Source organism: Cupressus sempervirens, chromosome 2 (genome assembly GCF_028749045.1).
Source record: "Cupressus sempervirens isolate cs-2001-9-10 chromosome 2, ASM2874904v1, whole genome shotgun sequence".
NCBI lineage: Eukaryota > Viridiplantae > Streptophyta > Pinopsida > Cupressales > Cupressaceae > Cupressus > Cupressus sempervirens.
In genome coordinates this window covers 580,777,372-580,902,008 of record NC_143119.1, presented here as the reverse complement: position 1 = coordinate 580,902,008, position 124,637 = coordinate 580,777,372, and the positions used below count along the sequence as shown (strand labels likewise).

General features: G+C 35.8%; 3 protein-coding genes across 4 annotated transcripts; 1 reads left to right on the top strand and 2 right to left on the bottom strand.

The window, feature by feature from the left end:
* Positions 1-45,039: 45,039 nt before the first annotated feature.
* LOC149574757 (uncharacterized) lies at positions 45,040-107,869 on the bottom strand. 2 transcript variants are annotated; one of them, XM_089814573.1, is made up of 5 exons: positions 107,002-107,869; positions 46,767-46,844; positions 46,442-46,532; positions 45,659-45,813; positions 45,040-45,458 (listed from the first exon to the last, which is right to left on the bottom strand). In XM_089814573.1, the coding sequence occupies exons 1-5, from the start codon at positions 107,371-107,373 to the stop codon at positions 45,249-45,251; spliced, it is 906 nt and encodes a 301-aa protein (XP_089670699.1). In that variant the 5' UTR covers positions 107,374-107,869; the 3' UTR covers positions 45,040-45,248. The 2 variants fall into 2 exon arrangements, with proteins under 2 accessions (XP_089670699.1, XP_089670700.1); XM_089814574.1 differs by lacking the exon at positions 45,659-45,813 and having other exon boundaries at positions 45,316-45,458.
* Positions 48,829-50,053, bottom strand: LOC149574759 (uncharacterized). The gene is made up of 2 exons (XM_089814575.1): positions 49,808-50,053; positions 48,829-49,296 (listed from the first exon to the last, which is right to left on the bottom strand). Exons 1-2 carry the CDS (start codon positions 49,995-49,997, stop codon positions 48,902-48,904), a joined length of 585 nt encoding a protein of 194 aa, XP_089670701.1. The 5' UTR covers positions 49,998-50,053; the 3' UTR covers positions 48,829-48,901.
* Positions 61,966-64,674, top strand: LOC149574758 (uncharacterized). Its single transcript, XM_089812312.1, has 6 exons — positions 61,966-62,786; positions 62,909-63,138; positions 63,256-63,408; positions 63,494-63,894; positions 63,999-64,404; positions 64,540-64,674. Exons 1-5 carry the CDS (start codon positions 62,170-62,172, stop codon positions 64,398-64,400), a joined length of 1,803 nt encoding a protein of 600 aa, XP_089668438.1. The 5' UTR covers positions 61,966-62,169; the 3' UTR covers positions 64,401-64,404; positions 64,540-64,674.
* Positions 107,870-124,637: the final 16,768 nt, after the last annotated feature.

Sequence of the window (124,637 nt, the reverse complement as noted above, 5' to 3'; positions counted from 1 at the left end):
AATATATTGATGTATAGTATCATTTGGTTCATGATATGGTGGAAGATGGAAAGGTGAAGTTAGAAAAAGTTGGTTCTTTGGAGAATTTGTAGATGCATTGACAAAGCTAGTGAGCATTGAGAAGTTTCAATGGTGTGTTGCTTCTATGGGACTTAGGGTTTTGAGTAGGTGAGAGAGTTTTGACTCTTAACAAGTCTTCAACAAGTGAGAGAATGTTAGGATAAGGGTGTCTCAACGTTTGAGTCTAGACATCTATTTATTTATTTCTTTTGGTTCATTTCAAAATTCCTAAAGTTAAGGAGCTAGTGTCATAAGTTGCCATGTTGAATCTATGCAATGATTATGATAGTTACTAGTTCAATGGAAGAGTCGTGGAGAGTTAATATTTGATAGTTTATATTTATGGAGTTCATTATTGACAAGTGGTGTGAGGTAGATGTTGCATATGGAATGATGATTGTTATGGTTTAGATATGCTAGAAGTTTCTATGTGCAACATGTCATTGTTTTAACAAGTTGACACAACATACCTTTGATATTAGAGATGGTTTTGGAAATCATGGGCTTTTTCCACTTGTGTTGAGCTCTATAAATATGTAGCCCCTTAGTGCATTTTGTATGGTTGCTTGGATATCTTCTAAGGAGCGTTTGTGTCAGATATTCTCTAGAATTCTTTGTTACTATAATCTCTCTTGATGAGTATTGGCTCAAGGACTCTATTTTAACTATTGTTGTTGCTGATAATAATCGAGACTAGCTTTGGAGGGTGGGTTTTTTCTCATAAGGGTTTTCCCATGTATATTTTGTGTTGTGAATCTATTTACTTAAATCTAATTTCACATGTTTATCTAATTTGCAATAGCTTAAGGGTTTATAAGAAATTTTCCAACATCTTCTCTCCTGATAGATTTTGCATTTGGAAGTATTTTTGCACTTTGACTTCCTTTCATTTTTTCTAAAATTTTGGTATAAATTAATGTTTTATTTTATTTTATTTATTTGTGTTTTAAGGATAAGATAAATTAAAATCATTTTATAAGGGAAGCAAGTGTATTATATTTGATAATTTTTTGGAAGGAGTTTTTTGATGCAATAATTAGGCCCAAAGATTACTAAGAGGGGGGCATGAATTAGTAATCTACCACAAACCAAGATTCATAGCTAATAAAACCTTTCCTTCAAGCATGCAACATAAACTTTTAAAGGAACATTCAATGTTGATGGTTCAACAAATGATCACTCACACAATATTAACACATAACACCAAGGTTTCTCTTGTGGAAACCCAACTAGGTGAAAAACATAGCGGGATTGATGCATAGGAGTGTAAATGCACTCTTCTGAAGTACGCCATGTGAGGAGCTTGTTTGGTTAAAAGCTTACAATAAGTCCAATTAGAGAAAAACCCTGTTAGGATCCACCTAGTTAAGGGATTTTCCTTTAGCCTTGTTAAGAACTCTACCCTGTTAGAAGTATCCTTGTAAGAAGACTTCAAACAATAACTACAATGTCATCATGTTAAAGGATTTATAAACAAGATATGCTATGATCTACCCTATTAACAGATTTTCTTGTTGCAAGTGCTAGTAAATAACAAGTGAGATGATATGGTAATTATCACTATTGCTTGTTAGTATAGACCCATTTTAGGTACATACAGTATCCTCACATTTAGATAGACAACTATTGTGAATCACACAACTTGATTCACACTTACAACGCTACATACATGGTATGTTCCCCACAAACTTTTTCCAAACACAATGATATTTATTCAATGCATCAATTAGGGTTTTCCCACTAGGTTAGCTTTGAATCTAAAATTCAAATTCCCTCCTTAAAAGTCCACCAAACAAATTTTCATTGACCCTCAACCATCACTGCCATCAGGATCCAACCGCACAACGATTTGATAAGAAAGTTAAAATGTATTACACTTCCCTAGGTACTATTAGAATGAATGCTGATGATATTCCTATGGGGGAGTATTCGAGCATTGCTGATGCATTGAATAGATTGATAGCATGACTGTGTGTTGCATTCATGACTATGTTTGTCATCGATGTCAACAAGTTGAGAAGATTGGCAGAGTAGCAGACAGTGATTGAGACCATTCAAGTATTGAAGATAAGGTCAAGCACAATGGAGGACATGTTCTACAATGTGTTCTAATGACGTAGCTAAGAGCACATGCAAAAAGTCGAAGAGTGGTAACAATTATTCGAGATTTACATAAGATAGTTTATAGACAAAGTTCTTGAGAAGTGGTTTATGGTGATCGGGTTATAGTTTGTAATAATGATAGAATCTGGTTGAGCACAATTAGACAGAGATAGAAGACATCCCGATGATGACGTTAGAGAGTGTGTGAAGTCCAATGTCGCATGTGTGAAAGTTTTGTAAAGAATATGAGCCAATAGTGTTATGTAAGTATGAACAGGTGTAAGATAAGATAAGATAAGATAAGATAATTTATTAATGTCCAACAAGAGACCAAAAATGGGTCTAAGGGACTGAGAATACAAATAGGGGTCAAAAGGCAACCAGACCACCAAACGGTGTTCGAGTACAACAAAACAAAATGGAAACAAGCAGATCAAGAAGTAAAGAAAGATGAATAACAACAAAAGGGGGGTTACAAAACCACAAAACTAGTAGTTTGTAACCATGGAAAAGTAGCTCAAAATAGAAGGATAGCTAGTTGTGCACAGAGAAATTTGAGCCCGATGCCGGGTAAAGGAGGTACGTTGTTGCTAGTGGTGCAAGTGGTCTTTGCATGGTCTCCTCGATCTGGTGTGAATATCTGTGGACGAGCACCAAGGCCGCTTGGTTCCCCTAAGAGAGGTAACCAGAGTGAAAAAGAAACTGATAATCGGAAGAAGAGATGCAAACCTAGGGGCAGACAACTCTTGAAGGGTGAAATCCCAAAGACGGAAAGCCTCCTGTAGAAAAAGAGCAAGGTCATCATACCTGAAAAAGGTGGACAAGGACCTGCACTCTCTGAATGTAGCGTATTATCTTAATGAGGTCTTATTGTAATTGTAATTGGGAAAGCCTTAAGGCAGACTCAATGAATTATTTTGAGGACATGGTATAAAGGAAAGTTATTTTCCTTGTGTTGAAAATAAGTAGTTTTGAAAGAGACGCTTTTGATATAGAAAGTGAATTGTAAGTGTTAGGTACATGCAAGTAAGCGATCAAAGGGATTATTGTGCTGCAAGATTGGAGATCTAGTATTGAGATCAGAGAAGTGTTTGGTGTGGAAAAGACACGGTAAGAGGTCAAAGAAAGAGTTTGACTTGTTGAGATTAGTCGTATCTTCTATTATTCAGAAATGAATAATACATAAGCCAGTTGGATAGTGAGTTTGGTGGTCTTGTCCCTAAATCTATTTGGACAATGGGTCCTTCTACCTTCTACAACTCCTATTAGGGCTGGAGTCTCCTCATAGGGATTCAAAGTCTCCTAACAAGGACTGATATGTACTGCATGTAACTCATTGGCTCCTAAGAGAGTCCATCCTCTTACAAGGAACTTATATATTAGTACATTATTTTGTGGGTACCATCCCCAACGAGGTTTTCCCTCTGATCAAGGATTTCCCTAGTTAACATATCTGGTGTTATTGGGTATGAGTATCTTCTTATGGTTGTTTTTTATATTGATCACATGTTTGAGAATTAATAAGGTTAATAAAAGTTGCATTGATCAAATAATTGATTCAACCCCCCTCTCAGTTATCTTGGCGGACTTTACTTTCTAACAGGTACATGCATGTCTTCATGAATATTTGACCAGATTGATCAATACAAATCATATACAAATTTTCACATGAGCATGGACATGTCATCATGCCACCTACAATCACTTATTGATTACTCAAATAAACTTACCTATATTGATCAACAATCTAACCAATTGTTCTTCATTGGTCTCCTCTGCCAAACCTCTGAATATAATTTCATTTTTCTATTACAAGGTAATGAGCAATTGCAACATCATCTAAATGAAATCATCAATACTATGAATCTCAGACCACAACACTGGATTTTCAATCAGTAAACCACACTAATCACAACACATTCTTTGTTCTTATATTGCTAAGCTAATTTTCTGTCGAATACTAATTAGTTTGTAAAATGAAATAGACTTGACAAGAACCCGTGTGATCTTAGATATGTCATAAAAAAAACCTCTAGGAACATTGTGCATGACCAAAAATAACACTTCTTCTTACAACACATACATTTCCATATTTATCAAGACTGAGTACATCAAGAAAAAGAACAATTAATTACACATATATTAACATCAATGACAATCAATTTTAGTGATAGATCATGGAAGCAAAACATGTTTTCATCTTATCTTCATCGTTTATGCAACATTTTTTGAAGAATGAAGATGGGAAATCTGAAGGGAAGACACTAAATTTGCAAGAAAAATGTTACCTGGTAGAGAACAAAAAATTTGTGAAACATTATTGACATATTATTATAGAAAAAATAAGGTATGCATTAACAGATTCACGCGTGCATGAGTTTTGTATGTTTCCATTTTACAAGAGAAAAATATCGAAGGTATTTTTCTTTATATGTATCGACTGCTCTTGGTGACCTTTCTATCAATGCTCCAAGTCATGCTTGTTTCCTTTCTTCCTCCAAGGGTGCATCAATATCCATGGAAAAACTCAACAAGCTATCTATTTCAGACATAATCTCTTTCCCTTGCCTTGAAGAGTTGCTTTGTATGGAAGCCTATTTCAACCTTGATATTATTGTTGTCAAGGTTGTTGAGCTCAAAAGAACTAAGCTTACCGATTAGTCCATCAACATATACAATTTCAAAAGTTTTGAGCTCATTAATAGCTAACACTCTAATGGCATAAGTGGGTAACACGGTTCTCAATGTCTTGGTTACCATAGCATCATCTTCAATTTTTCCTTTTGAACCTCTAATTATAATAATTGCATCCTTGATCTTAACACTGTATTGAGCTATGTTCTCTCCTTCTACCATCTTCATGTCATCATACTTGCATCTGAGACTTTCTTCTTTAGACTTGTCCTAACTTCCTCCAAACAATGTAATAAGTTATAAGACCTTTACCATCAATATATATAGAACATGAAAGGGTACTTACAACAACCTCTTGTGCTCGTGTGTCTTCTTGCTTCTCCTTTAATTGATCTTCATGCAAGTCTCCTCTCAGCATCACATACTTTGTTTCCACATGCTTCCAATATTGATCACCCATTCCTCTGGTATACAATTCCATTATATCAACCCATACCAAGTAGCTGTACTTTGTGAACTTGGGAGCCTTTGTTTTGAACATCTTGACACCAAGATCTTTTTCCTCAAGCGGTTAATCTTATCAAAAAGAGGACCTAGGCTCCGATACCGATTGATGGAATAATTAAACTCAAATATTACTAAGAGGGTGGAGGGAGTGTGAATCAATAATTAACCACAAACCAAGATTCAAATATGATAAAATGTTCCTTCAAGCATGCAACATAAACTTGTAAAGGAACATGCAACAACAAATAATCACTCACACAATATCAACACATAACACCAAGGTTTTTCTTGTGAAAACTCAATTGGGTGAAAACCATGGTGGGATTGATGCCCATGAATGTAAATGTACTCTTTTGAAATAGCATACTATTAGAGTTATTTAATAAAATCCTATTAGTTTTGAAGTGGTTAGTAATTGGTTTCCCTTCTCGCACAACTTTTGGGAAGTCTACTTATGTTGTTTCTTTTTAATTTTTTTTTGGAAAAATATTGCTAGAGTTTTGGGAGAACTCATTTTTGAAATGGTTGAAGATGTTTTGGGTTACATGTGTGGAATTTTTTTGTGATAAACCTTGTGAAGATTGATTTGGTGATTTCTGGATTGTTAGAGAGTTGTCTTGGATTGGGGATTTAAGTACTTTGAGGCTTTGAAAGTCTATTTTCTCTTTGGTTGGTTTCATTTCTATTCATAAGTTTTTGGATTTCTTCTCAACATCCTCCTTCATTGAGATTCATTCTATCTCCTTGTTTCTGCAAAGGACTTGAGGTAGGGTGTGAAACCCTCTTACACATTTTTTTTCTTTGATTTGGAAACTTTGTTTTATGTATAAATATAATTTTTAATTTGTATTTTGAATCCCAATGACGCTTTGAAAGTGATGTTTCAATTTTATGCATTGTTCGCTATATAATCCCAGTTTTCTAAGAGGATTGATTTAGAGAAATAATTATTGCTTCTATACTTATGTTTCTTGGGGTTAAATTGATTGGGTTTGTTGGTTCTCAAAATTCTTGATTGAATTTCTACGAGCCTTTCCTGCTTGATGCTGAGAATCTCAATACAATATTGGTCAACGAAGAAGACTGAATCAAAATTGTTCAATCTCCACACTTTAGGCTTTGCAAAACCTAGGTGGTTGTACCTATACTTATTCTTCTTGAGAAAAGATTAAAGATTAATAATGTAGACTTTATAACTGATATTCTTGATCTGGCAAGTATTTTCTGGAGGAGAAATCAAATGTATGAATGCTTTGAATGTAAATAAAATATTGAGAATGAACTTATGCAATACTTGTGTGGATACAACTTCACCGATCTATAACTGCATCCATCAACTTATAAGAAGCGTGCAAAGATCAATCTTTCATCTGATTGGGTAGTATAGAGTCAACCCTCACATAATCATATCACCAAACCTCAAGAGACATTGTGCACCCCATCAACCACTGGACAGATAAGATATAAATGCAATCCCTAGTCTAAATGCATTTAACCCTAATCAAAGGAGATCAATTAGACAAATACAATAACTTACTATGAAAATATTTGATAATCAATTTCACGCATTACTCTAATCCATCAGAATAATATCATAATCCAAAGGGACAAAGAAGAACATGAGAAATTAGAAAACCATATGCCACAATAGGTGTAACGAAGCATCATTGTATTATCTTCATTCATAAGGAAATACAACATAGTAGTTTAGTTGCATATCCAAACAAGTAATTGCATAGAAATGAAAATTAATTCATAATGTCTTTTCTATAAGGAAACATCTTGTATTATATTCAAAAAATCTATCTTATCCCTCCCATATGCCTTAAAACTTTTGATTCTTAAATAAGGGTCTTTATACCTTTTCTCATAAAAATAAAAAGGTGCAACATAGCTTTAGACCCCTTCATAAATACAACTAATTAATAACTATAGTCATAATAGAACAATGATTGAAAACATGAAAGTTATTTCAAACTTCTTCAACTTCTTCATCACTAACGACCGCAACCTCCCCAGGAGCATTCTCGGGGACTTTCAGATAAACCTCAATCCATTTGGCAATTCGAGCATGTGTAGGCCATTAAAACTTTGAAACTGTTGGAGAAAAAGCTTGCAAAACACTCCACTTCTTCCCTTGAGCATTTTTAACATCTATTATTGTTGGTGTAGTTAAATATTACTAATTATACTTTACTTAAGTTTACTTAGATTAATGCATTATCATATGAGTTGTCATGTAGACACCTAAGAATTTGCATATTCATATGAGTTGTCATGTACACAACATAGTAGTTTGCACTCCAATTGAGCACATGTTGTCCACTACATTTCTTTACGAGATACACCTTTGTATTCTTATCCTCTCATTGTTACATGTATATTCATGCACAATGGAGGATAATCCACTCTTGGTGGACATGTGCTTAGTTGTTGTGATTACCTCTTTATTGATTCCTAGTAATCTTGATTGCCTTTATATACAAGGTATTTCTATGATGTATTCATCTGAAATCCATTATCATTTGATCATTATTGAGATTCTCATTTGATCATCTCTTGTCTCACTTGTGCTATCTCTTGTGCTTCTGGATCTTGCTGTTGCATTATTGCCTTAGGTAAATTCTTACATGGTATCATAGCCATAGGAGCGTACATTTGTTATCCATTGGAGAGCTTGATTGTCTCACATCTTAGAGGGCCACGATTTAGATATGAGATATCTGCAGTTATTGGGAGTGTTTTGAGCAAGATCTAACCTTGCCATTGCGTCCAGATGGCCATTCCGGTGAATTTTAACTATAAATTTGTCTATGTTGGGAAAAAGTCAAATTTGAGACTTTTTGTTTTTTTGCAAATCAAACTTGGAAGCCTGATTTTCCCATTTGGAGGATTACAAGTACCATAAGCTCACTGCGGTACAATAATCCATACTTGCCAAATTGGGTAACTTTTTCCATTTAAAAAAATTATTTTTAATCATCAAAACTGTAAAATTTGGACTTATTATTATTTCACACTCTGCGAGACATATCTTGGAACAGTTGTAACTCTAGTCATATCACTCGATCAAACCTTGACCCACAAGAAGCACCAAAATTGGCAAAAATTACAAAAGCCCAGATCCAAGCACTTGATTTGATCAACATTGGATGAGTTGTGAACGTTTGATTTTGGAGCACTTGATCCTCCACATTCCACGCGAGCATTTATTGTGGAGCAATTTGTAAGTGTACATTGAGGTACAACAGGAGCACCCTTGATTCAACTCCAAACTACTACATTCAACATGTGACCAATTATCACAATGACAATCAATATTGTCTCTACAAGTCAATCTGACCCTAATCGACATTCAAACAATGACTGAGCTCTAGCTCAATGAAATTCTAGATTCAAATTTGATCCTCAACTCATAGGTTGACCAACACTTGAATATTCCTCTTGATCTCTATGATTGTGCACATTAACTGATTGCATGATTGGATTAAAATGCGAGGTTATCAACTATTCGATCATACTGGAAATCAGTGCACATACCTAACCACAGTGCTCGAGCTTCAAATTAGGCATTCGATCTTCCAAAGTCCCAAGTCCTCAGACATACTTTTTCAGTGACATTAGAAGCGCAAGTTGATTGGCAATTTCATAATCTTTTTATATTTGTGACAGATTTTCATGATATTAAATTTAAAAAGCATTCAACTGTCATGGAGTATTTTTTCTTTTCTGATGTGATGGGCCTGGAAGAAGTCAATTTTATGCCAAAGGTGACATTGTTTTTTTGGCATTTTTATTTTGACAACCATATGACTATCATTGCAAGTCAGATTTTTTTCCTTGACAGCCTACAGAACACCAAATTTAGCAAATTTAGTCTGATGACATCATCAATATTAAAATTTTTGGACCCTCTTCATATGCAATTTTGATTTGGTATTATGACTTTAAGAGGTCATAACTCACTCATCCGGGCTCCAAACCAAAGCACAATTAAAATTTTTTTTTGGCCTACATTTCCTAAACTTCCATTGGTGTAGTTAGTTTATGGTTTTGGTGGACAGGTTTTTCACTATTTGCAGATCTTGTTAACTATCCCTGTACAATTCTCATTTTTGCAACTTCAGGGGCTCCATTCATGCTCATACAAACACTTTTTCAGGTGCCATTTTTTTATAAAGCACATGACTTTTCGTCTACTTTCTAGACATTATATCACTTTGGAGCCATTATAAGTGGATATTTTACTTTCAACATTCGGTCATTTTTTGCCTATTTTGGCACTTGTAATTGTTTAGATCCTTGAGAGATCTAGTGTCTTATCTTCTTGAGTCAGCTATAGCTTCATATTTGTTGTTGTAACAATCAAAATCAGAAGTCCACTTTGTTCCATTTTGACAAGTGGCCTATTGCACACACACTAAATATACAGTGCCAAAGCATCTTTTTTTTCTTTTGGGGGGGTGGGGGGGGGTGTCTTTGATTGAGTGATTTTGGGGGTTGTCGTGTGTGCTTTTTCTTGCATTCTTTCAATTTTGCATCATGAGTTCTTGATTTTCTAAATTAACTCCATATAACTATGCCACATGGAAAGAAAATGTATGGAGCAGGTTAATGAAGAACGGTTTGAATCTCTTTGTGAGTGGAACAATTCCAATTCCCTCTGGAAAATTTGTTAATGTAGATCCTCTTATTGAGACTATACCTCTTGTTGTTCCTGATGATGCTTGTCTTCACATAGTCATGGATTTAGGGGATTTAGTGCAACAGGCTATTCATTGTCTTCCAGACTTAGTTCCATGGTATGACTACTTGACAAACATTTCTAGTTTGTTTGTGGAGTCCTACATTGTAGATTTGGGAGACACTATTTATGACAATCATCTTCTCTTTGGTGAATATTATCCTTCTTCAGTTGTTGTGAGGGAGCATGTTGACTCTCATCTTCATTGTCACTTGATTAGTCTTTCAAGGTTGACATGATGGTAGATCCTTTGATACAATAGCTGGAGGAGGCACCTTTCAATATTGATACGGGGACACTTGAGCAAGTTTCAAAAATTCCATATACTTTGAGGTTTCTCCTACAGATGGGGGAGGCTTCATTGATGCGCCTTTGGTTTTGTTTCTTCCTAAGGGGAGGAATGTTGTTGTACACTCTTGGAGCAATTTCTACATTAAGCTTGGAGAATGTACCATAGGTGTACATTCTACATTGGGGGGGGGGGGGGTTGGGGTACATGTCTCTCTTCCACTTCTTCTATCTTATGGGGGGGATCTTTTCCTCATATGAGTTCTTCTTCTCTCATTTTCTCTTATTTTACTTATCTCTCTTTTTGGAGGGGAGTTCTTCCATGTAGTTTTTCCTTTTTCTCCACTTTATGAGAGATTGCATTTCATTACATATCTTTTGCACTTGCATTTTGTACATGGGTACCTAAAATGGCCTAGTAGTTGGGACCCACCATGCATTGTCATTTAACTTTTTAAAGCTTAAGCGCGTTCCCTTAAGTTGCACTAGCGAGGGGGGGGGGGGGGGGGTTGGTGTAATTGAATATTACTAATTACACTTTACTTAAGTTTACTTAGATTAATGCATTATCACATTAGTTGTCATGTAGACACCTAGGAGTTTGCATATTCATATGATTTGTCATATAGACAACATGTTAGTTTGCACTCCAATTGAGCACATGTTCTCTACTATATCTCTTTATGAGATACACCTTTGTATTCTTATCCTCTCATTGTTGCACGTACATTCATGCACAATGGAGGATAATCCACTCTTGGTGGACATGTGCTTAGTTGTTATGATTACCTATTTGCTAACTCCTAGTCATCTTGATTGCCTTTATATACAAGGCACTTCTATGATGTATTATATTGAAATCCATAATCATTTGATCATTATTGAGATTCTCATTTGATCATCTCTTGTCTCGCTTGTGCTATCTCTTGTGCTTCTAGATCTTGGTGCTGCATTATTGCTTTAGGCAAATTCTTACAGTTATAAACCTTGTAAATTTTGTTTCCATAGTAATCACTTTGTTTGATAGCTTGTGAAATGAATCCATTTGGAAATTCTGCTCCTCCCTGAACTTGGTTATCAATGCCTGGGGTAACACAAAAAATTCATGCCTCCAATCCTCCAATTGTTTAATTTAACCTCTTCATTTCTAATGGTAGGAAAACATGGATGATCAATAGAGGCAATCATTTTTCAATTTTTCTTCCAACTTTTGATGCTCTTGACTTATATAATACAGATTCCTTGTAACAGTATCAATGAAATCAATGGTAGCCTTTATCTGTGTAGAGGCATCTGGATTTTTTTTTGACCTCAAAGAGTTTATTTAATTCATACATTGAAGGGCTCCATTTCCTCTTTATCTTAGAAAGTGAGTCTTTCCCTTTAGCAAATAAATCTGACATGTTGCAAATATTATTAAACCCTTCAAACATCTCATCACATTTGGCTAAAATAAGATTTACCCTATATACAAGAATCTCCTCCAATGTCTTAAAAACAAAATCTTGATGATCAACATTTGGGGTCATTTCTTTATTTCGACTTTCTTCAATATCAACAACTAGAATATTATGAACCACAATGGCCTAAATATTCGTAGTAGGTTTTAACTCATTTAACTCCTCCCATCTTTTGGTCTTTACATACATTTTATTTATTATTCAATTAATTTCAATTTCTCTTCTTTGCAATTCTTTGATCACTTCTTGCATATGTCTAATGTTAGCTTGGTTAAACATGAATTCACATGTCAACTGTGTTGCAACAAGCATAGGGTCCATTATGTCAATAGTTTGCACCAAGGCCATCCCCTCTTCTTCCTTAGATATATCAATCATCTTAGGTTTATTTCCTTTGAATGTAACCCAAGTGGAAAGTGTTTTTGTCTTGGGATCATACCCTATCCCTTCAACCTTGTCAAGTGATTCAAGCTCTAACACAAAGATTGAGTCTTCTTGCTTCCTAACCTGATCTAATAGAAATAATTCTTTTAATGTTAAACCAGGAAGTATTAAGATGTCACTCTTTCTTACCATTTCACTTGCCTCTTCTTCAGTACATTAAATATCATCCAAATGCAATTCATCCATCATTTGTTGAACAATTGAGGCATGTTGAGACTCAACAACACCTTCAAGTCTTTTGTTTTTTAATCTCCTCAAATTCCCTCATCTTATATCTTATCCAAAAGTCCTTAAAATCTCGTGTTTGAGTAAAGTTAAATTTCTCAATGAGCTTAAGAGAAATGGTCTCCCTCTCATCCTCTATATCAGTCATTTACCATAGTCTGAGCATAATAGCCATGCTTTTTCCTTAGAAAACTTGGGAGGTGGCTCTAATGATTCAACAATTTTATTTTTCTTCATGCTTTTCAGAATTCCAACAATTTATGTTGACCCTTCATCATCTAAATCTTCATAGGACACTAAAGGGGTACTAATCTGTTCTTCTTGTTGAGGTATGGGAGGAAAGGGGACAGATTTGAGTCTTCTAAGCTTAACTTTCCCATTTTGGCTTGAGGGGGTGGAGGAGGTGCATGTTCAACCTTCTTACCCTTTTCTTGCTCAACATATTCTTGATACACAATTTTAAAATCTTTGATACATTTTTCAATCCTAAGAGTTTCAATGGCTTCCTCGGGATAAAAACAAGGAAAACCCTTAATCTCTGATCCTCTATTCTGGTTAAGCCATTCCACTTTTTTAACCTCTGGTATGCCTCTTGTAAATCATCACAATCTCTAATAATGTCATCTCCAATATACAACTGATGTACATACCTTGCCTTTATGATCTTGATGTGCCCTTCTAGATCATAATCTATGCCTTCATCACTAACCAGCCAAAACTTATTCATGATGTAATCCTAAACATCTTGAATCATACTATAGCAAACTATATATCCATCAATTTTATAAAATGAGGCTTCACATTGCCTCTTCTTCTTGGTTGAAAAATTTCTTTCTCAACCCATAGTAACTACCATATGAATTCCAAGAAACTTAATCTCTTAGGGACAAACAAAGGAAGTCTATGAGGTGGCTTCTTTCACCCATATAACCTTATCAATGCGTACTTTGGTTTGAAAATCCAATCCCCCAAGTTAAACTCATAAATTTTATATGCTAAATGACCTTTGGGTCTTAGTATATCTAGATTGACTATGTTAGTCTTGTGATAGTCCCCCTAAGCATCCTTACTATCCACTATACAAATACATGAATGCTATGAAATCACCATCCCTTGCATGTGTATCCCAAAGTGGACACCAGAGTTGGATGGGATGCTTGTTACCTTCTTCATCAATTGTAGCCAACTTCATAGGATTCCTTAACTAACTAATGTTCTAATGGAGAATTAAGTAGAAGAGCAAAGAATAATTCTTGAAAGACTTAGTCTTCCATCTGACCAATTGATTGTGAAGGATTTTCTCAATCTCACTGGAAAAGTCAAATTCTAAATAGGTATGAGGGTTTTAAATATTCATACACATGTACATGTAATCAAGTCAATTTTTTTGTTTCTCATTTTTTCTTAACAATTGCAACCAAGCATAAAAAGCATAATTGAAAAAATCCATAAAAGATTCAACAGAGTGAGGACCCATATGATCAACATACATCATTTTGTTTTATGACCTCTATACATAAAATGTACAACTTCCCTATATTTTCCAAACTTTATTATTTTCTGATATTAATTCTTAACATGTTCCCTATAGATTTTGTAAGGGCTTGGGTGTTCAATCCAAAATACTCTTCAATACAAGATTTTGTGATGACTAGTAGCAACATACCATCCATTTTCCTCACAGTCCTTGTGGCTGGTTCATAAGAATTGGCTATAATGTCTATAAGATCTATGTCTACAAACACATTTGGGACCACAATTTTGCCTAGGTTTGGTCTCCATAGGTTGTTCCTAGGTTCCTTTCTATCTTTGTTTGCATAAAAATACCAAAACAAAGATCTACCATGCAATGGAAGATTAACATCTCTACAGTCTTAAAATTCGTCAGTTAGATTAGCCATTTGACCACCAAAAGAGGAACCAAGAAATATTTCTAACAACATCTTCTAAATTAATTTTTGAGTGTGTTCTTCCTTTAATTATTTAGTACTAGTGTGTTTCTTTACACACATTTTGTTCTATAAATTATAACTAGGGTAAGAGAAGCTTGAACTTACTATTTTATGCAATTTACCAAGGACAACTTGATGTAGGAGCATCTTGCATGGGAATTTTTTTATTATAAAAAATTGAAGGAGAGAGATAGGGACGAAAATTAGAGGAAAAATAATAAAAAAACAAAAAAAGGGAAAAAGGAGGAAAAAAGGGATTCCTATTTTCAAGGTGCATAGGTGGTGTAAATAGAAAAAATAAATAAAAATGGTTGTCATTCCATTTATTGCGGTGCGTAGGTGGAAGTCTAGAAGTTTGTGGACATTTCCTTAAATCATGCATTTAATATTTGTTGGGCTGCATGGTGGTTCTTAGTTGTATTTGGGTGGGAATTAAATATTTTTTGTAAGGTATTTGTATTTACCTTTTATCCCACATTGGTTGTGTTTGTAACATCTTGGGTGGTAAATGCCTATTTAAGCAAGGCATATGAGCATTTGTAATCAAGCTTCAAGGTGTGATCTCTTCTTAGTAGAAGCTTGGAGAGAAAGAGGAAGCTAAAGGGTGAGTTTTCTTGAGTCTTTGGATAGAGCACCGAATGTGAGGCAATATACACTTGGATCTTGGATAAAGTTAGAGAAGAGCTAGTGGCTGTGGTTTATAAACAAGCAGGTTTCTTGGTGGCTTGCGAGCACAAGTTGAGATCTTGGAGGTTTCTACTAGAGTGTGGATCTCGAATAGCTAGTGTTTGGTTTGGATCTTGAGGGATCTTGCAGAACTGTTATTGTAATTGCTATTGTATTTGGCCGTAACTGGGAAGGCCTTACAACCTGACACATTGCATGTAATAGTTATCTTATGAATAAAGAGTTGTGATTTGGTATTAGATCTTGCATTTTTATTGTGTTTCCACTGTGTGGTTACTTTTTGGGGGCTAGGACATCTCCTTTGGGGATTCTCCTACCTTGCATTGAATCACAACTTCAAACTTTCATCGTCGACTTCTATCTCAACTCCACTCGAATGCTTGATCTGAAAATACTTGTTTTCGCCAAAGAAATTAACTAATTTTATTCCTTATTTATGATCTATAAGATAAGATGAGATAAGATAATATTATTAATGTCCAACAAAAGACCACAATGAGGGTTTATGGGACTGGAAGTTTACATCAAGAAAATAATAGACAAATGGAGCACCAAATGGTGACCACAAAAGAACAAGTACAACAAAAGAAGAAGAAGAAAGTAGGAGACATCATGAAAAATATTAGGTATCCATCCTCACAAGGACAAAGTCCAACATCGACTGATCAATGCGACTACCAGAGGCCCTGTGATAAAGCTGAGTGCTACGAGAGGAGTGTTGCTGGTAAAGAGGTCCCTTGTGCTGTCTCACAAATTTGGAATGACTCATATTAGGGAAACTATACAGACACTTCACACCCCAAACTGGAGTTAAGGGTGAGAAGAAAGTCATAATAAGCTATGTCTAGGCCTGACTCCTGGGAAATGAAAGTTACAGAGTATGATTACGAAGCTGCAAGGACTCACGAAGATAGAGCGCAATGTGATGCTAATTGGTGTGCTTACAAAATTCAAACGAGATCTACAATCTCTAAATAGATAGTAAAATCTTCCTCTAATCTCGTAGTATATGGGGTATCTAAAAAAAAAATGAGTCTCAAATTCTGCCTCAGCTAAGGTACAAAGTGTGCACACCCGATCCTCTTTAGCAATATGGTGATCAACCTTGATCCAGAGTCTGTGCAAGCCCACCCTGAAGGAGCCAAGGGAGATACATGGGGCGTGTGTCTAGTATCTGTGTAAGTACTCAAGGTGAATAATAATCCCATCCTTAATATCTAAGAAGTACTCAGCATAGAAAACCATCCTTGGACGTAGTCCCCCTGGAGGATCCACCCAGGTCCGTATGATATACTGCTTGTAGATGTCAAGTCTAGCATGCCCATTCAACTACTACCAAGAGGGGAGTAGATGAGTAGGGGGATCTAATGAGAACTAGTATGGAGGGAGATGGTCAATGTTGATCCCAACTGAACTCAGCAAGATAGTAGCCTAAGCATACCAACAATGGGCTCTAGTATCTGGATTGGAGTCTACAATAGAAACTAAGGAGCAGTACGCTAAGGGTATCTGTGTTGGCCTTCAACCGAGTCTTAAAAACCACAAAGATAGTGGAGAAGCTAGATCAGGTCAAAAATGGATGCAAGCCTGAATGGGTGAGCTCCAAACTCAGCCAAAATAATATTATGGGGGGTAGATCTATGGCATCTAATAATTTGATAGAGGAGCAAAGTCTGGGTATGCTCAATCATGGCCCAATCTGAGTCTAAAAGGGAAGGACCCCAAACCATTGCACCATAGAGCATTGTGGGTCTTACTAAGGAATCCAGGAGGGATATCTTAGATGATGTGTCCTGAAAGTGGTGTTTGAAACATTGTCTCTCAAGCATGGCAAGGGAATCCAACCCTTTATTGATCTGAGGCTGAATGGCTGATCTCAAGTTGAAATGAGATCCATAAAACTTAACACCAAGGTATGTGTAAAATGATGTAATCTCAACTTCTGACCTTGGAAGTGAAAATGGAGATGTGAGGTCTTCAAATTATTGAAGACCATGACACAAGTCTTCTCAAGGTTCATGACCAGCTGTCTCATGTCACAAAAAGATGCAAGTCTATCCAAAATCATCTGAAGACCCTCAGGAGAAGAAGCAAGAAGAACTACATCATTAAAAAAGAGAAGGATGGAGATCAATACCTGGTGTAGATGACAACCATCACCTAGAAGTGAGGAGTCATTGAGAAAAGCCTTGAGCTCATCAATATAAATCTTGAACAAGGTGGGCAAGAGAGGGCCCCCTTGCTTCACCCCAATGGTGCTCAGGGTAGGGTCGAAGAGGCCCTCTGTGGTCCTGAGTCTACCAATCACTGTCTCATATAACATTATGATAGCTATCAATAAGGTCTCAAGAGTACCAATATCTCTCAGTCTCTAAAAAAGGGCTTCTCTAAGGATGGAATCAAAAGCCTTACGAAAATCCACAAAACCAAAGTAGACTTTCTTCGAGTGGTGTCAAGCGTCCTCAATAATAGCTTGTAGTATAAAGATATGATCCATGGTCTGGTAGTTTTCCCTGAATCCTAATTAACCCTTAGCCCTGCAATTCCTCCTGTCGAGCTCACTAGATAAAATAGTATTCAATGTTGTAGCATAAAGTTTGGCAAATGTATGCCCAATCATGATGGTCCTATAGTTTCTGGGATCGGAGTTAGCCCATGGATCAGGTGAATAACGTGTCTCAACCAAGAGTCCAAAAAACCATAACAAACCACTCTATTAAAGAGTGTAGAGAGATAAGGGCCTAGGATTGTGGTGCCGAGCTTGAAGAGATTAGCTTGAAAACCCTCCTCATCAACCGCCCTACTAGATCTCATAAATCTAATGGCCTCATAAATGCTGGAGGTAGAGAATAAGTGACAATGGGGGAGTGAGCTGGGAAGGGGAGCAAGCTGAACCAGGATATCATACAATGTGGAGACATGAGAGGCAAGGAGGTGAATGTCGGGGGTGGACTGGGGTTGGCTATGCCGGGGGAACATGATGTGCCAAAATAACTTGAAATACTGAATAAGCGTGTCATGGAGGGATCTTCCTTGTGAAGCAATAAATAATCGCTTCTTATGGCGAAGAAAGCATTTGTAGGAGAGTCATAAATTGGTAAAAGTAGGGGAATGAGTATCAAAAGCCATGTGTATGGAATGGTGGAAGGTTTTATAGGCCTCATCAAACCACTAGTTCATGGGACAAGTATTCTGTTGAATAGATCTGGGAGTGTTGGGAACGGAGCGGTGGGGGATAGAGAGGAGAGCAAACTCCCAAATCACAGTAGCTAGTGAGTGAAACATGGTGGACACTTGATTGTGATTCGTGAAGCTAGTAGGGAGGAGGAATCTTCCCAAATGGAAAATGAAGAGGTCTTGATCACTATCCTCAAAACAAAAATGGGTAAGGGGGTGGTTTTGGGTAGGATGACTAGAAATGGGTGGTAGAGGGTGGGAAGAAATGCGAACCAAAAGGCTAAGGAGGGCATGATCCACTAGGGGAAGACAAGAGATAGTAAAGTTTTGGATGGAGGGGAGGAAAGAAAAAACAATGAGGATATAATCAACTTCGCTCACACCCCCACCATGAGGCCAACATGTAAAAAGCTTAGAACCTAGGAAGCAAGAGAGGCCATTCAAAATCACCAGATCGGAGGACTCATAGAGTTGGAGAAGGTGGAAACCATTGCAATTTAGAGGTCCACTATGATCCTCGAAAAAATATTGAAGCCCCATACTAGTAGGATCCTTCTTAGTAGTACAAATCAAGTCAGACCCACGATCATACTGTGGGGTTGGAGATCTTTAGTCCGTGCATTAAAGTCTCCTAAGATGATGATGCCACCCATAGCCCCAAACTTGGAGATGCTCTCGAATAGGTCTATAAAAGGGTTCCTATCCTCAACACTATGAATGACATAAGGTGAGGAAGTCAGCAGAAAGTAACAAATGTCAATGAAGATATCTCTTTGACGATGAGTGGTGCCACCAAATTGAATCCACATAAATCTGGCCTAAGATTCAGAAAGAAAAAATGTGGTAGTACTGAACAGATCATCTCTAATAAAAAAAAAACCCCACTGGAACCACCCACACCACCTGAAGCGCAGACCTCCTCTCAGCAAACTGAAAGCCACCGATATCCTGTATAAACTAGAAGGGGCCGAGTAGGACTCTCATGAGTCTCGGTAACAACCAAAAAATCAACATAGGCAATTGCATCATGAAGTAATCTTGGCAAAGACCACAGGGAGCCATTTCCATTCCAAAAATTGACAAGTAGAGAGCCAATGGAGGGCTTAGACTTTCCCAACTGTTGGTGCTCAAACCGTCTATTAGCTTGGGAATGTCTCGCATCCCAACCCTTGGGAGGTGACTTACAAGTAATTTCTTTTAGATTCCTTATTACTGCCCATTTCTTGTTACTCCTTGCTTCTACCATGAGGCTCCTAGAGTGCTTTAGTTCAACTACCTGTGATTTTGTGAGGTCCTCATCAAGAAATATCTTTTTTGGAAGAAGGAAGAGCTTCTTCTTTGCCCTGAGAGCTTGTAGTCGATCAACCAATGAGAGAAACCTAATAAAAAGGGTGCCATCATGTCCAAACCATGCTCTGTCTAATGTAATATCAGAAATACTCAGTTGCTTGCTGAGAAATGAGTAGCCTGAAGGGAGAGGGTCAATGGAGGATGAAGGAAGACCTCTAACTTGAAGGTTGAGTTCCTTGAAGTGCCTAACTTGATCCTTTGCCAACTTCTCTTGGACAAATTTTTCGACCTAAAGTAGAGGCATAGTGTTGGAGTTTTTGCAAGTGGAGGCCCATGTTTTAATTTGCTGCTCTGTTTTAGTCAAAAGAGATGTTTGTTTATTAACAAGCTCGGTCTGCTTGTTCTTAAGGTTTCCCATATCCCCAAAGTCTTCAATAATGGAGCTGATATCTTTTGTAATGCTTGTTGTTTATGTGGTAAAAGTTTCAGAGAGGTCTTGGATGCGTGAAGAATTAGCCACAACTTGATGGTTCAAATCATTCAATGATTGAGATAGGGAGTGAATAGTGTCCTAGAGAGTTTGATTCATTGATTCGTACTTCTGCAACCGCACTAGGAGACCTTGGGAAATTGTTGAGGGAGAGAGAGAGTAGTGACTTTTAAAGCTGCATTATCCTTCTCCAATAATGTCAAGCGGTTAACTGTCTGTTGTAGTGTTACAAGATTGGGTGGGGGTTCCATGACAAAATAGTATTATGTAGTATATGAATAAACAAAACTAATATATATATTAACAAACCAAAGCAGATACTATACCTGACATTCTGTCAAACAGTTCACATATAATCTTGTCTTGCGGTGGTTAATCTACTTGCATAAGTATTTTGTTAAACACTTGGGCCTCAATCAGAGAAAGTACCAACAACTTGTGTATAGACCCCTCTAGATTATAATGGCTTTGTTATAACATGGCTTACCATGACTTCAATCTGTAGAGGGACTGGGGCACAAACTAGAACTAGAAACAACGTTTGTTAGGCACTGAGAATGAAGTGAAGATTGAAGATTGAAAACCCCCCTTACTACTGCGTGTGACCTTATCCTTATGCCTCTATTATGGAGACGAACTAGACGAATGAGAACTAGGGCATGGAGATGAATGGCTAGGGCAGAGAGAACCTCTCAACACACCCTCTCTCGGTGCCTGAAATGCATGTAGATGAGACAGTGGTCTTCGTGCTCGTGTTTGGTAGTGATCCTCTTGTTCCTGCAACTAGGGTTCTTGTACGTGATCAGTTGCGAGTTTCTTTCTATGGCTGCAATACTCATGCATTCGCCTCTAAGAGCACCCTCTAGTAGAGTAGCTACAACTCCTCCATGGACTGTAGATGGTGGATGTCTAAGTCATGGAAACAGACAACTCGAATCCATATCATTATTAGTAGCACTTTCAAATTTTTTTTGCACATATATCCACCTCACAAATTGTCCATTTTGTCACATCTTCTGAGTACTCAACTCGTACTTTAAGTTATTAAATTAATGATTTTCTCCTTTTAAAACTAAAAGAAGTCCTATTTTGCCTTTTCAAACATCTGGCTTGTAATCATCTCCAAAATCATGACTTTTCAGAATCTCGCAAGGCTTCTTTAAGTAGTTTTATGAAATTATGATTTTGAACCTTACCTTTTAGTCTTTAATGAAATAGCGATAAATTGTTATCTCATGGACATTCAAAAATCTACCACTTGTAATAACGAAGTCATCGCCTTTTTGTTGGCCCTACATTTTGTCTTCTCTAAAGTGCCAATGTTTCTCTATTTCATAGGTTCCTTAGTTTCCTTTCTCCAAAATGGTGAAAATATATCAAAATCATTATTTTTTGAGAAAATATTATTGTAGGGTCTACCAAGGCTTTTTTTAGGAAAACAAGGAGATCTCAAATAGATCTCTGTCCGATTTCACTTTTTGGGATTGATCCACAATTTGGAGCCCTAACTGGGGAAAGACATTGCTTTGTCTAATTTTTGCTAGTCAATTGTATTTATTAATCAGTGATTGCATTGCAAAACATGAGAATTGTGTTGCACAATTTCATAATTAAATTGAATGCTTAATAAATTTTCTCGATTCCTTAATCAATTGTGTGGCTTCATTTAGGATTTTTATTTTATGATTCATATGCATTGTGATCCTATTGTATTGAATGCACTCAAATATATTTTCTAACTGGGGGTTTAGGGCCTTCCTATGAGAGAGGTTTTATATAATTTCCTAGGTCAATTTCGTATGATCTTATTGTTGTTATAGGTTCATGATGATATGATTCATATTTATATGATAGATATATGCTCTTATTATATTGTTCCAAGAATAGGGGTAAGTTCTCTAGATGCATAATGGGAAGTGTCTTTCATGGGGGTTTGAGGCCTTAAACTGGTTGCCAGGGTAACTCATTGATGAGTTATAATCAAGTGATAACTTAATTAATGAACCCAGGTAAACACAATAGTCAAGATTATGATGCCTCACCCATGCTTTGAGTATTTATACATGCTAAGGATGGGAATGTCATAATGGTTGTCCATTTTTGGGAAATATGGAGCTAGAATAATCAAAGTTCATTGTCTTCACAAAAGGTTTGTTGAGTTCTACATGAGTCCTCACTTGGAGACTTGGAGTTTGGAGTATGAAGAGGTTCCAAGGTAATCCAAGGTGGAGAAGTATGTGATGATACTCTTCCTACATGTATTCTAGAATCCCTTTCATTTGATTTGTGATTTTCCCCTAGTAGTTATTGCATTTCCCTTGTGCCCTAGAGGCTTAGTAATAACCACATTCTATGATTTGGCTTTCTTGTGTCGGGCCTTGTGCCTATCTCCTTAGGATAGTAGGGTGGGACTTATAGTTCTAAACAGACAAGTGGTTGTGATCCTCTTCCATCAAGGTTAGGTGAATTATTCATGAAGTGTGGATGAGTCCAATTTTCTATACCTTAATACATGTTGCTTGGATAACTTCATTTGTATACTGTAAGGTCTTGTGTATCATTATTTACTTGCATTGATGTTGTATTTGCACAATTCATGAGGTGTAAGATGCAATTTTGATTATGCTGATGTAAATGCAATGATGTAATAAACAATTATTGATAGGATAGCTAGAGGTAGATAGATCAATGTTGGTATCACCAATCAACATGAGATTATATATTAACACTATCATATTGAAAAGTGTACTTAGGAGCATTTGAGACTTGTGTTTAAAATGGACCTAGTGATAATGTAAATCGTGTTATATTAATGAGATGTATTTCATTATTCGCTTTAGTGTTGCAAAATAGCAATGTTAGAGAACCTATAGAGGACTTGATTTCTTAATATGGTTTATCTTCCACTTGTGCTATATTATGATGTTCATATGATAATAATGCTTAGATAAGGCTTTACTTTGCATTTAAGGAAGAAATATATATGTTCTTATTGTTAGTAGTTTCCTTTTGGGTTCCTCAATGGTATGTTCCATGTGTAACAAAAGATAAATATAACAAGGTATCAAAATTTAATAGTAAGACAAACTATGTGTGGAAGATAAAATACATTATACATATTAACTCCCAATAAAATACTAACTTAAATGAGAGAATTGACCTTGTTAAAATGTAAACCTTAACTTTCAAAAAATAAAACTTGATTTAAGAAAAAATAGTACTATGATAACCATAAACAACAAAATGTTCAGGTTTTACCTTACTTTTAGTATTATCTTGTAACAAAAAAATGATGGAAGATGAAAATAACCATTGAAGTACTATCTAGTAGATGAAGATGGTGCAATGCCTCTCCAAGGGATCCAAAGAATTTCACTAAGTTTGCCAAACAATTTTTTTTTTTAAAACATGAAAGTAAAACCATTCACAAAACTTGCAGAAGCAATAGAAACAATTTGAATAAAAGTACACATAACATAACATAACATATTACATTCTTTAAGGATCCCTTAACGTTGAATCACATCTAAATCAACCATTCATCTAACATCACATCCTTATGAAATAACAATGATACAAACAACAACATAAAACTAGCTCTAAAAGAGTTGACAATGATAACAAAATGCGAACCAGGGGCAGGCACTACAAGATGGTGTAATGCCCCGCCAAGGGATCCAAAGAATTTCACTAAGTTTTCCAAACAATTTTTTTTTTAAAAACATGAAAGTAAAACCATTCACAACACTTGCAGAAGCAATATAAACAATTCGAATAAAAGTACACATAACATAACATAACAGATTACATTCTTTAAGGATCCCTTAACGTTGAATCACATCTAAATCAACCATTCATCTAACATCACATCCTTATGAAATAAAAATGATACAACCAGCAACATAAAACTAGCTCTAAAAGAGTTGACAATGATAACAAAATGCGAACCAGGGGCAGGCACTACAGATGGTATATGTATTCACAAGCTAATGAGAGATGAGGTGTTTCACTACTGAATGAGTGTTTAGTAATGATTGATAAGGAAAAATGTGGTAATTGATAAAACATCGCATTCAAACTGTTAAATGAATTAGACCCTTTTGTAACTATGAACTTGTATTTTACAACAATACATGTGTTCATTTATGCAACATATATGATGAAAATCTTGTCTGAAAACTAGATTATCTCATTATAGGCAATAGGCATGTGTTAGCAAGAGAATTAAGGAAGGCAAACCTAAATTTTAAACCCCAAATATTTTTTGTGACTTGTATTTATACCCTAGGCCCACTTATACAAAGGGAGTAAGGAGTTAATATGGGCACGCCACTAACTAGTTAATAGAATATGAAAGTAGAAACATTCAATAAGCATTTTGGTATAATCAAGATCAATCATTTGCATTCATCTTATCCTTATATCTCCTATTATATTATATCCTTATGGAAAGTTACAATTTACATTATAAGAAAGTCGCTTCTTTCATTTGAGTTAGTAATTAGTTGGGAGTTAAATTTATGTATGGTAGTTTGGGAATTTGCACAATATGCAATGCTTACATAAGTTCTTGCACTTGCACAATACTATGTTACCACAAAATGATTGATAATTATATTTTAAATATGTTTATTGTTCATATAATGAATTAGATTATACTATGATATTTTTTTCCTAATATTCTAGACATGATAGCAAAACAACCATAATCTAAGATTTGATGAAATAGAATGTTAAATCTATAAACTATAATTAAAAAAAATGTTGAACATGGATTATTTCTTGTATAAAATATTTGAGCTAATTGACATATAATCTCTATCATAGTTGATAAGGCCTATTAAAATTGTATGTGCTCTTACTTGACAAGATTTGGCCACCCTTAAGACTTGATAGTAAGCTTATTCATAATTCAACACAAAGAGAAAGAGGTATAGATATGTATGTATTGAAGGGAATAAAAAAATCCATTACAATAATCAATATAAATTCTTTTCTCTAAAATTTATGTAAACAATTTTGTTTGAGAGGTAAATTGCAGATTGATAGGTTTTCAATTTTATACAACATTCCTAATAATCATTGGTTGAAGGCATGGAAGACTTGCACGATAAAAATTAGTATATTATAATTTTGTTTCTCATTCAAAAGGAATAAAGATAGAACAATTTGGGAGTGTTGGTGTAAATAAGTATTCACTGTTTACACTTTACTTTACTTAGGTTAATGTATTATTTTATTATTTCTTAGGTGAGACATTAGGAGTTTGCATACTCTTATGAGTTGTCATGGTGACAACACTGGAGTAAGCAACTCTAATTCAACACATGGTGTCTACAACACTAGAGTTTGCATAATTAACTGAGTTGTCATGTAGACAACATAGTTATTCGCACTCCTAATTTAGCACATGGTGTCTACAACATTATTTTGTGTGCTACACCTTTGTAGGCTTATCCTCTTATCATCGTACTTACTCCTGTGCTTAATTGAGGATAACCCATATCTAGTGGACATATGCCTGGTTGTATGACTTATCATGTTGTTGATACCTAGGAATTCTAGAAGCATTCCAAAGGCCTTTATATATAGGCACTCCTAGTGTGCTTTCATATCAATTTATATCAATTACATTGAATGAATATCATATCGTCATTTTGATCATACTCTTTTTGGTCTACTGTTGTGCTTGTGTTTGAGTTCCTTGGTCTTGGGTGAATTTTTCCCTAAGAAAAATTCTTACATGGTATTAGAGCTATACAAAATTCTGACATAGTATCAGAGCTGAGGGAGATTCTCTTCACATAGTCGTTCGAGACCATTCTTGCTTCAACACCTTGACCTAGATCTGGAGAATCCGCAAGTATTGGGAGTGTCTAGAGCCAAAGCAAACCCCACCATTGTGTTTGGAATGTCAATTCGATGAAATTTGACTATAATTTTGCCTACCCTAGGCCATAGTCAAAATTTGAGGCAATTTTTTTTTTGCAAACCGACACCCGAAGGCTCAATTTGCAGAATTGGTATGATCATTTCAGATCTGCATATTTTATTATTTCAGTTTCTGCAATTTCTCTACAATATTTTTTGGATCTGCGTATTTTATTCAATTTTTTTTTGGCCATCAGGCCTATAGAGGAGAGATTTTTTGTAGGACAAGATTGAAGCTTGCTGGTGCAAATCAGATATTTGCATCACATTCAAAAGGTCAAAAAATGCCCAGATCAGATTTTGTTTCATCCAACTCGGACATCTAAGGCCAAATCTAGAATCATTTGTTTTTTGGATGCGCAACAGCAACGATTCAGGAAAAATAATTATAGCAGTGATTTTCATACAACGATATACCCCCTATACAAATTGGTGCAGGTGGTTTGAGATCTTTGTTCTTGAATTTTTCTACAACTCGCAAATCCCAATTTTTGCCACTTCAAATGTTTAGTACATGCTCATCTGGACACATAATCAGGTTCTATTTTTTTTGAAAGTTCATAATTTTTTGTCTACTTTCCAAATATGAAATCAGATTATAGGCTTCTGTGGACATAAATAATAGTTTTAGAAATAGGCCCTAACTTGGCATGTGGCTATCACACTAAGTACCAAATCATACAATAGGGGGGTGATTGAATATTTCTGCATTGTGGAGGGTGCTTACATTCATTGATCTCATGGACAAGTTTTGTTTCACATGTCACTTCGGGATTAGACCTCCATTGAAAAAAAAGAACTATAAAAAATGGAGTGCTTTAGTCATTGATCATCTAAGAAGTGAGCATAAGGAAGTATTTCCTTATTTATGTTCCAACGAACTGATCTCTGACACTAAAACATAGCCACCTATTAATAGACTCTTGGATATTATTATAATGAATATGATTTTTGATCCTTGGCATGTCATTAAAAAGCTCATTCACCTATATGATATGTGGATGGCTCTTTGGAAAGAATATGGAGATCCCACAATTCCTCCTTTTCCAAATGACATTCCATCTTTAGTAGCTTCAGTATCGGTTCCTTCACCTCTAGATGAGATCACACCTCTTGATGCTCCTGTTGATACTACTGATCTAGTTCTAGTCGTAGATGCTCCTGATTTAGTGCAATAGGATATACCATGTCTTCCTACTTCAGATTCACGGGAAGACTTCCTTTCAGATATTGCAGGTCTGTTCATGGAGTCTCACATTATAGATGTGGGAGACATCATCAATACCATTCGTCTTCTCTTTGTTGAGGAGACTACCTCATGCATTGTGGAAACTGATTGTGACACTAGCAATAGTGCTTCAACAGATTTAGATATGTGGGGTCATATTGACAGATACAGGGAGAGGTCATAGCATCAACAAATTCCACATGCACATATTTCCATAGTGATAGGTTTAGCGCAATAGGGTACACCTTGTCTTCTAGCTCCAACATCAGTGGATGACTTCTTGACAGATATTTTAGGTTTGTCTGTGGAGTCACACATAGAAGATTTGGAAGACATCATTGATGATATACATCTTCTCTTTGATGACAATAATCCTTCTTCAGTTGTTGCGAGGGTTCACTTTGACCCTCATGTCCATTCTCTACATGATCGATCTTCACAGGTTGATATGATTGTGGATCCTCATGTACAACAATCACAAGAGGTCTCTTTATCATTTGAGGAGATAGTTTGTTCTTTGGGACATGTTCTACATCCATCCTTGCTAGATTTGCACTTTTTCTTTTCCACAGTGTTGGAAGGGGCGACTATTAGCATCAACATAGGGACAATTGAGCAGGTTTTTGAGACACCATTCATCATTGAGATTCTTTCTACACATAGGGGAAGCATCTCACCTATACCTCTACCATTGTTTCTTCTAAAGGGGAGGAACATTATTTAGCACTCATGGATCAACTTATACATTGGAGTAGCTCTCATTGATTGACACACTACATTTGGGAGGGGGGGCTACCTTGTCTCCTTCTTCTTCTTTTTTATGGGGGGAGACTTTTTCCTTCCTTTTATGGGGTTTTGTCCTTCTCATACTTCTCTATTATATATACTTGATGTATGTCGTAATGGGGGGATCTTGATTACTCCATCCATCCATGGATCTTGATTTTTCATTGCTCTTTTTGGAGGAGGGTTTTTCCCATGAGGTTTTCTCTCTTTCTCCACTTTATGAGAGATTGCATTTCATTATGTACATGGGTGCCTAATATGGCCTAGTAGCCAAGACCCATCATGCATTTCATTCTAGCTTTCGTAAGCTTAAGTGCATTCTCCTAAGTTGCACTTAAGGGGGGATGTTGGTGTAAATAAGTATTCACTATTTACACTTTACTTAAGTTTACTTAGGCTAATGCATTATTTTATTATTTCTTAGGTGAGACACTTAGGAGTTTGTGTACTCTTATGAGTTGTCATGGTGACAACACTGGAGTAAGCAACTCTAATTCAACACATGGTGTCTACAACACTGGAGTTTGCATAATTAACTGGATTGTTATGTAGACAACATAGTTATTTGCACTCCTATTTTAGCACATGGTGTCTACAACATTATTTTGTGTGCTACACCTTTGTAGGCTTATCCTCTCATCATTGCACTTACTCTTGTGCTTAATGGAGGATAACCCATATCTGGTGGACATGTGCCTAGTTGTATGACTTATCATGTTGTTGATATTGAGGCATTCTAGAAGCATTCCAAAGGCCTTTATATACAGGCACTGCTAGTGTACTTTCATATCAATTCATATCAATTACATTGAATGAATATCATATCGTCATTCTGATCATACTCTTTTGGTCTACTGTTGTGCTTGTGTTTGAGTTCCTTGGTCTTGGGTGAATTTTTCCCTAAGAAAAATTCTTACAGGGAGGAAAATAGAATATTACATCAAACATTTTATTCCCACACATGTTCATACTCAAAATAACTACATAGGACTGAAAATTGAAAATGTTAATCATTCACATAATAACTAGTTCGCACTTATTTATATATGGAGATGGAAGATGGATGACACCTAAAGAAGGGTGGGAAGATTAAATATGCCTCTATCACACTCAAGAAACGGTAGAGACCGCATAACATTACATCATGGAGTATTTAACCTACAAGAATATTTGAATCAATTGCATTAATACACTAAACATGAACAACTTGAATTGTTTGAAGGAGAAAAGAGAATAAGGGTTGCAAGTTTCCTAACCATGATACACAACTAAAGATCTAAGTTGCAAAAGGGAAAAGAGATCTAGTTGGTTTGGTGTTTTGGGACTTTTATTTCAAGCTTCAATTGCTTATGTATTTGCTAGATATTTGTGGGTCCCATAGGTTGTTTAGCCTTCATGGATGTCATTAACATTATTTATTCAAAGGGTAAATGAATTACTTGATGGTGGATTAAAGGTTTTTCATTTTTCTTTGGAGGTCATGAGTTTAAATATGAAATTTAACTTTTGAAGGTGTTTATATGTCTCAATTTAAAATGACAAGGTTGGCATGTTATATACAAAATATGAGTAAAAAATGTGTGTCAACTTGGAGTTTCAAATTTATTTTCATTTTAATTCTATGCTTTATAGAATATGAGACACAATTTCTGATATTGGATAAATAAAGATAAGTCTTAAATATTTATAGTTTTTTTTTAAGGCATAAAGATGGTTTTTTGAACTTATTGTAAATGGGTATGCTATAGATTGAAGACAATACCCTAGTCAATGCATATGGGTACATATATGCATGATAGTCATCAAGGACATCTATGCAATTCCTCAAAGGATTTTCACAAAGTCACATGATAGATAAAGGGGACAAAGTGTAACAAGGGAAGATTAGAGGTTGGGGACACTAATAGTTGGAGGATGTCTCTCAAGTCGAGTTGATTCAAAGATGATGTTTTGTATGGTAAGTCTTTTTTTTTCTTTTCTAAAAAAGTTAACAATTGTGAATAATGCATATGTTGTAAAATTTATCTTTTAAAACGTGATTTTTATGTATTCTCAATATAAATTTCTGCTTAAATTTTTAGGAGTTCGGGAATCTTAAGAAATTGAGGGTCATGGGATAACTAGAACAAGCATTATGGATGTCATTTGATATGGATTTTTGTTTAATATTTTAAAAGATCTATGATTTGAGAGTTTAGGTAATAAAATAAATTAATTGAGCATTGTGGATGAACTTGATAAAGGATTGTAGATATAGTTTGATATGGATTGTTGTCTAATACTTCAAAAATCTATGATTTGAGAGTTTGAAAATTCAATAATTAACTCAAGAGCTACATCTTTTTTTTATAACAACTTAATAAAGTTCTACCTGGTCTAAGATAATTATTTATTTTTCAAAGAAAAAACTTATTAAAAATATACATTTATATTTTTCTAATAGCATATTTTTTAGTGTGCTATATGAAATTTAAAAGAATTGTTTGAAAAAAAGATTTATATTTTAACAAAATCACTTTAATAAGATTAATATACCACATCTTTCAACATGTTTATCATATTGGTTTTAGATCTCCTAATCCATTGGTTTACATTTATGTTTACCTATACGAAATTTGACACTTGCAAATTACTTAGAAATAGAATAAGTAGATTAGTTGGTTGCCTTCTTCCTCCCTTCTAAAGAAGGGGTCTACACGGGCACCACCCTCAAGATTTAACAATTGATCTGCCTTAACTTACTAACAAACACCATTGCTAGATAGGTAATTTTATAAACACAAACCCTTCTATAACAAAAGCTAAATAGCCACAACAATTCTTAAAATTACACATTTATTTATTAGTTCTGTTAAAGTTTTATTGATATATTTATAACTACTTTTAAAAACTCTAAAACAATAAAGAAATATATTTTATGATATGTTCTTGTAATGTTTTTATTATTATTGGTAAATGACCGAAGCCTTTATATTAACTTTAGATGTTAAAAAGACAATTACAATGTTCTCTGTTCAAATAAACGCTGGTAGGAAAGAACGGACTGAAAACCTCCAGTCTTGCCCGGGACCAAGGTCCTAAATTATACATAGTTTAAAAGGGGCATTCCCCAGTATATTCCTAATTAATGAGATCTTACAGTGTTCAATTATTAGATCTAATATTGACGGTAATAATTTCCTTTACATTATTCAGCTTGTCTTCCAAATTCAGACTTATTATGCTATTCGCAACTTTTTATACCCCCTAAGATAATCTTTCTACTAACCTGCATATCAAAGACGTCTTTCTTTCCACAAGTATTAGTAGTATTAGACCAACAAGAATAAATGAAGAGATTCAACAAAATTGGATAGAACCTTTTCTATAACAAATTTAACACTTTTCTCCTTAGCTATATGTACTTTATTATGAGTTGGTAGACTACCATCTGATTTATCAAAATTTTAATGTTCGTGTCCTTTTAATGTTTATACATGCTTGTAGTGTCCAGATTAGTGAATAATCCATGCATGTTATATGTACCATATTGGGAAAGATTAGGAGTGATAGACATTTTCCATTAAATTATTTTATTGCCTTTTTTCTATTGCTTACTATAGATGGTTGATTTATTTCTTTATATGTTTCCATCACATTTTGAACTTAATTTAAATCTGAGTGTTCCTACATGAATTGCAATGTGTGGAAGGTAAGCTTGTAGATTGATATTACCAATTTCTAAAGTTACTACCAAGATTCTGACATTATTCATATATTTACAAGAAGACCGAGTTGTAGAGCCTAAAATCATCCTACAGATATTGCAAAAACTAAAAGAACGGGTTTTCAAGGATTAGATCTAGGTATAAGGAAACTTATAGGATTCAAAAATATGTTCCCATATAGCCTTACTGAATTCCTTTCATAGTTGAAAGTATTATTGTCTTAACTCTTTTAATTTTAAATTCAAAAACCTTATTAATTATTATTTTTAAAATCTGTCAAAGTCTTGATTCATCCCTAAAAATTTTCTCAGTCTACCCCCTTTGTTTGCTACGAGAAGCCAATGCTTTCAAGTTTATACATGTTGATATACCTATATATATAGTTTTTTATGTATTTATATACATATATAGGAATGTATGCATACATATTTAAAATTATGAAGATATTATATTTGTTTGTATCCTTATTATCTAAATTATCCATCAGGGCTAATTTAGCTATTAAGATTAAGAGTTACATTATCCAATTTTGATTAAGATGGCTATTCAATTTCTGATTAATTTACTTATAATTATAGATTAAGATATTTTCACCATTAGCACCCTTATTTGCTATTTGATCTGTCTCTTTGTTACCTTCTCGAAAAATATGCAGAATCTGAACCGAAGAGGTCCAGGAGATTTAGAACTTCTTCCAATTTAGAATTTAAAATCCAATTTGGTGTCTCCCTTTTCCTAATAAAATTTAAAACAATATGAGAATCTCCTTCAATAATAAGTTTAGATATACTTAGATCTTAGCAAATTTGGATAACTTCTCAAAGGGCTTTTAATTTAGCGAGGTTGTTAGTGGTTGACTCTATAGATTTAGCTCTTTTAGCGATCCAATTGTCAGAAGCATTATTAATGATGCATCCTATTTCGGCACTACCAGGATTGCCTCTCGAGGCTCCATCAAAATTTAATTTGGTCCATCCACTAGGAGGTGGAATCCAACTACATTTGTTCCTTGCTTCTTTATTCGGGGTTAATTAGGTTTTTCCAACTTTTTTTTCATTCGACCATCCCATTCTAAAAATGATCCTTCCTCTTTCGATATTTTCCTAAGGTGAGAGTTTAAAGTTTCAACAATACATGCCTCGATTTTATTATTAATCTCACATACTGTCATATATTGATTGTGAAATATTCTTTTGTTCCTTTCTTTCCATACTTCCCAAACAAGGATAGATGGACAAATATTCCAAAGTTTACCATAGATACATCTACTATTATCAATTGGCCAACCCCTAAGTAGATCGTCTAAAGATTTTGGCAAAGGTGCGGTCTAATCCAGCATATGTCAAAGCCATTCCCAACAATATTGTGTATATGAACACTTATATAATAGATGAATAGTATCTTCACTATCATTCTTACATAGCACACATCTTGAAGGTCCCTCAATGCCCATCTTTCTCAATCTGTCATTAGTTAGAATCCTATTCTGCAAGGCAGTCCATAGAAAGAAGAGGAATCTCAACAAAGTTTTAGAAGATTATTAACTTATTCCCATTTTTGTGAATGAGTGATTACTCTACATCCATTTTTTACGTTATACCTACCATCTTTTGATGCTGCCCATATTAGTTTGTCCTTTCTCACTAATTGCTTTATTTTCCTCTTATGAATGATGTTTTCATACACCTTTTTTATTGTTGGTTCCATGTCAATATTATCCAAGGTTTTCCATTCCCAACTTATACTACCATTAATATCTTTTTAAAATTTTATAATTGTTGACCTTACACCCCCAGATTTTGACTAATTGGTCTTTAAGACTAGTTGGGATACCCATTTTATCTAATGGGGGGTGACCATCCCAAGAGTCCTCGTAGAATAGAGCTTCATCACCATTACCAACATCCCAAGTCAGATATTTACTAATCAGGGCTCTGCTTTGAACTATAAAATTTCAGCTCTCAGATCCTTTAGGAAGGATTCTCATTCTAAACAAGGAGTAAGGATCAACTGCATTTAGGTATTTGTTATACAAAATTTTTACCCATTTTTTATTTCTTTCTATGAATAGTCTCCACATCAGTTTGGCCCCTATTGGTGTTTGAAAAAAAATCAACAAACCATGACATGAATCAACAGCCCCTAATGCTTCATTTTGCCAACTTAAGTTTTTGATACCAAGACCTCCTAACTCCTTTGGTTTACATAATTTCTCCCATTTTATAAGAGCAAGTTTTTTTGATCTTCAGTGTCATTCCAAAAGAAGCTTTTGAGTTTTGCCTTAATCTTCTTATTAAGACTTTTAGATAGAGGTAAGCAAGAAAGATGGCAGGTTGGAAGTGCTAATAAGACTGCTTTGATTTTTATCACTTTACCGGATTTTGTTAGCCACTTATCTTTCCATCCTTTTATCTTCTTATCTATTTTATCAAGTATATTATGCCATCCCTTGTTATTTTTACTACCTTTTTCTAACTCTATTCCCAAGTATTTACATGGGAATGTTCCTCTCTTATATCCCAAAATATTACAAATCTATTTTTCTCTTTCAAGTTTAGTGTTAATGAAAAAAAATTCTAATTTTTTAGCATTCACTTTCCACCCTGAAGCTTCCATATACTGTTGAATGATTGACTTGAAGTTTAGGGCCTCCTTTATTGAACTTTCTCCTAGAAGAATGGTATCATCTCCATATTGTTGATGTGTTATATTAGGAACATTCTCAATTATTGTAATTCCACTAATTCTAGTGTTAGAGTGGGCTTTGGAAATTACTCTATCGAAGGTTTCTACCATGATGATGTATAGGAATGGAGATAGGGGATCTCCTTGTCTTATACCTCTTGATGTGGCAAAGAAGCCTTTGAGAGTTCCATTAATAAGAATTGAAATTTTATTTGTTGAGATGCATTGGTATATAAGGTTAATCCATTGGTTCGAGAATCCGAAGGCTTCTAATGTTTTGCACAAAAACCTCCAATCAACCATGTCATATGCTTTTTGAATATCCAGTTTCATGAACATGCTTTCCATTTTATTCTTATTGGTTGTGTGTAATGTTTCTTGAATAATAAGTATCCCATCTAGAATTGATCTTCCTGGTACAAAACCAGTTTGTTCTTCTAATATTATCTTATGGAGAATCGGTTTTATTCAATTTGCTAAAATTTTGGATATGATTTTATAAGTGGTGTTGCAGAGAGCTATAGGTCTAAAATGCCCTGGGATTTCAAGATCATCTTTTTTTGGTATCAAGGTGAGAAAGGTATTATTGATTTCTAAAAGTAATGATCCACCATTTCTTGATATGCTTCAATAGCTTTCCAAAGATTGATTCCAATAATATCCCAACATTTTTGGAAAAAGAAAGCCTAGAATCCATCTGAATCTAGAGAACTATTAGGATTCATGTTGAATATCACAAATTTGACTTCTTCGAACGATATGGGTGAATATAATGCTTTATTTTCTTCTATAGACACCACTTTTGGTATGTTTTCAAGCATTTTTGCTTGCATTATCATATTCGAACTATCAAAATTATTTAATAGTTTATTGAAATGATCTACAAAAATCTTTGCTATATTCTCAAGATTTTCAGTGATAAAGTCTGACGCATCTTTAATTTTTGTAATTTTTCTTTTAGCTCTATTGTACATAGTGCTATTATGAAAATATTTTGTATTACGATCTCCTACTTCTAGCCATCTTTCTTTTAGTTTTTGCCTCCAAAAGACTTCTTCCTTTGCTACAATGTTTTCCTTCCTAGTGAGTAGTTCTTTTTCTTAAAAAAAGGTCTTGTTATTCATACCTTTTTAAATTACTTCTACATTTTATTTTTTTAAGCTTTCTTCGATATCTATTTTTTAAAAATATGTTGTTGAATTGTTCTTTATTCCACTTAAGTATATTTTCTTTAATCATTTTCATCTTAGATACAAATATGTATATTTTGGAGCCTTTAAACTTGTCTTGATTCCACCATTCTCTTATGAGTTCCATAAAATTTTTGTCTAAGAACCACATTTTTTCACATTTAAAAGGATTTCTGACAAGTTTAGTAGGTTCAATAAATTCAATTCTAACATGATAGTGATCAGATCCTGCTATAGGTAAAATTGAGGCTTGTAAATCTAAATCTAATTCACTTAGTTCTCCTTTGAACAAGAATCTATCCAATTTCTTAGCTATAAATGAAAAATCTTTCCTTCTATTATTCCAAGTGTATTTACCGTTGTTAATAGGAATATCAATTAGGTTGTTAAGATCTATCCATTTTTAAAATTCCATAGATGCTTGGGAACTTTGCTGGACGCCTCCAAATTTTTCATCTATATTCATGATAGTATTAAAATCTCCACCTATAAGAATGTGTTAATTACTATGATTTTTTTATAAATAAACTAATTTCTTCTCATATAAATTTTTTATCTATGTTATGGGTTGGTCCATATATGTTTATTAAAATTAGTTGTAAGCTAGTTTTTATGCTTTTAATTCTGCTACTCATCCATGAATTATTTGAATTTAGTCCATTTAGAATTATTTTCCTAGGATTCCAAATCATTCCTAATCCCCTCGAGGCTCCTCTTGATTCATGTAAGTTAATGTTCCAACTACTTAGTATCTTTTCTAACTTAATTTATTCTTCCTTATTCAGTTTTGTTTCTTGTAACATTATAATTTCGTAATCAAATTGTTTTAAATTATGTTTTAGTAATTGTTTCTTGCTAGGCGCATTTAAAGCCCCTAGCATTCTAGGTAGTGATCTTCATGCTACCTTGGGAAAGTTCTTCCCCTTCCTTGTGTTAAGTATCTGACTAATCTTTTGCTGTTCTTTTGCCTGCCCATCTTCTTCTCTGAGTTCTTTAGGTGTCTTCCTTCCTCTTTTAGCTTTCAATCTGCCATATTTAGGAGTATTTATTCCTTCTTGATTCATCAAAATACCCAATTTCTCTATGTTCTCCTATGCATTTAAAGCACTCTCATATTGTTTTCCTTCTTTCTCACAATTTTCTTCATTTTCTAATTCTCTCATTATCTGTTCTGCAAGTCTTATCTGATTATCTGTATGTATATCATCTGCTAAGTTTGGTATACTCCATCTTCTACCTAAATCATTACCATCTCCTTGACCTGTTATTGTTCTAGATTTCGTTTGTCTTTAAATCTTTATTTCTCTTATCTTCATCCTTAATTAGTAACATATATCTTCTCAAATCTTCAAAGGTGTAATTATCTTTGCCTATTTCCAGTACTCGCTGTATTAACTCCTCTTTTTGTAAGTCATTGCTTTTATCAATATTGTCTAAGTTAAAAACTTGGATCAATTCATTTGTTAATAGTTCTAGGTTCTCTTTCTCTGTCTCATCTAAAATTATCATTTCCATATCATCATTCTTTGATGAATCATTATTTAGGAAGTCATAAAAATCTTGTATTACAATTCCTTTTGTCTTACTATAATCCTTCTCTCTTGCATTGTGCTCACTCATCTTATAAATAGGTCATTCTTGTGCTGTAGTTGGTGTCTATCAAAATTTGGTGCATCGATTTATTGCCTCTTTTTTGGCTTCAATGTTCTTTTTCACCGGCTCTTTCATCGTTTGCAGTGGAGTTTTCATTATTTATTTTATGCATTTAGCATTTCTTCGCTCTGGAGACTCGTCAGAGAAAAGACATTTATTTTTTGTTTCTTCAAGAGTCTTATTATTATTCACCAAGATCTTTTTATCCTGCAATCTGAATTCCTTTTCTAATAGTTTTTCTTTTCCACTTATTGCTCTTATATTCTTAGTTTTTTGTATTTTATTCTATTTTTTGTTTAGTCTTTTGCTACTGTTGACTGTCCTTAACTTCTTTATATTAGAAATATTATATTTTGTTATTCCTTCTTTTCTCATGTTGATTTCTTTATAGTTTTGATCTTCACATGTAAGATTTAAAGTCATCTGTAGAGTAGTGTCTTTAGAGCCTTTCAAATCTAACAATGGAATAATTTCTATATTGTTTTATGGAGTTAAAACCTTTTCCTTTTCTTTGCTTTGGGATTCTTTTTCTTTTGAATCTTGTAGTGTCTCTGTTTCTTTCTTCTGATCTTCCTTGGCGTTAGGTATGAAACTTTTTCTCATCCTTGTACTTCCAGTTGTAGATGTTGTTTTTTCTGATCTGATTTCACCATCCTCCAATTCTGTAGCTACTTTTCCTGGTGTAACCTTACTAGGCTCCAAAAGAGTTATCTCATTTATAATCTTTCCTTGGTTTTCTTTTTTATTTCTAATGTTCATCAAAGGGAAGGTATCTTTAAGATTCAACATAAGCTAAACTGTTTTAAATGATATCTTTCTCTCATTGTCTAATTTGATTATTTCTGAGATTTTGCCTTCAAATCTATAATATTTCAATTTATATATAGAGTTGTTTGAAATTAACTTAATAGTATTGAGTTCTAGATTTTTATTCTTATCATTAATCAATAATTTAACATTATTGCAATATTTATAAGAAGCATCTATTCCTATCAAATTACCAATTGAAGGTCCAGTTTTCCTAAGAATCTCTAAATGCATAAGTTTAGGAGGGAGGTATTGAATAGAAATCCATGTTGGCATAGGGAAGTTTAACTGTTCTTCCTTACAATCTGGAATCCATTCAAAGAATTTAACATCATAACCTTTATAATAACAATCAAAGACAAAGAGGAAATCTTTTTTAACATATTGATTACTACAGTGTATATATATCAATCTATCAAAATGGTGAGATATACTTACCTGATTTTTATAGAATTCCTTTACCCAGCTAACGAGATTGGTCATTTCTCGTTTTGGTCCATTCCAAAATGCAAATACACCAACATTCTAACATTGCTGCCAGCAATCTTCGTTGACTTGATTGCTGATAATCAAGATCTATTCTTTAGTTTTATCATTAAAGGTCCGAGGAGTCGTGAGGGTTGATTGGGGGAATAACAAGGAGACTTGAGAGAACCATTCCTGTAATGTGGGGGGATATATGCAGGGTTAAGAGGTGATTTGGGCTTTGAATTTTCTATCTTTCGGAGATTGGCTTAATGATTATTGATTGGCCTTGCAATGGGTTCAAATAGAAATCCTATCTGCTGGGAATATAGGGGTAATCTATTTTGGGTTGCATATTTAATACGATCAAAGAAGAAAATTTGTTTGTCTAAGCTTTCAGTGGAGCAAATGATATTAGGGCAAAAGCCTTTCCAAGTTGATGAGTTGCCTAATTTGGGTAAATCATCTCCTTTAATGATTTGAGGAGGTAACAAGATATTACTTGCCTTGTTATGATCTGATGAGAGTTGGAGTGTATTGGTCTAGTTTGTTTCCAATTTGGGTCTCTCTTTGTTGTTCTTATTGAATTTTCCCACTGGCCGAAACCCTAATCTTTTTGTAGATTTTGCTAATAACTCTTGACTGGTAGTGCATGCATTTTTATTACTAATATGATGATTGCAAATTGCCTACGACGTAAAATTCTGCTCAAGATCATCATGCCCAATCAGAGTTGCAAATGGATTCAACATCTTCACTGAAGAAGTCAAAGCAGCTGTGTTGGTAGCATGATGAGTGCTCGAATTTGAATTAGCTCTATTAGATTTCCTTGTGGATGATCGTTGCATCTTTAAAACTCTCTTGCAATTCATAGTGAAAGCAACCAACAACCACTTTTGTACATCAATTTTCCTTGACAAGTCTGCCCTTATTTTAGATCTGCAACTCCAATGGTGTTGTGATATGTAATTGCAACCCTTTATGTGGTTGAATCTGAGTTCCAAATTATGCAAATGTTGTCCTTCAAATTATGTTGAATGGTGATCAAACCCTAGGTAAAGTAAATATCGATCCTTGGCAAGTAATAGCAATTTATGACAAGTATCATATTGGTGCTTCAAATCGCACTATAAGTTGCCCTTCATTTCTGCCCTAAATTCGCATCATGTTTGGGTCTTTTAGTGCTTGATTGACTTGCTTATGTATGTGAAAACACAATATTCTGGGTGGTGTGATTGCCTGATCTATGTATTTCGATTCTTGTATGATGAGATACCACTACAATGTAGTATTCTATGTTTTTGGATTATTGATTGGTCTGCTCCTAATTTGTTGGATATTAAAACAATGATCTCTTCGCATTAATTCCCACTTTTTAATAGAATGCAAATATTATTTTCGGTGATATGTTATTGTAATGTTATAAATGAGAGGTATCTTTATATCTCTCATATTCTAAATCATGATATTTTAAATTAAATTATAAATTAAGATAATGATATTCTAAATATAAATTTGATAAAATTATATATATATAATAATTGTCTATTTTAACAAAATATTTTTTAATAATGTTTTTATATTTATATATGTTTAACTTAGTTATACTATAAAATTTAGAAGAATTAGGATGTAAAAAACATCTATTAATGATAATTATCCCTATAATAAATGAATTAATCGTAAAATATAGAACAAAATAGGAGCAAATTATTGTAATCAATCTAATTAGTTTTTATAAGTTTATAACTTTTTAATTATGTTAAAATATAGTTTAAAAAATTGAAGCTTTCAAACAATTGACACGTCACTATGTAGTATATGTACATTAAACATACAAATGATCCTACTAAATAATTCAATATAAAGCTAAAGGTATGCAAAAGAGTGCACACAATTTATTTTGATTTAATGATTTCACAAAAAAAATTGGATATATACTACAACATTGCACCGTGTCTGTTAAAGCACTAGTTTTAAGCAGAGATTTTTCTAGTGGCAAATCTTCGCCAATTGGCGATTTTGTCTCTTCGGGCAATCATCATTTGGCGAATAAAGCCTACATATGGAGTCAACCGCATCACCGAGATGTTACATAATTTGGGTCCAAAGCCCTGGCCAATTGCCCGTTTATTTACATGTAATTGGTCCCAAATCCCGATCCAATCACCAATGTAATTTACATTTAGGACATTATTATTTTAAAATTTTGTCAAGCTTTACCTAATGTTTTCTTATTTGACAATGTTATTTCACCCTTAGCATAACAAAATGTTTTCCCTAGAGCCAAGTGTTGCCTACCATTTAGCCAACTATTTTGTATTTTGGGCTTACATAGGACGCGTCATTTTGCCTACTTTTTACATAACCACTTGCAATTCCCGCCCAATTTTCTAGCATAGTTTGGTATAAATACATTCATACAAGACTTTTATTTTACACACTTTTCTCTTTTTTGATCTGGCATTTCATATTGTTGCCAAAGTTTCTGAGTGTTGAGTGCATTGTCCAATTGGAATCATGATTTTCCTTTAAGGTAAATGATTTTTAATTTAATTTTTATGCGATGCATTTTTACTAGGTAGTAGATACCCTTTAGACATGTGACATGTGTTATCTCACTATATCGAGTAGTAAGCAGACACATGTCACGAATCCAAATGAATCTAGGAAAAAATGATAAAATTTCCCAAATCGACCCAAAATTCATCTCAGACCATCAAACTTTCTTTTAATCAACGGTCCGATGTAAGAAAGAGTCCTAAGTCACGAGTGACGAGTGATACAATATGATTACAATTGTCATCAATGATCACATTGAGTGGATTTGGGACATGTGCCCTGATTTCGAGAAGAATTAGACTTTATGTTATAACATTTAAAATTAGGCCCAAAATAGAGCCAAGGTCATTGTTCTTACATGGATGGTCCAAATCAATTCCTTTCATCATAACAATGATAACATGCATAGTGACAGCGACCAAGTTGGAAACAAAAAAGGACACATTATTAATTGAATCTTAATAGATTGACATACAACAAGCACAATGTATAGTGTACACTTGGCATATGGGTCATGACCCACCTCTGACTCTGTGAATTTGCAAACAAATTAAATAATCTTTCCATAACAACTGACATATTAGTTAACTATATTAATATTTTGCACATATGAAACAATTAATTCACCTCACATTACAAAAATGTTAATGCCCAACCAAAAAATTTGTCTACATTTATTTACGTGTGAAATTTTTTAAAAAAAATTCGCCACAATTATTATTATATTTTGATACAAAAAGGAAAATTTTGCCCATAGAAAATAATCTTTTCTCGTGTTTCAAACAAAAAAATCACCCTTGATTAGAAATTTTACCTACACATTAAATGTTAAATTCGCCAACATTTTACAAATTTTTCTTCGGAGAGGTTTCTTAAAATTATCCCTAATTTTAAGCTCTTGAAAAAATAAAATCCATGCATTGACTTATTTCCAATTGCAATTAGTAGCTCACAATGCCCTAAGATGGTCTACGTGTTAGTTTACTTTCCCTTGTTGGAATAAAAATAGAAATTTTGGAATACATTTTCTAATTTTTGTTTGGTTCGTCCATTGGAATAGAGAATAAGAAAACATATTCTCATTTTGCCTCTAAAATGAGCTTATACCCATTCCAAAAAATAGTTATTAGAATAGTCATTCCTATTTCCAATATGCATTCCTATTCTCCATTCCTATCCCTACAACCAAACGGACACTAAAAGGCTTTGTATATGGCAACTTACAAGATAAAAGGTGTTATCTAGAGAATATTACTAATCAGTAAAACAAAGCAACATTCATTAAAACAAGGATCAAACTCAAATGTTAAGGATATTACAAGGTAATCTATAATTTAAAAAATAGAAGCAATGATTGGAATATAAAATTATATTCATGATGAGATACGCACCATCCTTCTACCCAACCCTTCTCAAGCAAAAAATGTAGAATCATCCATTATATCTTCAACACATTAGCGAACAATGCTCCTTCGTAAAGATCACAAAGAGAAAGTGTTTCACAATTGCTGATCGCTAGTGGAAGCCTCTAGTTACTTTTACACATTTATAAGTTCATAATTTATCGCATGCGAGTCTAGTAGTTGGAAGCCCTACCCATATAGCCTTATCATCATGTAAACATTGGGCCCTAGCCACATAACCTAATTTTTAAAGATTATCGAGTCCTAGATGCAACCCAATTATCAAAAGATTTCGAAGGAAAACCTTACTACAAGTAATCAGTGTATCCCTATCTAAGATGATTAATCAATGCACTGTCAAATGCGTAAACAAGCACCACTTATGGTAGATATGACATCCGATCCCATTGAGAGGTAATCATTATATTGTGAGTCGCAATTTTTCTCACCACATCTACACCATTGAAATTAAAACTATTTCATGTTAAGGTTTTGACATGCCCACTTGCACAATTTGTTACTACTACAATATTGCCCGTATATTTATTATTAGTTCCTGCCAAGGCAGGATACTATAGCATTCATTGAAATGCAACTGTTCCATTTAATTGTCTAATGAGATTTGAGTATTTTTTGATAACTTTTTAGATCTTTAAAGTTTTAATATATATTGAAGTTTTTAGAATTATAGAAAAAAAATTTATCTTGAATATGATTGGCTACTTTTTGCTACAGTAGTGTTTTTGGCTCACTTTAGGAACTTTATACATTCCAATGTGGAAAAAAAGTTAAGTAATAAATAAAGTTGAAAAAGCACCATAAATATCTTGTACTTATTCTAAGGACAATAATAAATGAATTTTTAAAAGTATAATAAATATTTTGTACTCATTTGAGAACAATAACAATCTTGAAATTTATTTATTTTTCTACACACAATATTGTTGAAGTATTTTTATTTCAATTTAAAACAAAATTGGCACATGGTGACAAAAATTGTACCACAAGATAGATCAACGTAATTATCCAAACAAAATAAACCTACCTCTACATTATTTTTCAAAAACTATTATTTGTCTTGCTCATCATTAATTGCTTAATACAAAGTAGACATTCTCTTGGTCACATATGATTTAAATGTATTTCTATATTTTTCTTTTACCACAACAAATTCAATATACATTATGTATCAATGACATTTCATTTTTTTAATTTTGTATTAGCTTATTAGTCAATGTTGTATTTGCATATACAAGTATAATACAAATTTTTTTTTAACTCAAATTATTTTACGAACTAACTGTATGACTAATGCAATAACAAATTATACATTGGCAGGAACTAGACGCTATGCGTCCTTGTTTCTCAATGGCATAAAGAAGTAAGAATTTCTTTCATAAGGATATAACCTCCCCAGCTAAGTTTAGTCTTCAATGTATTGCTATAAAACCAAGTTAAGTATTGTGTCTGGCCATCGCAGTCTTCCAACTTTTCTGTCTGCAACATCAACACAATCATATAACCTCCTCAACCTGTTTAATCTTCAATGTATGAATATAAACCAAGTTAAGGGCAATGTTTGTGCCATTGCAACCTTCCACCCTCTTTGTCTACAATATTAACTTGTGATATTGCTATCAGGATTTTTAATTGTGTAGTTTTTGAGTCAAGCTCATTGACTCATGTTTCATGAGTAGTGATTCAACATGAATCCATCTCTCATTAGAATAAATGGAACACCTAACACTCATTGGATCTAGGTGATGCTCACAGAGGTGAAGCACTGGGACTTCCGGGGAGGTCACTCATCCCGGTACTACTCCAACTTGAGCGCGTTTAATGAGTTTGGCTCAAAAACTACACAGTTAAATCCTGATAGCAATATCACAATTTGACTTGCTGTGGAAATTATCTCCTACTTATCATTTGATGAGCTTAAGGGGCTTTCTAATGAATGGTTCATAGGGCACAACACTTGGTGAATGTTTTGCAAATGGGGTTGCAAGCAGAGTGGGTTTAACAATGGAGGAAACTTGAGCGCACTTAAGCTGGAGTAGTATTGGGATGGGTGACCTCCCGGGAAGTCCCAGTGCTTCACCTCTATGAGCATCACCTAGATCCAATTAGTGCTAAGTGTTCCGTTTATTCTCATGAGAGATGGATTCATGTTGAATCATTACTCATGAAATGTGGGTCAATGAGTTTGACTGAAAAACTACACAGTTAAATCCTAATAGCAATATCACAATTTGACTTGTGGAAATTATCTCCTACTTATGCAATATCAACATCAAGACAAATCTTGTCTGCATGATAATAAAATCTTGCAAACACTTCTGTGCTCAAATATCAGACACACAGTGTATTTGTCTCAGTAAGAAAACTTTGCACTCATTTGTGATCAAGTATCTTATCAGCACTAGTTCTATTGCATTTATTGCAAATTGTAATAGTAGACTTGTTTCGAATCTAAAAAGTGTAGTGAAACATATTCACATTTATAGTTTTAATCCCAATTACAGAAACACTAATACATACTTAGAAAATGTAACACATTCTGATTTGTATAATACATACAATCTTTATTTTCTGGTGTATTGGGCTCTGACACACAATGTAACAATCACCAGATGTATATTTGTCAATCCTATCTGTACATCATATTATTCAATAATTACCACATATTATCAATCTGACCTGTTACAGATTATAACTGACTGCTACCACACATAGGGAATGTGTCAGTTGCCAGACTTCATGGTGCATTGTTTCATTTAGTTGTGTGGAGCTTTGAGAGGAGGAAAAGACAACAAGATGATAAAAACACTGAGCCTGAGAAGAATAGCAAGTCCAGACCAGAGGTAATAGGGACTTTTTTACTCTTTTCAAACATACCCACCAGAAGGACCATTACTATCACATGGCCCAGCTTTGTCTTAAGCTCATCAAGAGATTGTATCTCCAACCACTTAGGTCGTTCCTGCACAGTTCAAAAATATTACAGGAAAAAAAATCAGAGCTGAAAACTCCAGTAAACAATTCACGTTTGGTAAGGATGACCATCCCAAAAGATCCAAAACACCTGCCCTTCTTTACATGTTTGGAAATCTAAGTACAAGTTGCTGACGTGGATGACACAAGCTATTAAAAGTTGAGGTGAAACTCATACAATATGAATACCTGAAGTGCGAAGAGGCCAAAAAGGTTTGAACCCCACATATTGGCTTTTGAAGCATATGGAGTAGAATCCTGATCTGGGACTTCAAGGCTACTTACAAAAAGCTCATATAGACCCATACCAAAGATGAGCATGACAGTACCCATCAGATATATATCTGAGAAGACAACCCTAGTTAGAAGCAGGAATGTACATTCAATTTTGTTGCTATGCATGAAACTAATTACATATGCGAATCAAATATGCCTAGTGATGTAATATTTCATTAAGAGATCAGAAAAACAGTGGAGGCCCTTCTCCTGGTATGAATAAATTCTTTTTTGTCGCTCAAGATAAGATTTTTTTTTATGCAGGTCATGCCCAATATCTGAAGACTGATATCTATAAAGGACCCCTAGAAAGATAGAACATATTTTTAAGTAAGCCCAGTCGATTTGATGTTGTTCCTTATTTCAAAATAACCACAACCAGAAAACGCTTCACTTATATTGAAGGTTATATCAATTGTGACATTGTAGATGCTGACTTGAACTAACAGTGAAATTTAATTATAAACATAGCAACATCTATCACTTTGAAAAGAATAAAATTTTATAATTGGACTTCAGGTTTAGATGTTAGCTCTCCTTTCTCTTATGAGGAAATATCTCTCTTGTAGTCTTGTCCTTCAACTACTGAAATTGTCTTGCTCTTTATTGTAAGTCTTCTTTGTTAATAAAACAGAGACTTTATATGCAGGTATTATTGATAACTTGCACCTGCCAAAAGGAGACTCTCATACTCACCAATTGCTTCCACAAGCAGCAAAATTACTTTTCCAGATGCATGAAATGATCGAAAATACTCCTTGAAGGAATCAAAAACAAAAGTGCATCCCTGCATAAGGAGCACTTGTCATCATCCAAAAAATTTGTATGCAATTTGGTTTGTTAAATATTATCCGGGCATATTTCTTGAAAACACAATCTCATCTAAACTAAATTAAAAATGAGTACAACACAGATTTAAGAAACTTCAATTCTGAAGAAAATGCAACTAGATGCCAGAAAGAAAAGGCATCTCAAACTCTTCTACCAATGCAGTTACTCTTTTATTAACACGCCAACTGACCTTGAGGAAGCATAAAGCTGACCCTGCCAGTGAACCTGCAACAGCCAGTAATGTAAGAAAACGGCAGTTGAAAATTGCCTGCAGATGAAATAAAGAAATATTTGTGAGATAAAACTCTCCTTAATATTCTGGGATGAAGAGCAGTTAAAACACTGGGACCATTACCAAGCCAGCCAATCCTTATTTAAAACAGTAGTTCTAGAAATTCCCAAAAAAATCCAGATTGGATTATTGCTCATATGAAAAAGTAATTATAACTACTTTCAATGTGGTTTTAAATTCCTGCAATCAATAATTTAGTACACAGGTCTGTCCATCTTCAACTAATTTCCAAAACTACTTGTTAAATTTTCACTTCTCCCAAAGATATAGCATACATTCTTTACACAAATTACAATATGAAATGGAATTAAACGCCATGGTTAGGAGAGTTGTATGAAGAAAGGATTGTTAGGTATGAAATTTTGTGCAGGTGAAAGTGGCCAGCAAACTTGTCCCCAGTTAGATAAGCACATCAAGAATTTATGAGCATTTTTTAGATAGGCCCAAAAGATTGTAAGGTTCACACAAGACGTGTTGGTAACTCTAGAAAACACTACAAAAATGACGAGATCCTAAGACATGCTATGCAAAAAAAAAAAAAATGGCCACTATCCTTCATGTAGTCTTGAAGTATATAAGCTAAGCTAGTTTCCACTCCAGGAAATTAAATAGTGACATTATTAAACTGATTAGCTTTTAGCCTACCTGAGAAAGTCCTATTCACACCAGTTAAGCCTCCACTTAGGGATTTTCACTGTTTTGTCTCGTCTCATGTGGTTGAGACATATGTACTCACCTTATCAGCAACCTATCTCATGTGCATATAACCTTTATCAAACTTGTCCCATGCACATGACACATTGTGGACACATCCTACATTCATTGCAGGAGATCAAAGTCCACACCTACCTTCTCATTAAACCCCGTTTTTATATATTCAAGGGTATCATATGTAATAACAAACTTTTTTCAAATTACTGCATATTTTTAGCCAATTTGAAATCTCTTGTATAAGGTTTATCATTTGTTTTGCAGGATCAATTGGGCTGTGAGGATCAAATATCCAGCTCCAGCAAGGTACCACAAAAATATCCTCTCCAACATTAAAAAAGTGTAAATTAAGAAAAGGACTTATCATGAACCACAAAGGACTACATGTATAACAATGTAAAATAAATTCCCCCTGGCCCCCATAGAAGAGAAAAGAGAGATCTATGTGACCCCCTTGAAAAATGAGAAGAAAAAAAAGAGGAAATGCTCCCTTTCAAAACTAAGATGAGAAGAGAAAGCATGCAACCTCCTCTAAAATTAACTCCAGTACTATTAGCAAATGCTCCACATTGGATGCTGAAGATTATCCACAAATGTTGAACAAAATTTCGAACCTTGAAAGGAAAAATGCCACAATTACATGCAAGATGACTTTCCATTCTATAGGAATCTGTAAGAAGTAAGATGAATGTCTCTGAATTTTGCACATGACCCAAAGACCTAGATGTTGCCTGTTGGGTGGATATTTTGCAAATGACAATTTGTGTAAATACCATTGCAAAATAGGAGTACCAACCATAGTGTGAGATAGAGTCTCTCCTACCTTAAAGGGAAGGCTCCCCCTTATCGCTGTTCCTTGGATCAACTCAAGGTAAGCAAGAACTTTAGAGATACTTTTAAAGGGTGTTACTGATATTATTTTCACTTGTTTCAGGAAAGAATCTACTTACTCATAGAGTGGGTAATGGGCAACATGGATCTCTTAACTACACTTCTATCTTAAAATTGTAAACAATGATATCGATGAACTCACACCAACTCACAGGCTGATTGATGTAAGAATCCCTTCTTGCCTTATACCAATTTTCTGTTCGAAAATGAGAAATGTTTTTTTGAATTTTTCGTCTTTTTCTGATTTTTTTTGTATTTTTTCAGAATATAGATAAAGCCTCAAATATAATGATAACTTTAATTACTAAATCACAACAACTGCAATTGAAAATTCAAATCAATCGCATTCATCTAATTACATGAGATTCTGAAACAATTAAACAACAATTAGAACCTGATTTGCATAGTCAACATTATCGTTACCCTTTGAATTAATTGGCAATGCTCTCCATGTATGGGTGCTTGATTTGACCTCTGAATTGGCAGAATTCCATCCCAGGAGAATATATGTTGATCACCCTTTGGCACCACATGATTGCTAAATGTGCCACGATATCCCAGAGATGTCTGATGTTAATGTCATAGACTGAACGCTGCCCAGTAATGGCACATTGCAGATGAAATGGACATCTGGGCTTGCAGAATTGTGTGCAGCTGATAGGGCAGTCCCCACACAGTTTGTTAGGAAGTGCAGACCCAAAATATGATGTCGTCCAGACCAAGGAAAATGGTATTGGCTCAGAATTCACCCAGATAGGACACCAAAACAAGAAAGACTGCTTCCCAGAGACCAATCCGCAGCTCTCAATTTCACAAATTTGAATCTCTTCAATACCACAACAAATTGATAGCAAATTGTCAATGCCTATCTCTCTTCAAGATTCATAAAGTCCTTCTTCACATAAATCTCCTTAGACACAGATTAAACAGTATGAGAAATTTGACAAATTGCTATATAACAGCAGCAATTTGCAACAATACTCAGAAATAATTCCCAGAATGTCACAAAACCCTCAGCCAGTTAATCAATTAAGAAGATATGATAATCAAGATATCTCACATTCTCCCCAAGAAGTCATATTTATAATGCAATTTGAGCCAATTAGCTTCACCCACACACCTTTCACTTAAAAACAACTTTATAATATAAAGTCTAGTCACTTTATAACATAAAGCACAATAATAATTAAGCATGCATTAATACTCATTAAATTCTATCATACTCGAAATAAATATGACTCCAAATAATACATCATGAGATTAAGAGCCAAAATGCTAGGCGACCACCTGACCTGAACTGCTCAACTAAAAATAGTAACTGGCCAAAAGTGACTTACTACAAATAGTAAGTCCCAAAATAGTAAGTCCTCGACAAAGACCTCCAAATCTAAACATCAACTCACGAGGGTCGCAATGATGAGCTGACAAAACCATACTCCAGAAACCTGCTAAATCGGGGACATTACAATTGAAAGTGTACCAACTTAGATCTATATCTATTTCTTCAATTCTATGAAAGTAAATCATTGTTATTGGGGCACACAAATTTCCAAATGATTTCTAAGCTCTAAGCCTATAAGCTATTCAAGTTCACAGACATGAAAGAAACTTAATTCTAATAATATTCGTTAAGTATGAGACAGCAATACAAACTATAGTCACAACTTTTAATTTGTATCACAACAATTGCTTCCAAACGCAGCTTCAAAACAAATTGTTTCTCCTACTCACTTTGCCTCAAATATAAACAAGATTAGCATGAAATAAAGATAGTAACACGAATTACAGTCACAGCTTCTAATTTGTATCACAACAATTGCTTCCAATCACAGGTTCGAAACAAATTGCTTCTTGTATTCACCTCTCTTTCAAACTTGTACTACAAATCACAGTTACGCTTCCACAAATTTTGCAGGGCTTTCTTGCATATATAAAAATATGATTATTTACAATGAAGACACTCTTTTATATAGGCAAAAGAGTGAGAAAAATGGAGAAAAAGGTGGGAGAAACTCAACCACCTTGACTAAGTCAAACTAAGAAAGAAGATTTATTGGATTACATGACTAGAGGTACGTGTATTCGAGTTACATACAAATGGATTACATGAAACCTATTTTCTAAATCTACAAAGCTAAAAACACTTAAACAAACTATGAAGAAATGTTGAATCAATCTTAAAGATTGTCAGCAAAAGCCTTGTACTTAGTAATGCAATCGTGAATAATCAAAGGATCTGGAATTCTTGTGCTCGGTTCAATTGCATTCACCTTGGTTGTCATGGCATTACACTTCTTGACGACCTGGTAGTTCTCTTCAATAAATTGCCACAAATGTTTTGTTGAGAACTTGTAGGCTGAAAACCTATTCATCACATGCACTCCAAAATCATCTGCTTCAAACTCAGTAGTGATCCTATTGGTGAATTCTGAAGTGATGGCTTCCTCTGTCAGCAAGTTAGTCTTTAGTGAACACTTTTTGCCTCCCCTGTTCAAGATCATCCACTGTCAGTTTCCACAACCTGACAGCTTCAAAGGGCTTCTTGCACCTCTATTACCAGTCGCTCTACTATGTACACCTTGTTGACCATGAGCCCTTGGAATTCATAGAACAAATTTGAGGGGATGATCTCATACGTGGTTAAGATGTCCAAGTTTATTTATAGCATTCTATCCTAGATGCTTAAATCTTCTTTCAAGGTTTTTAGTTCTTGGTTGAAAGAGGAGTGTGTGTCCTCATTAAGCTTTAAAACAATACGTTTGAGATGCCCAAGAATTGTATGTGCATCTCTTATGGCCCGAACTCCCCTTATGACAATCTGCTCAAACCAAGTCTTTACTACTTCAGCTCACTGATTCACTTGTTCTAAATGTGGTGTGGTGACAACAGATTGCGAAAACTATTGGTGAATGATCTCATGAAGACGAGTATTCTCTTACTTGAGCTGGTTATTCTTCTCCCAAGTTCATCGTTCCATCTAGACAAGGTAGAAATTGCATCATGTGCATCCTGTTGACATCCTACCTACGACTGTCTTCCAAGTTCATTTTTTGAGAACTTGTAATCTAAGCGATGAAGCTCTTCAGGTGACTTGTCCAAAAAAGGTTCTGCAATTTCAGCATACTTAGTTTTCTCAGAATTTGAGCGATGAAGTTATTCAGGTGGCTTATCCAATAAAGGTTTTGCAATTTCAGCATACTTAGTTTTCTCAAAATCAACTAGGATTTGTCAAATAACCTTTTCCTTGTGTACTAGAAGTTTGGATTTTTTCCTCTTTGGAAATAGATCATCAAGTGGTAACTCGATCTTCCTGCTCTTCACAATAATACTCCTCAACCATGCTAATTAGTTCAAATCTTCTTTAGTTGAGACAAGGATGGTAGCCATGCCAGACATTGATCCAGATTGTATCTCTGTTGTCATAGTGCATGCCTCTATTTGCACAATTGGGATCATGGGTGCTCTTTGCAATGATTTTGACAAACACTTCAAACTCAACGGCTGAGGTATCAAGTTGGGAAACTTGTCCCTTTGCGAGAGTCGAAAAAGTAGAGGTCTCAAACACATTCTCCAAACTTTCACACCAATCTACCATGAGAGAAGATGGAGTCGCAGAAGAGATAAGCATATTCACTTTTGAAATAGGAATGGTGGGTACAAACACTGTAGAAAAAGAATCCACATTAGTATCTAATGCAAACAAGAACATTTCACCTAGAATGGATGGTTCTTTGTTGCTTGGCCGTTGTGGACGAGAAAGAACAACCACTTCTTCCTAATTTGATTCCTGCATTTGGAGAGAAGCTAGAGAAGAATGTGATGTTGGAATGACACCCTTTCCTCCCTTGAGTTTTAGTTTGAAACCCTTTTCTAGCTCTGAAGTGGATGAATCGTCTTTCTTCTTACTCTCAGCTTGAGATTTCCTACCCATTGGATCGAAATGGTTGCAATCTACCCAGCTTTCAATTTGATCCTCTTTAGACCCCTTCCTTTCACCCATGTATTTGTGTTCATCAGGATGTCTTGAAATCTGTCAAATATTGAAGTCGATTCCTTCTAGTTCCATAGAGTGGGGGCAGGAAGAAACTTCTCAATCTAACTGTTGTGATATTTTGGGTCTAAGTTCATGTTATCATCCTCAACCCCTTTTAGAATAGGGACTAAGTTGAGATCAATGATTTTCCGTAGTATGAGCCGACAATAGTCCATTTTGGTCACATCTACTTCACTCTGAAGATTTGTCCAAACATCCTCCATGCGATGAACCTGGGTGAATGTTCTCATATCTTAGAGTTCATCCCTCTGTAGTCAAAGTCTGATCTAGATTTGAATCTCTTCAATGTGATTAATTGAAGCTCAAACTCCATAGACTTTTCCTTGTGCATTTTGTTCAATGAATTTCTTTAAGTTGGAAATGTTCAGCCCGTGGCAAACAGGAAAGAAAACATATATTCAATGCAAAATACTATTCATTATCAAATGCCTTTCCATACATAACAATGATATTCCGAACAATGATAATCATGCCAAAATACATAGGTGTCCACAATGTTTATAATGTTCGAAACGATGCCAATGAAACAACACAACTGTCGCCGCACCGGTAACTATCTAACTACTTGTTTTGTCAGACAACATCATCCCCCCCCAAAAAGAAAAATCGTCTCCAGGCGACTTCAAAAACTAACAAAATAGGAGAATACAACATAGAAACAATATAAACTAGGGAAGAGGTGGCATCCTTGAAGTGCTCTGTTGTTGGCGCAACTCATACACTTGATCCATGCAGATGCGTAAATCCTTCTAAGTCCATGTATTAACCTCCACTGCTTCCTTCAGAAAAAGCATTGCGTCCATAGCCTAGGCCTTAGTTGTTTGCAATTCCTGCTCGGCCACCTATAGTCTTTGTTCGGCCATCTCCTTGTCCAGCAAAAGTGTTGTGCGCTCTGTTGCCCATGCTGCCTGTTGGCTAACCAAGTCAGTTGTTAACTTCTCTCTAGTCTCCCTCTCAACTGTCATAGATCTCTCAACTGCGATCCTCTCTGATGCCCTGTTCGCCTTTGAGCATAATAGACGCCTTTATATAACCCCACTATCTCGTGCGCCAACTTCTCCGTCGGAGTGTTGCATGGTCCCAGCTCAGGCTTTGTGGCCCAATCAGCCAACATCTCTAGTGGGATTCCCTTTAAATCTTTATACATCCATGCGAATATATCTTTGTACTCCAGAAATTTTTTGAATGTCACGGCCTTCAGTACCGGGTTCCAATCATCTCCCACGAGTATGTTCCTTGGATTCTTCGCGTCTCCAAGATTAGTAACCTCTACAGACGACTCCTCATATCTTATGTCTTTTCCTTCAAAGCAATGGGCGGGACTCTCATTGATCTCTGCATTTCCTTATCTGTATTCTACAAACTGTGGTGGGAATACCTCCTCATCTTCGGGTTCTTCTATGCCAAGCATGTACATATGGAAGAGTTCATAGTCTTCCATCTGTCAATGAAAAAGTTTGTCTAGTGAACTTGTCTCATCCTCTGAAAACTCCTCCAGCTCTAAAACGCCTTCGTCATTCAAATCCATTCTTCCCTCATCTGTCTGGTGCTTTCCGTTTGACTTGGATTCCGACAAAAATGCCATCTCTTCACCTACCACTTGAGTTCGGAGATCAATCGCAAACTTCTGCCCTCCACTTTCCATTGACAAGATATTCTTCTTCCAATTGTGATTTACTTTCGCCGCCACCAGCTATCCTTTGCCGAGAATGGCATCATATCCCTTTTTCTTCAAGGGGATTACTACGAAATCCAACACAAATGGTTGCGTGCCGATAGTTACTTGTTGAGCCACTAAGGTCCCCAGGGGTTTTATCCCCTATCGGTCAGTGCCGAGTAGGTTGAATGTGGACGGCCACAGGGTAGGCTTTCCCAATTTCCTCCACATCTCCTCAGAAAGAACATTTACCCCGAACCCACCATCCACGATGGTGTCCGTTAGGATGGTTCCGAGGATTTGAGTAGTTTGTAATCATGTTTATTTTCATTCCATAGCTGCAAAGACTTTTCCTTGGTTAGATCCACACACTCCAAACTTTCTAAAACTTTGAAAGTCTTTTCTATCACATCTAGGTGTAGGCTGAGAACAACTTTCACATCTGCATCTTTGACTGTCTTTGATTTGGCATCAAAATAATTTACATGTTCCCATACGAATTCAAGCTCAAGGGCTACAATAGGGAAAGTAGAGACCAAGTGGATGTTACTTTTTTTAATCCGTAAAATGACTTCTTAGCGAGATGTATCAATCCTTTGCAAGAAAAAATCAATGTCAACATGACCAATTTCCCTATCCATGATCCCATCAAAGGAGGATGAAACCTGAGATGAGGCACTATGTGCTAGCTCCTTATCATACTAGTATTTCATCTTGCCTTTTCCTTTTGAATGTGCAGATTCCTCGAGCATATCTTGCACTGCAACATGAAAGTTCCAAAGGGTGAAAATGTCGTCTAACGGAATTGGATCCATCAAAGCTTTTGGGATTTGAGTCACAATGACGAATCTATAAGCAATCAAAGTATGATTTAGATACTTATTGAACACTTCTAAAGTCTGGAAATGGTTGGAGCAGCTTCTTTCATGGGTAATAATGGCCAAAATCGGATTTTAGGAAGTGGATTACATTGTAGGCAAAATGTGGCTTTGCTTTGGATGGATAAGAATGCAAGTTGGGAGAATATGGATGTATGTGGATAAGAGTTTTGTGTTTTAAAAATATGAGCTTTTCTCAAAATCAGATTTTAGATGAGCATTTACATGTGATTAAAAAAACTCCCTATTTTTAACTTGTGTAAATATGCAGTCAAGTTTTAGGAATCCAATTACACATTTGGGAAATATGGAGTTAGGCAAATTTGGAAATGGATTGGATATGAAAGATGAAAATATGGAAAGATACTTGCATTCTTTGGTTCCTCACAAACAAACCAAACCAAACAACCAACAAGCACATAGAGTATATACAAAAACAAGAAACGATAAAAGAACAACGTTCCTCTTGCTTTGACTCAATAAGTTTCAGCACTTCTCTTTTGTATGCAAATGTGATTTTGGATGAAGAACCTTTGCATTTACAAACAATGAGCTTTGAACGTATTTATTAACTTGGAACAAAAATCTAGGGCTGCAATTAAACAAATGGAAAGCAAAGAGCAAAAAAACATGCATCAAATAAGCAAAATGATCAAGAAATGCAAACAAAACCAAAATCTTACACTTATCTGGAAAGTAAAGAGCAAAACGTGGAGTAAGAAAAAGTTGGAACGAAACCCTCTTCTCCAAAACTGGATTCTAGAAATGTGTTTGCATGTGTAGATCAAATGCTTTTAAAAAACTCAAACTCCAACCCTAAATAACAAGAAAGCTTCTATCTCCAAATTCTCAAGAAAATCGCACTTTTCATGGCATTTTACATGTTGAACATGGGAGTTGAAATATGAATCGGGCTTTTCCAATCTCTATATGTCATGTCCCCTCTTTTAGCTCAATCTAGCAGAGACATGTGAGTCAGCTTATTATGGGGTCTTGTGGGCTAACAGGGTTGGATAGAAACCCAGTATGGTTATTCAGTGTTGGGGACTTGATGTTCTAGCAGTTATTGATCAATTGGGAGACGTTCCTTGTTTTTAGGAGGCAGTTCCTACTTTTTAGGAGGTATGATCTTTCCCAGGGTTGGGTCTTCATGAGATTACTCTTTGGGTTCAATTACAGAAGGATATGGCTTGTTTCCTAAATTTTAGGAGCATCCCTAGATTTTAGGGATGAGACTGCCAGTGGATCCTTGATTTCCGACTTCAGTCACAGACAGGTGATGGGATGATTTTATGGTTTGTGATGTCAGTCGGGCATTTTGTGGTTATTTGGGTTATATTTTTAATAGTTCCTAAGTTAGCGTTTATTAATTAAATAAGGCTAAGTTATTAGCCATTTTGGAGTAATAAGGGGTTTTTGGCCTCATCTGGATGCGCATCCTATGGTGTGATTACTTGTTGGAAAGGTCTTGAAATTCTCTAAATCTTTCTCTTTGGTCTCAGGGCAATACAGCGAACAAATTTCTGTCTATGGGGAAAAAGGTCATTTTCTAGTAACATGACCACTTTAAAATAAGAAATTATAACACTTTTACTACCCAACCCCACTTGGAGACACTTAGGGTTTGATTTGCAACTGAGAGGAGTTATAAGGAGATAGGAGCTTCATTCTAAGATCATCTTTTGCATATTTGACAACTTGTTTATGAATTTGCTTTCAATGGGCGATTTCTAGTCTGGGACGCAAACCCCAGGTTAATGATTGGTTGGGACATAGCCCTCAGCAATCTTTGGCACCGAATCTCTTAGGCATTGTGCGTGGTGATTAAGGACAGATGCATCAATTCTCATTGGGGTTTCAGCGTGGCATATCATCTTTCCAGTTGGGACGTGGTTCATTGCAGCCTATGGGATGCCATTTGCAGCAGATACACCACGTGGTGCATAGAGTATTGCTTATATTCACCTCCAAATGTATGTTGGATTCAAGAACAATCTTCACCTTCCAGTTTGACATCAAATTTGTATGTGAGCTTTGGGAAATGCATTGGACTTATTGCTTGGCTCTATTATTCAGAAAAATCTGCCTAGTAAGGTTTGCAATAATTCTGATTTTTGCTGAATACTTTATTTATTTCAATCTTGTTTCATGATTGTTGTTCCCTATTCCTTTCTATGTTATAAAACCATAAAAAACAAACCTTTCTGCACTTCTGTCTAGTTCTACAAGAAAACATAAGTAAACAAGAAAACAGATTTTAAAATATAAAATTACAGCAGATCAGCAGAAGAGATCCATCAAGGATCTTTCACTATACATGTAACATTTTTGCATAGTTACACCGCCCTAGAGGGCGGGGGGACGGTAGAATGGGGGGACAAGTTTCTGGGACAGTGGGATAGAGGGGCCTTAATTTGGGGATGGTGGGGGGATGGTGGTGGGGGACGAGAGGGGTTGTATATACTATACATATGGTACTTAAAATGCTAGTTATGAAAAGATGTATTGCCACATAGGATATAAAGATGTAAAATAATAAATACTTGAACATTACATTGAATTGGAACATAGTACATTGAACATAAATAGTCGAATAAGCAAATAATCAACACCGAGGGGTCTCCTCGGCAGAGGTGGTGCTGTTGGGGACGGCGAAAAGGAGTCCCCAAGTCCCCAGTGCATCCACATCTCCAAGACGTGTCCCCGTGTTACTATGCAATTTTCCTTCAAACACCCAAAATAAGGTTTTAGATGAGCAATTACATGTGTTAAATGGAATGATAAGAGCACGATGTTGAGATGCATAAGCAAATTGGGTTTTGCAAGCCACAATGCATATTTAAAATAGAGTGTATATGCAATGAGAAAGCACATATATACTCAAATGCCCAAACGTGTGTCTCCGTCTCCAGGATGTGGGGCAAAAGGGGGGGGGGGGGGGGGGACGCATCCCTGTGTTACTATGCAATTTTCCTTCAAAACACCCAAAATAAGGTTTTAGATGAGCAATTACGTGTTAAATGCATGATAAGAGCACAACGTTGAGATGCATAAGCAAATTGGGGTTTGCAAACCACAATGCATATTTAAAATGAGTGTATATGCAATGAGAAAGCACATATATATTCAAACGCCCAAAAGAAGTGAAGAAATCATGCTGAAATGCACGCAATTCGTAAAAATCAGGCTTTTCCAGCCCATTTACACTTTGGAAATGAATGGCTTTAGGAAAATCACAGTTTTCATAACACAATGCATATTGTATATTTGATTCCCCATGCAAATCACACTTTTCATGGTCACTTACATGCTTTAAAAACACTTGTGAAGTGCAGATTGTGGTTTTGAAAATCATTTACACATTGCACTTTGCGTGTAGATGCCCAATCACACTTTTCAAAACCATTTACATGTTGCTTTGTTGCATATAAATCCAAGCATAGTGCTGGTCGCACTTTTCTGAGTGGATTACATATTTCATTTTATATGTAAATGAGTAAATCGGGGTTTTCATGATCATTTACATATTTAGAATACATTAAAAACCACCCAGCCAAGTTGTTTTGATAGAAAACAAGTAGTTTTTGGCAAGCCAAATGTGGTTTTTGAAGTTAAATACACATTGAATATTCAAAATGTGTTATATGCAATATGTAGTTGACTCGAAAAGGTATCATTTGCCTTTGGAGTGAAGAAATACAAGCAAAATTGGACTTTTTGGGTGCAACTACATGTTTAAATAACTTACACATACTTGGAGTTTCTACTTTGCACATTTTTAATTGATTCACTTAAGTGAAACTCACTTTTGGGGGTCCACTGCATATTTATCCATAATATTTTATGTGTCATGTGTAATGGGTTGAAAAAGTGAGATTTTCACTTTAGTGATTTAAGTTATAACGATAAAGTGCAATATAACATCATATTAGATTTAAAAGTGCATTTTATAACTTAAATGACTTAAATTATCAAAAAGTGCAACCATATAACTTAAAAACCATATTGTAAATTTTAAGTCATATATTTCAAAAAGTGCAACATAACATCAAATTATAAGATATTGGGGTTCTAAAACCCTATTACACATGCACTTAAACCTTAATATATTTTGATTAACAATCTCGATTAAGCCCAAAAAGATGAAAGAGCAATCTAAACAAACATGCTAAAATGCAAAAAAAGACTTTGAAGGCCTCAAAAATCAAGTATAGGTTATCAAACTTAAAAATAATGACTTGACGAGAACATTCTGTAAAAGACACACTATATGAATGGGGGAAAGATTAATTGATCAATTTTTGTCAATCATATAGTGAGATATCTTAGAGAAATATGAAAATTGGAAAAGTTTTGTAGTGTTGACTTCATTTTGTGATTACAAAATGAAGGACAGCATTGCCCATGATGATGTCTTTAGATACTACTCAATGCTCCTTGTGAAAGATGTATATGTGGGGATATAAATGTTGATTTTGGATGTCATCACAAACACCCTGAATAGTACCTTCCCCGTCTACAATATGAAGACTATACAAACAAGGATGATGTTTGGTAGAAATTTGTATCAATGTGCTGGATTTGGAAAACTGATTTTGATGCCTTGGTGCATAGAATCCCTAGAAGCCATAGATTCGACATTGGATTCGGATGTAGCAACAACTGATGGAGATGAGATTTGAACGCAAGTGACGAACATCCTGAAATGATGTTCATGTGTAACAAGAGGATTGAGTGAAATTATATGACACTTTTAAATCTGTGGAACTATTATCTCTAAAAGTTGCACCCGGACTAAGTTCTAAAACCCAGTCACTTCGAGAAACATAGAAATACTCCTAGGTCTGTGGGTCACCCAAAATTGGAGTAAATCTCTAGGTTCTAGGCTAGTTCCTATGAGATGATTTCAACTTAAGCTCTTAAACTTAAATTTTTTATGAGGAAAAGGGATAGAAGGATAATAAAAATGAAATCTAAACTATGGTGATGCACCAAAAAGTCTCCTTGAGCCTTAACAGATAACACACACAATAGAAGCCGATAATACATGAAAATTAGTCCACGACTTCAATAACATGATCTTTGCATTAAAATTTTATAAGAAGGTTAAATAAGGTCGACCCTTAGGAGGAGAAGACTCTCACAAACTAAGACTGTGTAATGTCCCCATCATAAAATAAATGTACTCATTTAACGAGCCGATTGATTTATTTTATCTCGAACCCATTTTTATTTAGTTTTCGTAGTTTGTGTCACCGTCGACTAACTTTGTACACCCTCGGAAAGTTTTTCCCGATGGGTATTTAAGTGCGGCTTGTAGAAAGTTGTAGGTATGCTTTTGGATTTTATCTCTTTATGCTGCAGATTCCTGTTGGAGTTCGGCATTGTTCGCCATTTCGGAAGTGAAAGACCTTCCCTATTTGGTTGGCGCGGTTTCGGTGGGACTCAGCCCTCACCCTATTCCGTTGGTGCTCGTCTCTGTGTATCTTGCATTATCCTCTGGTGGTATTCAATATTTGCATTCGACTCTATCTTTCCAATTGTGTAGTTTAGTCCACATTTTGTGTATGTGCCTGCATCGTTGAGTTCCTGTCACTGTGTGCAAATCCCATTCTGTTCCACTCTCCTTCCGTCCTGATTTCTCTCATTTGCTACCCGTCCAGACGTCTCTAAAATTCCAACTAAGTAACAATACTGCCTCCTCTAATCGTATGGCTTACCAAGCTACCATACGACTTATTATTCCTTTCATACCGTATGGCTTATAATTCCTTACTCCCACCGTACAGACGTTGTGTTTCCCCCACAGTACAACTTCCTTCCATTCACTACCGTATGGACTTCAAGTCAATGTACGGATTTCCGACTTCACATTCCCGTACGGCTTTCTCCCTTGGCATATGGCCTTCATACCTACTCACTTTCACCGTACGGATATCTCAGAGACCTTCCAAACACCTCCGTACAAACATTCTCTTAGACACCGTACTGTCTCCTATTACTGTACGAATTTCTAAGCTCAGTTGGACACATCTTTGTGACCGTACAGTACCTCCTGATAGCCTCTCTCATTCGTATAGGTATCTTACTGAAGCATTTTTGTATCCATCCTGCCCATAATCTACCTGCAAACCGCACCTTTGCCAGTTGAGACACTACAGTCGTATTAGAGCTCTCCGATCTTGCTAACCTTTGGATGGTGAATGAGAGTTTATAGCCGAAAGAGAAGAAGGACGTATTCCGTTGATCGAATGGCTGAACCAACCGGTGCCGAACTTGTGTCACTTCTGAGGGAACTTGCCCGGAATCAAACATAGATCATAGATACGCAGCGACTCATGGAGGAAACCCTCAAGAAATTAGCGGAGAACAAAATATCTGGTGAACAAAATGGGCATAGCACGGACTCAATATCGGGTAAACCCAGAGTAACGAGAATCGCCATAAAATCGCCTGAATCGGCGATTCGGCGATTAGATTCAGCAATGGCGATTTTTTTGGAGTCGGAAATCGCCATTGCCGATTTCTTCAAGTGAATCGCCGATTCAGGCGATTCAGGCAAAAAATCGCATGAATCGCCTGAAAAACTCGGCAGGAATCGCCCGCGGCCAATAAAGTATAGAGTTGTAAAATTTTAAAAAATTGCTTGGTTTTTTTACTTTGTTTTTGACCATTTCTCTTTGTTATAACCCTAAAGGGCCTTCTATTTATTTAACATGAGTAGAAGAGAGGAAAAGTGAGAGAGAAGAAGAGAAAAGAAAAGCCATAGGTTTCTAACCGGCAAGAAGAAAGAGCACAAAAGAGATCAGCAATCCATTTGGGGAGGCCATCAATTGCATTGGGAGCATTAGGGAGCCAATCTCAACACTCCTCAACTCATTTGCAAGAGGTAAGTGCTCTTTTTTTTTTTGCATGTTAGTGTATTATGCATTTTTTGTTAAATTTTTATAGTTTTCAAGATTTTTAGTTTAGATCTTGAATGTTCTTTATTTTTACTAAGTTGCAAACTAGGGTTTGTTGTTTTGTAGCTTTTATTAGCTTCAAACTTTGATATTTTACATATAAATTTTTATTGCAGCAGCCTTTGCTTTCATTTTTTGCAAATTCGCAATGGGTAGAAAAGATGAATGTTGGAAATATAACGAAGAGTTTCCTGGAAGAACCAAATATCAAACAAAATGTATTTTTTGTAAAGAAAAAATAACTTCTGGGGGTATTTATAGATTGAAATACCACATTGCTGCTATACCTGGACACGATGTTACAATTTGCACTCACCAAACTCCTGAGGCAAAACGCACTTGCTTAATGGCATTAGAAAAAATTGAAAAAGACAAAGCCAATAGGAAAATGCAACTTGAAGGGTTAAGGGGTATTGGCTCCCATGTTCCCGCATCCGCATCTGCAGCCGCATCCACATCTGCATCTGCATCAGCTTCTGCATCTGTAGGTTGTGTTGGAGAGGGTTCTTCTAGGCCTCCTTTTTATCCTAGTTCTTCTGCTCGTGCTGGTGCTAGTCGGTCACATACTGAGACAGAGTCCCACACCAACCTATTGCAGCCTAGAGTGCGGAAAAACAGAATGGATAGTTACTTTGTGCCCTGCACTACTCCTGGTTCCCAACCCACGCTTGAGGGCATGGGTTTGAACAAGGAAATTCATGATGCTGCCAGAAAGGAGATATGCAAATTTTGGTACTTTTGCAACATTCCATTTATTGCAGCCAGGTAATTGATTCTTTTTTCGTTGTTTTCTTTAAAGTTAAAATTAAAAGTAAAAGTAAAACTTTAATTATATTTACTTGTTTTATAATTTGAGTCTTTGACATCTAAATTTTTATTTGTGACAGGGCTCCTTATTGGCAGAACATGATAGACGCGGTTGCTATTTGTGGTCCGGGGTTTAAAGCCCCAACTGAGGCTGAGTTGAGCGGATACCTCTTGGATGAGATGGTAGAGGACATGAGGGCTGAGCTCGAGGAGAACCGAAAGGAGTGGATTGCAAAGGGCACCATCATGACTGATGGTTGGATAGATAGGAGGAATAGAACACTCCTCAATTTTCTTGTATCCTGTGGAGGTAATTGATCATTCTACTTTCCTACATACATAATTGTAAATTTTGATTTGTTGAATGCTAATTTGTTGATGATCCATTTAATTTTAATATTCTAATTCGTTGTTTTGTTACTTGTAGGATATACCATGTTCATCAAATCCATTGATGCTTCCGCACATGTAAAAAATGCCACATACTTATGTGAGGCTATTGAGGAAGTCATAGCAGAGGTGGGAGAACAAAATGTGATCCAGGTGGTGACGGATAATGCAGCAAGTTATGTTGCTGCAGGTAAACTTTTAACTTTTCAAGTTTTGAAAATAAATTTATTTGAATTTTGAAATTTGAATTTCTAATTGACTTAAAATTGTTGTAGGTAAACTTTTGATGGAGAGGCACCCCACCATATTTTGGTCCCCTTGTGCGGCACATTGCATTGACCTCATGTTGGAGGAAATTGGCAAACTTGAGTTTGTCAAGTCATGTGTGGAAAGGGCCAAAAACATATGCAAATTCATTTATAATCATTCATTTGTCCTTAGCACAATGAGGAAGTACACAGAAGGAAAAGAGTTAGCTCGCCCAGGTATCACGAGGTTTGCCTCGAATTTCATCACCTTGCAGTCCTTGTTGACATCAAGGGATGAATTGAGGAGCATGTTTGTTGGGCGGGAGTGGATTTCCTCTTCCTATGCTACGACCACTGTAGGGATAGATGTGGCGGATTGCATATTTGATGAGGATGGTTTTTGGAAACCCGCTAGAGAAATCCTGCAGGTAAATTTATTGCAATTTAACATTTAGTATTTTACTTTTACTTTAAGTTATATTATTTTATATTTAAGTTTTGACTCAAGTTTTTTGTTTTACTTTATATGTAGGTCACGGAGCCCCTTGTAGCTTTGCTACGAACTGCTGATGGGGAGAAGCCCTCTATGGGCTACATTTATGAGGGCATGGATAGGGCCAAGGAGGCCATCAGAGCCCAATATGCAGGAGTGCAGGAGAGGTATGGCCCTATTTGGGACATCATCGATAGGAGATGGCAGAATCAGCTCCATCGACCCATCCATGCAGCAGCTTACTTTCTGAATCCGGCATATCGTTTCCGTCCTGAGTTCAAGGCGGATGCGGAGGTTCTCACTGGCTTATACACAGTGATTCAGAGGTTGAGTAGCGATGAAGATAGCGCTGCTGCGATTGTTGAGCTAGACCAGTTCAACAATAAAGAGGGGCCACTTTTCTCTAGCAGGATGGCCATAAATGCTCAGACAACACTATAGCCAGGTAAAAATTAAATAATATATTCAATGTTCATGAATCTAGATTCTAATCTTAAAGTTGATTATGTAATTTTAGAGTTAACTTGTAATTTGTAAATGAGACTAATTGTTTCTATTTTCAATTTTTCCCTTATTGCAGATAGATGGTGGCAAATGTTTGGGGCCACAACCCCAAAACTTCAAAAAATTGCCATTCGTATTCTGAGTCAGCCAAGCAGCGCTTCTGGATGTGAGCGCAGTTGGTCCATGTTCGAGCACATCCATTCGAAGAGGAGAAACAGGTTGACAGTGCAGAAGTTGAATGATATTGTCTTTGTTCATTACAACCTCCGTCTTAGGATCAGACAGATTTTGGGCACTGACTCCTCTCCGATCATTCTAGAGGAGATTGATCCAGAATCAGAGTGGCTCACAGAGGTTGTGGATCCAGTCTTCACTGAGGAAGACCGTGTGTGGGTTGACCAGGTGGATATAGAGGCTGAGGCAGCTAGAGCACGTTCTTCAGGCATTGGTAGACGCACACGTGCACGCACAGGCACAGGCCCTAGCGACGTTCATGAGCCCATCTTACATGCGGGAGATATGGCTCGGCAGTCCTCTAGGACCTACATTAGACGCCTTGCTACTAGGCAGACTGGATACTCAGAGGCTGAGGCTGAGGCTGCAGCCGAGCTTCAGGATGATGTTGAGGATGATGATGATGACTATGAGTCTGAAGCTTGAGCTGGAGCCTTGTTTTTATATTTTGTTTACAGATATTGATACTGAATCATTGATAGACATATGTTTCAAACTTTCATGGATCTTCATCTTAGATTCTTACATACATTTATGATTTGATGTCTTATGGATCATCTTACATACATTCTATGATTTAAATCATTGTGATCATTTGATTTCTATTTACTTCAGCTAGCCTACTATTTACATTTTAGATAACATAGTTACATATGTGATGGATTTTATGTTCCATGTTTATGTATGTTAAGTTTTAACTTCTATTTGATGATGTTATAGTGTGTTTAAGTTATATTCAATAAAGGGTGCATGAAATAAGTTCTAAATTGTTAAAATCTTTAAATTTAAAGGGTTTTTTCAAATTTGCCAATTCATTGCCGATTCATTGCCGATTCACGATTCGATTCGGCCTTGCCGATTCCGATCCGATTCCGATTCTTGTTACTTTGGGTAAACCACACCCTCAACCAGCACGCTCTCGACCTTCCATGCCGATTTTCCCACCACGAACGGAAACACATCACGAGGAGAGACTACCAACTTTCGAAGAGATAAGAGAGGATTGGAGAAATGCAAACCTTAAAGAGGATATTTCCTACAAAGACTATGTAGATCTGAGGATGAGATACTCAGGAGGTGGAAACAAAGGAGGATATTTTAATGATGATCTCAGGAGAAAATTGAGTACGGTGACCCTATCTCCATTTGATGGTTCGGGCTCCATTTCAGCGCAAGCGTGGGTGATGAAAGCCGACACCTACTTCCAACTAAATCCTATGCCTGAAGAAGAAGTGATCAAATTTGTCGCATTGCACTTGGAGGGCATTGCACACGAATGGTAGCACCACGACACGATCACACTAGGGCATGATCAAATTAAGTCCTATGCGGAGTTTACGAAGAGATTAATAGAACAATTTGATGGAAACGACCTCGAGCTCAATTTCAAAAATTTGGCACAACTGAAGCAAACTGGATCGGTAGATCAATTCATTGCAGAATTTTAGAGACTTTCCATGTTGGTCATGGACATCTCCGAGAGAAGGCGGGTCGTGCTCTTCATGGACAGGTTGGCAGAACCACTGAAGGGTTGGGTGAAGCGATTCGATTCGTCAAACCTATCGGAAGCAATCAGTAAGGCATGAAGCATGGCATCGTCGTCGGCATCATCCTCATCCTCCCGAAGTCGCATCCGAAACTGCCAACGTTTCCGAGAGACAAACCTCTGCCAAAGAAGCCATCATTAGATGAAGCTTCCCGACAAGAACTTCGAAGGAAGAAGTTGTGTTTCAATTGCAAGGGGCCTTGGAAGCCTGGCCACCGATGCCTCAAGAAGGGGAAGATCCATTACATCGAGGTAATGTCCGATGAAGAGGATGAATAGGAACAAGAGGAAATGCTAGTGGAAGATATCCAACCTAGCGGTGACACCAACATGGCCAGTTTAAACCAAACGGAGAGGATTGCCACCTTGGTACAGTGCGGGGGATCCATTGCTTTGGCGGGCAATCCGAGGTGCACAGTTTTCCGTGTACGGAGTAACCTTCAAGGACAAAGGGTCAAGGTAATGTTGGATAGTGGAGACTTTTTGAACTTCATAAACTCATCCTTGGTAAAGTGCAGAAGTCTCGCTACGGAAGCAAACACAAGCTTTTAGGTCAAGGTTGTCGGAGCGACTTTCCTGCCATGCACGCACCTTGTTCCTTAGTTGAGCATCACGATAGCGAATCACACGATGACGGAGGACTTTTTCATAGTGGATCTTGCCGACATGGAAGTCATTCTTGGTATACAGTGGATGGAGACGCTTGATGAGTACACAAAGAGTTTCAAGCGAATGGACTTCACTTTTGTGGTTGATGGAAAGAAGGTTGTCCTGCGAGGGATGGCAAATGAAGGTCCGAAGGAAATTTCTGCGCATCGGATGGAGGCAATCTTGCAGCGCAATGATGTTGAGTGGGCTGCACATTGTTTTATCTTGGCGGAACCTATGAAGGGGCACCAAAACACCTACATAGGATGATGAGCTTCAGGATATTTTAAGTAGGCATGAAAAAGTTTTCATGGATATTCCACCTCGCATACCACCGCATCGGGGGTTTGAACACACAATAGAGTTGGAATCAAGGGCAAAACCAGTCATAACCACTCCATACCGCCATCCCAAGAAATTCAAGGATGAGATTGAATGGACGATTCAGGAGTTGCTTGAGAAGGGATGGATCCGTCCTAGTTCTAGCTCGTTTGCGTCATCCAGGTGTTGGTCAAGAAGAAGGACGCAACATTGCGCATGTGTGTGGACTATCGCACCCTAAACAAAAGGGCAATAAAGAACAGGTACCCCATCCTGAGGATAGATGAGCTACTGGATGAACTACATGGCACTGTCTATTTTTCAGAAATAGATCTTCATTCTGGATACCATTAGATCCGAATGAGGAAGGATGTGGAGAAAACGGCCTTCCGCTGCCACTACAGACATTGAGTTCTTGGTCATGCCATTCGGTCTGACCAACGCACCTGCCACATTTCAGTCATGCATGAACCGCATCTTCAACAGATAGTTGCGTAAGTATCTATTGGTATTCTTTTATGATCTTATTTATAACAGGACATGGGAGGAGCACCTGAAGCATCTGAACGAGGTACTGAGTATCATGGAGCAGTCCTTGTTCGCCAAACAGTCCAAACATGAGTTTGGGATGATAGAGATATTGTACTTGGGGCATGTTGTTAGTCAATACGGGGTTCAAGTGCATCAGGAAAAGATTCAGGCTATCCTCAACTGGCCTCCCCCAAAATCACTCACGGATTTGCGAGGGATCTTCGAATTGTGCAGTTACTACAGAAGATTTGTCAAAGGTTTTTCTCAGCTCAGTGCGCCTTTAACGGATCTGACAAAGAAAGGGGCTTTCCAGTGGAACGAAGAAGCACAACTCACATTTGATAAGAAAGAGGCCATGAGCACTTGCCCAGTTTTGGCACTGCCTGACTTCACCCGACCGTTCGTTTTGGAATGCGACGCGTCCAGGGAGGGCATTGGAGCGGTTCTGATGCAGGACAGACACCCCATCGCCTATGAGAACCAAAAGCTTACACTAGCAGGACGCTTGTATTCCATGCATTGACCAAGTTCCGACAGTATCTGGTTGGTGCCAAGTTTGTTGTCCGTATGGATCACAACAGCTTGAGATATTTCCTGGAGCAACGGGACTTGAATGAACGGCAGCAAAAGTGGGTAAGAAAAGTTCAGTCTTTTGATTTCGACATTGAATATGTAAAAGGGAAGAACAATGTTGTTGCAGATGTCTTGTCCAAAAAACCCATCTGCTCACTAGACCAGATCTCAGCTGACTGGAAGTTACAACTGTTGGTAGAATATTCCAAGAATACATTTGCCTGTGAGATAATGGATGGCCACATCCATGATGATCGGTACAAAGTGGTGGATGATATCATCTACTATAAAGATCGAATATACATGGTACCATAATCCAAACTGAAGCAAAAGATCCTGAAGGAGGTGCACAACTCCCCTCTGGCTGGACATCTCGGCTTCCTTAAAACCTACAGAAGTGTTCGAGAGAGATTTTCATGGAAGGGACTGAAAGGGGATATGTTGCAACATGTCAGAGAATGTACAATTTGCCAACAAAACAAGTCCGAACACACTCTTCCCACCGGACTGTTACAGCCTTTGCCAATTCCCGAACATAAGTGGGAAAGTATATCAATGGACTTCATAACAGATCTTCCTAAGGTGAACGGGAAGGACTGCATCTTCATGGTGGTTGATAGACTGACAAAGTATGCTCACTTCTTCGCCATTCCCTCGGACCTTCAGGCTGTACAAGTTGCCGAACTGTTTTTCCAAGAAGTCTTTCGCCTGCACGAGTTACCCCGAAACATCGTTAGCGATTGGGATGGACGATTTGTCAGTAGCTTCTGGACATAACTATTTCGAATGGCAGGGACTAAATTATCACCGAGCACGAGTTACCACCCGTAGATGGATGGTCAAACGGAAATTGTGAACAAATGGCTCGAAGGCTACCTACGGAACTACGTCTCGGCACAACAACGCGCGTGGGTAAAATGGATCCATCTCGGGGAGTATTGCTACAATACCATGTATCACATGTCAATCGGGATGGCGCTGTTCAAAGCTCTCTACGAGCACAAACCACTCTCCTTCATCGATACAATTCTGGGCGACAGGCGTGCTCCAAGGGCGAAGAATTGGCTTCAGGAGGGGCAAGACATTTTGAGGAGCTTGAAAGAAAACCTGCAGCAGACAGAAAAGCGACAGAAGGTGTACGTCGACAGACATCGGATAGAGAGGAATTTTGAAGTGGGGGATCTGGTCTATCTCCGGCTTCAGCCATACTGACAGTACTCATTAAAGGAAACGGGGAAGGAGAAACTAAAGCCACAGTTTTATGGTTCCTACTGCGTGATCTGTCGCATTGCTGAGGTAGCGTATGAATTGGAGCTTCCGAAGGGTAGCCACATTCACAATGTCTTCCACGACTCTTGTCTGAAGAAGGCTATCGAGCAAAACATTACCGTCACTACTAACCTTCCACCACTCAATGAGGAGGGGAAACTCATTCTAGAACCTGCTGAGATTCTCAAAGTGCACAAAAAGGTCTTGCGGAACCGAACCGTCAGGGAGTACTTGGTACATTGGCGACATCTACCGCTGGATGACGCAATGTGGGAAGGTGAACACATCCTCCAGCACCCTGCACTGCACTTGCTTGAGGACAAGCAAATTTTGGGATGGGAGGACTGTAATGTCCCCGTCATAAAATAAATGTACTCATTTAATCTTTGTAACGGGCCAATTGATTTATTTTATCTCGAACCCATTTTTATTTAGTTTTCGTAGTTTGTGTTGCCGTCGGCTAACTTTGTACACCCTCGGAAAGTTTTTCTCAATGGGTATTTAAGCAAGGCTTGTAGAAAGTTGTATGTATGCTTTTGGATTATATCTCTTTGTACTACGGATTCTTGTTGGAGTTCGACATTGTTCGCCATTTCGGAAGTGAAAGACCTTCCCTATTTGGCTGGCGCGGTTTCGGTGGGATTCAGCCCTCATCCAATTCCGTTGGTGCTCGTCTCTGTGTATCTTGCATTATCTTTTGGTGGTATTCAATATTTGCATTCGACTCTTTCTAGTTGTGTAGTTTAGTCCACATTCTGTGTATGTGCCTACATTGTTGGGTTCCTGTCACTGTGTGCGAATCCCGTTCTGTTCCAATCTCCTTCCGTCTTGATTTTCCTCATCTTCTACCCGTCCAGACGTCTCTGAAATTCCAACTAAGTAACAGTATTGCCTCCTCTAATCGTACAGCTTACCAAGCTACCATACGACTTTTTATTCCTTTCATATCGTACGGCTTATAATTCCTTACTCCCATCGTATGGATGTTGTGTTCCTTACCCCTACCGTATGGACATTGTGTTTCCCCCATCGTACGGCTCCCTTCCATTCACTACCGTACAGACTTCAAGTCAACGTACGAATTTCCCACTTCACATTCCCGTACGGCTTTCTCCCTTGGCGTACAGCCTTCATAACTGCTCACTTTAACCATACGGATATCTCAGAGACCTTCCAAACACCTCCATACGGACATTCTCTTGGACACCGTATTGTCTCCTATTACCATACGGACTTCTAAGCTCAGTTGGACACATCTTTGTCATCGTACGGTACCTCTTGATAGCCTCTCTCATTCGTATGGGTATCTTACTGAAGCATTTTTGTATCCATCCTGCCCATAATCTACCTGCGAACCGCACCTTTGCCAATCGGGACACTACAAACTGATTCTTAGGACCAACACAACTTACAAAGAACTGTAGCAATGTGTGACACTTTTTGTACACACATTTTTATACAAAAAATTCATAAAAAATCCTTAAAATATTAGAAAATGTCCTTAAAAAATGATCATCTTAGTGAAAGCCTAGCAATAGGCACTTTGATGCATCACCAAAAAAATCAAAAAATACAAAAAAAAATTGAAAAAAGTCCTGAAAAAATCTGCCAAGCGGTGAAAACCTAGAAACAAGTGCTACTTCAGACCCTTGCACCTATGTCTATCAGTCTCATCCATTCACTCTGCAACACATTTCCTATCTCAAATTTTTTCTTGTCCTCATCTCAAGGGCACAACTGCTTAGCCTATTGAGGTCTCCTTGTGCATTAGGGTTTCTTTGGCAACTTACAAAACAATGTTTCTCAACACTACCCCTTTGACATCAAGTGTTTCTCAACCCTTTTCAGATAGTCTACCTACAATCTCCGATGTTGCGATATTTCTCACAATCAGAATCAAGTCTTGAGGAAATGGCCATGTGACTTACACACGCACACACTTAAACATTAAACTTGTTGAGCTCTGATGAACTTTATCTTTCTTTGAGTGTTGTTTATGATGATTTCTTTATTGAGTGTTCCCTCCCTAATAGTCTCTCAAGGATGTCCTGGACTAGAAGACTGGGGGCATGGGGCATATTTTACTTTCTTTTTGCTTGTGGGTATGCTTTGTCAGTCTAAGGTGTTGAGAGCATTCATGCTTGTCCTACTTGACACTTTGGACCTACAATGTATCATCCTTGCCTTTTTTTTGCAAAACCGCATTCGGGGGTTATGCTGGCACTTATGCCTTGATACAGGTGTAATCTTGTTATATTAAACCTAGGGAATCTAATTGTGTAGTCATCTTGACCTATGTCTTTGATGCATAGGTTGGGTTCCCACATTCTATATGATATAGATCATATTCATATCCTCATAGTTTATGCCAATGATGATTGCCTGATCTTCCGATGTCCCTAATAAGGCTCGATCATAAAAACAAGGACCTACTTATGTAACCCTTGCAATTGCACCTTTCATACCAGCTTGCATTCTAGGGTTCATTCTAGCTTAGCTTTGCATTTTGCATGTTGAGAAGACGTGTCGGCTCACTGCATTCATCCTTCTCTTGTCGATTCTTGATCTTATCTCTTCTTTCCTATTTCTCGTCTCTTTTCTATCTTATCATCTTATCTATGCTTTTGACCTATCTTTTCTACTCTTGACATCCTGGATCCATTTTTGGGATTGAAATCCAAATTCGGGTTCATCATGCTAGTCAAAATTTCTTCCTTCTTCTATGTAGTTGGTTGACCTATTGAGGCTTAATCTTTGAATCTTGTTGGGGCAATCATCATTTCTTCATTTTTACTTTCTTTCACTCTTCGCTTTCATTTCTATTTCATCTTTCTTCTTTCTTTGACCTAATTCTTATGCTTTATCTTTCTTGGTCAAACCTAGTCAAATTGGGGCATATCTTCATTGCTTGGTGGTCACTTTTTGGTCTTAATCTCTTATCTATCATCATGAACTTTTTTTTGTTATGATTTGATCAAATCTAGCTTAATATTGCATTTCCTCTATCTCATTTCGATTTCAATCCCGAGGGGGCAAGAATATTCTATCATTGTTGCAAATTGCATTCTGCTACAACTATCTATTTTCTCTTGATCTATTTGCTTTCTTTTCTCGACATATCAATGCTCATCTCAAGTATTGATATTATCTTTTCTCTCTCCAAATGTTCAGTATTGTTGCTAATAGACTGTGCATTCAAGATCTACTATCTCTCTATGCTTCGTTCTTCAGAGTTAGATCTCTCTATCATCTTGACTTCTTCATTCTTTGATGTAATGTAATCAAACATTAATCAAAGAGGGGCAAATGTAATCACCCAAAAAAGGTCATTTAGACACTGAGCCCCCTTTCTAGCATTTTTGCATAATTTATCTAATGCTTATCCTTGATCATGTAAGAATTTGGTATAGCTCTGATATCATGTAAGAATTTGCCTAAAGCAATAATTCAACACCAAGATCAAGAAGCTCAGTAGATAGCACAAGAGAGACAAATGATGATCAAATGAAAATGGATATAAGATAATTGGATAAATACATTATAGAAGTGTCTTGTATATAAAGGCAACTGATATGACTAGGAGTCAGCAAAGAGATAAGCATAACAACTAAGCACAAGTCCACCAAGAGTGGAATATCCTCCATTGTGCATGAATGTATGTGCAACAATGAGAGGATAAGAATGCAAAGGTGTATCTCATAAAGAGATGTAGTAGACAACATGTGCTCAATTGAAGTGCAAACTACTGTGTTGTCTAAATGACAACTCATATGAATATACAAACTCCTAGGTGTCTACATGACAACTAATATGAATATATGCATTATCCTAAATAAACTTAAGTAAAGTGTAATTAGTAAAATACTTAATTACACCAACACCCCCCTTAAGTGCAACTTAAGGGAATGCACTTAAGGTCACAAAAGCTAAATGAAAATGGATGATGGAACCCGGCTACTAGACCATGTTAGGTACCGATGTACAAAATGCAAAAAGAATGAAAGCTCTCATAAAGCGGAGAAAGAGAGAAAACCTCATGGGAAAAACCCTCCCACAAAAAGAGAGATGAGAAAACAAGATGCATGGATGGATGGAGTAATTAAGACCCCCCCATTACAACATGATATACAATAGAGAATCCCTCCATAAGAAGGAAATAAGGAGAAATGAAATTCCCCCCATAGTGAATGATCCCCTACAAGAATGATGAGTTCTTGAAGACAAAAGAGAATCCAATGCCTACAAACAACATTTCTCCCTTTAGGAAGAAGATACACTAAATAAAAATGCAATAAGGCTTCCCATTGTGGATAGGAAGATGGAAGGGGAATCCATTATGAAGTATGTTGTCTCTGAAGTCTGAAGATGTGTCACCATGTCCTTGAATACTAAAGATGTCACGAACCAATCAAGATCAAGTCCAAAAGAAGAAGGTGATAGACAAGGAACCAATGGTAAATGCTCCGTATAGGAATGTGGATCAAACTCCAAAGACCAAGATGCCTCCTCAACAAAAGTAGGAAGAGAAACAAAGAAGCCTTCCTTAATGTAGAATCTGCACCCATGAAATATGCTCCTGGATCAATGAAGAAGCTACACCATGAGAACTGAATGATATTTCTCCTTTGAGGAAGAAATGGTGGCATGGGTGTACAAAAGAATCCTCCCCAATCAATAGAAAGAACTCTCGGAATGTAATTTGTCTTAGGAAACTACATAAGAATCTGCAACACGAGTATGATCACCCATGCAATCTGACATCTCAAGTGAAGTTTTAGAATCATGTAAAGCAATGTCCAAAGACTCAAATGTCTTCTCTAAAGTGAAAGGGACCTCCTACTAATGTTGTAAGAAAGTATCCACAATCATGTCAAACTCGAAAGAAAGATCAAGTGGAGAATCATGAGGGTTAGAATGTTCCCTTGCAACAATTGAAGAATTGATCATCCTCAATAAAGAGAAGATGTATATCATCAATAGTATCTCTCATATCCTCAATGTACGACTCCACAAACAAACCTGCAATGTCTGTCAAGAAGTCATCCAAAGGAATTGAGTCTGGAAGACAATGAATATCTTGTTGCACAGAATCATATGAATCCACAACTATGTGAATACAAGCATCATCAAGAGCAACAGTAGATGCAATATCAATAGGAGAATTAGTAGCTGCAATTGGAGGTAAAAGATCTTTTGGGAGTGGAGGAACATGTGGGTCTCCATACATCTCCCAAAGATAGATCCAAATATCATAAAAATCAGTTGACTTCATGTCATCAAGTGAATCCATAACCTCCATATCCATATGTAGAAAGAGTGCACAACAAATGATTGTAACAATGTCACCATTGTATGAAAGTCCTTTCACATGTGGTAATTCATTATGCTTACTAAGATAAGTGAGAACTAATTCACTCCATTGCTTATAGTTTTGTGTTGTCAAGGTAATTAAATCTTCCTCATCCATGATGTACTAATCAATGCAACCCCCCCAAAATAGAGGCTTTGGCACTTTATACTAAGTGTGTGTACAATTGGCCACTTGTAAAAATGAACCAAAGTGGACTTTTGATATTTACAACTGAAAATATGAAGCTATATATGACTCAACAAGATAAGACACAAGACCTCTCAAGGATCTAATTAATTACAAGTGCCAAAATAGGCCAAAAAATGACCAAATGCTGAAAGTACTATGTCTACTCAAAATTAGTCCAAACTGATACCAAATCTGGAAAGTAGACAAAAAATCATGCACTTTAAAAAAAGATAGCACTTGAATATGTGTCCATATGAGTCCGAACGAAGCCTCTAAAGTTTCGATTAAGTAAAAGTAGGTTTTAAAAGACCCGAAACTTTTTTACAACCAGTATGTCAAGAAACAGATAGAGCATATAAAAGTCAACACGAAACAAACCTCCAAAAAGAACAAAGATGAGGTCGAAGAGAGAACTGCTGACAGAGACAGCAAAAAGACAGCAAAAGAGATAGCAAAGAACCAACTAGGTAGCCTTGATCAGGTCCAGCACCTGATCCACCAGGATCTGCATGTTTTCAGCCACTACCTTCACCTCGTCCTTCTTCCCTGTGTCTTCAATCTTCTTCGAGTGAGCCCTAGTGCGTTTGCTGGGACCTTGGTTGTCAACAGCCTGAGGGGAATCCTGGCCTTTATCCATATCTATTTTCTTCAGCAAAGTACTCACATTCTCAACCCTTTGTTTGATCAGTTTCTCCAGGTTGCTCATCTTTGCTTCCATCATCATGACCTTGCCCTGGTTAGCATTGAAATCTCTATCCATTGCCCTGTTCTTAGCCTCCAATTGTGAGATTTTCTGCATTAAGTTTTTGACATCTTCAGCACTCCCAACCACCTCCATTAATTTGTCAATATGTTGTCCAAGAGTGCGCTCACCACGAGCAATTTGACTGGCATGCCCAACTTCCTTCCTTAAGGCTTGCATATCCCTACCCAACGTCTGCATTTGACTTTTCATAACCCCAATTTCTTTTAGTATAGTTCTAGGGTTTCCATGCAGATCTTTAAAAAACCTTGGAGAACCATCATACTTCTCATCATAATCTGGTTGGATCCCCTGTTCCTGAGAACCCTCATCACCCGACTCACCTTTATACCCAAATTGCTTCTCCAAGCGTCTTGAAGGATATCTTTTCCTTTCTAGTCTACGAGCAAGGGTCTCGTCATCCGAAGGAGAAGAAGCCCTCACCACCGGACTGTCCTTAATCCTCTTTCCCTTAACCTCACTTTTCTTCTTATAATCCCTCCCCAAATCCTCCACAAATCACTCTCCTTCTTAGAATCAGAGTGACCGGCTGCTCTTTTCTTCTTCTTAGACCTACTCCCAGTGCCCTTGTTCAAATTCACCTCACCCCCTTCGGCTTCATCTTGGGTTTCAGAGTCATAACCCCTCTCCTGAACACTCCCCTCTGTTGCATAATCTACATCCTTAATGCAACCTCTGTTCCTCACAATCCTCTTAGATTTTAGAACATTCATAATAAGAACCATGAGACCCTCATGAAAGACATGTTCGCCATTCGAGTCTTTCTGGATAGCTTGAATAGAAACACTAAGCGACTGCTTCAGATAGACGGAAAAATTGATTTTAACACTGTGCCTAAAGTGGTTGGCAAGCACAAAATGATATCCATAGCATTTCGTGAATCTCCCGTCCAAAGTTAAATACTCCATTATCACAAACAAAACGAAGCACCAAGGCCATGAGACAGAAGCCGGGTTGATATAAGACTTACCAATTTTGACCAGACGACTATTCTCAAGCTCGAATTCAACAAATTCTTCAATAGCTCTGTCTGACAATTTTCGCTCCCTATAGAAATTGATACCCTCAAGCTCCAAGCCAGTAGTGTCAACAATCACCTCCTCCGAAATCTCCATATGCTGATTGTCAACGAAGCCTCTGAAGTTGTAAAAATCAGGATTTACAATTTTTAGAAAAATTCAGGAACAGAGATCACAAATCTCTGTAATTATTTTTCCTGAATCACTACCGTCGCACTTCCAAAAATCAAATGACTCTAGATTTCACTTCAGATGTCCGATTTTGATGAAACAAAAGTCAATTTGGGGATTTTTGACCTTCTGAATGTGATACCAATATCTAATTTGCACCAGCAAGCTCCACTTTTGACCTGCAAAAAAGAATAATCTCTCCAATGGCTATGCAATGAAACTCCTATGGCTCTGATACCATGTAAGAATTTGGTATAGCTCTGATACCATGTAAGAATTTACCTAAGGCAATAATTCAACACCAAGATCAAGAAGCTCAGTAAATAGCACAAGAGAGACAAATGATGATCAAATGAAAATGGATATCAAATGATTGGATATCAGATAATTGGATAAATACATTATAGAAGTGTCTTGTATATAGAGGCAATTGATATGACTAGGAATCAGCAAAGAGATAAGCATAACAACTAAGCACATGTCCACCAATAGTGGATTATCCTCCATTGTGCATGAATGTATGTGCAACAATGAGAGGATATGAATGTAAAAGTGTATCTCATAAAGAGATGTAGTAGACAACATGTGCTCAACTAGAGTGCAAACTACTATGTTGTCTACATGACAACTCATATGAATATGCAAACTCCTAGGTGTCTACATGACAACTAATATAAATTATGCATAATCCTAAGGAAACTTAAGTAAAGTGTAATTAGTAAATACTTAATTACACTAGCAGATCAAATCTCCAAAAATCCATTTAATTTGATTTCATCCTATAGTTTGACCACTTTATCCAAAGTTTGTATTAATTAAAAGAACATGTCCCCCTTTTAATTAAATTAAATTCCCCACTCATCTCTGATCCTTAGTTGCACACACAAAAGCATGTCCCTTATTTAAAAATAAAAGAAAAGACATTTTTCTCTACACATGAATGCACAATTTTTTATGTGGGAGGAATCTTCTATTTAAAAAATAACTTTAATTCTCCTCCACACATTTGAAACCTTCTCAAAAGTCAACTCTTCATCACGATTGGTGGAGATGCTTGTGCACATTGATCACTCAAGATGCATTCTCCTCCCTTGATTATGCTTCTTTTGCCTCTTAATCTCTACCATTCGTTTTTCTTTAAAAGAGAGGGCTCTCTCTTCATTCAAAAATCTTAGTGTCTATGTTATTGTTATGCTGCAGGTTTTCTTAGTGTTTTTGGAGACTTGGAGCATTCTTGCATTTTTGCATTTTAACTTAGTTGTCATTCTACTTACATTATGACATACTTTTTATCTTAATTTCCTTTATTCTTTAGCTTAGTTCTCTTTGTTAGCTTGCATTTTATTTAGAATAGCTTGCATTTGCATTACATTTTATTCTACATTCTTGGATATTGGCACTCTTGCATCTACTCTTTGAATCTTCCATTCTATGATGCACCTTGCACGGGTTTTCATAGCTAGGTTCATTTGAGAGCCACCATCTCATAGCTCTTGCATGTCATAGATAGGAAGCTATAAGAGACATCTTGAGATGCTCTCTTTCATGGGTATTCTCAAGAATAATGGTTTCCAGCTAAATTATGCAAAAATGATTTATAAAATATCGTTCATAAATATTATAAAAACATAAAATATAAACTTACAAAAAAATTTTTTTAAATGAAGCTTGTTGTTATCGTTTCCAAAAAAACTGGAAGCCCTTTTTGTTGATTTCTCTTTAGATCTAAAACTTTGGGATAAAGTTTTATATAAACTTTGCTTCCATCCTCTTACAGCTGTTGTAGATGTACTTTTGCTGATGGTATTTGAAACTTCTAAATGCTTCCTTTACTTTGTTGCTATTGATGGTAGAGTTTGTAGTTGTTGCTTCATTTTTATTCCCTTTTATGACCAAAATGATGTATTGCATATGTATCCTTGTTGCTTTGTAACCCTTTAATTTGCTGTAAATATGACTCTTGTATTTAGTTCAAAACAAAAAATGCACCATTATTGACATAACTATGACTACCTGAAATGAGCTGGGGGTGAAAATTTAGGTAACATTTTTGGGGACATCTGCTATGTCTGCCTGCTAGACATAAAGACCAGTAGCATAAAATAGTCCATTGGGTATGGAGTAAGCAAAAAACACAATCGAACCTAAAACTCAGACTATGGATGCAAGATAACCCTTCCTTGCTGATTAAATGTATGCTTATGATTTGTAACGCTGAAGTATTGAACTTCATTATCATAAATCATAGATGTATGTCTGGTCATTAGGCAAGGATTGTTTTGTGTTTGCAGACACTTAAAAAAACATTTGGAACATGACCTTCCTTTTTTCACAGCAAAGCAACTCCCTTTGTAACTTGAATAGATCTTGGACTTGGAACACTTAATGAAAATGGGAAAACTACAACTAAACCTATCTTAACTGTATCCTGACACCACTTCGGGAAAACTGAAAACTAACCTAGCCTAGACTAATTGGCAGCCAGAAACGCTAAACAAACCCATTTACTGGTTGGCTGAAGAATTTGCCTTTTCTTCTTAGTTTGGAATGATAAACATGAGACTTTCACAGCAGAGCAACTCCCTTTGTAACTTGAATAGATCTTGGACTTGGAACACTTAATGAAAATGGGAAAACTACAACTAAACCTATCTTAACTGTACTTGACACCACTTCGGGAAAACTGAAAACTAGCCTAGCCTAGACTAACTGGCAGCAAGAAATGCTAAACAAAACCATTTACTGGTTGGCTGAAGAATTTGCCTTTCCTTCTTAGTTTGGAATGATAAACATGAGACTTATAGGCAAATTCAAAGGGGGGGAAAATTACAATACATGTAACCAATTGACATAACATTTCATGAAGAACGAAAATGATTTCACTTACTTCACTTTCCTGATTGAATGAATTGGTAACTTGAAGCAGATTGTCATGCTGCATCTTATCCTTATTATCAGCAATTGCATATTCACGTGCTGGCATGACTGGGTCCTTCTCACTTGTCTGAAACCGAGCAAGATACTTGATTGGGCAGCCTTTTGAGAAGACAAGCATGGAGTTCTCTTTGCTTGCTTCTTTTATTTCTTGTTGTCTACCATGGTTGCCTTGCATAATCAATTGCCATGTCATCTCCTCTTCCATGGTCAAAGGACCTGATGGAGCCCCAAATTTTGCAAATTCTGACCTCCATTTATATACCATCTTTCACCCATATCACTATCATTTCTATTTTTTGGATCATTAGCTAGTTGCCATAAGGATAAAAGCTTTATCTGATTAGTTATGATATGCCTTCCTCTTTTATTCCCAAATTACATGTTCAAATTTCATACACCATTGTGCTATGTAAAACCGATTCTAAAGAGGCTTTCCTTTTCACATGGAGTTCTATACAATTTTCTCAGCCATGTAATTTTGCATCACAGCTTTTGCTCATCCATATTTTTAGTCAATTTGTTTTAACCTAAGCCATGCTTGAACAATCTGGACGCACAATTCCATTACACTTCCACGTATTATCTGCAAATAGCAATAGATTCACTAACCTCTATTTTATAATTACTTCTCGGTTATAAAAGGAAAGCAGATCTATGATCTCTGAGTATGAAACTTGTGATCTTCTTCTCACTTTATAAAAGCACACTCTACAGATGGTTGAAATTGATCATGATGAAACTAAGAAGTTAACGAAAACGTTCACACAGAGGATTCCAAGTCTGTGAGTGCTTTCATTCAAGGAGGAAGATATCTACGAATCACAGTTACCAATGGCAGTCAATCATTAAATTTTTTGCGTTTGGCAGATATAGAAATACAAACCATGTTGCAGCATTAAAAAATTAAAAAACTTGCAATAATGTTGAACAACGAAGGTTATGATGGAGTCAAAATTCTGGAGCAATATCAGTATCTCTGCAGCGACAATGAGTTTCAAAAATATGACAGTAAAGAGATAACGTCAGACAAAACAAACATGACACATGTATCAAAATATGTAGCAAGAACTAACACGGAAATATTGCCCAGTCATGTGAGTCACGATGAATTCTCAATCATGCAGAGATGACTAATACACCTGGATGGGGTCTAGACAGCAAGGTATCTTGATACATGACGACATTATATAGATATATGAAGACCATGCAAAAATGAAACCAAGCACTTCCAGGTAATAGTCATGTTGCCAAACATCACAGGAATGAGATATTTTTGCAGTCATATCTAATACGAAGAAACATAGAACATCCGGCTGTAGCAAAAGAATTCAAGAAAGGTGCCCCGACTATAGATTGAGATATATCCCGACAGTATTCAGAAATGAAATACTCTTATTGAAAGATGTCCACGAAGGCCAATGTGAATTTTGAACCAAACAAAAGATGTAGTATTTAATCATTGCCAGAATATAATTATCTAAAGCGTGTGGAGTAAAGGATTAATAGGCTTGGAGGACAAATAAGGAAGTTATAATAAAAGGCCCGAAAAAATATATGGAATTACAAACTGATGAATACCTTATTCAAATCATCACTAATGTAAAGTAAGTTAAATTTATTAAAATAATATGACTGAAGAGGTGCTGATATAACTTAGAGAATATTGATATGGGACATGACAGTAATATCTTACAAATGATAAGATATAAAACTTATTTCATTTTTGAAGAAGGCATATTCGAACAATCATATTCTACAAGAAGCAGTTATAAAAGATATATTCTTGTAAGGAGGAATAAGGGCTATAATATAACTTTGTAGTATAAATTCAATTATTTTATTTTGTTTCTTTTTAAATGGCATGGAGATTTAAACTGTAGATGAATCGTCCTTTGTAATTATTTTTTGGAATTTTGTATACAATTTAAATGTCGGATAAGTGGACATAGTCATTTAGCATTTTAAATTCAATCATCATAGATATAGTGAAATATATAATTGTTTCCATATCTGTGTCTAGTTTGTCTCCTTACCAAAGGAGTTAAATTCAATTTGGACTAATTTAAGATTGCATAATATTTGGTTTGTTGCATCTTGATTATCTAACTATTGGCAATTCAAGTGCATAAGAACTTTATAAAGTTGTACGTGAAAATTCACTGAAGTTGACTCTATTGCCCAAATGAGCAGAGGCACTGGTCTTTCCATTAGTGAAGTCTAAAAATCTATATCTTCCTTCCTACAAGCATCAAATTCATTATTAACAAACCTTATACAAAACATTCAATTATTTCAAGCACTCAACATTCAGTTTTATTTTAATCGAGTTCAAGGATCTTGCCAGCCAGAGAACTCCAAAGCTTAAATTTGCTTTAGAAAAGCTCTAAACCAAGTGATCAGGTTCGAGGAGAAGGTCTACCCGCCTAAGTGTAGTGGAGCCTGAAGTGTAGGGGAATCAAGGGGATTCTCGTTCGTTGGCCGGAACTGATTGTGGAATCCTATTGGAGAAGTGGCAGGCTCTTGGATTTCCAATTTGTGGTTTTGGGAACCAACAGGACCATCATCTTTTGTTGGGGCAGCTATAAACTTGTGAAAAGCTCTTAATAGCAAATAGCTCCAGCTTGAATGCTTCATTGTTGGTCACGGAAGCACACTCCAAAACATGACCTTCCTCTTCAACAAGAAAATGTTCAATTGTTGAGACATCTTCCACCAAGCAAACATTCGGTACATTAACATCAATACTCTCGCAGAAATCCTCAATAATACTATCAAAAAGGTCCTCCACCAAGCCTTTGTCAGCTTCCTTATCTTTTGAAGATACCCCTTCAACTGCAACCATTTCATCTTGCTCAACAAAGGAGGGTAATTCATCAGCCCATGCTATGACATTTGCTCTTTGTTCCTCTACTATTGCAACTAATGGGAAGTCTCTATTTTCAAAAACTGTCACTCTTTCATCATCTTTCTCAAAATAACTAGGAAGCTCCTCAAATAAATTTGGCAACACTTCCTGTCCCAACTTGTTCTTCTTTTCCACCCTTGTTGCTTTAGCTTCTAGCTCAAAGAAAACGGAAGTTACCTCAATTTCAGGTTCGGGCTCAAATTGAGGATTAAGGAAGCGCTTTGGCTGACTTCGTTCATTTAGAGGCTCGTGTAGGAATTGTTCTATTTCTTTTGCAATACCATGATCCCTAAAATTTGAAATCACAATCTTCGAAGGCCTACTTGGGTATTGTAGAGGCTCGGCCTGACTGAAGCTTGAAAATTTATATTTGGGAACCTCTACTTTTATGGGTTGGTTCATTGACTCGTGAGATGCTCATCTGAAACTAGGAACACAAGGGGATTGGGTCTTTATCTCTTAGACTTGAGCAAGTAATTTATTCTGCTCTTCTTTTACAGCCTTATCTCTTGTAAGAGATTCTTCATGTTACTTTTGTTTCAAATCTATCTCTTGTTGATTTTGGTAACCTTGCAAAGCCCACTCATCCTGATGCATGATATAGTCTTGTTGACTGCCAATACTCCTCATCTCTTCTTGAAAGTTTAACAAACAGTTATTTGAGCTTATGTTATCAACATGTTGAGGATAATTCTGAATATCATCGTGACAATTGGAAACAAATTGACTCTCATTGGGGGGCAAATACGTATTGCTAGGGTATAACCAGCAACGTACTATTCTTGAAATGGCTGGTAGGATGTGATATGGGGAGGACTTTCATGGAAATGAGGGTCATAAGGTATACTTGCATGAAAAGACATGCTGAAATATTTATTTAAGTTGGAAAATCATCAAATTCATTGAACACCGGGTTTGATTTTCCACATACCAGCACCTATCTACTTGAAACCAGTAGATATTCTTAGAGTCGCGAGATGTGTCTCTTTGTTGCCTTCAAAGGCAGAATTTACTGCTATACGCATCTAACAGCAGTAATATAAGGAAAAGGTCTGGCCTGACAACCCAAAATGTCCCACCAGGTGTGCCAAAATTGTTATCTCTAAAAGTTGCACCCGGACTAAGTTCTAAAACCCAATCCCTTCGAGAAATATGGAAATACTCCTAGGTCTGTGGATCACCCAAAATTGGATTAAATCTTCAGGATTTAGGTCGGTTCCTATGAGATGCTTTCACCTTAAGCTCTTAAACTTAGATCTTTTTTGAGGAAAAGGGATAGAAGGATAACATAAACAAAATCTAAACTATGGTGATGCACCAAAACGTATCCTTGAGCCTTAACAGATAACACACACAATAGAAGTCGGTAATACATGAAACATAGTCCACAACTTCAATAACATGATCTTTGCATAAATAAGAAGGTTGAATAAGCTCGATCCTTAGGAGGAGAAGACTTTCACAAACTAAGACTAATTCTTAGGACCAACGCAACTTATAACCTACAAAGAACTGTATTCTTCTGCATAAAGGCACTAACATGCAATCCAACTTCAAGAACAAAGAACATCACATGAACTTGCATCAACACTAAGTACACAATAATAGAGAAAATGAGAAGGCACAATCTATGTATTACTGTCCAAAGGTCTTACAAATCTGTATATCTCAAAATTAGTTACAAGGAAAATATGGCAAGAATGAGCAAAAGGACAGAAAATATCACAAGCCCTCAATCTGCATAAAACCAGCACCCCTTACAAATGAGCCTTCGGCTCATACTTGTGTCTTTTTCCATCCAACTACATCATTAATGCAAACAACTCCTTGGTCGAATTCAGCTTTCAAGGCCAATTTTGAGCCCCTAAAAAGTCTTCAATAAAGTGTAAATATGGCCCAAAAGTCACACCTCAACAATAGCAACATAAAGACCCCTCATTCTCTCAAAATATCCCACAAAAAGTTTCTAGAAAGTAATAACTTTCTGACCTTCAAATCCCATCAATATGACCTTGGACACCTTGCCATAACTCTCCAAAATATCTTTGTTTGACTTTTAGAGATAAAAATAAATATCTTATCTTGCACTTTAAGTAATAATTATTAAATAACTTATAATCCATTTACTTAATAAATATCAATTAAGTAATGAACTATAAAGTATTTAATACGCTTATTTAACAATTATTAGGTAATTGGAATATTGATAAGAAATTGGCGAATAGCAGCGAAATAGCAAAAAATGCAGAGCAGAATACTAATCATCAAAACAAGGATACAAATCCTTGGTCGATTCTTGGTAAAAAATCCAAAAGAGCCTGAAAGAAGCGGTGCAGATCACCCTCAAAGAGTTATCAGAATGGATCCAAATTTGGCTTCAAGGTCAAAATTTCAAACAAATTCTCCATTTTGGAGAATCTGAAAGATGGAGATAGGCATAATCGGCATTATCATCATAGAGCGAATCATCAGCAAAACGATCCAAACCATAGACCATGGTCTTCTAATATGGTGCAGGGAGATTCCTCACATTATGCCTTAGATCTGATTAGCTACCATCGCTCATTGCCATTCTTCACTATAGATAGTTTGGAGGAGCAACTTAGGGTTTTTAACCTAACGAAATACGCCCACCCCAACTTTGGTAAGCCAGTTATTAATCTTTCTGAGCCTAATAGGACAGAGATTTCATCATTTTTAACCCCCACTAGACCCGGCACTGTATCCCCTGCTAGCTCCGAATGTCCTTGTTCGTATATTCCTCTACACCGTCGCCCTGAAGTTTCAGCTTCGAGGGTTTCCACAAACCCCAAGGGCATTCTTAAATCTCAGGCTTCTCCTAAAGCTGTAGCCCATTCCATCTCCCTTCATGTTGAAGAAATCGAAGATGTTTGGAACGATTACAAAAAATTTGGAATCTTCGCGATTTGTTGTGGCTCTAAGGATGATGTGCTTTTTCTCTCTAATTGGCTAGGAGAAAATTGCAGATCACAGGTGAGTATTTCTTACTTTTCGAATACTGTTCTTTATTTACAATGCAGAGATGAAGGTGTTAAAAAATAATTTATTAATGTATTTGAATGTTTTTTTAATGATCATACTATTAAATTCATTGAATGGCGTCCTAATTTCAATTTAGATAGTTTAAATTTCATGTGCCCTATGTGGGTCAATATTCAGTCTTTGCCACCGGAGCTGAATCATATAGAGATTCTTAAATCACTAGGGTTTAGTTTGGGAGAGCTTTTAGACATAGATTTATCTTTCTAGTATTATAATAACGTTAAATTGCTTATAAAATCAAAATATAATCATTCACTTCAAGGGCTAAGGAAATTGATCACAAAAAGAGCAACATATGACTGTTTTCTGCAACGATTCGAAAGGGAGATATCAGAAATCATAAAGATTGAGTAGGGTAAGGAAACAGATTTTGAAACTTTACCTCTTACATCAGACTTTCAGAACATATTTCCAAAGATCAGAACTCGGAGAAAGAAGTTGAGGGTGCAATCGTGTACTCTGGAATCTTCTGATTTGAATTTTGAACAATGGAAGATTCAATTAGATCCCCGAAGTTGAAGTAAGTCTATCACTGAAGGTAACTCAGAGTCTAAGGGAAGACTTAAATATGTTATTGTGGATAAACACAATAAGAGGCCGGACTCCTTAACCGGAAAGGATGTAGGAGTAAAAAAGAAAAAGAAAAATAAGCAAGAATCTTCCAAGGATATCTCGGAGCAAGGACCATTATTTGAAGATAACAAAGATATGGTACCAAACGGGAAGGCTCCTCATCAGGATCAAGAAAAATCAGGCAGGAATGCAAAGGATCCAAGATTACCAAACTCCAAAAGAAGTAATCAGCAGGAACTGAATGATGTTTTCGACAAAGTCTCTAAAGATAAGCAAATTATTCCCACGGGTAAAGAAGATCCAAACAGTTTGCTTCATCTTCCTCAGCAAAACAAGGATTCAAGGGGTTCTAAAGAAGACAATATAGAGGATGTAGAGAATTTCTTATTATTTGAAGCAAAATCAGATATAAGTGAGTCCCTCAAATTTTCAAAGGAAACACCAAAAGCGAAACAATGCCAGAAACAGGACTCTTCAGAGAGAACACCGAGCAAAGAAGGTTTCACCAAGTCTTCCAAGTTTTGGCAGACTATATCAGTTACCAGAAGTTCCCCGTTTACTCCAGCAGAGAACTCTAATAAAGTGGATTGTTATAGGGCAGAGACCTCCCTGTCAAAAGAGGTGCAAGAATTCCTAAATAAAGAAGGTAATATAGAGGCAGATTTAAATGATCTGAACACAATAGATGAGGATCTAGAACAATTAGCAGATGAATTAGTCCAGGTATTTTGTTTTGAGGATATTGATAACGGTACAGAGGCTCAAAAGGCAGAACTGATTCAGAGAATCCTCAAATTAGGAGGTAAAAATTATTCATGCGAAGATCTAAGAAGAGATCTGATGTGTGTAGAGCTAGAGGATAATGCTATGAGACAGATTCAGACCAATGTAAATGTCATGAGCCCTAAGTTTATAGATAATGGGATCAGCTTTGATAATATGACAGGTAATGAAACTGAAGTGGATTCTCAGCCTTGTACAATTAACCAGATTATTAGAGAACTAGAATCTGAAGATGTGGAAGGGAAAGTCGACAAGAAGAGGACCAATATTCAAAATTCAGGGAAAGATCTAAAGCACCTTGTGATCCAGATGAATCAAGAAGGTTTGAGTTCTCCTAAATATGGCAAAATGAAGGGTAAAAGAGATAGAAGATCACTGAAGGAACTCAGGGAAGCGGAAGGACTTAGCAGAGAACAACAGAAGATTGATCAGCTACTTAAAATTGGGAAGGGGAAGTACCTTCCCAAAGAGACATGAAGATCTCAACATGGAATGCTAGGAGACTAAACGCCCCTGGCAAGAAAAGGTTATTAAAACAAAATCTTAAATCATTTGACTCAAAAATTATAATAGTACAAGAAACTAAGTAAAGTAAGGAAGAAGCAATGAAACTAGATAAAATGTTAGGTATCTAAGGTTCCATTTTCCAAGAATCTGTAGGTGCGTCAAGAGGTTTAGGAGTATTTTGGAATCCTAGGAAGGTATCACTAAGTTGTCTTAATTGTAGTTCCAATTGGATTAGTGCTAGTTTCAAGAATCTTAAGTCAAATCAGCAGTTTATTCTTATTAACGTATATGGTCCTATCAGCTATATGGGTAAAAAAGATGTTTGGGCTGAAATTAGTAGTTTCACTTCTAACTTAAAGGATAATTCTTTCTTAATAGGAGGAGAATTTTTAACACTTTTTTAGATTTATGATTTTATCTGAAAAAACAGGTGGTATTCATCATCTTTCGCAATCATCTTTAGATTTCAAAGTTTGGTTAGAAAAACATGACATGATCGATGTTCCCATCAACAATGGGAATTTTACTTGGAATAATAGGAGGAAAGATTCCGCATATATTGCGGATAAATTGGATAGGTTTTTTATTATAGGTGATCTAGACGAAAACAATTTTAATTTTCAATCTTCTATTTTGCCAATCATTGGGTCTGACCACTACCCAGTTCGTTTAGAACTTTCAGAACCTTTAAAACCTATTAGGAACCCATTCAAATGTGAAAAAATGTGGTTCTTAGATCCTGATTTTATTGAAAACATTAAAGATTGGTGGGCGCAAGACAATGTTGAAGGCTCCAAGATGTTTGTTTTTGTTTCCAAACTGAAATTGTTAAAAGAGCACATGTTAAGATGGAACAAAGAACATTTTAATAATATTTTCAAAGAAAAATTAGATATAGAAAACCGATCAAGAAATCTAAACCTAGAAATTATTAAGAAAGGGATGAACAAAGAAAGTTATTTGCTAGAAAAAGAATTATTGGCTAAACAGGAGGCAATTCTATCCAAAGAAGAAATGTTTTGGCGACAGAAATCTAGGGAAAAATGGTTGGATGAAGGGGATAAGAATACCAAATTTTTCCACAACTCTACTTTATATAATAGATCTAAGAGTAAAATAATCAATATCAAAAACCATTTGGGTAGAGGGGTTGAGAAACCGAGTGAAATTGCAGAAACCTTTGTAACTCATTTTCAAAAAATTCTATATAATTACGAAGGGTCAAATAAAGAGGCACAAGATAAGTTGCTTAAATTTATTCCTAAAATAATCTCTTCAGAGGATAATAAGGTTTTACATAAACCTATAACCTTGGAAGAGGTGAAATCGGTAGTCTTTAATATGAACCCAGATAAATCTCCTGGACCTGATGGTTTTTAGGCTTTCTTCTTTCAGAAATGTTGGGATATCATTGGGATTGATTTAAGGAAGGCCATTGAAGCTTCAAGAAATGGCGGAGCTCTATTATCCAAAATTAAATTTTCCTTTCTTACATTGATCCCTAAAAAATGATCCTAAAACTACCGGGGATTTCAGGCCTATCGCCTTATGTAATACGATTTATAAGATTTTTTCCAAGATCATAGCTAACAGGCTTAAGGGTTTTTTGCCAAAGTTGATCTCCGAGGAACAAACTGGTTTTGTTCCTCGAAGATCTATTCTTGACGGCATCATTACTATTCAAGAAATTCTACCAGTAAAAGCAAAGATCCTTGCATGTTTATGAAACTAGATATCCAAAAAGCTTATGATATGGTAGAATGGAGATTTTTGTGTAAGGTGCTCGAAGCTTTTGGATTTTCTCATCAATGGATCAATCTTATTTTTAAATTTATTTTCACGCCTAAAATTTCTATTCTGATTAATGGAATGCGTGAAGGATTTTTTGAAATTTCAAGGGGTATTTGACAAGGTGATCCTTTATCACCCTCTCTCTTCATCATTATGGCCAAAGCCTTTGGGAGAGCTTTATCCGATGCCTACCATAAGCAGATAATTTCAGGTATCACTGTAGCCGAAAATATGCTTAATATCACACATCAACAATATGCTGATGATACGATTCTTCCTGGCAAAAGTACTATGTCAGACGCCTCAGGATTCAAATCTATCATAAAATTGTATATGATGGCCTCTAGATAAAAAGTAAATGAGGCCAAATCTGAAATTTTCTTTATGAATACTAAAAAAGAAACTAAAGACCAGATATGCGAGTTCATGGGTTATAAAAAAGGACAATTCCAATGTAAATATCTAAGCATTGCGCTAGAGAAAGGCTCTACATCCTGCAAAGTGTGGCATAATACTTTTGAAAAAATGGATGCCAAGATTGGGGGCTGGAAAGATAAATGACTCTCTAAGGCAGAAAAGGTGACTAAAATTAGTTTTGTTCTTTCTACCATTCCTATATATCCCCTTTCGTGCCTTCCTCTTTCTAAGAGTCATCGTCTTAAATTTGAAGCTAAACATAGGAATTTTCTTTGGAAAAACTGTGACGAAGATAAAAAATTGGCGCTAATCAAATGGGAAAATATCTGTAAAGCTAAGGATATGGGAGGACTTGGGATCAAGAACCTAGAATGGCAAAACGAAGCCTTGGGAGCAAAACTGATTTGGCGTCTGCACAAAGAAAGAGATAAAAAATGGGCTAAGATTCTATATAACAAATATCTTAATGCGGAGGATCCTATTTCAATTTTCAAAATGATCAACCCTCCCAAGGGCTCTGAAAGTTGGAACTTTATGCTGAAATGTTGTGATCTTATTGGCAAGTTTCTTACATGGGATGTTGGCATAGGAGATGAGGCCTTATTTTGGGAAGACTCTTGGGACAGCCACCCTCCTTTAATTTCCAAATCCTTCCCAAAGAATCTCAAGGACATCTTAATCACTTGTTGTGGGAATAAAGTTAATAACTATAATACAAAAATCACCATGAATGGTGTTGTTAAATGGGTTTGGAAATCGGTGGAAGGTATGGGAGCAGATCCGGTGGAGGTAGAAGCTTATGTTTGAAAGGGCAATCAAGCAGTCGGAGAAGAAAGATGAACTTATATGGGCTACAGCTAATGATGGTAATTATAGAGTGAAAGATGGCTACAAAGCTTTATTACACTCTCAAAGTTGGAACAAAGTTGATATCCCACTCAAGCTTTGCTGAGATGTGGCATGTCTTCCTAAGGCTGGATTCTTCCTATGGTTAGCCTTCCAAAACAAGATTCTGACTGCAGACAGGGTTGGCAAATTCAGAGTTCAAGGTCCATCCAGATGTGTGTTATGCAAACAAAATTATGAAGATCTGAACCACCTACTATATAGATGTCCGTTTTCGCAAAAATGTTGTGTAATGACCCGTACCAGTATTGTAACAAATCCAACCAGCACCGTATTGTCCTGAGCCTGATTTTCCCGTTTCCCCTTTTTATGTAAATCTTAGAGTACAAACCCACTTAACAAATAACCAGCAAGATGAATAACAGATGATATTCCAGATAGATATTTGCTCAAACTCATTCTCAAATAACACATTCAGAAATATATCCCTATGCAGGTGAAAATACGAACAGCAAGTAAAACCCAAACTCTCTAATAAATTTGTCTTTTCAAAATGACATTAAAGACTCAAGCATATGAACAATGCGGTACAAATCAAAAACACTAAACCAACATCCTTTCAACAATCCAGAAGCGTGTTGTTGTCTTATAAATCAGCAAGTATGATAACCAGCAACTTCTGAATAACTTCTAAAACGTTATTGTACTATACAACAGCAATACAATAACCATCCAACCACAAATCCAATCTTATACACAGATTTTACAGTCAGAGTGGAAAACAAGAGAAGACCCTGTAAGCTCAATGAGACACCTGTGATGATATCTCCACGGACAATGGGTTTGCGTCCACTGCCTGCCTGCACAAGGGGCTATGTCCTCACACGGGCTGAAAGTTGAAGCTTTCCGAATGACTCTCACAAGAGAGAACTGAAAATCAGAATAATAAATCAAGCCTGCCCAAAGGTATGAGTCTCATCCCTTTTTATCTTCACAACGGTGACTCTTCAACTTCTCCATAGTAAATCGTCTTATTCCCCCTCGTCCTCTTGTGACCACATGAGGTATTAATTTGTCCTTTAATAATGAATCTCCAGGCAACCTAGTCAATTTAATATTGAAAATTGCTTCCTTCTTAATAATTCTAATGTCCCCAAAGAAGGGACATTACATGTTCGGAATGGCTTAGATTTAGGTTGGGATGGTCCACGCCGTTTCCACAATCTTTCCGTGACCTCCTTATAGGTTGGCCTTCTAACTTGGTTAAGGGTGTTTATAGCAAAGTTGCATGGATACGGATACAGATACAAATACAAATACAGATACAGTATTGTTTACGGATACGACCATTTTTTAAGACCCCCAATTTGGATACGTCTGGACACGACATTAATAAATAATACATATACATATATTTAACACAGTTTTCTAAGTTATTATAGGAGATTTTCATTTCATCAAAAGCAATATTGACACATAAATGCTTCATAAATATTTATAAGTTAATTTAACACTTTACAATTTGTGAACATAGTAGAGTTGCATTAGAAGATAACCCAAAAAACGGGTTGCTGAAATAGAAAATCATTTTATTTGTCTTTCTCATTTGGTGCAAGTTTTGTTTATACTATTTAAATATTTTTTTGCTTTAAGAAAGTTTTTTTTTAATTAAATTTGGGAAGATTTATGTCAAATCTTTAAATAAATCAAATCCCATGGTATTTGGCATAGTTGGAAAATCCAGTTTTTCTAGGCAGACAAGGGTACAATATTTGACATGTATCCAAGCAGTATCGGGTACGTTTCCAAATTGGATACGGGGATACATGCACCCAAGGAGGGACATAGGAGTTTCCGGCAACTCTGGTTTATAGTAAACTTTGAAATATTTGTCCTTCAATCATGTCTTGGGAAATTTGGAAGGAGAGGAATAGGCGCATTTTTCGAGATTCTAAACTAAAGATTGAGGAGTTAATCCTAAAAATTGAGGCAAGTATCATGGAAGTTACTAATTCCCATCTCAAAAAGTGTATGAAAGAAGAAGGATCCTTCTCTATCTGGGATGGTCTCATGAAGAAGAATTGGGCCAATTTGGTCAACCCCCCTCTTGTATATTTCAAAAAAAGCAAAGCAAACAAAGCAAATTGTAAAGGGTCCCCCCGTCCGAAGGGATGGTTTAAACTCAATTTTGATGGGGCCGCGCGAGGCAATCCAGGCACAGCAGGTATTGGATGTAGCGTTAACAAAGATTCTGGTCAATGGATAGCAAAAAAAGATATGTCCATTAGGCCTACCTCCAATAATATGGCTGAATTAGAAGTGCTAGATAAGGGGCTGCACTTATGTCATGAGGTGGGGGTGACAAAAGTTGTTATAGAAGGTGATTCTCAGATTATCTTAAATGCGATTAGGAAATGCTCCACCCCCAACTGGGTCCTCAATTCCAGGCTTGGTGAAGTCCTCGATCTTCTAGATCGTTTCGAGGATTGTCAAATTCGTCATATTTATCGTGAAGGTAATCTAATAGTAGATCGTCTAGCAAATAAAGGTGCTAATGGTGTTAATCTCCAGCTTGTTAAATGAATGGCTTCTATCCAAAGATATATCACATTTAGAGTGGTTGTTTGTTCTCCCCTTTGTCTGTTGTTCCTTTTTCTCTATGTTATAGCTTATAGCTTTTAATTTATGTTTGATCGAAATCCCTTTTACTAGAGCTCGATGTTTTTAGTGAAGGTATATGATTGATTTTAATTTCAACATGTCTATGTTCCCCTTTAAGTTTCATAGAGCTAGGGCTCTATGTTTGATGATTAGCTCTCAATATGACCGAATCATGATGGGTCTTTAGCTGGATTTTTATCATCTACTCTTCTTTCATTCTCCTCGTGCCTTGGTCTGATGGTGTCATCATCATTAATTGGCATGTCAGTCACCATCTAGATCCTTCTATTGTTTTGTTTGTTATGGTGTTCTCTCATTCTAAGTTTTTCTCTTTTCCACTTTGCGGCAATGGAAACCAACATTCTTGTGTTCCACTCCAAAGAATCTCGCATGATGGCCTTTCGTGGCACAGTAAAACCAGAACACTAGAACAGAATTCTAAATCCTCTAGATGATATGTCGAGGATCGTTGTGGCTAGGGTGATTAGAGAAGGAGTTTTTGATTATAAGTATACTTAGAGGACAAACAACAGTATCATCGGATCCTTCATTGGTTGCCTAGTGAGAGCTAAGGTGGACCATGGAACAATCATACAACTTTGCTATGACATCTTCCAGCCAACATGGAGAAAGGGCCTGGAACATGCGGTCAAGAGTATTGATGACAAGCTGCGTATTCCGTTTCCTGAAAAGTATATGGCTTTCCCATCAAGGTCCCCAGAGTTGGATATGGCTTATCGACGTCCTTCCTTGATTATTCATGAGAGCCTCGTATTCTACAAAGAGTGGCCAAAAATGGCAGCGAGTATCCAGTTTCTATTACATTGGAGGGGCATAGTGGAAGAGGCAAATAGGGTTTGGCCCATAGAGTATCTTAATGTGTTTCATGCGTATATCCATCCGGGAGTATCATTTGAAAACCTGGACACCCTGATCTTTTGCACTCCCAACGCAGAAAAGACTAGCACGTTTAAGGTTGCATTTGAACTTCCCCCCAACTTTCAAGTTGAAAACCCTAACGACATCTCTGAGATTGTCATGGTTTTCTCGAAGTAGGGATCCTGGATGTTGGATTGGCTCTCAAGTTGGTCGTTTTGGTTTTACAAGCAGGTACTCTATTTTTGGGGGTTTTGTATACGTCGACTTGGGTTCTGTTTTGGTACATTTAGCGGTTTAAGTATTTTGTATTAAGTATCAAGATATCATAGGATAGTAGCAGTATTAAGTTCTTTTATGTAAATGGACATATTTCCTTAATATATATAGTGGTTTAACTATTATTGAGGGCGCTAGTTTTCTTTTATTCTCAATATATCAAATCCAGAATTTTGAACAGATATTTTTTATCTTTGTTCTTTTGTTTTGATTTCCAGCCATTGATTGACAGTTAAGAAGCTTAATTGATGAAAATTTATAAGTTATTGGTTGTCACATTTATTCAAGATTATGGAGTTTCTTTGGTTACATATCTGCTTCATTGTAGATAAATTTCCAAGATAGATTGTAAGTTTGTGTGGATTTTAGTATTTCTCTTTCATCGAAATCTCCCAGACTAATAAAGAGTGTTGTCTTCATTCGATTCGGGTGTTTTCATCGCACTCATAGCTAACTAGTAATTGGATTGTTAAAGATGGTTGGAATGTATAATTTTCCTTCAACATTTTAAGGATATATCTTCGCTATGTTGATTGTTCCATTGTGTTGGATGCAATTAATTGGTGAGTTATTCTTGGATAAGTTTCTCTTTGTCGGTTTAATGGTACTGCTATGATCTACATTTAATTGAAGTATGTCCAAGTACAGATTTCCCACTGATAGTAGGTTTTGAAGCCTATTTAAATATTTATCTCCTTCATGTTTAGGTATTATCTCTTCTATTTAGACGATTTGTTTTTGAGACTTTTCCATTATCGAATCAGCATTCTATTGTTTTACTGTACTAAAGAGACTGCAGAGCTTTTAAGTTGGAATTTTCATTTTGTTTCTTCTGGTTTTGATCTTGTAGCTGTAGTTTGACTTCATTTGATTATCGATGCGTTAGATAGAGTTAATAATAGATGGTGGGCTATGTTCTGTGGATCTTTTTCTTTCATCATCTAAGAATGTTATGGTTGAGAGTATGTTAAGGATTTAGCCTGGACAGAGTGGCTCTGTTTCCATATGATTGACCTTATCTTATTTATTTATGCTTATTCCGAACCCAGATTATGGTTAGATAGTTTACATGGTTAATTTGTAGGTTGGTACTTTATGCATAGTTCTATATTTAATGTGGTTAGATTCCGAATGTAACAGAGGTGTTTTGTTAATTCATTTTTGTAGGAGTTGTTTCAGTGGTCTTCACCTTTTGATTATCCATCTAGATTAGTATAGATAGGCTTTTATATTATTGATAAATATTGATTTCCAAGGACTGGGAATCAGTTTCCCGTGGAAAGTTGGGATGGCAGATTTATTTTATTTTTGTTTAGTTTGTTTTCTAGCCTTGTTAATTGACAAGCTCAATTAGAGGAAGGATTGTTCGGTGCGGAAGGTATACTTGCGCAAAGGAGGTGTTCGTTTCTAAATCAGATAGAGCTCAACTTATTTATAAACAATGTAGATTATATGATGTAAATTTCTTAAGGGGTTTGTTCTCTCATATGCTGTAATTTTAAATTGTATATTTGCTGCAATTACTGGGGTATGCCCCTTTCAATATGTAATAATATAGGACAATTGTCCCGGGCTAGACTGGAGGTTTTCTTCTCCATTCTTTCCTACCAGTGCCCGTTTGAACGAAGTAAAGCTATTGCAATCTTTTTATTAATTTTAATAAAATTAATCAAAGCCTTGGCCGTTTACCAATTAAATTTTTATTTTTTAAACAATTATTAGGTAATTTATTATTTAAACAAATTTAATTATATTAATAATATTTATTGAGTGATAGTTAAAGCACTTACCAATATTATTAATATAATAATGTTCATTAAAAATAATAGATTAAAAATTATTTAATAATTTTTTATCAGATGATATAAAATAAAAATTAAAAAAATTATTGTAAGAGCCAATTTTCATATTTTGTATTTTTTAAATAATATCAAATTAATATAATAATCTTCACTAAAAATAATAGATTATTAATTATTTAATTTTTTTTTATTAAATGATATAAAATTTATTTGTATTTTAAAAGTCAATTTCCATATTTTGTATTTTTTAAATAATATCAAATAAATGATTTATAAAATATCATTCATAGATATTATAAAAAAAAATACAATACAAACTTACAGAAATAAAAATAATCTGAAGCTTGTTGTTATCGTTTCTAAAACAACTGGAAGCTCTTTGTTGATTTCTCTTTAGATCTAAAACCTTGGGGTAAAGTTTTATATAGGAAAAACTCAGATTCCTTCCTCTTACAGCTATTGCAGATGTATTTTTTCTGATGGTACTTAAAACTTCTAAATGCTTCCTTTATTTTGCTGCTATTGATGGTGAGTTTGTAGTTGTTGCTTCATTTTTACTCCCTTTTATGACCAAAATGGTGTATAACATATGTATCCTTGTTGCTTTGTAACCCTTCAATTTGCTGCAAATTTGACTCTTGTATTTGGTTCAAACAAAAAATGCATTGATTGACATAACCAAAACTCTACCTGAAATGAGTCGAGGGTGAAAATTTAGATAACAAGAACTAAATGATCATCCAAAACAATATCTTCATCAAGAACAAGTTGCTTCATTTAATCAATCTTTGAATGCAATCATCTACTACATGTTGCTTTTCCCAAAGCATCTACACTTTATTTTTCATTTACTAAAGGATGTCGAAAAAAACTCAAATAGAAGGGATTTAGTGTGAGAGACATGAATATATGATAGCAAAAATCAAAAAGCAGCAAAAACCCAATTAACCCCCTTGATTCAATAAACGAATGCGCCAAGCAATTTACAATGACTTGACACTTCACATTTAATGCATTTACAATTACCAACAAGTGAATATGATAAACGAATGCCACAAATACTTCAAATAGAGGTATATGCTGTAAGTACAACTCTAAGATATTTTCAAGAACATCAACACCATTTAGTGCTCGAGAAAAATTGTTTCAAAAAAGACTATGCAAACCATTTGAAGCTTCAAAATAGATAAAATATAAAAGTGACCTCTGATGTTTCCACATTCCCCCCTAGTGGCTCAAACGTCTAGTCCAGTCTAGCCAAAAGTGTGGTCTAGATTTGGGCCAGCCAAAAGTCAGCAGCAATCTTGCAAAGTCTGCCCAAATTCTGTTAGACGGACCCAGGCAGACTTTTGTCATTTTCAAGGTGAATTTACAAATCTGTGTCAAATCCCAGACCAAATTTGGCAAAAAATGTCATTTTTTTTAACATTTAAAAAAAAAAGGGTCCATCTTAGTCAATTCAACCCTCCAAGCCTAAATAGACCACTAGAGGAGCATAAAGATTACATATAGGTAGTGCATTTGTGAATGACAAAGAAAACTTCTTGCCTCCATTGGTGATCTCATAGATTTCCTTATCGCTGAAATATCACAAAGAAGACTTCTTGAGGATGGCGAGAAATTACTACAAGATATCGCCACCTATAAATTGCAAAATATTGCCAAGAAAAATGTTAGTTATCGAAGATATATCACCAAAATATTGGCAATAAATACCTTTTTTCTCGCATTGGCAGCCTGATAAGGTCTGACGGCCCAACAAAGGGCCAAAACACATTTGTATAACGCCAGTTGAGTTTTGGAGAGGGTAGAAAGGTTTGGGAGGAGGAAGGTTATCATTTGCAGCCTTTTAGACTGATTTGTTGTGGATTTGTAGTGGACTCGAAGAGGTTTTTCAAACAAATTTAGATACACAAGTTTTCAAAATTCTTCCTCTTTTGTTTTAAAACCATTGTCTTGTTTTAAATGCATCCAAGTTTATACAAACCATTTCCAATCTACTCGAACTCCTTTTGAAGGCAATGAATAAGATCTAACACCAATTTTTACCAATTTTTGCAAATTTTTCATATTTTTCTTTAAAAAATCATCTTTTTCTTAAAAAGTTCATACCCTGACACCTTTTTTTTGGTTTTTTCTTTCAAGTTTCAGCTATGTTTAAGTTTATCTAAAGATTTAGACTAACCTAGTTTGTTTCTAAATTTCTTTATTAAGTTTCTAAATTTGTGCCCTCATTTTGTATGTGACATGTGTAGCTTGATTCTTCATCAAAATGGAAAATACAGATGCCTCTACAATTGGGTCTATCAATGCCCCACTAGATGCATGTCCATCAGGATATGTAGGAACACACCCTAAGGGGGCTAGAGACAAGGCATGGAAATATTCTTTTGAATGACCCGACTATAATACCATGATATGCATAAATGTGAAAAAGTTACAAGTAGAGGCATATCTTGATTGAAATACCACCTTGGAGGGATAGTAAAGCATGACACAAGGGTTTGTCTATCCAACACGGATGAAATAAAGTGAGAGATGAATACATTGTTATGTGCCCAAGAAGAGAAAAAGTTGTAAAGGGAAAGGGCTAAATTGGCCATGAGGGAAGCCCTTTCTGAATCACAAGGTATCTCAAGACTCACACTATCTACTTTTCTAAAATCATTTATTATTTACAGTCACCATCATTTGTTTAGAATCTAGATTTTGCTAAAACAATGATCGATTTATAATGAAATAATGACTAGTTATCCCAACCAACCTTGATGAAGAAGAAGCGCTTAAGGGCATTGCAGGCTACCATGGCCTACAGATTTGCAAATCTACCATTCCCATGGTTTCCACTTCCGCTGATTCTAGTAGACCACCGCCACTGTAATGAGCCCAAGCTGGCTCAACCAACTAAGCTGATGTTTTGCAAAGATGTTGCTTCCTTTTGTTTTTGATTTTTGGGGATGTGTATAATTTATTGAAACTTTTTCAGGATATATAAATATGCAAGCGTACAAACTACTACAAAACTGACTCGCAATTATTACTGAATTCAACAAGGTAAACTTCAGCAATTTACAATCTGACCAAATTTGCAGTCTATTCTAAATCCCTCAGCATTAACTACATCACAAATAAACATAGAGAACCTGGAATGGTATGCACAATAATTATCCAGCTCCTCCACTAAATCGTGTCCTTGATATGCAATGCCACAACAGTCCAGAAGTAACACCAGTTATGGTGTTGGTTTGCAGCAATGACAGACACCCAGGATTAACATTGTAGCAGAGTAAATTGGCAAACCAACAGGGTGTTTAAGTGCAGCCTGATCCTTGTCAAGGGGATGCCAAATGCAAGAGTAAGGCGTCCAGGTTTCTCCAGTCACAAATGCCCAATTTGCAGCAAGGTAAGTGTCTGATCACAGGTCACAGGAAGACACCAGCAAGCAATGACTTCTAACACCCCAAGGCGCTGAACAATAACCACGCCTAGCAGCAGAAATTTGCGACGCCTAGATTGCAAACTATGATTTAACCACCAATGCTGAAAATAGTTATTTATTTGCAGAACTTTGAACCTTTCTAGAGCAATCAAATTCACTGTATATTCTCAGCACAGTTAATACCTTCCCAGCCACAAACATTGGTCTTTGAACAGCACATAAACAAAAACCCCAGATCTCCAAATAACGCCCAGATTAGCAGACTTATAATGGCCTCTGAGTCGCAGTAATACAGTCAAGAGGCAATGGCAAATTACCCAAATGGATCACTCCCAAAGTCAGATTGATTCCTCCTACAGTACAGATATAATAACGCCCAGAATTAATGCCCAATGAGCAAATTAAGAAGCAATCAGAACATAGGAATTAACACTACAAACACCTCATATTCTTCAGCACAATCAAATCCACTTGCGTTTAGTTACTCCTCATTCACAGGAACCACAGTAGAGAAGTAAACAATTGCAATAACTCAGCTGCTGTTGCACAGATAATTCAAGGAGAATCAGTCTCCAGGCAAGAGCACCAAACCCTTATACCTCAACAAGGGCACAAAATCCAAAAATTCAGAAGTGTCACAAAGACAACAAAAGGAAATAGATAATCAAATAATCAGGATGTTTTTTTTCCTTCACAATGCGCTAATATTTATATCTCCAAATGGCCTTTTGTTTCCAAAATGCAGCTTCACTTACAAAGCTTCTCCAACACAACATCACTTTATAACATTTACTACTTGGCTTACACTTATAATTAATTAAATAAATGGTCCCCTTCCAATGATGACTCAACTCTCAACTTAAGTGAAATTATAAAGTTAAATTATAACTTTATAATAAGTCATTTAATAATTTAATAATCATGTGGCCACCAAAAATAATAACTCTCAAAATACTCATCATTTAAATATGCCATCTAAAATAGGAGTCACACTTGTTATTTCTCCATGTGACCAAATGCACTTTGCAAAAATAGAAAGGATCCATCTCAATCAACACCCGACTTACCACAAATAGTAAGTACACAAAACTAAGCCGAAACAAAGTCCAATATGAGCCAAACAAAGTCCAACCTGTAACTTACTGAATTGTGGAGAAGACAAGACCCTCCCAAGCCGAGCCACTTCCTCAGAAGACCCTCTATCCACAATAATAGCCTACGAGAATCACAATAATAGGCTAATCTCTCAAACTCCAATGCTGGTAAAAATGGGGACTATTAGAGTGGGGTTGTCGTTGCACCAAAAGAATGATCTGTCAATGCCAAATACAACCACTCAACTTATAGTACACATGAGGCAGTTAAGCCCTTGTCACGAATCCCAAGGGAAGCGCAGAACAAATTTCCAACAATCTCCCCCTCAGCATTATCCAAGGGTCTTAGGGTTCAAACCTATGACCAAGCTTTGATACCACTTGTCAGAGTGGGATTGTTGTTACACCAAAAGACCAATCTATCAATGCCCAATACAACCACTCAACTTATAGTACACAGGAGGCAGTTAAGCCCTTGTCATGAATTCTGAGGGGAGCGCTGAAATTTTTTCCAACAGGAACATTACAGCCACACACATCTTTATAGATGCCTTTGTGTGTGCAGAAACACTCCTGGAGCACAACCATCACTGGAGGGTATTGGGTGGAACAACAATGTGTATTGGCAAGTTGATATTCGATGTGTTGATTTTTGGTTTTTTAACATCTCGTTCAATGTTGTAGCTGGTCCCTATTGTCTAAATTTTGTAATAGAAATTATTGTGACAGGAAAAGGCTACAAGGCATCTACTCCTAAAGACTTGAGTAGGAGGTTAGTTCACTTGTTTTATTTTTTAAATATTTTACAATTTACTTTTTATTTCAATATTAGTTTTGTTTTTTTTAAATCAAAGTTGTGTACTTAACGTCAATTTTATTTCATGCTTGTAGGTTGCTCAAAAATATTATTTCGAGGGCCGACGATGTTGGTTGAAGATCAAATCTATTACAATAAACACAGTTTGGCTGCACCATACTTTCAAATGGATTGATGGATGCAAGAAACTGCACCATCATCAATATTTTGATTTCTTGAAAGAATCAACTTCAAGTGGTCTTTTTGAAATCCTTGGATGCCTCGAACAAGATAAAGACAGCTGAAACTTTGGCTCTAGTGTTAGAGCAAGTTGTAATGGAGGTGGGGGTTGCTAATGTAGTGAAAATAATAACCGACAATGCAACGGGCATATGTGGCAGCGGGTGAGATCCTCCAAGATAAGCATAGCACACTTTATTGGTCTCCTTGTGCAGCACAGTCCTTGACCTTATTTTGGAGGACATAGGAATATTGGATTGGGTGAGACCGGTTGTAGAGGATGCAAGAAAGATAACAAAATATATCTACAACCACCATTGGGTTCTCTGCTTGATGAGAGAGTTCACCTAGGGGAAGGAGTTGGTTAATCTTGCTGCCACAAGGTTTGTAACGATTTTCTTAACGTTGCAGAGTATTATTAGTTCTTTGAATCCTTTGAAGCAATTGTTTGTGAGCCCAAAATCGCTAGACTAGAGCTATTCAAAGAAGCTTGATGGACAGAGTGTTGCATACATCATCTTTGACAACCACTTTTTCGATGGTGCTACAGAAATTGTGAAGGTAACTTGGAAGCTTCAAAAATTAAATATTTAATTTTGTTGTATTTAATAATCAAGTCTTTCATTATTAATTTCTAACATTAGTCTCTAATTAATGAAAATCTTTTTCTACTTATTTCAGTTTTAGGTGACAGAGTCCTTGGTTAAATTTCTCCACTTGGTACATGGGGAGCGAGCCCCAATGGGGTATCTTTATAAGCCCATGGATAGGGCCAAAGAGATTGTAAAAAATTACTACAAGGGAGACAGCCTCAAATTTAACCCCATATAGGAAATTATTGATAGGAGGTGGAACAATCAGCTCCACCAACCCATCCATGCGGGGGGGTACTTCCTCAACCCTTGTTTTTGCTTCTCTCTGTCCTATGGGGATCCCAATCGAGAGGTCATGGAGGGCTTCATTGATTGCATGCAAAGGATAGCACCTGATGTTTAGGTGAGGGACCTCATTATGGCTGAGACGAAAGGGTATAAGAATGCAATGGGAAAGCTATTCTCCTTAGGCTTCGCAAGAAGAGGAAGGACCACTCAAACCACAAGTACAGTATTTGGATTTTTGGTGTCTTTCACATACATGATAAGTAGATAAAATCTAAGTTACTCAAATTATGTTTTCTAACTCTTTGCTATTTATCTTGCAGATGCTTGGTGGCGAAATTGGAGAGGAAATGTTCCAAATCTGCAAAAACTTGCCCTTAGCACCTTATGTCAGCCATGTAGCTCATCTAATTGTGAGCATAATTGGAGCTTATTGAGGTCATTCACATGAAAAGGAGGAGCAAGTTAGCGTAGAATGCCTCAATGACCTTGTTTATGTACATTATAACCTTAAGTTGCACATAAGAAAGGTAGAGTTAGCAATTGATGGTCCACTTGATTTAGATGACACAGATCGCTACAATAATTGGACATCATAAGAGCAGCCTCCATTGTTCACAAATGCTAAGATTTGTGATTTGGAGAGCCGAGCTATGGAGGAGGGTGGATTCGCAGAGGGATTAGATGACGTTGAGGAGGATGAGGGCACTGAGAGTGAGGATACAGATGATGAGGAGGCATTGCCAATGTCAACACCATTTACATCTAGGATGGAGGTCCAACCACAGCCACAACCACAACATTCTTCTAGGGCTAGACTCCCTCCCACTCCAATAGTTTCTACACTAGAGTTGTTGGGAAGGGGAAGAGAACGATGTGGCATATTTTGATATTGTACTTGACACTTGTATTTACTTATAGTTTTATGAAGACAATTTGCAATTTTTAGTTTGCTTTAGAGTTCAAACTATCAAACTATGGTGACAAACCATCAACATCCCACATGAGGATGCGATTTATATCCTATGTGCATTTATATATACCTAGATGAGTTTGCTTGGTTAGTTTACTTATTTACTAACTCATTAGATGCATTCCCTTATTGAATTTTGCAAAAAAAAATGCATTTCCATTTAAATTGAAGTAATTTTTTTAGTTCCCGATATTTTTCCAAGAAGTTCCTATCTTCGAAATTTGTCAAGATCTTTTTTTTGCCCTTGGTAATAAATTGTCGATAACGATAAGTTGAACTATGGGTGAGCTTTCATGTTTGGTTGCCATTGCTCAAAGAAGTGTTCAAAGGTAATTGTTACACGCTCTAAGCTAGTTTTGTGAGTTGTTCCTATGTGGTTGCAAGTGTGGAGAACTCCTCAAAGACATTGAAGAGGATGATTTTTTAAAAAGAGGTAGGTTTTTGTTGCTTTTATTTGCTTTTTAGATTTTTTATTTGCATTTTTTTTACAAAATGAAATGAACTCTCTAGTTTTATCGTTTTTTTTTTCATTTTCGTTTGTGCCTTTGAATGTTATTTATAGATTCATAGAATGACAAGTTCTTCTAGTGTTGGGAACTCCTAATTCAAAACAAACATGGGCTCTCCACTATGGAAATATGTGGAAATGGTTTAGCAAATGACAGGTACAAATTTTGTTTGAATTTGCAGCCATCGCAAAAAGGAATATAGTAGCTCTTATAGTAGAATTAAAACACATTTGTACTTTATCACTTAAAAAGGCATCAAGTTTTGTCCAGGCGAGCCAATAGTTATAGGGAAATCTCTACATTTAACCCTTCTTGCAAACCATTTTGTACTAAAATATATTGAAGAAAGAAGACAAGTAAATGAACGGGCCCTTGGAAATGCCATTTCATAATGAGGCTAGACATATGTTGAGCAAGACATAGCGAGATGCACCTATACACAGGACTGACATTTAATGTTGCTCGCTCACCATCTTGGCAAAGAATGGTGAAATCTGTTAATGGGGCTCCAAAGTGGTTCAAGGGCCCACATCATGCGAAGGCGTGCACCACTTTATTGAACATATAGTTGAGACATGTAGAAGCTTCCTTGAAGTCCATCAAGGAATAATTTTTTTTGAATGTAATAGTTTTTTGAAGCTAATTTAAAAAGAGATGAGCCTACTTCTTCACTAATGGATTAAAATGGAAGTTTACGTTGCAAGTACTAGGGAATATGAGACGTATGAGTGATGAGAATAAAGGCATAAAAAATGGGGGCCATGCCAAGGAGGAAAGATATTGAAAGCTACAAATGAAAGGATTGTGACCAAAGATTCAATGTATTAAGAATTAGGAGAAAGTACAAAGCAATTAAATCAGGTAGTTACTAATACTAGATCATGACAAAGACGAGGTACTAAAGTGGGTGATAGGAAATCCAAAATCATGTGTGAGAATGCCAAGGAGGATAAGCACATTAGATTTAGAAGATGGGAGGAAACCTGGAAGATAAGTGAGAAAGGGGAAGGAAAAAAAAGGTGGATGAGAGATTGGGATGAATCAGAACGGCAAAAAAGTATGAGAGGAAGGAGAGAAGAACAACAATCCCAAGTCAGGGAAGAGAGAAGAGTCAAAAAAAAGAGGAAAAAAGAGTAAAATGAATGAATTGTAAGATTCACAAAAAGAAAAAACATATAACAAGCGTAAAAATTATGGGGGTTCAATGCAAACTGGGAGTTTAGGACAAGGGTTTCTTAAGGGAGTTCATGGGTTAAGATCAATGGCTGAGTCCACAATACTCGCCTTTATGAAATTATTATCCAAATGTTTTCTGCTCCTAATGGTTTCTTACTGCTGTCTTTTGTAGTAGTTGCCTTCAGCCACTAGAACTCTGAAACATTCAATACCAATGTGTACTTTGTCTTAGTAAAATGCTTAGCAAGGCCAGATTTGTTTCAACGGTCATGTTTAAGGTCAACTCCATGACATCTAATCCTTGTCCTTTAGAGCAACCAGTTTCTTCTATACAAGAAATTACATCAGAGCATACCATTTTATATATGACTATTTCAAATAAAGAGTCTTCACGATCTTTGAAGGATTTGGCCACAACTTAGTTTTCCACGTGGTCTGAATGATGTGAGGATACCCTTGCTTTGGAGAATTTTTTAAATCTTATTAGACAAGCCTTCTATGTAAAAAAGGAAATACCTTGAGCGTCTTAATCATTATGATGAATATAAAGATGCGCCTTTGGCATCTTGAACAAATCTAGAGATTTCTTTATGATTGTACGAATATAATCCTTATTTTAGATTTGAAAAGCTCTAATCACAGTAGTTTTAAAGATGCCCCACTTTCTGGGCTGCTGATGATAAGACGCAAGAAGGTAAAACTTATTTTGAGTGGATTAACTACAAACATGTCGAGGTAGCGATCCAACCCGATTTCTATATTGAGAATATCACGGAACTGTAAATTGTCATCTGCTTATGGTTCCTCTGTAAATATGCTTCAGTCAGAGATATTTATTTGAATGAAAATGAAATTCTTCTAGTTTATCAAGCGCACATTCTTGAAAGGACTGTGTGAAGAGGTTGGCCGTTTAAACCCATGGACGCACCTTCAATTTGTTCGAAGGTTTTAATGATAACGTTATGCCTTAACCCACCTCACGTTGAGCTCCGTCCAGCATATAAGGTGATCCGCCATCTTGAGCATTACTTGAGTGACTAGTATCTCTAATCTCTGCAATCCATTGCTCCCTACGTCGTCCTAGACTCCTATTGACGTATCACTTACACCAAAAGCTTTACAAATTCATTGACATGGAGCGTGAAAATACATTACTCCTCAAGTCTTATGAATAGTTACAATTCAAGCCTAAAGTATATTTACAAATCATAGAATGTGGTCCAAGAGTATATTTGCAAATCATAAAATGTGGTCCAATCCTATCCTACGCCGCATTAAAGATGTTAACAATCTCGTCTAAGATTTATAAAACGAATAAAATGAAAGATTTTAATGATGTCCATGAGATTTAAAAAGGAAGTGAGAAGCGAAAAGCTAACCTTCTCAATTACTTCTTCAGCCCAAGGAACTTCAGGCTGACGCTCGTGAAATGATTCAGCCCCATCGCCAGAGTCCATCTGAGTTGAAGAAGTGGGCAATGAAGTGCTGCTGTTAGTGTCGGAGTTTATATCAGCCTTCAAATTATCATACCTAGAACTGGTTTTTACAATACCCAAGTGACCCCTTTTGTTCACAACTCCGTGCAACTCCCCAATCCACAATTTGACCTCTAATTTTTTGGATGTAACCTTGGATCCATTGCTTCCGCCCACTGAGATCGATTGGATAGATGTTCTTGTATGGCGCTGTAAACAACTGTGATGATTTTGCAGGTAGGCTTTAATGTGTATGGCCGCTCTTGTCGCCTCCATGAGCTCATTCAGTGCCTGCGCGAGTATGCAGGCGTTTAGTGCCCAAATTTATCGAGATGAGTATCCTCGAGATCGAAGAAAGACGATCGAGAAGGTTTGAATTTCAGTACGATCAATATTTTATTTAGTTGCAGCTTCCAGAGGTCGGAATGCGATCTTAAAGTAATGCAATGAGGTTGGACAGTATACTCTGGGACAAATGCCTGTCAAATGAAGGATCTCAGTCATTGGATTGTAGCAGTTGCTTTGCCGGAATTGCGACGACACATTTGGCGGGGAGTGTATAGGTCAATCGGTTGAATCGAAACATATGCCTGTTGACGGTTCCCTGCCTGCCATATGATATGATTTTTTAATGACGCCTACAACTTTTGAAAAAAAAAAATTTATGGAGGGTTCAAATCTGGAGGCAGCGAGGCACAAGGCATGCGAGCTGCCAACCAGTAAAGACCACCACTTGAAGATTTAGCAATCCGATACGGCCTACGTGTGTCTGAAACTTTGATATTGGCGGGCTTCCAAATGATGATTTTACTTGATATGGTGTCCCTCTCTTTCAGTGGGCTCCAGCTCGGTTCCATTTGAAGACAACAATATGTGCCTCCAATAGGCGGACAGGCAGATCCCAGGTACGCCTTTTCCTTTTATCTTGCATATGATTTTACACCTGTTCAGGCTCCCTTTGTTTCTTCTCCTGGCATTGGTAAGTTTACAACAGTAAAACACTATTAAAAACATATAAACAAGGCACTGGTGGGAATGATATGGTCCTCATGGACGGAACAAACGGGGAAATCACAGATACATCTGCAGATAGGATACTTGTAAAAGTATCATTAACTGATCAACCTATGATAAGAGAGGAACAGTCAGAACTAGATGGGTCCACCTTACATAACACAGGATCTGATAGTAACAGGGTGGCAGAGAATCAGATAGTCAGGGCACCAGTAACAACAGAACAGCAAACTAGTCTGAAAGAAGCTACGAAACACGACATCTCTGGCAATAGTGGCTTGGTCCTGACATACGGAGATAGTTTAAGGCACAGCAGCATCATCAAGTGGAATCAAGGGAGCTTCCTCATTATTCCAGAACCCTCAGCCGGACACACGAGTTCATTCAATCTTGGAGGGACAAATGGTAATTTGCCCACAAACACTTTGAGCTTATCACAAACCAGCGGACCACTCACAGGAGGCAACTACATCTATGTGAATGCCAAACAATATAAAAGAATAATTAGGCGGAGAAAGATACGAAAGTTTAAAAATGCAAAAAGAGGGAAGTTAGCAACTTTACTTCCGAAACCGATTCCACAAACCCCAGACAGCACAAGGGAGGGAGAACAAAGTCTGAGGCCGACTGAAATCTCTAAAACAATTGAGCAGTTTGATAATATCAGAGATATTAACGGTAAAGGGAAGCCAGATAATTCTCAGGTGATAGACATGGTGGAGGATGGGTTACCGAATAATTACAGCCCCACAAGGACACCTATGACGTGGTATCCAGACATTTTTGTGAATGATTTAGTAGCTATGAAGGAAAGGGTGTGGGCACTTGAGGAGAGGAACCAAATAGAAAGTATCACAATGAAAAGAGTTACTGAAGATAACTGGAAGCTGGCAGCGGAGGTCAAATCACTTAGAGAACAAATTCAAAAATTGCAATTTAATATGGAAAAAGGAGAGTATGAATTAATATTGTTGAAGAAAGAAGTAGGGGAAAAGAGGACAGCAGCAAGTACTATGGGAGAAGGAGAGGCTACAGAAGCAGACAAAAACTCGCAAATGAAAAATATACAAGATGCCATGGCCAATATGGAAATAAAAGAGAATCAACTTAGAGAACAGATTGAAGAAGTTAGATCATGGGCCAACATAGTAAAGGGGCCAGCAAACACTCCTATTGACAACATAGAAAAACAAGTTCGGAGACAGATTAGAGAGGAAAAAGAAAGAAATGAGAAAGCAACAAATATCGTTGTCAAAGGGCTACGAGACTATGGAGAACAGGAGAAAACAACGGATTTAGTTAAAGACTTCTTTAAAGACCAATTAGATTGGCATGGAACAACCATACAAGCTCAAAGAATCGAAAAATGGATTAGAGGAGGCAAAGATAGACATGTTAGAGTGACAATGAAGAATATAGGAGATAAAAATAACATTTTCAGCAAGAGGAAGTTTCTTAGAGGCACACGCATATATCTTGATGATGATCTCACCGTAACTCAGCAAGAAGAAAGGAGGAAGGAATGGGAAAAAGTGAAAACAGCAAGAGGAAAAGGCAAGTGGGCGTGGTTACAAGATGGCAAAGCCCAAATCAGCGACAAAATCACACGCAATAAATAGGAACTCGGGCCCACCCAGGAACATTTAACTATAGTTAGCTGGAACTGTAGAGGTTATCCTTGGAGAAGAGGACCTGGGTTAGGGCCGATAGCTAAAGATAATGACATCATTATGCTTACCGAGACTCATGAGCATGATGGATGTAGAGTTCCAGATTTTGAAGGATATAAGAAGGTATCACTGTGGAATGAAAAGATAGATAATGGTAAGGGGCATGGAGGCATCACCGTTCTAATAAAAGAAACTTGGAGCAGATTTGTAAACTTAGAGAAAGAAGATGTAAACAAGCAGTATATTTGGATAAAAATAACAGAGAATCAGATTTCTACAAGGGTGGCTATATGTTACTTCGCTCCAAAAGGCTCAAAAGTATATAAAAAACATAGGTTGGATCGAGAAGATCCGTTTGTTGCGCTAAAAAAAGACATAACAGCCTTTAGCTCTTTAGGGGAAATAATGTTAATAGGGGATTTCAATGCTAGAACAACAAACAACCAAACTCTCAATCTTAAGGAGAGTTACAATGAAAACAGAGATCCAGTTTGGCTCGAAGAAGAAGGGACACAAAAATGGGAAAGATCTTCGCAGGATAGCATGGGAAAGATTAATCATTTTGGTGCTGAATTACTAGGATTATGCTGCCTATACAACATGGTTATATGCAATGGTATGGAAAAGTGGCCTAAATCAGGAGGCATCACATGCAAAAGACACAATGGACAAAGTGTTGTTGATTATGTTATATGCTCGCAAGACTATGTCGCAAAGATAATTAACTTTGACATAGAAGATTGCCCCATGGAGTTAAAATCTGATCATAACCCCATCTTGATAAGGGTGACTACTCACTTCAAAGATCAACATATTGTCCCAAAACTTTTACAGAAGAGGAAGATGATTCCGACTGGCAAAGTTTTAATGACACAAGAAAACCATGATACTTTTCAAGACTCTCTTTTGCGGCTGTCTAGGGTTCCGGGAAACCATCTAGAGTCTGAAAAACAACATTTCATGGACAAGGATAATCTTGTTCTTACTATCATTAAAGCATTGGAGGAGTGTAAAAGATCTAGGGCCACAAAAGAAGCCAAGAACACTTTTCCGGCCAATCCTTGGTTTGATGAGGAGTGCAAAATGGCAAAAAGGAATTGGAAAAAGAACATGAACAAAGAAAGTAGAAAAGAGTATAATCAACTGATTAAAAAGAAGAAAGAAGAGTATGTGAACAAGAGAAGAATAGAGTTGGTTAATCTTGGTAAAAACAACCCCAGAAAATTTTGGAAAGAGCTTCAGCAGAGAAAAACTCAGATAGTGAATAACATAACAGGAACCAAATGGCTGGAATATGCCAAGACTCTCTACGAATGTGATCTAAGAGAACACAGTATCATGGAAACAGAGACTACGGGGGAGTTATTCAGTGAAAATGATATTATTCAAGGCATCAAAAGGTTAGCTGTTGGTAAAGCGCAAGATATAGATGGGCTACAAGCGGAATACTTAAAATGGGGTGCTGAAATCCTCACACCACACATCACTAAGATTTTCAACAGTGTCAATAGAGAGGGTTTCCCTGTAAAATGGACTACAAGTGTGGTGATCCCACTCCACAAAAGTGGAGATATAAACAATCCTTCTAATTACCGAACCATCATGATCAATCCACTATTTGGCAAGTTATTTGGTAGTTTGGTAGAACAAAAAATCAGCAACTGGGCTGAAACAGAAGGCAAACGTGCAAAAGGGCAAGCAGGCTTTAGACCAAAACACTCTACTATAGATCACGGCATCACTCTCAGGCATTTGATAGAGAAAGTTTGGGACACTCCGGGGAACGAGGCTTTTTGTTGTTTCGTGGACTTTAAAAAAGCTTTCGACACAGTGCCACGTAATAAATTATGGGATAGAATGGTAGAGCTGGATGTCCCTAAAGAACTTACGTCAGCGGTTTACAGATTATATGAGCAGGTCAAAGCTAAAATCAGAACGACAGAAGGGTTATCAGAAGATTTTGATAGCAACATCGGGGTTAAGCAAGGGTGTCCGCTTTCTCCCACACTATTCGGGCTTTATATTGACAGGTTAGAAGAGTGGATAAACAAGACCAATGGTGAGGGGGTGCAGCTGGCCCACTTCGTGATAAGATTGCTCTTATATGCAGATGATCTCATTATTCTTGCTAAAACAGCTACAGGTTTGAAAGAGCACTTGAAAGCACTAGAATTTTTTTGCCATGATGTAGGAATGCAAGTTAACACTAGCAAAACCAAAATTATGATCTTCTCACTAAAGAAGAATAGGGGCATACAAGACAAGTTTCTGTTTGAAAATAGTCCCCTTGAGATTGTGGAAGAGTACAAATACTTGGGCATCGATTTTCATAACAAACTCAACTGGGATACTTGTAGATCGAAAAGAATCCAAGGGGGCTGGAAGGCGTTGTACTCTTTACAAAACAAGTGCAGGAACGCAGAATTATGGGATTGGACGACCATGAAAACTCTGTTTGGTTTGCTGGTCACTCCGGTTATTCTATACGGATGTGAAGTGTGGGGCGGTAGTATGTCCAAACAGAAATGGCGGCAAGTAGAAAGAATTCAAAAACACTTTATCACATGCAATCTTAAAGTCAAGACCACAGTTCCGTATGAAATCCTTTTGGCGGAGGTGGGTTCCTTTCCATTAGAAGCCGTCGCATTGACCCGAATGCTAAGCTATTTAAAGAAAACTCAAGGTCTAGAAACACATCGCTGGCCCAAGTTGGTAATAGAGGAAAAACTTGTGAGGCGGAAAAGCACATGGATGAAACAAAATGACAAATGGATGCAAAAATGGGATATCAACATCCAAGCTTGCCCGGATAACATTAAAGAAATAAAAAAGTTTGTCAATGAAAAATTTCGCAATATTCTGTGGACAAGACACATAGGGAGGAAAAAATCTTATTACATTAAAGAATTTAATCCCACTTCTAGTCATGATGAAAAGGCCTATATAAGGGCACCTATTAACTGGAAAGCAAAAATGTTGATGGCACAAATTAGAACTAGTTCACATCAGCTGCGATGTGAAACTGGTAGATGGCAAGTTCCAAAGGAAGAGTGGGCAGACAGAACATGTTTATTTTGCAATATGGGAACAGTGGAGACAGAGCAACACTTTGTCATGGAATGCTTGGCTTACAACGACATCAGATCTGATTATACAAAAATTCTGCAGAACAAGGACTTCAACTATTTATTTGAGGAAGATCAAGTGAAGAGAACAGCGGAGTTGATTATCAAAATTCAGAGAAGAAGAAACAAGTTAACCAAAACTTTGCAACTGACTAGTTTGGCTCCTGACTCGGGAGGGCGATTGCATGGGTCCCATAGACTACTTTAGTCTCGTGGACGTCATTAAAATCTATCATATCATATCAAACCTCTTCGGCTTAGAACAAGGACTGAGGGGCATCCATGCTATCAAAATCACCCAAGGCACGATCCCGGCCTCAATCTTTCATTCTATGTTAGAAGAAAAAAAATTGTTATAAAATAACTCAAAAGATATTTTAAATTTAAGTATTTTATAAATTAAAAAATAATGAATATTAATTAGTAATATAATTTATAATTATATATTAGTAATATATAAATAAATTTCAAATCAAAGAAGCAAGTTTCTAAATTCATGTATGTTTTTGTTAATTGATTTTTATGTTGATATAATTATATAATAAATTATATAAAAATACATATGGTCTTACAATTTTTCAACCTGTAAGTTCAAAAATAGCCAATACAACCATCAAATTCTAAGCCTAATACAAACATAAATTGTTTTAGAAAATGTTGAGAAAAATAGGGTAGCTTTCTTCTCTCCACCTGATTAGATTTGAATTTGTCGTGTTTTTTCCCAAAAAATATTTAAGCTTTATATTATTTAGAGAAGTTTAAATAATCAATTGTATTTTATTTTAATAAGGTGCAACAATAATGCTGATAGGAAGATATGTCAAGGTAATGTATTGAATGGTTAAAAAAAAATTTGAATGTAATTCAATTGAAGAGAAAATTAACCTAAATAATGATAAGAAAATGACAAAGGTTGGAGTAAATAACTATGAGGTATATCCTTTCACCTAAAATCCAAATATTCAAATTATTCTAAGCCATGTCCTCGCATTTCCTTTTGTTAGTCATGTATCTCTTTATTTCCTTTAGGCATTCCTTGTAAATTATCCACACCGTCAACTACGTTTTCATTCAAGCTATGTCCAACGCTCTTGAAAAATAATTGAAAATATTCATCCTCCACCTTTTCATTTAAGATATGGGAAGAGCTCTTGAAAAATAGTAAAAAACGTCATGACACCTTTATGGTTTTATAAAGTGTGGCTTTAATAAATACCCAATTAGTACATATAGGTAGTGACACATTGCATTTTGTACATATAATTTTATGAAGTTGACAATATGTTTGATATCTAAACACAATCCATCTAAACAATGGGCAATACCTAACACCTTCTTACCATTACAAGTGCAAAACATTAATGTAAAAATTGTCGTAGTGTAGACTTGTCGATACAGATTGTTTCACTTGGCATTACCCATAATCGCCGCAAGAATGTTATCTTTATTTGAAATCACAAAATCCAGTATGTGTCTCTCTCGTCAAATTTGCCTTGCAAATAAATTTGAATGCACTGTGGTAGTCCACAAGTAACTATTGTTCCAAGGGACTCTCTTAACAATATGGATACAATTGCCACTCTCTTGTCGTAAAGGATGATGCATGATTATTTCCCTTCATATCTTTCAATGGATGTATTGAATATGGAGAATATCATGTTACCTTCATTTTCCAAAAGTGCATATTTTTGTAGCATTATGTCTCTCCTATACAAAAAGCATATACCATTTTACGAACTCCAATCCAATTACACCTAGTTTTTTTTTTTATTCTCTCATCTTTCAACAATCTTCTTACCTTTTAAACCTCACCTCACCTGCCCACTTTTGCATGCATATTTGGCATGAGTATGTATATTGTAACATTTTTAAAACTCTAGCTTAGAAGGAATATTAGTTGTAACTACTCACAATCCTATGTTCTTATATGATCTATAGGAATCAAGAAAACATATCCACACAACTGTCATAGTTTTGGTTGGTATTTTAATAATAAAATATAGAGCTCCCTCAAGATAGTCAATACACAAAAGAAGATTAATGTCCATGCACACACAATGATCAATTATAGGTGTAATGCAACAAGACTTACTCGTGCCATTAAAGTATTTGCAATCCTTGTCCACTAAACATGCATGGTTGCATGCAAATAAAACACAAGCAAAACTAGCATGGTTGAGGTATCTTACAAAGTGCTTCAATACTTCAAAAAGTGATAAAGCATTTGCATACCCTGCAATCATTGCAATACTTTCCTGCACACAAATATTCAATACTCCAATACAAAAAATGAAAAGCCAATTTCAGGCATGATAAAAATGGGAATTTATATGTTCTTACTATTTTATTTCCTAAAGTTTGAAAGTTTGAGGAGAGATTATTCAATGGTTGTTCAGAAACTCAAGAAATGTTCTACTCCTAAAATCTTGTTGAGGAACAAGATCTTTAATTTTGCTTTTCATTTCCAGGCCTGCAATTTGACGGTCACGTCTGCCTGTCATATGATTTTTTTATGACGACTAAAATTTTTTCATGCCTTTCATTCTATGTTTTGATAAAAAAATTGATTGTCAATTTTCATTTTAAATTTAAATATTCTATAAATTAGAAAATAATAATATCAATTAGTAATATATGCAAAATTCTCTATGAAAAACTTGTAATTCTAAATTAGTACTATATACAATATTACGAAAGAAGCAAGTTTCTAAGTTCATGTATGTTACTTTAAGAGATTTTTTAATTTTATATTTTTAAAAATAAATTTTAACATTTATTATATTGTATTTCAATAAGATTCTAAATTAATATAAATATGTATTCACCAAAATAGAAACATAACCAAACAGAAAGAAAAAAATAGAAATATCTATAATATAAAATAAATTATATTTATCATACATATATATTATACATATTATGAAATCACAATTATGTATAATATTAAATATAATATTAAGTTACCTATAACAAATATTGATGGTTTAGTAATAAATTTACTTGTCATATTGACGGCTCTCTAAAAAATTAGCCTATCAAACCATACGGTCTTACAATTTTTTAACCTGTCATATACAGTTCAAAAGTGCAAAAGCAGCCAATATGACCTTCAAATTCCAGGGCTAGTCAAATCCCTATTTTAAGATAGAATTTTAATTAGATAATACAATGTTATTAAATAAATAATAATAAAGTTATATTAAAACTAATACTAAAATTAGGCAAGAGCCTACAACACAACGGTAAATTGTGAGCCTCTTATCTGAGAGGCCTTGGATTCGAACCTACTCAAGCGCTTTAAAAATAATAATAACTTAATTATAACACATAATAATTAATCATGGCTTCGACCTCTTACCAATAAATTTTTTTTTTTTTTAAATACTAAAATTTAAAAATAGGAAATTATTATTATTTATTTTTTATTATCAATAAAATAGTCTTTAGTATGATATTTTAAATAATTAAAAAATAATAAAATTCTGATTAAATAAAGAAATTAAACTAAATACAAGAGACAATATTATAGAAAATATGTCAACTTTATAAATAAAATTTAGTAACAAATAATAATAAATACAAATAAGTAAGTAAATAAATAATATAACATAGAATAATATAAACTAGCAATTGCACGCTTTTGTGCTTGCAATGATAAGCTGATAGGTGCTTGATAATAAAATTATTTTTAAAAATATAATCTTATGTGAACAAATTAGATTATTAATAAATTTCAATTTAAATAACATAATATTTAGTAGCTAGATAGAATACACGTTGGTTTCCCCCCACTAGGTCTACGATCAAACTAATTTTTGATGGTGTTGTGCAAGGGGGGGGGGGGAGACAAGCAACAGTTGGAGGAGTACTGAGGAATGAAAAAGGTGATGTGTTGGTTTCCTCCTCAGGATATTTGGGTCAGGGAACCAATAATGTGGTGGAGGGTACTGCCTTACTTTAGGGGCTAAGATTTGTTGTGGAATTAAAAGTAAAAAGACTAACCATAGAGGGGGACTATAAACTCATCATTGACTCTGTTCAAGGGGGTACTCAGCCTGGGTGGGCCCTGTGTCACATATTGGGTGACATTTGGCAGTGTCTCACAACCTTGGAGCATTATGACTTACAACACACCTACAAGGAAGGCAATGTGGTGGTAGACGCCTTGGCTAGTTTGGGGTTTGATTTGGAGAACATAAAAAGCTGGAAGAGTGTTGAATCCTTGCCAAACTTTATAATTTTTCCAATTAATAGGGAAAAGAGTCCTCTAAATCAAGTTAGACGACCTTCTAGTTTTGGAGAAGGGGTCATTTTAGTAGAATTGTTATCATTATGATAGCTAAGATCAGCTTGAGTTTGACAAGACGTTTCACAAGGTTTGATTATGTGGATCAATTTATGAATGGGCGCAGAGAAGGAGATTTAATTAATAATACCATCTTTAAAATTTGCGCCATCATTTTTTGACGTTATGGCAAGATTATGAAAAGAAATCACAGTATGACTAAGGCTAGATCTTTAAGGTATTTCGTGTGGATTTCTTACACTCCCTATAATGATACTTTAAATTGGTTAGTACATTATGGAATTCACTGTCTTGTGAAGCATAAGAAAGATAGTTCTTTTACCACTGGTTACTACATTTCTAGCCTCGCCTTCACAATTTTTTGGGTGCAAATGAGAATTACTGAGATTGGGGAGGGGGATATCATTGAGGAAGCTGCTCACATGGGTGAGGATTTGAATAGTTTAGAGCGCACTAAATTGGAGGGCTTCTCCAAATGGCAGGCCACTTAGATTCTACTGAAGGAGGGAGGGTTTGTACCCTACATGCAAGCTATGGCAGGCTACAATGACAATTGTTCACAATAATTTGTTGCCAGCTAGCTAGAAGGATAGGCGTGTGACCATTAATGGAATTATGTTTAGGTGAATGAGGAGTCTATTGCCATGGTGACGGGATAGGACATTATTAGGCAAAAATGGCAGAAAGTTACGAAGGTGGCAAATGAGGCAAATATGACTAGTTTCTTCAGAGGCAACGAGGCCCCAGACCATTACCGCAGTGGTTTTAGGAGGGACAAATTGTTGGAACCCTGGGATGATGTTTGTCTAATGATCATGAAATACCTAACACTAGAAGGAAGGCACAATGTGTATTACTTTGATCACTTCTCACTTCTTAACCATTTTTGTAACAAGGAGCTTGTTTGCATTCCTTTCTTTTTAATGCCGGTGCTTGAAGAAACTGTGATGGATGTGAGAGAAAAAAGGAAGAAAGGTGCCAACTTTACTATCCTTCACCAAGGGCTCATGTTTCACCTTCTCCAATTCCACTTAGCCCTTTGCCCACCTTGTGTGATTGCTTTTGACAATGTCCTCCCCTCAGGGGCTCCCCTACGCTTGGAATTTGCGGGTGGTAGTTATGCCCCCACCCCTCAGCCTTCCCCTAACCAAACCCCTGTTAAGGGTAGGAAGAACAAGTTGGCCCCAGAATAGACTGCTAATAAGAGAATTTAAAATGGAAAAGAGGGTGGAGGTGGAAATTGGGGATTTTGACGAGGAAGATGGTGGGGATAGAAGAAGGTTGGGAAGAATTGCTAAATCTCGTGGCAGAGTTAAACAATTGGCTTGTCGCTCTTGGGAGGACGATGAGGATGACACTAACTCTGAGGAGAGTGATAAGAACTTGAGGGATGACCAGGAAAAGGGAAATGTTGAAACAAAGAAAGAGGTGGAGAAATGGGATGATACATTGGATGGAACTTGGGATTTTGAGGTGGACAATCCCATCAAGGACCCCTCCCTTAACCCCACCCATGTCTCTGTCACCATCACCCAGCCTCATACTGACAACTAGGAGAACTCCAAAGCCATGTTTGACTCCCCTAACACCATATCCTCCATGGTAAAAAATGTGGGTCTGGTTAACCTGAAGGCTCCCACTGACAATCTTGTGGTGCAAGATAGCAACAGAACTCTAGTGAACAACAAAGCATTAAATTTGGGAGTAGAGGAGAAAGGAGAGGTTACCTAGAAGGATATCTAGGAGCTCAAAGATAGGTGCAATGCAGTGGAGGAGGGCTTTTCATTGTTCTCAAAGTTCACCCTTAAGGTGACTTATGTCGTTGCCACTACCCTACAGCTGTTGGCTGATGCGTTGAAGGAGGACAACCTAGGGAAGGAGGACTTGAAGCTTCTCTATGGCTTTCTTGTTGAATACTGGGCCAAGGTGCTCCTGGCTGGAAAAGAAAAGAAATGAGATGTCACGTAGTGGCTTTTTATTTTTTGTTGTGTTTGGTACTCTACTAGTTCTCACTCTCTATCCTTTACTAATGGTTTTGTTTTTTGGATAAACTTTGTTCTGGGCTATAGGTGGTACGATGCGCTGATCACTTATATGCTTTTTAAACTATTAAACTCTATTGGTCCTAAGGGTTGGATCCCTATTACTTTTTATTACTATTATTCTTCTACTTTTGTTTTTGATGTAAATCGTTAAGGCTGTTGTGTGTGGTTGTTTGTTGGTTGTTGGTTGGCTTTCTGTTAGTCAAGCCACTGTTGTAATGGGCCAGCTCCCTAGTTTTAATTGCTTTTATATCAAAAACATAATATTTAGTAAAATCTTTTAAATAGATTAGTAAATATTATTTATTTAAATTCAATTTATTAAATATGAAAAAAAATTATTTAAAAAAACTCCATCGAAAAATCTATTATAAAAATTAAAAGGAAAATACAAAAAAATAAAAGGAAAAATAATGACGTCTCTAACAAATATTCTATTGACTAAATAAATTATAGAAACTAAAAATCAACATTTAAAGAAAAAACTAAACTAATAAAATAAAATAAAATAAAAATAATTAAAAAACTAAAACCTAAATCAATTTTAAAAATCAAAAGTTAAATAAATAGAGATCACAACATGAGCTCAGCTAATGTGAAGATAACAAGTAATTATTTTTTAAATAAATGGAAAAATAAAATAATAGTTAAACGTAGAGATTTAAAATATAATCTTATGTGAACAAATTGGATTATAAATAATTTAAATAATATAATATTTACTAAAATATTTTAAATAGATTAATAAATATTATTTATTTAAATTCAATTTATCAACTATGAAAAAAATGATTTAAAAAATCCATCAAAAAATCAATAAAAGAAATGCAAAAAAAGAAAAAAGAAAAATAACAAAATCTCTAACAAATATTCTATTGATTAAATAAATTATAGAAATTAAAAAATAATATTAAAAATAATTTTAAAACTAAAATCTAAATTAATTTTAAAAATCAATTTAATTATTATTTTTTAAATAGAAAAAAAAAAAAGTTTTTTTTTATTATCAATAAATGGCCGAAGCCTAGATTAATTATTATTATTTGTTAGAATTAATTATTATTATATGTTAAGCGAAGGTAGATTCAAACCCAAGACCTCCCACATGAAAGGATCGCAAGTTATTGTTGCATTGTCGACTTTTGTTTAAAACAATAGTTAAAAGTGGAGATAACAACTAATAAATATCAAAACAAGAGTTAAAAGTGGAGAGATTAAAACTCGTTGATAAATAATTAATGGAAAGATTTTACAATTTTCCAGCCAAATTGACAACTTTTTCGTCAAAAATTCAATTTCTAGGAACAAAGTTCCCACAAATAGCCTATTAGTTAAATTAACCAAATCTAATGAAAAGTCAAGAGATGTTTAACAAATAGACATGACTTCTTAAAAATTAAATATAAAGGGAGAGTTTACTTTAGAGAGGAGGAAAAAAGAAGAGGAGAAGATAGGAGTTCAAAAAAGAAAAATTGAAGAGGAAAGTAATATGAAGAAAATAAGGAAGTGACTTTCTGAAAAGGTATCAATGATATTCAAAGGATGTGGACCTTCTAAAAGGTCATAATTATGAATAGTTGTGACTCTTCAAAAATATTATGATTATAAAGTATTGAGATTTTTCCAAAGGATTTTAGTTATGAAGTGTTGTGACTTTTTGAAAGAATTATAACTATGAAGTGTTGTGACTTTTCAAAGGATTTGTATTATGAAAGGTTGTGACTCTTGGAAAAGAAGAAACAAAAAAGTATATTTTATCCTTTCCTTATAATTAGAAAAAGAATTTTTTTATAGAAAGTAAATAGAGAGTTGAGATAATCTAGAAGGAATAATTCATTAAAAGAACAACTAAAGATATAACCACATGGACCAAGAAAGGAAGATGGTAAGAAATATATGTTTATGGATTATATTTGTTTAATTATGTTTATAAATTTATTTATATTGATGAATCATATTTATGGACAATATTGTGTTAGCTCATGGGGTTAACACTATGAAGATTAATGAGACTCAAAGCATGGGGTGTGCGAGATGTTAAGTTCTCCATATGAACACCATGGATGAGAATCAATGGATAATTTCCATGAGCCAAAATATTATAATGGTGTCAACACATGCATATTTGATTGACCTTGGAAAGATGATGTCCTGTCCAAGAAGAATCTTAAGGGGTGTGCTCCCAGAAAGACAACTAGGTAGCTATGAGCTAGGAAGCCCAATTTGGAGACATCCTTAAGATTAGGGTTAACTTAGAGGATAGAATAATATAGTTAGTCTTGTTATTGTTGTGATTCTAACCATTATTTTGTAGGTATCACTTGTCTCAAACTAACCCTACTAGTGGGGACATTACAATGGTATTAGAGCATGATCTTGGCTACATCCTGTAGGATTAAAGAGGATCTAGAAAAATATTTTATATTAAAGACTAATATAGAAAATTAATGACTATTAGAAAGAATTCAAACATATCCATGATAGAAACCTAAGAATTTGGACTAAAACAAATATATATTTCAACTCAGTAGAAGAAATTATCTAATTGCTTGAGGACGAGCAATTTGAGGAAGGTGAATTGTCATATCCTCAATTTAAGATAGAATTATAATTAGATAATACAATGTTATTAAATAAATAATGATAATAAAGTTATATTAAAACTAATAGTAAGATATAAAAATAGGCAATAATAATTATTTAATCTGCATTATCAATGAAATAATATTTAGTATGATATATTAAATAATTAAATAATAATTTATTTTATTTAGTAAATAAAGATATGAAATTAAATACAAGAGATAATTTTGTAGAAAGTATGTTAACTTTCTAAATAGAATTCAATAATAAAAACAAATAAGTAATTAAATAAATAATATAACATAAAATAGTATAAATTAACTAAATCTAATGAAAAGTAAACAGATGTTTAACAAATAGACATGACTCCATAAAACTAAAATATAAAAAGGAAGAGAGTTTATTTTAGAGAGAAGGAAAAAAGAAGAGGAGAAGATAAGAGTTCAAAAAGGAAAAATAGAAGAGGAAAGTAATATGAAGAAAATAAGGAAGTGACTTTATCAAAAGGTATCAATGATATTGAAAGGATGTGAAATCGAAAGGGTCATAATTATAAATAGTTGTGGCTCTTCAAAAAATATTGTGATTATAAAGTATTGAGACTTTTCTAAAGGATTTGTATTATGAAAGGTTGTGACTCTTGGAAAAGAAGAAACACAAAAGTATATTTTATCATTTTCTTATAATTAGAAAATGAATAATTTTAAAAAGTAAATATAGAGTTGAGATAATCTAGAAGGAATGATTCGTTTAAGGGTTGACTAAGGATATGGCCACATAGACCAAGAAAAGAAGAAGGTAAGAAAGATATGTTTATGGATTATATTTGTTTAATTATGTTTATGAATTTATTTATATCAATGAGTCATACTTGTGGATAATATTGTTTTAGCTCATGGGGTTAAAACCATGTAGATTAATGAGACTCGTAGCATGGGGTATGCAAGATGTTAAGATTTCCATCTCACCACCATGGTCGATAATCAATGGATAATCTCCATATGCCAAAATATTCTGATGATGTCAACATATGTATATGTGATTCTCCTTGGATAGAGGATGTCCCATCTAAGAAGAATCTTGAGGGGTGCACTCACAGGAAGATGGCGAGGTAGCTATGAGTTAGGAAGCCCAACCTGGAGACATTTTTAAGATTGGAATTAAATTGGAGGGTAGAAGAATATAATTAGTTTTTGTATTGTTGTGATTTTAACCATTATTTTGTAGGTATAACTTGTCCCAAACTAACCCTAATAGTGGGGACATTACATTACTACCTTACAATCTCTTGTCCTACAAATAATTATTATAGTCTACAAGAGGGATCATGTAGTATGCATCCTTATTCACTAAAAATATTTAATTGTTTTGCAAAAAGTGTTGAGAAAAATCAAGCCACTCTTTTGAAAAAGTGTCTCCCTTCATTTGAGGGGAAAGGATACCAAAGACTTTAATGAAGTCCACACGATTAGTTTTGAATTTGTGTTATTTTTAAAAGGATGTTTAAGCTTCATATTATTTGGGGGAAGTCTACTAGTAGTTGTTAGAGCTAACTTCACACACTTGTAGAGTTAAAATTATATATCAAATTTTGACAATTTTTTTTGTATCTTCATATGTAATATAGTTAGTTAAATTGTTTTTAGCTTCAAGGTATTAATGAAGCTCCTTATAAAACTTGTTAAATGTAGAAGGGTCAAAAAGTGGTCATTTAAAAGTGTCATCTAATGCCTATTTAAAGATACCTCAATAATCGTGAAGTCAAAATTCTTAGTTTTTATGAACAAATATCCTAGTAACCATGCACAAATATCACAATAGTCATACACAAATGATCTAAATATACATGAAAAGCTAAAAAAATGATGGTTTATTGATACATATGAAACTTATTAATGAAATTTTTGTTGGAAATATAAGAGGAGTAACTAAGAGGGGAGGGGTGAATTAATTACCACTAAAATAAATCTCATATCCCTTAGATGTCAGTACAAAACAACTTTGTGAAAACTAAACTATGCTGATGCTCAACAAACACACAGAAAAATGTTGTAACTTGGTAAACACTAAAATACTTAACATGAAAATCGTAAGATGTTAATTGTGATTAATATTATTTTAACTCAGTTGTAAACACATAAGAGAAATATCATGAACACATTTGACACCAAGATTTAACATGGAAACCCAATTTGGGAAAAACCACTAATTCCAACTAGTTATTGATTTTTGCTCTTCTGAAGTGAGCCATGTTAGGAGCCAACCCTATTAAAGGTTACAAAACACACTGTTAGGTGTGATCCTGTTAGAGGATTTAATCACTCTGTTAGGAGTGGCCTTGTTAGAGGTATTTTGACAATTCAATAGAAATGCCACCTTGTTAAAGGTTTTACAAATATTTGTTAAGCTAACTCTGTTAAGATATTTAGATCACTACTACAATGGTTAGAGAGTAACAATGAGATGACTTGATTTCTAATGCAACTAAATTGTTGATTACAGATTTCAATTCTGGCTTGTATACTTGGTCCTTCTTGATTGAATGTATATTTTCAGGTCCACAACGATATTATGATTATCCTTCTAATTTGCTTCCTCTTAGCATCATTAAATCTTCAATTATCTTCCATGCATTCTCTTTTTCTAATTCTCAACTTGACCTTATATTTATATCTTTCATATTATCAAGTTAGCTAGAATATAACTTAGAATAATTAATACTCATCTCCTTAGTCGGCTAGAACCAACAAACAATTCAATTGAACTCAATATGCCAAAACAAGAAAATCCTTTGTTAGCC

Coding starts and splice junctions, on each gene's coding strand:
- LOC149574759 (XM_089814575.1), bottom strand. CDS start 49,997: ATGATTTACTTTCATAGAATTGAAGAAATAGATATAGATCTAAGTTGG. Junction 49,297..49,807: donor TTTGGGACTTACTATTTGTA/GTAAGTCACTTT, acceptor GTGGTATTGAAG/AGATTCAAATTTGTGAAATT.
- LOC149574758 (XM_089812312.1), top strand. CDS start 62,170: ATGGGTAGAAAAGATGAATGTTGGAAATATAACGAAGAGTTTCCTGGA. Junction 62,787..62,908: donor ATTCCATTTATTGCAGCCAG/GTAATTGATTCT, acceptor TATTTGTGACAG/GGCTCCTTATTGGCAGAACA. Junction 63,139..63,255: donor TTTTCTTGTATCCTGTGGAG/GTAATTGATCAT, acceptor TGTTACTTGTAG/GATATACCATGTTCATCAAA.
- LOC149574757 (XM_089814573.1), bottom strand. CDS start 107,373: ATGGAGGCGACAAGAGCGGCCATACACATTAAAGCCTACCTGCAAAAT. Junction 46,845..107,001: donor CTGAAGAAGTAATTGAGAAG/GTTAGCTTTTCG, acceptor TTTCATCTGCAG/GCAATTTTCAACTGCCGTTT. Junction 46,533..46,766: donor CAGCTTTATGCTTCCTCAAG/GTCAGTTGGCGT, acceptor CTCCTTATGCAG/GGATGCACTTTTGTTTTTGA.